This window comes from Cornus florida, unplaced genomic scaffold (genome assembly GCF_030987335.1).
Source record: "Cornus florida cultivar Cherokee Brave unplaced genomic scaffold, ASM3098733v1 CherokeeBrave_3.0.0_Hap2_Chr11, whole genome shotgun sequence".
In the NCBI taxonomy this organism is placed as follows: Eukaryota; Viridiplantae; Streptophyta; class Magnoliopsida; order Cornales; family Cornaceae; genus Cornus; species Cornus florida.
Window position 1 is genome coordinate 25616241 of NW_026775581.1, and position 144179 is coordinate 25760419.

Here is a 144179-nt window from a genome sequence, read left to right on the forward strand (position 1 = left end):
CTTTTCACTCGAGCCTTGTAGGAAGCCGAATCTAAAGGCCTTGGCACTGGATAAGCGCACAAGAGAGGAGTAACGATTCTGCATCTGCTTCCCAGCTGTTATGCAAGTTGAGACCGACTCCCTCCAGTGTTGATTCTCAGCCTCCAACTCTTTCACTCTGGCATCAGCAGCCGCAAGCTAGCCGTTGAATACATCTCTCACATCTGAACTAATTTTTGCATGTAGTTGTGCATTAGAGAGCTTCTTCCCTACATCAGCAAGGTCCTTTTCTATTTTCTCTATGGAAAGAGACTAACCTTCAATAGTTGCACACAAATCCATGGTACGATACAAATTTTGCATAACATAAAAGGTATAAGTGCACCAAAGTAAAAATAGAAAAGAAAGGGAGAAAGGGGCAGAACAAACCTCCACAACTTACACAGGGGCAGAAGGAAGAAGTTGATCCAGACCCATACTTCCCATTAACTCTTCATCTTTGGGAAGCCACATCCCTCGGGCAACCGCCAATACAGCAGAGGGATCCGTAAACACGGAATCACTAGAATGAAGAACCAATTTATCAGCCCATGAAAAAGCTGGCCTCCAAGGTTTCCCTGCCTCTACCAAGACAAAAGCCCGAACTTCCTCTTCGGCCTCAGCTTCGTCAGTCTTCTTCCCTTTATTTTCTGTAAGGTTAATGCATTTATCTCTGGCAGTAGAGGGAGGATTTGTCTTAACTTTTTTCCTTAGAGGAGGTTCCTCAACCTCTTTCTTTTGCTCAGTAGAGCGCACAACCACCAGAGGTTCACTCCCTATAGCTTTTTTCTTAAGAGCTTTAGCCTTTTTCTTTTCCTCGTTAGTCAATGGAAAATTATCAAAAGATGGAAGTGATAGATCCATAAGATCAGCTGCTGAAGCACTGGATGCAAGTTCCTTGAGATTGGATAAGGAGATGAGATCTTTTGCAGTCGGAGGTTTCATCTAAACTTTTCTTCGAGGAAATCAAATCTCTTATTAGCCACCACGGATGGAAATGATACTGAAAAAACACCAAGAAATTCATAAATACAACAAAAAAGTAAACCTGACATAGGAAATAGCTAGAGCATTCCGGATAAAAAGGAGAAAGCCCCTCTATACCTAAGATCCCAAACTTCTGAGGAATAAGGAGTTTTCCTGATTTAGTCACAGACCAATTCCCCCTAACAATGATCATTATCTCCTTCCATTTCTTTTCAGAAGTAGGAAGATCCATACATATCCTCTGTTGAAGAGATGAAATGAAGAAAAAGCGGCCAAGCTCAGTTTGGTGCTTAGAAATGGTATAGCTGAACAATAAGTCAGCGAGGCTCAGATCAATTGCCTCTAACCTTCAATGGATAAGAAGAGCAGAGAAAATTCTAAGAAAGTTAGGGTTTACTTGGAGAGGGGGAATCCCTAACTTGTTGAAGACCAAATGATAAAAGGGATAAAGGGGAAAACGAAGGGCATTAAGATGCCCAACAGATAAGAGTAGCGTATTCTCACCCACCCCCTCACCGGAACTAAAATCGGCATTGGTTAGGTATTCAACTATCTCTACCCCCTCAAGGATCTAAAATTCTTCCATTACGGAATCAATGGTGAACTTAAGGCGACGAACTGACAAAATCAGTTCCCTCTCCTCTTAGGTAAAGATGTTGTCAGACCAAAAGTGGATTCCTTCACCTGAGGCGAAGAATCATCTTTTTTCACAACGAAGTCATTCGAAACCTCAAGAGGGTTAAAAACCTTTGGAGGATGAACTTTAAGAAGAATAGGGGATGCTGAAGGAGTGGTTTCAGAATCCATAATATCTATTTGATTGTGAATGGGTAAAGTGTCCATAATATGGAATCAATAAGAAAAGTGTAAACTAACCTGAGAGTATGACGAAGCTGCGAACACAATGAAGGCAAGAACAAGCTTTGGAGAAGTTTTTGGTCAAAATGTCAATAGCCACTTCCAAAATTGGCTCTTACACTTCTGGCAACTGTGCAAATTCAATTCCCTTCTAATTAAGGACCGTTACTCAAATTATGAGGGAATTGGGGGCAAAGTGTGGAGGGTAAAATCTCCCTACCAATAAGAGCCTACCATGTCAAGAATGAATTAAAACTCATCTATTCTTGGGCAATATGACTTTCAAATCCCAATTCGATCTAGCCCAAAGGAGACATTGTCAGCCCATCATAGAATAAGCTTAGTCTATTCTCATTCAAATATACTGCTTGGATAAACATTATCCAAGCTTCGGATCAGATCAATCACGGCATCAAAGGAACCCTTGTATAAAAGAAAAACCTAACATGAAAGAATCTATATGAAGAAAGAACCCTGTATAGAAGAAAAACCTCACATGGAAGAATCTATATAAAGAAAAAGCCCAGTATAGAAGAAAAGCTTTACATGGAACAAAATATAGAAGGATAATGATGAATAAATCGTGGGAGACAAACAAGGCGAGTCTTACCATAATTTTACCACCAATTCTTGTATAAATAGAGGCATGAGCCTACAATGAAATATATCAAAAATTCTCTGAATATCTATTGTGCGTTGTTTTTATTATTTTCATTGAGTGTTTTGCTTTTATTCTTCAATTTATCATAATTGACAAATTTTTGCACATATAGTTGGCTACGTGTGACTTTTGCTAGTTGTTAGATAAAATGACAAAAAAAATTTAGACGTAAAGTTCAATTTTGGGGTTTAATTTAACTACAAATCAGATGCATGAAAGTATGGTTAGTACTCGAATGTCAAACATGCCCCAAACCTTCACTTATTTTCCCCCTAAAAAGTGCAATTTCAATACATAATCACAAAATGTAAAGACACGTGTTCAATCATCTTTACTTGTGGTCTTTCTTTACAAATTGTTGAGTTAAATTGATGATCAATTTTAACTCTATGAATCAACAACTAAAGGAACTACTGTATACTTTGAACATTTCCGTATAAAATTTTTAATATAATATATTCATCTCAACCATTATATATATATATATATATATATATATATATATATATATATTTCCATATAAGTGTTATAAAAAAAATAAATATGTTGTAATGTGTAGATAAATTGATATAATGTGTAGAGTAATGAATGATTATATATAAATAATTTTTTAAAATATATTTATTATTTATCTTTTCAAAACAAATCAAAAATAGGTCCTAAACAAATATGTTTCTAGTTTTTGTTTCACTAATTTTGGCAATAGTCAGACTCTGCCAAATATGTTTTATTTTCAATTTTTTTTAAATAAAAGACGTTGCCAAACATGTTATACATGTTTCTGTTTCTGAAATTCCAACTGCAAATTAATTTCCGTTACCAAACGTGTTTTCGTTTTTAGCCCAGAACACTCTGTAACAAAACACTTATTTTGTTTCGAAATAAAATAAACGTCAAAAACACAATGTGTACCAAATGGGGCTATAGTAACAATCAATACTTGTTGCTCAGTGACAAATAAATCATAGTAATTTTGGTAGAATTAAAAGTTCAATTTCTTATGATGTCGCCAGAAGAAGAAGAAAAGTAAACCATATGTTCTCGCCTATTGATTGATTGATGTTGTTTCATAGAGGTTGAGAAGAAGAAAACCAATTGAGAAAGGACGGCATGATCAATGTGGGAAGGCGTGAAAGAGAGAGGAAATAGAGAGGGCGATTACATAATGTTAATTACCCAATCCAAGCAGATTGATCCGCCTTTAATTTTCTTTTTGGTTTTTATGTTTTGGCTAGGGATATTAGCACTCCACCAATATTTTTGGACACTCCACTCTTCTATTTTTCTAAAATAAAATTACAAAAAAATCCCTAAACCGCAAAAAAAAATTCCTAATGTTATATTTTTCCCTTTCTATTAACCTAAAATTCCTCATCTCTATTACGCACTCTCTCTCCCATCTTTCCTAGACACTGTGTAACACAAGGAATATTGATGGATAGTCGATAAGTATATATTGTAAGTGTTTGCCTCGCAAGTAATTCAGTGGTCACCTATCTATATCACTCTTGTGCTGTTTCTTTCAAAAAAAAAAAAATTATTATAAGAGGTGGAAAACTAATTTGTATTGGCTTAGGAAATAAAATGCTAATTCATATGTTTCTACCACATGTAAAGCATTGTATGGGCCTTTTTGTCACTCTCGGATTTCAAAATTTTTATGAAGTCTTCTGTTGGATGTCCTGGTTAAGTTGGAAGTGGAATTGTTAAAAGTTGTTTTGGGGATAAATTGGGGTATTGTTGATCGGTTTAGAGTTTGGATATTTTGGGGAAGCTGAATAAAGGTTACGTATATACTGAGTTTTACCTAATCTGAGTCGACTGAGAAAGGTCTAGTCTACGATCAGCCGTCTCTCGAACAGCACAGCCGCGTGCAGAAGGAGAGAAATTCAAGTGAACGTAACGGAGAATTTCAACAAGTTCCGCTTCAGTCGCCATCTCGTTTGATATTGATTTCTTCGATTTGATTTTTTACCTCAAATTTTAAAGAGTTTTAGAATCAAAACATACATTGTTAATTCAGAACATACTCTGTAAATTTTCTCTCTCTACTTTCGTTCTCTGTGTTCTATGTATGCTAATTTTCTCTCTGTGTGTTCTATGTTTTGGGATTTGTATACCCTGGCATAACGAATTCCTATTTGGATTAAAGTGGCATATGTTCCTAACATATTTGAAATATTTATATTTTATACAATTGGTGAATTCAATGTATTATGTTTCAATTCATTATGGAATTAATAGTGTCCACTTTATTACAAGACATATTTATATGTATGTTGCCCACTTGATTACAAGAGATATTTATATGTATATGATGGCAATCAATAAATGAACATAAATAGTAATCATTAATAGTTCATAGTCTGTAATTATGGATGCACTCATTATTAACTAACACTTGAACTGAATCCGCGTTAGGTTGAGATATATTGCAAGAGTCGTCATATGCCTATCACTGTCATGCTGTGACAACCCTAGATTTTTCAACCCAGTGTGTCATGTGATGACCTGAAGCGAATCCAGAATGCGGAATCAAAACGAAAACAAGTCCATAAGAAGAATGGCTCTTCGAGGAGTTTCAAGGCTCAACGGAAGCAAAACGAAGACAAGGTTATCAAAACCCTACCGAAAGAAAGACTAAGGGTAAAATGGTCATTTTACCCTAAGAGGAAGGAATTTAACTTCCAACGAGTCAAATGAGGTCAAAAACATCCAAAAATATCCTTTGGTAACTTCACATGAAGTCCCAAGGCCAAAGGAAGAGAAAACCTAATTGAACCCTGTCCCAATTCGAACCAAATCTGACACCCTCTCACTAAAATAGGGATATCTCGAGCTAGGAGAAGAATCTAAAACTAAAATTGGTACCATTGGAAAACTTACTTTGACATAGTCAATTTAGACTCAAGAACGGACCAAATCGGAGTTGAAACGAGGAAGTTACGTCAGTTCAAAGTTGGAAGACCAAAGTTGGACCTGCAGAAAAATCTCTGGAGGACTTGAACCGGTTCAGCCCCCCTTGAACCGGTTTAACATGGACAGAATGTCCATGCTGGACCAAAATCATATCTTGAACCAGTTCAGTCCCTCTGAACCGGTTCATTCCAAGCAGAATTGAACCCAAACAGGAGAAACAGTGAAATTGCAGAAAAATGAGTTTGGAACGCGGTTTTCGAGACTAAGATGACATTTTTCAGAAAAATGTTGTGAAGAAACTCCCCCCGAAATCATAGTTTCTATGTGACGGAGTCAAGACCAGAAATTATTTCCCAAAGAAATTCCAAAAATGCTCTTAAGCCGAATTTTTTAACAAAAATGTGAAATGAGTCAATAGGAGGCTCATTTCACCAACGAAAGAGTTTTTCATGAAAAAGATCATGCACGCAAATGTAAAAAGTGATTTTAAGCGTGCGGGAATGGTCCGCGGCTCCCGAAAATGGCCGAGTTAAAATCCGACCCCCCGACAGCCAAAAAGGCGAAAATGAACTTGAAATGGGAAAAATGAAAACCAAAATGATAAAATGGTGTCAAATGACCATTTGGCCCTTGGCCACACTTCATACATAATTAATGAGACCCTATGAAAGAATCGAAATGGAATTCTCACACCCAATGCAAACATAGTGAGACAATGACTTGTGATTTTTCCATATTTTTATAAAATTTCATGAAGTCAAAATTTACATAGGATACAAGATACATGTCATTGGCCTCCGACCTCATCTCATACATGCTAAATACATTATAAAAAGTGTACTTATGTATACATTACATATATGGAATCAAAAATACATATTTTGACAAATAAGGCTACAAGTGGCTTTTCAAGCCAACCTTTATAAGAATTAAAGCATTTAAGTCTACAATCATCCAAGCAATGATGAACATCACGAACCAAGTCTTCGTACCTGAACAATGCCCCTGTAACTTTGGGGTGAGTAACATAAAGCTACTCGTAGGAGATGAGCATGCATAAACCTAACATTTTACAATATTATCACCTTAAGGTGAAACATGTTAAAGGGGCTCATGCCACCTAACGTCTATGTTAAAGTGAGACTCAGGGATCATCCTAAGCTACTCATGCAATTGAAATGAGATACACGAGATACAAGCATACCAGTTACAAGTGTACTAAACGAAGATGAAAACGTGTGAGGTAAGTATACAAAACACAGGTATACTAAACGAGATCGGAAACACACAAAGCAAGTATACATGACACGAGTATACTAAATGGAATTCTAGATACAAGAAGCAAGTGCACAGTTTCAAGTACGCTAAATAAGATCCGAAAACACGAAGTAAGCATAATGTCTATGCAATTAAACAAGGTAGGAAATACTCCATACAACACGACAAAGTTCTTAGATCTTGAAGAGATAACACTTGAAATCTAAGGGTTTAGAGATTTTGCAAATTGATATAAATCATTCCATATGGTCCATGCCACCTAGAATCTAAGTCAAGTTACATGCATAGGATCATTCTTAAGTCACGATAGCATAAAGTAACATGAAATGAGATAACTAAGAAAATTAACAATTTTGAAACAATTCAATTAACACAACAATGACAAGGCATGAAATCAAGGATAATGCATAATATCTATGCAATTTAACAAGGATGGAATATTTTAAAAAACACAAAAAGGTCTTAAATCTTCAAGGAACATAACATTTGAAATTTAAGGAATAAAATCACAGATGAAGCATAAATTCTATATAATGAAACAAGGTTGAATATTCCATGAAGCACGAAAGGGTTCTTAAATCTTCAAAGAATAACACTTGAAATTTAAGGAGTGAAATCTAAGATAAAACATAATATCTATGCAAGTAAACAAGAATGGAACATTCCATACAACACGACAAGTTTAATACACGAAATCAAGGATAAGGCATAATATCTATGATTAACAAGATTGGAGCATTTCACATAACACGACAAGTTTAAATCTTCAAAGAATAGTAACTTGAAATTTAAAGAGTGAAATCAACCAATGTGAATACTCGGATATCGCCCGGATTAAAACCGTACTCTTGGGATCACTTTAGAGCTACTAACCTATAGGTACCTTCCCCTAGTGCACACTGTAGTGTAGGGAGCTCTTTATCTCCCCGTACTAGAACTAAGTCCTAGTTGTGTCAATTCTTGATTGATATCCCAAGTTCCAAATCAACAAATTGTGTAACCAAGAGTGTATCAAGATATAAGTATTGCATTAAATCACGTTCCATGCACAACTAAGATTTTAGAACACACAAGTCATGCCCTAGATTCTCAACTATGATGGCATATGAAATGTTAAGAAATCATGTCAGAGGCAAACTCAATATCAAGTTACAAGTTCATTCTATGCGAGATACAACCATGTAAATTAAGTCCTATACAAGGAAAATAATTAAATGTAACTTTCAAAATTTATCCAATTATTCTCAATTTGATACACGTGGAATAACTTGTTAAGAAAATCATGAATACCAAGTTAGAAACTTAATCAAGTCCATGAAATCATTGTTGTAAATATACCACTAGTATAAGATCAATGATTTAATTATTTATTTAACAACTCTTGAACAATTAAATCATTACAATGTAAGGGTACAAGTTCATTAACCACATTAATGAAGCCAAGATACAATAAGCCATGATGTATGATAAAAAAGGCAAAAGCCCCATGAAATCGATGTCCAATTCATTAGAATACTAAGTAGAAATTAATTAACCTACTTAATTAATTTCTCTAGAAATCAAGGTTGTCCAAAAATTCTCAAAATAATATATGTGAATGTCTATGCCTGGTGATTTCAAATATCACATTAATTTCACAAAGTGAGTAAGATAACATCATGTGGAATTTAATTGACTTAAAATTAATTAAATTTCTATATTTCAAAAGTTATTCAAATAATTCCAAGTAAATATATAACAAGAATTAAGTCATGGCCATGCCATATATCAAGTCAAAAATGAAATACAAGCATAGTACAATCAAGTAGAATTTAAATCAAATTAAATTCATTAAATGTCTAGATTTGAAAACTCATTTAAATCATCCCAATTTAATATACAACAAAGATCAAGTCATGGCTATGCCATATATCAAGTCTAAAGTGAGTTATAAGTAAGCTATAATTAATCATTAATTTCTCAAATTGATATAAAACATGCATACAACTTGTATTTCACTACAAAGCAATTAAAACCACTTGAAAAATAAACTATAACACCCTCTACCACACAAGAGGTTTGTTTCTCTTGAATCCAAGGCAAATCAACATAAAATGGCAAACCCTTCAAGGGTTATGTAGAGAAGGATGAGGAGAACAAAAAGTATTCTAAGCCTTATGGTCTAAGGTAAGTGGAAGGACCTCAAAAATCAAGGTCAAGGCAAAAGCATCAAACTTCTCTAATGGTGGCTAGGGTTTTTAATGAGGAAGAAAATGATATAATTAGATGAAGTGTGAGTAGAGGAAATATAAATTATTTACTCACTATGTGATCTTATACCATGGTCAACACACACAAGTCTTGGTCAATTGCACAAAAACCCTTCTTTAAAACCATAATCCCAAAGAGGCCCAAAAAATAATTGCAAGACTTAATTAGCATACACTTGTCACTTATCTAAGCATCCATTGTAAGCTTAATCCTAAGCCTACACTTGTCAACCATCCAAGCCAACAAGTGCACTTATCCTAGGTCAACAAGTGGTTGAATCTCCACCCTCCATATGTCATCATCCAAGGTATCAAAGTGTCTCCACACAAATGTCAACAAGTGGACCAATGAGAATGTAACACTTGTCACACTTTTTCAGAAATTGCAAAAAAGGTCCTTTTCAAAAATATCTTTCAAATAAAATTACAAAATGATCCCTAAGACGAAAAATAATTACTTTAAGTAATTGCACAAGTAACCCCAAAAATAAGAAAGTTTTCAAAGAAAGTGTGCATCCACACCCTTAAGGAAGAAAGTGCACTAATGGCATGCATGTATAGGAAACCAAAAATACACATGGCATGGAATTTAAATATCATGGATGCATGCAAAACCGGAATCAAATCCGAACACGAAAAGTGAGGTTGTGTCAACAAAGTGACAAACGAAAAAAAGACAAAATGTGAATAATGTTACAAAAGTAAAAATGTGAAAGTGACTCGATCCTTAAAGGAAGTTATCAATCCAAATAAAAGAGTCTTGTAAACCATTTCCAAGCACTCGAGACGATACCCAGTGACGAGAAATAGAACTTGAAAAAGAAAATTTATCCGTAAAATTTGAGAAAAAAGGGAAGGGAGGAAAATGACCAAGTCATTACACATGGCATTTGACTCTTAAGCCTGAGAAAACTATAGACTCTTTTATTAATTAGTAATTACTTTAATTTGTACGGCATATACTTCGGAATCCATAAACCGACACTTTGGATAATTATATAATTAATAGTTAGAGAGTTATATTTTTAATATTTGCATCATTACTACTTGTATTTATTTTGTATTAATTATGGTTGATCACAAAGTAAATTCGAAAGCCTTCGTGTGTTTTTAGACAAAATAATTTTTTATATATTTATTTATTTAAATTATTATTTTGTCAAACTAATATTTTATTGTGATCAAGTCAGAAATAATCAAAGGTACCAAAATAAATATGTTAATTTAGTAGTCGCATTGATGACTTAATTTATCCGATAACTAATTATGCATAGAGGAGTCAAAATGCAATATTGAGTTAGATTTTATTTATTATTTAATTGGAGTTCAATTAATTTTGTTTAGTGGAGTAGAAATTAATATATGAATTAATTGAATTGGGTCTATGGTATAATAGATTAGGCTAATCATTAATTCATTGTAGCCAAGAAAATAATAAGTCCAAAGGATTCTCACTCATAGCTCAATTTGATATTGAAAGTCCATTAGATTTGAGATATCACGTTAATTATAAAGATTGAGAAAAATATATTGTCTTCAATTATTATTTTTATTTTGCCTATATATACATGGATCCATGTATATTTTATATTACGCCAATAATTTTGGAAGAAAAGAAAATATTTTCTTTCTCTTGAATTTTAGAGTTAGTGTTCTTATCTGATGGAGGCTCCCACAAGCTGAACTCTCTAAGGTCATTCATGAAGGCTTATGGGTGATTTCTAAAGGTAAGATCATTACCAAGAAGATGAAGATCCAATGAAGAAGTACCTAACTAAGGGATCCACATTAAGTGAGAATATTCATTTTAGAGGAGAAATCTAAGATTTACTCATACATTATAAGTTTTCTATCTCTAATTGAATGTATCATCATATTCTTTATACATAAAACTTGTCTTTATACATAAATCAAAATCTTTATTTGAAATTCCCTCAAAATTTTAAAAACTTCCGTTTTTCTAATACTACGTGTCTATGAATAAGTAATAGACGAGATTGTGAGAGGGGTTATATAAATAAAGAAGGACAGTTATGAAAATTGAAAAAGTTGAACCGAACATTGTGTGAAAATTGAGAGGTTTATAATTTTATTTTAAGAAGGCCAATTATTAAAGTTTTTGGAATCTAAAAGCAATTTAGATGTGGGCTTGATGCCCACGTGCCCCAAAACATGCCGTTTGTGGAATTGAAGGCCCGCGCATGATGAGACTTGTACAGAGGAGAATACTGACGTTAGTATGAGGTTGGCTAGAAATTAATATAGTGGTCCTGGTAAGCACACGGGTTGGCTAGAAATAAAGTTGCTAATACGTGACTATTACTGTAAACTAGTTTATTTCCACTCAACCACTAAGCCTAAACCTGTTACTGTAAACTAGTCTATTTCACTCAACCACTAAGCCATCTAAACCACTGTTGCACAAGTTCATGGTAATCAGCATGCACATAAATAAAAAAATTGGGAGCATATGGTATCGATCAATAATAAACAATGTCAATTTTATTCAATTGTGATTCACTGAAATCACATACCATTTAATAATTTCTGATTAAAAAATTGTCATCTATATACTATTTCCAGCACAGTACAAAGTAAGCAGGGAGGGTTTCAATTATTTATTTTCCTTTTATTTTCTATGTGAAATGGAATGGGTAGATTGGAGGGTAGTTTCTTCTAACCCATTTCAACTGCCACAACTAATGAATAATAATTGAGTTAGATTAATAAACTTTGATATCACTAATTAGTTCTCACTCAAGTGCTTTATAAATACTATATATCAAGTCTTTTGTCATGTAAACCTATTCCTCAAATACTCTCTCTCACACACAAAAACACACACACATGGACGCAGCAAAAGGAGATTTCTGTGTGAGGATAACGGTGAAGGAAGTGGTGGCAGCACTGTTGCCAATGCAAGAGCATTGGCTGCAACTGTCCAACCTGGACTTGCTGTTGCCTCCATTGGATGTGGGTGTTTTCTTCTGTTACAAGAAACCCACGTCCACTGAAGAGAAACTATTGTCCACCAGTTTTACATACATGGTCAGTGTCCTTAAGAAGGCAATGGCTCAAGCTCTGGTGCCCTACTATGCATGGGCCGGGGAAGTAGTGCAGAACCCCGCGGGAGAGCCGGAGCTCCTCTGCAACAACCGTGGGGTGGACTTCTTAGAAGCCTTTGCCGACGTGGAGCTCCGAGACCTCAACCTCTACAATCCTGATGAGAGCGTAGAAGGCAAGCTGGTCCCTGAGAAGAAGCATGGAGTGCTCTCTGTCCAGGTCAGTGAGATCATGGCATGATCAACAGTTAGATCTTTAACTCTCTTCCAATTTTTGTGTGTTTTTTGTATTGTTCGCGCGTGTTTTCTCTAGATGGTAATACTTATAAGAGTGATTTCCTAACTTACAACTGAAGAGTCATGATACTGATGATATAATCAGTTTAGAATGAGTGGGGTTAAATAATTTTTTATTTTCTTTTACTTCTGTAGTGATTTAATTTTTAATATTTGTTTAAAGAAAAATGTTAAAGATGACTAATAGAATTTTGTGATGTTATCATAATTGAGGTGGATTTTTATTTTGGAAAGAACTAAGTTAAATAATCAAGTCAAATAATAAGAAATGGACTATTTATTTTTGGGAAGAATTAATCAGAGAAAGAAAAAAGAAAAAATGCCTACACAAAACCAAACTAGCAAATTGTTTCATCTTGAGCATCTCTTAATCTGGGGTTAGCTGTGTGTCTTGTTCATTTCTCAATTTAGGATTTTGAACTGAAGCATTATGATGATATATATATATATATATATATATATATATATATATAATGAGTTGTCCCGTTGCAATTTGAATGGAATCTAATATGATGTTTAGATGGATTACAAATTCAAAACTAACTCAAACTAGTTTTAAAGTTAATGTTTTATAAAGTCAATTAGGTATCTTCTTATCTGATTTCTTAGCTCTAGCATTGTGTTAAAAGACTATTTGTGTAAAATATACTTGTAAAAAAAAATTTTATCACTAGAAATATGTTAAGATATATTGTCACATTATTAATGTGTAAAATTGTTATGTATTTTAAACAATCTTTTTACACAGCCACGTTAACATATTTTCTCTCTCCCATCTTTCTCATTCCATTAACAAATCAACCCTATGTTAAGTAGGTTTGTAAAAGTTATGTGGGGTCTTGGGCATGACACGCAGTTGGCTGTTATTGACATATTTTTTTTTTTACACGAAAGGAGCTATAAAACAATGATTGGAGTTAAAAATTATTAGTTCAAATTTTTTTGTGTAAATTCACTATGACACATCATATTTACACACAAAATTATAAACAACCACTGAAAATGCTCTTACATATATGATTATAGGATTAAAAATAGAACTCATATATATAATATTTTTATGTTTTTCTCATATTCCGCTAAAGAAAGAGATTAAGCCGAATATGAGAAAAACAAAGTAATAAAAAGACTAAAAAAATACATATTTACAATTTTTTTTTTTTTTTTTTTGTGAATACATATTTACCATTAATATATCGTTTCGTGATAATTTCATAAAAAAATTTGTAGCACTGTTTGGAAAATATTGAGGACGTGAGAGTATCAATTATATAGTACATTCGGCAAATAATTATACGCATTATTTTCCTTTGCCGACAAGAATATTTATTGACTGAACCATATTGTCGTTATCCAAAATACCCAATATTTTCCCAACTTATGGACTATTTTAAACCGACCCCAGTTAAAGTCGTGGTATAGGATTCAAGAAGCCCAACAACCATGTACGGAGTTCTGTTTAGTCTAATTTACCTTCAAATAATCGAATGAGGACGTTGAAGGATGTTGACCCGTTTCAAATCATGTTACACCTACTACTACTGTATTTCCTTACCAAATATCTTAATTATTGACTTTGTTTCTTTTGCAGGCCACCCAACTCAAGTGTGGAGGATTGGTGGTAGGGTGCAAGTTCGACCATCGAGTGGCAGACGCCTACTCGGCCAACATGTTTCTTGTATCTTGGGCCGAGAAGGCTCGGTCCAAACCGATCTCCCGGCTGCCATCATTCCGGCGGTCTCTGCTCAGCCCCCGGCATCCCGGCTGCTACCATCCGTCCCTTGATGATATGTATGTGGCAGTCTCAGCATTGCCACCTCCAAGGGAAAATAACTCTTCCTCCAATTTCTCCGGTGATGAGCTGATAAGCCGCATCTACTACGTTGAAGCCGAGCAGCTTAGTAGGCTTCAGTCTCTGGCCAACAACAATGGATGCAGAAACAAGGACAAGGACAGATCCATGTGAGAATTACATATTAGCTGGGGCAGTTGCACCTGTTCATGCAATATATTTACGCTGAAGATATTTTGTTATATCGGTGGATTCACGATGTATCAGCTTGTTCACAACTGTTTTTTAAGAGTCCGATATCGTTACACACTTTCATAAATTTATACCAATATTCGTCTGAATTCATTATATTGTGGCCGTAATTAAAAATCGATCAAAGATGCAACACTTATTCAATACATTTCAAAAATATTAGAGTACTGCAACACTATTAAATTGAGAATTCAATAATTTTATCTAATTATTATATTGTCAATTTAAAATTGTTGCCTTATCATGATTATTATCTTTTAAATGACCAACTTAAAATGTACCATTCTAGTTTGTAATAATTTAAGAACCGAACTTAGTCTTCTTCTTTTTTCTATTCTTTTTTTTTTTCTTTGGCCACTGTATTTCTCTTGGCAAATAAAGAAATTTCCACTATAATAAATTCCTGACTCTGTCACTGAACAGGAGGACTAAGCTCGAGGCCTTCACCGCCTTCTTGTGGAAGCTGGTTGCTGCAAGTGAACAAGCGAGCAACAAAAAGTGCAGGATGGGCATTGTAGTGGATGGTAGGACGAGGCTGAGCGAAGGATATGGCGAGAAGTCGGAGATGATGGCTACATACTTCGGGAACGTCCTGTCCATCCCATTCGGGGAGAAGAGAGCTGGCGAGCTCATGAAGAGGCCGGTGAGCTGGGTGGCGGATGCAATCCATGAGTTCCTCGATAGCGCGGTGACAAAGGAACATTTCTTGGGGCTGATAGACTGGGTGGAGGCTCATCGTCCGGAGCCAAATCTGGCAATGATATATGCCGGAAGCAAGAGCAATGATGACGGGCCAGCCATCGTGGTGTCCTCCGGGCAGAAGTTTCCGGTTTCGAAGGTGGACTTTGGGTGGGGGAAGCCTGCATTTGGGTCATACCATTTCCCATGGGGTGGAGAATCTGGCTATGTCATGCCAATGCCAAGTCCAAATGGGAATGGTGACTGGGTTGTTTACATGCACATGTTCAAAGGGCAGTTGCAACTCATAGAGAGTCAGGCACCTCATTTCTTTAAGCCACTTACTAGTGATTATTATCTTGAGCACTTTTAATTAATTGTCATTCTCAAGACATGTTGGAAGTGATTATAATCTGTAAGCTCTTGTTTTACTAAGTATGTAAAAAGATAAATTGCTTTCTTGTATCAAATCTTGAATTCATGTAAAAAAAATAAGTTGCTTTCTTATTATTATTATCATCATCATTATTATTATTATTATTATTATTATTATTATTATTATATTCATCGTCCTTTTTGTAATTTCTTGTTTCTTTTGTCTTGTAAACAAAAAAAAAAAAATTAGTTCTATTTGTGGCAATAATCGCACGACTTGATTGATATATCTCATGACTCCAAAGGTGAAGATGGGGCAAAAAGAAGAAAATTAAATAATTCCAACTGAAATAAACACTGTTCACATAAAAACCAAACAGTCCCATCTAAACGAGAGCCGAGAGTCTGAGACATGTTTATCTATATTTGACATCTTGACCTTTTTTTTCCATAACTGGTGATCCACTTTAAAAGTTGTTTTTATTTATTTATTTTATTATTATTTTTTTTCTGTGCGACCCCTAAAAAGTTAATGAAACACGCTTACGATGTCATTTTTTAATCAATATTACCATACCTAAAATATGTTTTTCCTATTCTATTGGATAGACTTTTATATTAGGGTTTTTTTTTTTTTTTTTTTCATTAATAAGAAATTTATACTCACTCTTTAGCAACTCAAACCTTTACCATCATCTTTAAAAGGTATATGACATATGTAATAAGACTCATTTTTGTCCCACAACATATTCAGATGGAAAATTTGTGAGTTACGCGGTGCGGAAGTTGTTAGTTGATTTAATTGTGATTAACTCCTTTAATAACCTAAATAAGATTAATAGGTCAACTTGCCCAATTTTTATAATTAATTAAATTACTTAAGCAATATGATCAATTAAACATCCACAATCACGAAGATAAATACTTAAAAGTAAAGCAAGTAAAGTTAGAAAAATGACACCGAAATTTTTTGCGAGAAAACCCCAATTGGTAGCATATATAGACCAATTGTTGTGGAAAAAATCTCGTGAATTGTGCAGTTCAAAGTAAATCGATCCACTATAGTTGAAACAAAGTACAATAGATTTTGACTCTGCCTCACACCCTATCGTTCTACCAAACATCAATTGCAGACAATCCTCTAGCTTTGCTGCGTCCCATCCAATAGCTCTTGACTTCAGGCTTACTCTTAATCTCTGTAGAAAGATTGTTAATAGATCAAGCAACACCCCTCGAATGCTTTAACATTTTCAAAGTGTGATCGCTTTACCCCTTTTTTTCAAGATCTGAACTTTGATGTAGAAAAACTACATCTGCTTTCACTGATCGTTGTCGATACAATATTCAATAAACTTTGAACACAATCAGAAATTGGACAACACCCTAAAATCACTCTTGTGTTTATGTATATGTTCTAGAAATAAAGAATGAAAAATCAGATTTGATTTTTCTGCAAAACATCTCTTAAATAGGCTTTTTAAGAATCAGAAGATGTAATTCAAAAGTTGTACTAACCTAAATGTAAATCAAGGTTTATATAGAATTTCAAAGACCTAGATATGCATATGAAAAGGTAATTTAATTTCGTGCAAAAGACTTTTGGAAATTTTTTTATATCAAATAGGAAATTTAGACAGAACATGAAACTAAAATCCTAAACTGTATCAGCAAGTGGAACCGGTAGCCAGAAGTGGAACCGGTTCCCAAAGGACAGAAAGTTTCCTTCGACTCAAAAGATCTTGAACCGGTAGCCATAGTCAGTTCTGATTCCCACATGACAGAATTGAATGTAAGTAAAAAGCAAAACCAGTTCTAGACAATTCTGTTTTGGAAACTTTGAAGAACATACCATGTATGTATAGTGTCCTAAGTGCGAAACAACTTCCTAAAGTGTTGTTCATACTTTTTTTGTAGATCTTGGTTTATCAAACTTGAACAACTTTCTAATTCCGTAGCTGATCTTGATCTTGATTTGGTAACTTGAAAGTTACAATTTGATTGGACTTGTTTTGACATAGAAATTAGCCAATTACAAAAATTATATCTCACAAAAGTAACTGGGTATAAATGGATCACAAAAGTAACGGGGTATAAATAAATCGGTATACAACATTACCCAATAACTTGAACTTTTGGGTAAATGGGTAAGCGCCCATCCATTACAGTTGGTATTAGAGCCAGACTCAGTTCTTATTCCGGTGTCATACCAAGTACCTGTCGTAGAAGGAGTCCGGGTTTGCAGCCTGATAAGTACTCAAATGTGATGCATTTTAACACCTAAGTTAGGGTATTTTAGTCCATTCATCTATCTTACTTTTCCGTTTTAGTTCTAATTTGTGTTTTTGTCTATTTCAGGTTAATAAGGTTCAAACAGGATAAAAAGAGCCTTTTAGCTCCTTATACCGATATTCGTCCTAATCCGTTACACCATTGATACCCGTGACCATAACCGATACCATGACTGCGAATCATAATCGATTGAAGATGCAACACTTATTCAACATATTTCAAACGTGTTGCATCAACATTGTTAAATTGATAATTCAATAATTTTACCTAATTATTATATTGTCAATTTAAAATTGTTGCTGATCATTGTCTTTTAAATGACCAACGTAAAATTTACCATTCTAGTTTGTAATAATTTAAGAACTGAAATTAGTCATATTCTGTATCTTCTGTGATTATTTTTTATTTTTTATTTTTTTTTGGCCACTGTATTCCTCTTGGCAAAAGAAATTTCCACTATAATAAATTCCTAACTCTGTCACTGAACAGGAGGACTAAGCTCGAGGCCTTCACCACCTTCTTGTGGAAGGTGGTTGCTGCAAGTGAACAAGTGAGCAACAAAAAGTGCAGGATGGGCATTGTAGTGGATGGTAGGACGAGACTGAGCGAAGGAAATGTCAAGAAGTCGGAGATGATGGCTACATACTTCGGGAACGTCCTGTTCATCCCATTCGGGTAGAAGAGAGCTGGCGAGCTCATGAAGAGGCCGGTGAGCTGGGTGGCGGATGCAATCCATGAGTTCCTCGATAGCGCGGTGACAAAGGAACATTTCTTGGGGCTGATAGACTGGGTGGAGGCTCATCGTCCGGAGCCAAATCTGGCAATGATATATGCTAGGAGCAAGAGCAATGACGACGGGCCAGCCATCGTGGTGTCCTCCGGGCAGAAGTTTCCGGTTTCGAAGGTGGACTTTGGGTGGGGGAAGCCTACATTTGGGTCATACCATTTCCAGGGGCGGAGCTAGGATTTTAGTTTAGAGGGGGCACAACGTAATTGTTGAAAAAAAAAATAATAATAGGAAGTATAATTTTTTTAAATCAAAAAGGCAAATAAGAAAAAAAAAAAAAGTTGTAAAATAATATACTAAATAAATACTGTTAAAAAAATTATAGTTACAAAATATTAATTAATAATATTTTAATTAAATAAAATCACAAATGTCATCGATAAAAAGAAATAAGTTAAAAAAAATTAAAAAAAATACACAATTATACATAAGTATAAAAAGAAATTTTTTGAAAAAGGAAGCAAAAATTAGAAAAGGAAAAATATACTGTATACTTGAAGAAGGGATATATATAACTCAAGAAAATTAGAAGAATTTCAAATTTTGAGGGGGGGCACAATTTAAAATTACTATAAAAGTATATGTATATACCAAAAATATATACCTATGTATAGTAGGTTGGAGCAAAGTGAGGAGGGGCACGTACCCCCTCTGGGCTTTAATTGGCTCCGCCCTTGACCATTTCCCATAGGGTGGAGAATCTGGCTATATCATGCCAATGCCAAGTTCAAACGGGAATGGTGACTGGGTTGTTTACATGCACATGTTCAAAGGGCAGTTGGAGCTCACAGACAGTTAGGCACCTTATTTCTTTAAGCCACTTACTAATGATTATTATCTTGAGCACTTTTAATTAAGGGTTAAGTGCATTAAACCCCCCTCAACTTTCTTCTCTTCCTCAATAAACTCCCTTGAACTAAGTGAAATATATTTAACCCCCTAAACTATTTCAATTGTTGCAAAATGTTAGTGTACCGATTGAAATCTAATGTCCAAAGAAGGCACATGACTCACGTGATTGGTTAAAATCTATAAAGACAAAAATAACCTTATCAAATACACCTATATATTGCCAACGAAGACCCAGAGGAATAATATATATACATATATATATAGACCCAGAGGAATAATATAATATATATATATATATATTACATCCCCCTTTCTCTTCAAGCAACCTTCAACATCTGTCCATGGCCGCCACCTCCACCGTACGCCCATGGCCACCACCGACACCGCCACCGTTCTCTCCCCCACAGAATTTTCTTCCCTCACAACTACCTCCACCGTCCACGACCGCCACCACAACCGCTCTCTCTCCAATCCACCTCTCTATTTTTTTTTCCTCTCTTTGGCCTCCAACTCCAACGACAACAAGAACTTCAATACCGGTGAGAAGTGGGTCTGTTCTGTAGCGGTAGTGACAGAGGTGCTTGGCAACGCCGAGCTTACCAGAGAACATAATGACTATTCGCTATGGTGGCGCTGAACCACAGGGGCAGACGGCAATGAGTTGAACTGAAACGGCAGCGGCATGCAAGGATGAACCCACGTGACGGCGACGATTGTTCTTAACAATGGTCGCAAATCAGAACGGTGGCAGTAACGATGGTAGGAGTCGTGAAGCTTCAATGAATTACAGCAATGGTGGCGATGAACTTAGAAGATACCGATGAGTAATGGAACTGAACTGGATATGGAGATTTGAGATCGAGTCACCTGAATATGGAGATTTGAAAGTAAATGAGAAATTTTTGCTGAAAATCAATGGCGAACGAGAGGATTTGCTAAGATTGAAAATTAGGGCTTCGAATTTGGGGGTTCTCTGTACAATGCGATATGATGAATATATATATATATATATATATCCAAACTCAAGACCAAGTCCTCGCCTGTAATTTATTGGGTTCGTTCTCAGCACATGATGCTCTCAATGGAAAGAGACCGTCAATGGAGAGAGACCCAGCACCAAATCCGATTAACCCCAATATATAACCTATTTAAATTGAAACCCATTTTGATGTTATAACTTCACAATTTCCTCCCATCTCTTTCAATTTCTTGTTGGCCCCAAGAAATGCTACTAATGAGATGGACACAGAGAGGAACGTGGTGGTGGCTGCCGATAGAGAAGAAATACAATTATTATTATTATTATTATATATAATTCTCCACTAATTGAGTTGTCATTCTCTTATTGGTGGAGAATTGTTTTTGTCTACTTCAATAAAATAATTCTGAGTTGGTCAATTTTCATTGACATAGAGATTACAATTGTTACATTAGCCTATCCAAAAAAAAAATAATAATAAAATAAAATATATATATATATTCAACACGAGGGCTTAATGGTAATTTTTGTTTTCTATTAACGGCTGCTTGATGGTTCTTGACTAAGTACAACAAAATGATAATTTAGAAAATTTCATTTACTTCAAGGGGTTTCTTGTAATCGGGTTACAATTGAGGTGGTTCAACGCAGTTAACCCTTTAATTAATTGTCATTCTCAAGACATGTTGGAAGTGATTATAATCTGTAAGCTCTTGTTTTACTATGTATGTAAAAAGATAAATTGCTTTCTTGTATCAAATCTTGATTTCATGTAAAAAAATAAATTGCTTTCCTATTATTATTGTTATTATTATTATATTCGTCGTCCTTTTCGTAATTTCTTGTTTCTTTTGTCTTGGTAAAGAAAAAAAAAAATTAGTTCTATTTGTGGCAATAATCGCACGGCTTGATTGATATATCTCATCACTCCAATGGTGAAGATGGGACAAAAGAAAGAAAATCAAATAATTCCAACTGAAAAAACACTGTTCACATAAAAACCAAACAGTCCCATCTAAACGAGAGCCGACTGTCTGAGACATGTTTATCTGTATTTGACATCTTGACTTTTTTTCCCATAGCTGGTGATCGACTTTAAAATTTGTTAGATGGGACAAAAGAAAGAAAATCAAACAATTCCAACTGAAATAAACACTGTTCACATAAAAACCAAACAGTTCCATCTAAACGAGAGCCGAGAGTCTGAGACATGTTTATCTATATTTGACATCTTGATTTTTTTTTACATAACTGGTGATCCACTTTAAAAGTTGTTTTTATTTATTTATTTATTATTATTTTTTTCTGTGTGATCCCTAAAAAGTTAATGAAACACATTTATTATATCATTTTTTAATGAAAAACTACATATAAGTAGAGTTAAGAATCTTAAATAACAAAATAGTTTATTTTAAAAGTTTATTTTTCAATTTGATTGAATAAAATAAAATAATTACAAATGCATCAAGAATTATTATTAAGACCCAAAATATCCTCCAAACCCTTATTATAAAATACCAAAATAACCTTCTTATAATCATATATTTCCAAAATGGAAAATGATATTTAAGCCAATGGATTTGGCCTATTTGTTAGGCAGAATCCTAGCGGCGCCTAACTGGAAAAAATATATTAAAAAAGCGGGGTATAATCCCTTCATCTTCCCATCTTCTCTCTCTTTATCCCTCTTTTCTCTCTCTAACTTCCCTATCTCTCACCTCTTCTCCCTCTTCCGCCCTTCCCCTAAACAATTCCCTCTTTGTCCTTTTGGCCAGAAGTTGCAAATTTCGCACAACTTGTACGATGCGGCCCTCTTTTCATTGTGGATTTACTACCATATCCTGCCTAATTGAATAACCCCAAGTCATCGTTTCTCTTTCCAAATTTTGGGTTGATTATGTATAAACCACATAACTCTAATTTTGGGTTTTCAGATTGAGAGAGAGTGTGTATGTAGAGAGAGAAAGAAGGGGAGGAGAGAGAGAAAATAAACACAAGAACTCAATTTTGGGTTGATTATTTCTAAACCACATAACTCTAATTTGGGGTTTTCAGATTGAGAGAGAGAGTGCATGTAGAGAGCGAAAGAAGGGGAGGAGGGAGAGGAAAGAAACACAAGGATCACCCCACAAGACCACGCATCGGCCTTAGCGCCGTCGTAGCCAGGTGAAAACCTCCGGCATGGTGCCGACGGCAAAGGTGTCGATGGCGAAGGTGTCGATGAGGACTAATAGTGCATCGCCACCAAATTCTCCTCTTTCTCTCTCTTCCGAACTTGACAACTTGACAATTAGGCTGCCACGTAAAAGCCATGTAGATTCTGCCTAAGAAATACTCCTAAGTTGTCTGCCTGAGTATCATGACCCTTCCAAAATATTAAAAAAAAAAAAACAAGAAACTATAACCTTGCTCAATACTAATAACTGATATTAAGGTATTAAATTTAATAAGTGTTAATTACGACAAAAAGTTTGACATATACCAAAGCTGAAATAAAATATGTTAATTACTATAAATATAAGTTAAAAAGTATCAATATAAGTTAAAAAGATGGAGTTCAAGATAAGACATGATCAACAATGCCATTTACATAATATAGTAAATACTTGTAAGAGAAAAGGAAATTATTTAAGAATGAATTTATACTTGAAAAGAAATCCGTAATAGTTGTGGCAAATTTGGATGAATTCTTTGATCTATTTAGGCAAATGACATCCATCTACAAAAGTGTGCATCTTTTTTATTAAACAAGAACCATTATGTTCTAAGTTAGAATATATATATATATATATATATATATATATATATATATATATATATATGGATGGTTATAATGAGATTATAAGAAAAACCTTCTAGACGTCCTTTACTGGAAGACAAATCCTTGAATTTTATCTCCTCCATAGAAATAAGAGATGGACTATCTCCTCCATAGAAGTAAATGATAGTCAAACTAGTTTTAAATTATCTATTTTTAAATTATAAAAATAGATAATTTATATATATATATATTTTCATTAATAAGAAATTTATACACTCACTTTACTTCTTTAGAGACTCATACCTTCACCATCCTACTTTAGGCGGTACATGACATATGTAACAAGGGTCATTTGTCCCACATCGAATTCAGATAGGAAAGTTGTGAGTTACGCGATGCGAAAACTGTTAGTTGATTTAATTGTGATTAACTCTTTTAATGACCTAGATGAGATTAATAGGTCAACTTGCCTAATTTATGTAATTGATTAAATTACTTAATCAATATGATTAATTAAACATTCATAATCACAAAGATAAATACTGAAAAGTAAAGCAAGTAGAGTTAGAGAGATGGCACCAGGATTTTTAGCGAGAAAACCTCAATTGGTAGCATATATGGACCAATTGTTGTGGAAAAAACCTCGTGAATTGTATAGTCCAAAGTAAACCGATCCACTATGTTTGAAACAAAGTACATTGGATTTTGACTCAGACTTACACCCTATCGTTCTACCAAACACCAATTACTGACAATCGTCTGACTTTGCGACGTCTCGTCTAATAACTCTTGACTTCAGGCTTACTCTTAATCTCTGTAGAATGATTGTTGGTAGATCAAATAACACCCCTCGAATGCTTAGTGTGGTCGCTTCACCCTTTTTCTTCAAGATCTGAACTTTGATGTAAAAGAAATACATCTGCTTTCTCTGATTGTTGTCGATGCAATATTCAATAAACTTTGAACACAATCAAAAATTGAACAACACCCTAAAATCACTCTTGTGTTTATGTATGTGTTTTAGAAATAAAGAATGAAAAATCAGATTTGATTTTCTACAACATATCTCTTAAATAGGCTTTTTAAGAATCAGAAGATGTAATGCAAAAGCCGTACTAACCTAGATGTAAATCAAGGTTTATATAGAATTTCAAAGACTTAGATATGCATAGGAAAAGGTAATTTTTGTGCAAAAGACTTTTGGAAAAAAATTCTATATCAAATAGAAAGTTTAGACAGAACAGGAAACTAAAATCCTAAATTGTATTAGCAAATAGAACCGGTAGCCAGAAGTGGAACCGGTTCCCAAAGGACAGAAAGTTTCCTTCGACTCAAAGGATCTTATGCCGGTAGCCAAAGTCAGTACCGATTCCCGGCCACATGACAGAATTGAATGTATATAAATAAACCTGTTTTAGAAAATTCTATTTTGGAAACTTTGAAGAACATACCATGTATGTATAATAAAACCAGTTTTAGAAAATTTTGTTTTGGAAATTTCCTAAAGTGTTGTTAATACTTTTTTTTATAGATCTTGATTTATCAAACTTGAACAACTTTCTAATTCCGTAGCCGATCTCGATCTTGATTTGGTAACGTGAAAGTTACAATTCGATCGGACTTGTTTTGACACAGAAATTAGACACTTACAAAAATTATATCTCACAAAAGTAATTGGGTATAAATTGGTGGGTATGCAGCACTACCCAACAGGTTGAGTTTTTGGGTAAATGGATAAATACCCACCCGTTACAGTTGGTATTAGAACCAGACTCAATTCTTGATCCAGTATCACGCTAAGCGCTCGATACAGAGGGAATTTGGGTTTACAGCCCGGGTAGGCCAGGTGGCTCGAGCCGCAACGAGCGCGTTGCGAGTTTGGATGGGGGAGAATGTAACAAGGGTCATTTGTCCCACATCGAATCCGGATGGGAAAGTGATTGGGTATAAATTGGTGAGTATGCAGCACTACCCAACAACTTGAGCTTTTGGGTAAATGGGCAATGTAATGTTTCCGATTTTCACCATTTTTCTTTTTTTTTTCGGAAATTTTGTCGCCACATGGGCATTTTCGTCTTTTCACATTTTGCGTTCTGGACATCGTGGGGTGTGCCGGGTGTGTCAATTAATCGTTGGGAGCATTTTATTAAGCTCGGCACTCTTTGAAATGCAAGGTTGGTTGTTTTTGCATTTTTCAGTTTTTCGGACCTGACGGTCCCGTGTGGGACCTGCTACCGGAATTGTTGCATACGGGAATTTTGATTGGGTCTATTTGTATCATGTTCATTTTTATTTATTGTGTTTTAAGTGATTGCATGTTAAATGTGCATTTATATGTGTGTGTGGTGTAAAATGGAGCCAAAAAGAAAAAAAGAAAAAAAAAAAAAAAATTTGGTGGGACCCACCACCACCAACTTAAAGACTTTGAGGCCACATTTGGGCTCTATCCTCTCCCTCTCCCGCTGGTTCTTCTTCTTCCCTCTCTTTCTTGAGTTTTTCTATTTCTTTTGAGACTTCAAACTTCAATTCTAGATCTCTCTCTCTACACTTAGTGATTTTGAGTGTCGTTTGAGGCAAAACAGAGAGCACGACGAGCTCTACGCGTGTGTACTAGCAATTTTAGCTTTGGGACTCCCTAGAAATTCTGAAAATCTAAACCCAATTTTGAGGGTTTTGAATCATTTGGAGGTAAGGGCCTTTAATTCTTACAATCTTGTACCTTTGTGAATTAATCTTACTTAATTGATGTTTTAGCATGCTAAATTATGATAATTGCATTATAAATTGACTTATTTGTGTATAGGAAGCATGTGAGTACGGGTATTTAATTTAATTGTATGAAAGAGCATGCTTTATGTGCTAGATTGTGTCGATTTTATTTTAAAATGGCTTAAATGTGTAAATAAAGTATGTAAGTATGTGTATCATTATATTTGGATGTAAAACATGTTTAAGTGTTACTTTCCTATGCTCATTTTGTTATTAATTTGCTAGAAATATTATGTGAGAGCATGCGAAATTTTCTTTTGTAGTTTAAGTCGAAGAATGATAAGCTGTGTAGTGGGAATTCAATTCATTTTCATAGTAATGTCAAGTATGAGATGCATTCATGGCATTGGGCATGGGAAAATGGCAAAATGATTTGAAGTGAATGAAAAATGGATTTTGGGGGCAAAGTTTTGAGTAAAGTGATTTTATGAAAAATCCGGTCGTCGCGGAGTCACCAAAGGGCCAGTAGGTTAATGTAACCTAGAGAGAACTAGGGAGATTGCCCTAGCGTGGTTGAGCTATCTAGGCCCCGTAATGACGTTGCAGAGGTACCAACGGTCAGGGACAGTAGCCAATCCTTCTCTCGGCGCTGAGGGGGTACCAAAGGGGGTTACATTAACAGTTTGAAAGTGATGGTTTGAATGTTAAAAATGGGGAGCGACATCAGCATGCATTGTATTCCATGGCATTCCATTATTTGAAATTGAGATTGGTTATCATATTGTGTTTTCCCGTCATAGTATGACCCTAGCTCCTATTGTTCTATTCCTTGTTTGGATTCACGGGGATAGAAGAGGTGTGTCTTAGGTGCCACCTACTGAGCAAATTGCTCACCCCATTATACTTAACATTTTTTAGGTCATGTCAAGGAATTGACAGATGGTGATCTATCACATATTTGAGGAAACTTGAAAGGAAAATTTTGAAGTATTTTGTAGAGTTAGAACTCTTTTGTATTGCAACATGATCTGAAATGTACTAAGTTCATTTGGCATGTAAATTGTGTCATAACTTAAGGTTGCCTCCATTTTTGTTGTAAATTAAGGTAAATATAAAGACTATGTATAAGTTTATGTAATTCGAACCCAACAATGTCGGGAAGTGTTCATGTATTGATACTCTTGTCTTTGAGCATAGAACAACTCATTTTCTTGATACTAGAACAAGTCCATAACCTTTGCAAAGTCCTTATTTCAGTTCCTCTTCATCTCCAAAGTGCAACACCTCAGTTTCTAGAGTAGGGCTCAAAGAAGCCATTTCGGTCGACCGAAATGGCACATCGGTCGATCGGACCAAATGCATGCTCTCGGGATATTAGGTTTCGGCAGACCGAAATAGCACTTCGGTCGATCGAAGTAAGGGAGCTCATTTCGGCTGACCGAATCTCCACTTCGGTCAACCAAAATGAAGCAGTTAGGCCATTCTTCATCCTTTCTTCTGGTATTTATTATGCTCAATGATGGAATGGGTTTTGGGACTTCCTAAAGGTGAAATTCAAGTGTTATGATGACGTTTGATACTTAAAAAGTCGAGTTTGACGTAGATGACCTCGGGTTCGGGTAAGGACTCGGCTAACGGTTCGGGCCTCTGGGTACAGGTCGTTACAAAAATGGTATCAGAGCCCATGGTTCGAAAACCTTAGGACGATGGGTAGAGGCCTATGTAGGATTGCGTGGGGAGTTGTTTGCATTGCGTATGAGATTAGTTGTTATGTGTTTAGATATTTGAAGAAGCATGCTAAATTGTTTACTTGCCTTTGTGCTACATGCTAAAGTGTTTAAATGTTTGAGCAGCATGCCTACTTGTTTACTTGCTTACCTATTTAATTGCCTACATGCAAATTTACTTACGTGATCACATGCTTATATGTTATATGTGTGTAGCACTAATTTAAGTGATCCATGGGTAGGTGTTATGTTTTCAATGTGTAATTGTTTAGCAGGCATGTTTTTATTTTGTATTAGCTCTGGGAGTTATCCTTTACGACGGGAAAGGTGTCAGCATTGTGAGTATGGGAAATGATGATGGGAATAGAAGAGATAATCAATCTTACATATTAATCTCATGAACTCGTTGTTTAAACTAATGTGATAGGACACGGTCATGCCAAGGGTTATGTTCCAGTTATTTTATGTATATGTATATATATATATATAAGTATGCCTTGTATGTATACCTATGTATTTTTAGGCATGTAGACAGTCGAGCACGAGATGGTTGCTAGTGCACTGGGGTACTTGTCACGGCATTGAGGGTTGTGTAAGTCATGACCTGAGATGGCGAGGAGCTCGGTAGCTCCAGGGTTGTTAGGGGCAGTTCTTATCGAATGGATGGAGTGGGCTTCTAGCTCGTGGGTTGAACTATTTGACATGTAGTCAATCTGATCTTTTAGTTGTATTTTGTGTGGTGCTTAGAACACGACTGTAGAACGGGTTCATATTCATTGCTAGGTGCCCTTATTGTGTGTGAGTGTTCAAAGCTTTGAGTCAGGGCCGCATGATTGTGCTGTATTTGACCTTTTTCTTTCCATTTTTAGAGTCATGCCTCCGAAGAGACGTAGAGAAGAAGATAATGATGGGGAGCAGGACGAGCCCTCTGATTGGGACCTTTTGGTTAAGAATTTGGTTGAGGCTATGACAAACTTTGTACTTGCAGTAGTCATAGAGACCCAGAGATCGATGGCACAGTCAGAGAGAACAGGGGTTAGGGACGGATCAAGAGATAGGGATTTGTGGAATCAGGTTAAGGAGGTGGAAATGTTGTCCGAGAGTCATGTACGAAAGGTGTTAAAGGGTGATTCTTCTCATTCTCCCGTGGTTTTTACATCACCGCTGGAGACATCCCCTAAGGTCAAGAAGGCTTGCTATAGGTGCAAGCAGACAAGTCATTTGAGAGCAGAGTACCCTTGGGATCGGCCTAGTTCTGGAGTTTGTTTTATTTGTGGTCAGCTTGATCGTAGGAAGAAGGATTGTCCCAAAAGAGGTGGAATTCCAGTTGGCGGGGTAGGTTCCGGGCAAGGACCGACTCGACCTTCAGTATCACGGATTGGTGTTCAGCTTGGAGAGTCATAGGAATGGGAGACTCAGGGTTGTATGGTTAGTCCGGTTGTTTCTCCTGTTGAGTCACCAGAGGGACCTCGTGTAGTCAAATGTATGTAATTGCATTTTATTAATGTTTTCTTTTGGTACGTGTTCGGTCTAACGGGTAATGGAGATAGTGATGGTAATGGCAATGATGTTGGACCTAGAACATGAAATTTTCTTGTTTAGGCACGTAGATTGCCTCGGAAGGAGTGGATTAGGTTGTCGGTTAAGCGTCAATGATTGATAGCATCATTAATGATTTTAAGGTGACAATTGGGTGTTGAGTATTTTGGGGTTTATGCTCGTTGTTGTTTTGAGGATTCATTGGTTTTGAAGTTCTTTTCTAGTAGTAGGCAGTGATCATTGTGGGAAGTATCGAGAGTAATGATTGTTCTTTGTTATGATGGTATTGTCTTAAGGATGTTTGAGGAAAAGTCGCATAGTGGTGGCTTAGTGGTCTAGTGGGTTGGTAGGTTTGAACTGCTGTTTCGAATGAGTGGCAGTAGAGACATTGTGACGTAATGATTTACATTGATGAACATAATAGTGTCAAAAGGGTGATGGGATTGTGTGCCAGTTAAGGCAATTGTGGATGGTTGTGATTGAAGTTACGAGTACAGTGGGTACGGTGATCGAGGTAGTGTCGCCTGGGTTGGTAGGGTTGAAGTGGGTGGTAATGTGTCGTTTTATGGCGTGGAAGTTGTCGATTGGAGAGTGACTGATTTTGAGTAGAATGGGGTGCGGTGTCCGAAGGGTTGTGATTGTTTCTAGTGTGGATGTGTTGTGAGCATTGGTGCTCTTGTTCGATGGTTGTGTTGTGAGTGGTATCTTAGTACTTGATGAATGGGTGTTGTGGACCTGATTAGTTTGGGTTAGCATGAGGGTTGCTGAGTGCCATATGTGAGGATTTTGTGTTGATAGTGTGTAACGATCCGTTAGTGGTGATGTCGTTTTGAATTGAGGTCGTAGTTCCATAAACGTTTCCAGTTAGTTCTCCTCATGGTGTTTTAGAGGTTCACTTCGTCTCAAGGGTGATTGGGTATTCATGGTTAGACGGCTGGTGAGTAATGTGTGATAGAGTGTCTGGTTCCTTCAGCTATGAATCGTTAGTCCCTTGTGAGAGCGGGGTTTGTTGCCTTTCCTGGTTGTCTTAGTCCTGGCAAGGACGTCGTTTGTTGTGAGTCTTGTCTCTGTCTTGGAGTTGTGCACGTTCAGGGACGAACGGATTTGTGAGTGGTCTGTTACGCTGTTTGAGTTCATCAATTAAGGTCTTGATTGAAAGAGGTCGACTCACTCCCACGGAGGGAGGTGGAGTCTTTGGTTTTTGGTAGTGTTTGTTTTGAGAATGGGTTTGACTAGTAGGACATGAGGCACGGGTTGCTGAATGGGGATGGTGTTTCCGATATTGGTACTAGCGGTGATGGCTAGGAAATGTGTCGTGAATCATAGTTTGAGGATAATTAGGTGATGTAGTGTGACTCATGTATTTGGATGTTTTTAGAAGTAATTGATTCTAGTAGTATCTTGAGGACAAATGTTGGTATTGTTTGAATGTTTTGCAGTTAGAGAGTGATTGTGGGATTTTGTGAAGAACTGTAGGAGTGATTGACCTTGGTTTTGAGGTTTCAAACATGGGATGGTCGTATCGAGCATTTTGAAGAGGTAAGAATTGAATTGAATCATGTTAGGGAGTTGTTTACCTGGTATAGGTATTATGAGAGGATTAGGAAGTCTTGATGTTGGTCGATGGTAGAGACATTTAATTCTACAACGTTTTGTTTATTTATGGTTATATGATTGAGATATGATTGGAATTCTGAGAGTAGGTGTATAACTGTATAATTATTGAGGTTATGTAGAGCGATGGATTGATTAAAAAGTGGATCTCGTGGTTGCTTTGTGGACTGTGTAAGATTGTGTTTGAGGTTTAGACCTGAGGACAGGGATGCTGTCTGTGTCGAGATCGGATTGAGGATGAAAATGGCCTGGCCAACCATTTCTCCTGAATCAATCCTTCTTTGGCATGATGTCGGGTCAAAGGTTAATGATTGTCCGATTTGTTAGTGATAGTGAGAGTATGGTACTGTACATTGTGTTGGTGTGACAATGTGGACTTACATGATTTTTCTTGGGTGACAAAAGGTGTTAGGTGGTATTAGGTATTTGATAACGGGTTAGTGGTACAATCATTGATTATTGAGAATCTCGTTTTGAGGATTTATGTTCAGGATACAAGATAGTACATTTTATTGTTTTGGTGACTCATGATTGTATAATTGTCGGGAGATTCATCGTTTAGTTGTCTTGCAGTTGATCCGTATGATAATTACTGGTTGGTGTGATTAGTGGTCGTTATTTGATTATGTAGTTGTATAGCCATATAGAGAGGACCAGTGTTGGTTTTAAGTCGAGTATAGAATTCAGCGGGTTTTGTGTATCAGGTTGTGAGTGAGGAGTACCCTCATAGGGTGGTGTCATTGGGTTTTCTGGCGGCAGAGTGTGATTGCCTGTTGGCGCCGGTGTCAAAGGTAATAAGGTTGTTGAGTCCTTTGTCTTAGGGTTTTGTGAAGTGTTTCTTAGGAAGGTGAGTGGTTGTACCTTCTTCTTTACAGAGGATAGATTTCAAGGACGAAATCTCTTTAAGGAGGGTAGATTGTAATGTTTCCGATTTTCACTATTTTTCTTTTTTTCGGGAAATTTTGTCGCCGCATGGGCATTTTCGTCTTTTCACGTTTTGCGTACCGGACACCGTGGGATGTGCTGGGTGTGTCGAATAATTGTTGGGAGCATTTTATTGAGCTCGGCACTCTTTGAAATGCAAGGTTGGTTATTTTTGCATTTTTCAGTTTTTCAGACCAGATGGTCCCGTATGGGACCCGCTACCGGAATTGTTGCATACGGGTATTTTGATTGGGTCCATTTGTATCATGTTCATTTTAATTTATTGTGTTTTAAGTGATTGCATGTTAAATGTGCATTTATATGTGTGTGTGGTGTAAAATGGAGCCAAAAAGAAAAAGAGAAAAGAAAAGAAAATTGGTGGGACCCACCACCACCAACTTAAAGACTTTGAGACCACATTTGGTCTCTATCCTCTCCCTCTCCCGCTGGTTCTTCCTCTTCCCTCTCTTTCTTGAGTTTTTCTTTTTCTTTTGAGACTTCAAACTTCAATTCTAGATCTCTCTCTCTATACTTAGTGATTTTGAGTGTCATTTGAGGCAAAACGGAGAGCACGGCGAGCTCTACGGGTGTGTACTAGCAATTTCAGCTTTGGGACTCCCTAGAAATTCTGAAAATCTAAACCCATTTTTGAGGGTTTTGCATCAATTGGAGGTAGGGGCCTCTAATTCCTACAATCTTGTACCTTTGTGAATTAATCTTACCTAATTGATGTCTTAGCATGCTAAATTATGATAATTGCATTATAAATTGACTTATTTGTGTATAAGAAGTATGTGAGTATGGGTATTTAATTTAAATGTATGAAAGAGCATGCTTTATGTGCTAGATTGTGTCGATTTTATTTTTAAATGGCCTAAATGTGTAAATGAAGCATGTAAGTATGTGTATTATTATATTTGGATGTAAAGCATGTTTAAGTGCTACTTTCCTATGCTCATTTTGTTATTAATTTGCTAGAAATATTATGTGAGAGCATGCGAAATTTTCTTGTGTAGTTTAAGTCGAAGAATGATAAGTTGTGTAGTGGGAATTCAATTCATTTTCATAGTAATGTCAAGTATGAGATATGCATTCATGGCATTGGGCATGGGAAAATGGCAAAATGATTTGAAGTGAATGAAAAAGGATTTTGGGGGCAAAGTTTTGAGTAAAGTGATTTTATGAAAAACCCGGTCGTCGCGGAGTCACCAAAAGGCCGGTAGGTTAATGTAACCTAGAGAGAACTAGGGAGATTGCCCTAGCATGGTTGAGCTATCTGGGCCCCATAATGACGCTGCGAAGGTACCAACGGTCAGGGACAGTAGCCAATCCTTCTCTCGGCGTTGAGGGGGTAGCAAAGGGGGTTACATTAACAGTTTGAAAGTGATTGTTTGAATGTTAAAAATGGGGAGCGACATCGGCATGAATTGTATTCCATAGCATTCCATTGTTTGAAATTGAGATTGGTTATCATATTGTGTTTTCCCGTCATAGTATGACCCCGGCTCCTATTGTTCTATTCCTTGTTTAGATTCACGGGGATACAAGAGGTGTGTCTTAGGTGCCATCTACTGAGCAAATTGCTCACCCCATTATACTTAACATTTTTTAGGTTATGTCAAGGAACCGGCGGATGGTGATCCACCACAGATTTGAGGAAACTTGAAAGGAAATTTTTGAAGTATTTTGTAGAGTTAGAACTCTTTTGTATTGCAACATGATCTGAAATATACTAAGTTCATTTGGCATGTAAATTGTGTCATAACTTAAGGTTGCCTCCATTTTTGTTGTAAATTAAGGTAAATATAAAGACTATGTATAAGTTTATGTAATTCGAACCCAATAATGTTGGGAAGTGTTCATGTACTGATACTCTTGTCTTTGAGCGTAGAACAACTCATTCTTGATGCTAGAACAAGTCCATAACCTTTGCAAAGTCCTCATTTCAGTTCCTCTTCATCTCCAAAGTGCAACACCTCAGTTTCTGAAGCAGGGCTCGAAGAAGCCATTTCGGTCGATCGAAATGGCATATCGGTTAACCGAACCAAATGCATGCTCTCGGGATCTTAGGTTTCGGCCGACCGAAATAGCACTTTGGTCGACCGAAGTAAGGGAGCTCATTTTGGCCTACCAAAGCTCCACTTCGGTCAACCGAAATGAAGCAGTTAGGCCATTCTTCATCCTTTCTTCTGGTATTTATTATGCTCAACGATGGAATGGGTTTTGGGTTTTCCTAAAGGTGAAATTCAAGTGTTATGATGACGTTTAATCCTTGAAAAGTCGAGTTTGACGTAGATCACCTTGGGTTCGGGTAAGGACTCGGCTAACGGTTCGGGCCTCCGGATACGGGTCGTTACAGGCAAGCGCCTACCCGTTACAACATATCACTAGACCACAAGGCCTTGGTGACTTTTATATTAGTTTTCAGTCAGTCAATATTTAGAACAAAGTATCGTCTATTGTTTTGGGGAGGGGGGGGGGGGGGGGTGGACATTGCATTAAATAATACAAGTAATAAGTTAAAAATGCAACTAAATTAATGTCCTAAATAATAAAAAAAATAGAATAAAACTCAAATATTCAGACATCAATTTATTCATGATATCAATTTATATCTTCACCTTTAGAAAGAATAAAGGTTATATTTATTATTTGAATCAATTATTTTATAAATAAGGTTTATACTGTTATGTTTGGGAGTAAGGAATCGATGACTTGAATTTTGGATTGAAAAATAAAAATTAGTTCAAAATTTATATTAAATTTCTTCCATCCAAATCATTGATTTAGTGGTTCCAAATGTACTATATGTGTATTAGTAAATCATTTGTGTTTACCAAGTAAAAAGACTAAACCAAAAACAATAAAAAGCCCTAATGTAGATACCGAATATGATGATGGACTTGAAATTTTAGATTTTAAAATAGGGAAAATCATATCTACAAGATATTAATTATGTAATTGGCAAATTTTGGTATCAAAACGTGTCCAATCAAGTTGTAATTTTTGTTTAATTTTGTGAGTCTCGGTGACGGAAGCGAAACAGAAAGTGTTACCAATATGCATTTGATTTTGATTCATTTGAGAACATCACGTTAGAGAAGGTATGTTGGTGAGGTCATGTTATTTTTATCACTAGTGAGTTTTGTGTTTAGGCACTTAGAATTTCTTTTTTACAAAAAACTCATTGCTACTATTGAACCGATTCTACCCCACCGAACCGGTTGCACACGTGTTTTACAAAAATGTGATTTTTGGAATAAATCTCACTAGTCAATCGGAACTGGTTCCGCCCCATATAACTGGTTTCGCTTTACAGACCAAAAAGAAATTTTCAATTGTAGTCTGTTTTGGTTTCCTCTTTTGGCTAGACTTTTGCATTAATGACCATGCATGAATTTGACTTTTTTTCCAAGTACAATTAGGTTTTCAAAAGTCTATAAATATATATTTTCTCATTAAGAGTTCTATAGCTTTTGCATTAAAAATTATGCATTATTTTAAAAGCAAAAAATATAAGATTTTAAGTGTGTTTATTTTTATCTTGAGAGCACAAATATTATACACACAAGTGATCTAGGATGTTGTTCTCTATTTGATCGGAAGTTGAATCATTGAAGATTCATTGATACCGTTCAGAGAAAAAGAAGAAGTTCTTTAATCTTTAACAAATTCTTATTTGAAAAAAAGTGGTGGAGCGATCACACTTTGAAGGGTCAAAGCATTCATGGAGTGTTATTTGGTCTACCAGTAATCATTTTACATCACCTCTTTTACGTTCGGATTTAACTGCCTATTTGCTTCTCGCAAAGGTTTGGAATCTTCTTCAAAGAAAATCCGATGCAGACACACCGAGGGATCAATCCCTTTGAGATCAGCCACACTCCAGCCAATAACTTTTCGATGAGTGGCTAGTACCTCTAGCAATTTCTCCTTTTATATGTGTGACAACTCTACTGAAGTAATTACTAGAAGAGTGTTTTCTGGCCCAAGAAATGCAAACTTTAGATGAGAGGGCAATGCTTTAGCTCTAGTTCTGGTAGAGACTCCAAGGATGACGTAGGGGATTAACTTGACAATGGTGGGAGTGGCTCAATAAAAATCTTCTATGGTGGAATATTGTGCATACTGGCTACATCAAGCATGGCATTCACCTCTTCAATGTTTTTCTCAACATCAAAAGACTCGGCATCAAAGTAAGATAGGCATGCTTCCAGTCGATTTTTTGTTAAGGCAAATGGAGCCACCTCTTCAACACATTTGCCGATGGCATCTATAAGAAAAAAATCACTATTGTTTGAAGGGCATTGACTGGCATTAAAAATATTAATTTAAGCGAACCTTTAAATTGCCAAAAGATAAATCCATAACACGTTAGTCCTATAATTGATGCATGCATTTGCTGTCGCAAGGAAAGGACGACTAAGCAGGCACTGATCTGTGAAGGGCTCAGTGTGAAATTTTTTATTATTATATTTTACACCCCTAAATTTATACTTTTTTGCAATTATACCCATAAAATTTAGAATTCCCCCACTAAAATTATGAAAAAACCCTTATATATAAATTTGGCCCTCCTCATATGAATTCCTAGATCCGTCGCTATGACCAAGGATCACTAGAATGTGCCTCTTTGGCTTCGGAACTAGCTCGATATCTAGTACAATAAAGTCCACAGAGAAGTAGAATTTATCTACTTTGATGATCACATCTTCGATGATCCCACAAGGTTGCTTGGTTGACCTATCTACCAATTGCACAATGGCCTCTTCTGAGTACACGTATCTTTCAAAAATTTGGCATAAGTTAGAATTTACTGAATTGCATTAATCAATGGAAGATTAACCTTCACCTGCTTGAATATCCCCATTATGTCTCGAAGTTTGCCTGCTTGCTTCTCCATCTTTAATGATTCTTGTAGTCTCCGAGGGAATGGCACAACTGCATGCCTTTGCTCACGAGATGGCTTACTAGTTGGCTGACCATCTTGTGCCACTTCATTACGCTCCTTCTTTTCTTCCAGTTTTCATCATTCTTTGCTTCCTTTTCTTCCACCTTGTTTTCAACTCTTCGCCCACTTCTCAAAGTAGTGATTGCTTGCACCTATGCATAGTGAACCTCTTGGCCAGTAATGTCATCAATTACACGCTTACCTCTTGTATTAGCCATTAGTTGACTAGGAAGCTTGCACTCTTCTCTTTTATTCAAGGCTTGAGCTAGTTAGCCAACTTGAGTTTCCAACCTGGCAAAAGATTGAGAATGAGATTGCACAAGTTAAATAGTTAACTCTAACTATTTTGCTAGAATTGCCTAAATCATTAGTAATAATTGTTGATTGTAATGACCTGGTCATTTTCCTTCCTTTCCTTTTTATCAGTTTTTAAGGATATATTTTTTTTTTCCGTTGATCTTTTCTTTTCTGAGTTCAGTTTCTCATCACTTAGTATCGTCTCGAGTGCTCGGGAATGGTTTTCAAGACTCTTTCTTTTGGATTGACAACTTCCTTTAAAGACCGAGTCATTTCCATATTTTCACTTTTTTGACACTATTCACTTTTCGTCTTTTTCCCCGTTTGTCACTTTGTTGGCATAGCCTCACTTTTTGTGTTTGAAGTTAGTTTTTGACTTCATGTACCTTCATTCTAAGTGGTTTTCACGAAATACGTATCTTTACTTTTGTAGAAAAGTACTCTGGTTGCTCCAGGTGTCTATAGGGCATGGATGCATAGTTCTTCAGAAACATTTTCTTTTCTTGGGGTGTTTTTCATAAATATATTTTGAAGATATTTTATTTCAGGGGTTTTTAAGAAAATATTTTTGGATGATATTTTCATTCTGGGTCATTAGTGCAGTTATCACTTTTTGTAGGGGCCATTGTGCAATTAATGAAAGTTATTACAAAAATGCCTTGTTTTGAGCATGGATCCACATACGGGATTCATTTTCACTTTTCATCAAGCCACGTACTTTTAAAAATTCCTTCTGGTCGTTTTTCCCCAGTTTTAGGGTTTCTAGCCCCGGTTGCCGCCGAACTTATTCGGGGCATATCTTTCTGCTCGGGACTTAGTTTTTAATGCTGTTTATTTCTTTGTTCATCTTTTCTCATTTCAGTTCTTTTTCATTCATGGAGTTTTTCCGTTTGAGCGTGTTTGCTCAAATTCCACTTTTCTGAACCCGACGGGACCTGTTCGAGACACTTTTAGGGTTTTTCTATAAATAGGGGGTTAGTAAATGAAAAATTAGATTTTTCATCATCTTCTCCCTCTCTTGGCCAGCAGCCATGGTAGCCCCTTGGGCTGCCACTCTTTTTCTTCTTTTTCTGGCTTCTTCCCTCGTGGTAAATGCCGTAGGGCCTTAGCGTTTATTGTAGGCCTTGGTGAGATCTTCCTTTCACCCTTATTGGATTTCCATTTTGGCTATTTTTTGAGTTTAGGTTTGAAGCCAAGTTGGGATTTTGATAGGACTTCCTTGGTGTTTAATGTTCACCTTGTTGTCCTCGACATAACTTAGGAGTATCGTCGGATTCGAAGCACTTTTCTTTCGGTGGGGATTTGAGATTTCATCTCAAATGGAGGTATGGGATGTTATAGGTTTATATTTTTATTGTTTTGCATGCTATTGATGCTTATACAACTTGTATGCATGCTTTTGTTCATAATCTAGAATTTAATTTAATTATTTTCTTTGTGTATGATTTAATTCACATGGTTATATATGTGATAGAATTAAATTGTGGCATGCTAGTAAATTAGGCTTTGGTATGTTTGTTAACATATATTAAATTGGGATTATTTGAATAAGGATTGAAACTTTTATTTAATAATTTTCTTTTGTGAAAGTTTAATTCTCATGGTCGTACCTTGTATGGAAGTAACTTGTGATATGCTATTAAATTAAGTCTTGGCATGTCCTTTAACATACTTTAATTTGAGAGCATTTGGATGATTTTAAAATTTTAAAGATTTTAATTAAAAGAATTAACTAAGATCTATTTAATGGTTCTATTGGCTTAATTAAGTTTTTAACTTGATATTTGTAATGACTAGGACTTATTTACTAGCATATATTAATTTGGGACTATTAGGAGTTGCTTTAGAATTTAGAGATTCAATTATCATGATTTAATTAAATTCTACTTTATTGTTCCAATGACCTAATTAAGTTTTTAAATTGATATATGTAATGATCAAGTTATCTTGTTAACATATATTAATTAGGGATCATTTGATTGAGATTTGAAGCCTAGAGAAATTAATTAGTTTAATTACTTAATTTCTGTTTCTATTGCGTTAATGATTAAATCATGTGTTTGATATTGGTTGTATGCTTAAACCATGACTTTGGACTTGTAATGGATTCATGAATTTATGTTTTCATTATTGAATTATATTATTATAGCGTGTAACGAATCGCACACTGAAGATTCGACATGTGATGTTGTTATAGCGTGTAACGAATCGCACTCTGAAGATTCGATATTTGTCATCCTATAGTAGTTGTGGACTTAGAGCATGTGTTGTGTAGTTCCAATCTACTTGTGCATGAAATGTAGTTTCGTGTATTATTTAATTCGTATATAAGTTGTTAACTTATTTATTTTGGAGTCACTTGGAACATTGTTACAAAGACATGGCTAGAGTTTAGCTCTAGTACGGGAGGTATGAGTTCTCCTTATTTTATAGTGCGCACTAGGGTGGTATTCCCAACGGGTTAGTACCCGGAATAACCGTTTAGGTCTTGGCTTTATCCAAGATTTGATGTCCAAGTCTCCCACTAGTTGATTTCGCATTCAATTTCAAGTTGACAACCAATGTTTAATTGTGACTTGTGATTGTAGTTATTGGTGATTTAATGTTGTTAAGTACATTTATGCTTTATGATTTTTAATAAATCATTGCAATCTTAATGTTGTTAAGTACATTTAGGTATTATGATTTTTAATGAATCATTACAAACTTTGATGTTGTTAAGTACATTTATACTAAAATGTTCAAATGTAGCTTAGGAATGATCCTATAGATTCATTTGGAACATAGACGTTAGGTGGCATGACCCACTTTAGTTGTTTTCGCATTTTAGATTTCAAGTTGATGGCTTTGAGAATCTATATCTTGTTGTAGCTTAGGATGTTCCCTGAGTCTCACCTTTGAAATAGATGCTAGGTGGCATGACCTTTTTGAATTGTTTCACATTAATATGATAATCTTGTAAAACGTTAGGTCTTTGCATGCTCATCTCCTACGAGTAGCTTTATGCTACTCACCCCAAAGTTACTGGAGACATTTTTTAGGTACAAGAATCAAGGTTGAGATTCTGATTATGCTTGGATGATTTGTGGACTTGAAGGTTTCCATTCTTGTAAAAGTTGGCTTGAAATGTCGCTTGTAGCCTTATATGTCAAATTGTGTATATTTGATTCTAAACATGTAATGTGTATATGAGTACATTCTTTACAATTTAATTAACATGTATGAGATGAGGCCATAGGCCAATGACTTCTAAATTGTATTCTATGCATTTTCACTTTCAAGGTTTAATATGGAAATAATGGAAAATGTTATGTCATTGTTTCATCATGTTTGCATCGAGTGTGGGAATTTCATTCTTATTCTTTTATAGGGTCTCATTAATTATGTATGAGATGTGGCCAAGGGCCAAACACCATTTTGTTTTAGGTTTTTCATTTTGGTTTGCATTTTAAGGCAATTTTATGAAAAGTTGAGGTTTGAGAGGTCATATTTTGCATTGGGGTTATTTTGAGGCTATGGGCCAATGGGGCGCATCTTAAATGTCTTTTTACGTTTGCGTACATGTCCACTTTTCACAAAACTCTTAAATTTTAGTTTTGGAACCTTCATGGGGGTGGTATATGAGTTTTTATGCAAAAATTCATGCATTGGAGCATAATCTACGGATTCTTTTGGTTTAACATGTTTTAAATGCTTAATTGCGACTTTGGCATGTTTTAAAACTTGTTCTGGGACATATGGGATACATGCACAGCATTAGTTTTAACCTGAGTACCTTCCCCACACATTGCAGCAGCAGCTTTTCTTGCTGTCTGCTACGTCGGTTGGCTGATAAGAGCCATCAGCCGGTTGACACATGCTCGAGACCAATTTTAGTAGGCTTTTTAGTGAAAAGAGTCATTTCGGCTGGTTGATGGTTGGGGTTCGGTCGGCTAATGATGGATTTTCGGCCAACTAGTCCTTGCCGTCGGTCGGCTGATCTTCCCTGGAGCTTTCCCTTTTCAGTTTTACTTGGACAACTTCATTGCATCGATTTCAAAGGGCCATAACTTTTTCATTCCTAATCCAAATTAGGTCATTCTTAAGTCTAAATTCAAGAGCTTGAAGTTAGCTTTCCAATGGTACTAACCATTTATCAAAAATCCAACCATAGTAAGAGTTATTATAGTTTTAGTGAGACAGGGTTGTGGTATCTCTTAATTGGAGGATGCCTCCTTGTTCTATTTTCATATCTTTTTTGTCCGGACTTCGAATCTGGTGATTCTTGAGTCGAACTTCATTCATTTTTCATTTTCCTTCCAATGGTGTGCATGGTGGCACCTATTTTAGTTTGAAATGACCATTTTACCTTTGGTTCATATCTTAACGGGTTTAAAATCCTTGTTTCAGTACTTGACTCATTTGAATTCCGTGGCTTTATGGGGAGTCATTTTGGGTGTCTTAGGGATGATGTATAACTCTAGAGGCCATTTTACTTCTTTCGCTTCCGCATTTTGGATCCGTTATCGGGTCAACTTTCAGATCATCACTGACGCACTGGGTTGCAAAACTTGGGCCGTCACATTGATTGTAGGCATGCATAGGGGTGAATCCTAGAGGATTTGGATTTTGAACTTGAGATTGAAAATTGCCTTGCACCTGAGGTACTTGAGGTGGAGGAGCTGATGTTCCTATAGCTCGATTTCTCTATGATAAGTTAGGATGGTTTTTCTAAGCCAAATTATAAGTGTTTGTAAACATATTACCTCCAAGCCTTACATATGCAGCATTAACTTGCTCTTGTGGAATTTCTAAATACTAAGCTGCAGTTGGATAAATGGACACATGGTGAGTTGGACTGGAACAGAAAAAGCACACCTCAAATCCTTGAGCATCAGTTGAATGAGGAGAAGAATTTAACTGTGAAGTCATCAATTATTCAACTTTCTTGGTCAATGCCTCCATCTGGCTCACTGGCCCTTTAGTTACTCTTGCTTTATTCACACTTTCTGCTCTCTTCAAGATGGTAGGAGGTTTTACTAATTGAGGTAAGACATATTATGTAGAATTATCAGATATATTTTTAAAAAGCTATCATGCCTCCTCTTCACTCTTTAACATAAAATTTCCACCACACGATGCATCCTCTATATAACTTTGTGCCTCATCAAGTCCCTTATGAAAAAAGTTGACAAGCTGCCATTTTAGCATGTCGTGATGAGGACATTTTCATAGGAGGTCTTTGAATTTATCCTAAGCCTCATGAAAAGGCTCCTCAGGCCCTTCAGCAAAATGGGTAATGATATCTCGATATTGAGTAGTTCTCACCATGGGGAAGTACTTGTTCAAAAACTTCTATCTCAACTCAGCCCATGTAGTAATGGAGTTTGTTGGCAAGAAATTTAACTCGTCCTTCACCTTATCCTACAGTAAAAAGGAGAAAAGGTGTAGCTTGAGCACATTATCGTCAAAGTTCTAGATCTTTATTGTTCTGCGTACCTCTACAAAGTCATCTAAGTGTCGGTATGGATCCTCTTTTGATAGGCCATAAAACGAAGGTAGTAACTGAAGAGTACTGGCCTTAATTTCGTAGTGATGGTCCCTCACTTCAGGATATTGAACTGTAGATGAAGAGTTATAAGCACCTGGTTCATAATGATCCTTTAAACAGCAAACCACTTCTTCTACTTACAACTTCCTGTTGTTTACTTGATCATCTGCCATCTTTTCCTTTTCAAGGCTTCTAGAATCTTTCTTCAAGTGTCTGGGAGTCCTTTCTATTTCTGGGTTTAACAAAAACCTAGGGAGTGATAAAGAAAGTCTTCCAAACATGTACTGCCACCTGAAATAGTCAATAGAATCAAAATAAAATAAAATAAAAATTCCTAAACTACGGTCCAAATTGAAATTAATTGTAGAACTTAGGCCCTGTTTGAATTCGCTTTTCAAACAATGCTTTTGGCTTTTTGGGCTTGAAAGCTATTTTGAGTAGTGTTTGGCTAGTTTATTAAAAGAGCTTTTGGGTATTGGAAGAGTGTTTTGGAAAAGCTGGTACCCCCTAGCCTTTCCAAAACACTCTTTTGAAACAACACGGGAAGAGTTTCGGTGTTTTAATGAAACTTTTTAAAATGACAAGAATACCCCTTTTATTACCAAATAAAAAAATATAATCTCAAGTGTGTCTCTATAAAAAGACCTTTAACTTTCTTTCCAAACCATAGTGCTGAATAACTCACCTCTGCATTTCCCTCGATACTCAAAAGATTAATATGATCGAGCACTCAATCGAAGGAAAACCCAGAACAATATACATCCATATACAAATATATATATATATATAATTGAGGCATACTTCGATTCATACAGACATTGAGGAAGAAAGAGGCATACTTTGATTCATACAAATATATAAATACATTGAGTCATACTTCGATTCATAATTCATACTCAGGGCTTTACAGCCATGTGATACCTTTATGGAAGGTAGGTTGATACTTGATACAGAACTTTCATTTGTGAGAGGTACTGAAAAATTCATATAATAAAAAATTGATCTTGAAGTTTGACTTTCATGTTTCCTGGGATTAGCTTTGGTCCTTGATTCATCGACCAAGTTTATCTCTCTCTGTAAATAGAGACAAAAAGTCTATTTCTTCCTCTATTTCTTCCTCTATATATATATATATTTCACTCTTAGCAAACTATAATTTGATTCATTCTTGGTTTTGTTTTCTACCAATTACCAGCATATTCTTTTTGCCTTCATATCCTTTTTTGTCTTAATTTTATTTTGTCTAAGTACCCAGGATACAATTCCCCAAAACAAAACCTTCAATAATTAACTAATCGATCCACAAATCTTCATCGGACACTTAGTCCTACCTAACACACCTTGTTACCCAAGACAACCACCTGCATTTATAAAACACCGTTATCTTAAATGAAGGTCTTTCCCAGACTAGATCCACCTTGTCATACTGACACAACACACAACACCATGCTCTCACTGTCACTAACAAGTCAAAACAATCATTGGCCTTTGACCTGACATCATGCTAAGGAATGACTGATTCAAGAGAAATGGTTGGCCATGCCATCCTTGTCATAAACCCGACCTTAACACTAATGTCATTCCCGTCCTCAGGTTAAAACCTCAATCACAGTCCCAAGCCACCACAAGACAACCATGAGGTCCACTCATTTCTCCACGTAACCTCAACAACAATACTATTTTTCATACACCTCATGAGACTATATTTTGCCTACAACCTCAAAACTAGAGCCAATCATTGCCATTATTCCTCAAAGGAATCCCACATTCTCTTATCTAACCACGCAGTACTCAAACGATATCAACATTTGTCCCTAAGACATTGCTTAATGCAACCATATATGAAAACATATAAGCATGTGACACACATCACACCACCTGGTCGGAACACACATCCTTGAATAGTAACCTCTATGCCATTGAACGACACTCCACCACCCATTCCATCTCTACCTTTCTAGGCGACACTACCTCAAACACCGTGCATACAAGACCCGTGACCTCAGCCATAGTAACCTACTAACTCATCAGAAGAAAATTGTGCCTATATGGCAACACCGCCCTCACTGGCTCTAAAGATAAAAAATTTCAAAATCACCTCGATCGGCGTACAACCCCATTACCTACTTGACAACGTATAATAAGCAACTCATTCGGGTCACATCTTAAACCGTTTTACTCATTAGCACTAAGACATCACGCCAAAACACCTCTACTACCATCATTCCTGAATGACAACTCGGATTCACATCCCACCGACTCAACAAGCTACTACTAAGCGATTTCCCCTTAGCATCCCTAGGATGACATTATCACATAGAGTATGCATTACTCTCGATACTTCCCACAATGAACACTACCTACCACTAGAAAAGAACCTTTATACGACAATGCTATGCCGATAAATCACAAAAAAGAAAAATGAGCATCGAAACTGGAATGCTCAAAGTTTAACTGTCTCCTCAAAACCAACTACAACACAATCAGCTGCTAACACTTAACCGGTTACTCAAACCACCCTTCCCAAGGAAATCTACGCGCTTAGTTAAGAAACTTCACACTCTAAATTCAACATCATTACCTCTTCTCTTTCACCGCTCTTTAGAACACCCTTGGCCTCGACGAAAGTCAATTGGGGCTACCTATTAAACCTAAGAGATCATCCTCATCCCGAATCATTTCGATAAACATTTCACCCTCCTAAATCCCTAGACAAAGAGTATCACTCCCGATACCCCAAGTACACTTTAAGTACAAGTTCGGTTCATTGTTCTATGATTCTAAAATATGATCCACAAGGTAACACAGTACCTAATATCCATTACCTCATTCATGAACAACCGAACACTTTAACGACCACTATTACTCGTATCATGCAATTATGCTCTCTCTAGCGAAAACTGACCATCATCCCTAACTCAAGACTCACTCAATAACCATGCTATACAATGGACTCACCAAGAGTCAAAACACCCATGACATACCTCCACCGGTTTCAAAAATGGAAATCACCTCTTAACTAACCAGTCTCTAAAATAGACTCTCAAAAGATTATGAAATAAATCACATCTAACAGTCAGTCACCCGGCACTGGCATGACTCCAATCAATGCCTACGTCAACCTATACTTACTAGAATTCGAACAAGCCCTCCCACCAACTATAACCAATACGTCTCACTAGACCACACTACGGCACATGAATAATACGTCCACAATCCCTAGACCATACCTGTGACTCTACCAATTTTTATCACCCCTACTGCAAATTGGCTTGAAGAGAATTACCGCATCTAACCGTGACCTAAGTCACAAACACTAACCTCATAACGTCACACATTTCCCATGAAAATCTCACATCTTACGCCTAACCTCCACGGTTATAAGAACCCATACATTAACACATGAAACTCATACGCCTCACCTTGGACACCACACCATGCAATATGCAATCATTCTAAAGTCGTGCCCCAAGCACCATACTATGAAAATAATGAGTAAAATGAACTGACTATGCATAAAATAGCTCAATCCACGAGCTCCAAATCCAAGTCATTCATTCGATAAGAACCGGCACCCAAACAACCCTGGAGCAACCGAGCTCGTCACCTACTCAAGTCATAGGCCAAACAGTAAACTACCTCGTATCAAGTACTCTACTGTACTAATAACTATCCTATGCTCAACCGTATCTACGTATATGTATACGTCTATACACACACCCTTACATGCTTGATCGTATGTATATAAACCTATATACATATAGTAATCCACAACATACATTGTGACATAACTGTGTCTCATTTAAAATTAAAGAATGTGCCTTTCTACAATTATCATTCTTACATATATAAAAATATAATTGCATAAACCATGCCTAAATACCCGTTACAACACCATTTAAAACATATTTGCGCAAGCCGCGCTCACTACTTGCCGTTACTGACGGTGAGCCTTTTGGTTAAATTTAAGTTTATATTGCAAATATTTAAAAATTTGACGAGGCCGCTTGTATACGTCAAAATAATATAGTGAATGTGCGGTTCAAGAAAAGCCTTTTAGGTCAAATTTAAATTTATAAAAACCACTACTACTAACGTAGCAAGAGTGAGTAGGGATCGTCCCAAGGGATTATACGTGTTGGAATTTAACTTTGACTCTAATGTATCACAAGATTGCAAAGAGATTTGATGAGATGATTAAACTACTTCAATTAATGAAAATGTAATTAAAATAAAGCTAAGTTGAGATAGGGATTTAAGAGACATGAAGAGAGCTCTTAGGGTGTTAGAATCACCACTAAGCTCATGTAATTAACCACTTACTTTCCATTAATGGGGAATACATTGTTGTGAACAAAATGCGACTACCAATTGCAATATTAAGCATGGACCATCAAATTCATATATGAATTATCTACCTAACCAACAAATAAACTAAGTGTAGCATAACCCATCAATTCTAAGCATGACCCATCAAATTAGTAACAATTATAGCACACATCAATCTAGAGAATCATGGAATTTGCAATAATAAGCCATGGAATATCAAACCAAGTATAGATTGTCTACCTACCTACAAGCATGAATTAAATTGTAGAATAACCCATCAAGCATAAGAATAATCCATCAAGTTAATCTACAAACCCATTCAATGAAAACCCATACTTAGCCATCACTAAATACTTAATTAATCACACATAGACATGCAATAGAGAATCTAGTGTAAAGATCAATTCCCAAATAATCACATATAGTACAACATGTAATCAAATAGAGAATCAATAGAAAGAATTAATCCATATGAATAATGTAAGAAATAATTCCTAATTTAATCACACATAGACATGTAAATAAACTAGAGAATTAATAAAAAGGATTAAACCCTAGAAATCATAGAAATATACCAAGATTCATTAAATTCACAAGGCTAGAACACTAATCACAATAATATATACACAAGACTTAGGGCTCATCCAAGCCCTAAGGGTAGATCTAGCCAATCATGGAGGAGGTAGATGTGGTCATGAAATCCTCTAGGGTAAGCTCCAAACATGGCTCCATCTTCTTCTTCTTCTTCTTTGAAGCTCTAGAGAGAGAGAGAGAAAGAGTGGATCTAGAGATGGATCTTGAGTTGTGCCTCCACTTCCCTCTTTTCTTCTAACCCTAATCTATAACTTTCTAGAGAGAGAAACTAAAGAGAATATAGAAATTACAATCTAAAATATGAATCTCTAAACAAAAATGGTTGAATCCCTCTTATATACAAGGCTTTGAGAGCCCAAATATGTGAGAACTTGGCCCTAGAATCACCCCTTTCAAGCTCTGCCCGAGTTGGTTCTAAATGAGATTCAGATCTGCTTTTTAATAACTTTCGCGAACAGTTCGATCGATCCAACATTTCTTCAATCAATCTGGGTTCGATCGATTTGAGTGAGATCTATCATCGATCTGGGTTTGATCGATCTGAGTGAGATCTATCATCGATCTCACTTTTCTGCGATCTATCCAACTTGGTAGTTTTTCAGCATCAGCATCCTTTTGCTCCAAATCAGCCTCCTTTTGCTCCAAATTCTCACCAAGACTTAGTTTGACTCCAAAAAGGCTTTAAGAAACCATTTTTAGCCCGTTTTACCTTTATTGACCTAAAAAGAGAAATAACATGAAATTAGACTAAAGCGGAAAAATAAGATAGATAAAGGTCCTAGAATGTTCAAGCTTAAGGGGTTTAAAAGCGCACTTTTCAGTGCTCATCACACCTCCAAACTTAAATATTGCTAGTCCCTAGTAATGAACTACAAAGTAAAGGAATAAAATGAACAACTAAAACTAGAAAGCAATGAAATGATAGCGCCATTTTCGTAGGGAACATGATTGCATTTAGCATATGCAACAAGCCTTTTAAACCCCTAGGTTACCCCTAGTGGATGAGTGAAATCTCGTGAGGGTTTCCAGAAATGATACCCACAAACATTAAGCTCATTCTCACAAAAGAGGCATCAATATTGTAAACAAGCATTGGGAGAAAACTACCTCAAGTATGCAATTTTTCAACCATTTCCAAACAATCTCCCAAAATTTCAACATCAAGCAAGCAAGTATGGTCCTCCACACATCAAGAAAATGATCATGCAAATCAAAACAACACTAGAATCCTTTTTGAGTGGATCAGCATCAAATATGTTGCTATCTAAGCCAACTAAAGAAATGATCACATCCTTACCCTCAAACTAGCACACAAATCTAGTATCGATCATCAAAACAAAGAGTGGACCTTTTATTAAAGCTTTATTGATCTAGGTGCGCTTATTCTTTTCACTCAAATTTTTTTCTTTTTCTTTTTTTTTTTTTTTGTACTAGCCCTTAGGATCAAAGATGGAAGCATAGTGCAATGTGTTGATCTATTAAGTTTTCTAGCGATCCATAAGGTCGAGCGTTAGGTCAATGACTCCCAAACCAGACGGCTTTAGGACACTAGGTGTTCAAACACCCCTAAGGACTTACAAGCTCAAATCAACTAGGCTACAAATCAAAACAACCTCCATCTAATCATTTCCCACTTTTCACCTTTTGAGAGAAGTCCTCACTTTTTTATTTGCTTTTTTATTATTTTTGCAATTGTTTGTTTGTTTGTTTGTTTTATTATTATTTCTTTTTATTTATTTTTTTTCAAGTAGGTTCAATTATTATCCTAGAGTTTGGGCCCTCTACCTTTCGGCGCGAGAAATTCAGTACTTGATGAGGTTAGAATCCCAGCTACTCAATGAAAGGGGTTTGTTATCCACTTTTATCAATATGAAAGCTTTCAATGCACTACTAGCTCAACTGGGATGTAACCAATTCAATAATCAACAAAGCATGTACCCTACAAATGAATCCTAGTGTGTGCATGTGCTAGTGTAGAATCCTAGAGTGAATCTCAAAACAATCACAAAATCAGGATGATGTGGACCACAAGTGCAAGCAAGATATCAATCTTTCGAATAATTTACTCCTAAATGGCATCCACAAGGAATACAAGGACTATTGGACTCTCAAGCCAATCAATTTTTAAATTCTAAGCATTATAGTCCTCAAAAGATCAAAATCATAGCTAACATCAATCTCAAATCTCAATTATACATTTAAAGCTCAACTTAAATAGAATGGAACAAAGCCACCTTACCCCCAAACTTAAACCGCACATTGTCCTCAATGTGCAATGAGAACAATGGAAAAGATGAAAAGAGTATACCGTGGTGGCAAAAACATGAAGCTCGACAATGATCCAATATGAAGAGGGTCTCCCCCAAACTTGGAATCAACAACCTATTTGAATAACCACACTAGCAAACTCACATCAAATATCAAATTGGATAAGAATAATCAAATCATGCATTCTAAGGCAATATAGCATAAGATGAAAGAGTGATATGAGATCAAGCCCAATAGAAAATATGAAAGTAGCATGACTACACATAAGGGCACAATGGTGAAAAGTTTTTATATTTTTCTTTTTATGAAAGCAAGTATATACAAAATGCAAGAAAAACAAAGAATAAAATGCATGAACAAAATGCAAAAAGAAAAATAAAGAAGGCAAAATTCAATGAAAGAATATGTACAATACAAGAAATGAAAAACAAAAAGTAAGAAAGGATGCAAGAACAAAATAATGAAAAAAAAAAAAAAAAACTATCTATTTTCTTTTAAATTCTTTCCCTTTTTTTTTTTTTTTTTTTTTTTTTTTTTTTTTTTTTTTTTTTGAAACACGGAAAGAAAAATGAAAAAAGCAAGTAATATACAAAATGGGTGCTAAGTTTAACGTCTCTAGCAAGACAGAATGCTACTTTGAAAATTTTGATTTTTTTTTTATAATTATTTTTAGACAAAACAAGTATGTACACAAACAAAAATAAAAGGGCAAGTAAATAAAAATGCAAGAAGTAGAATGTAAGGAAATAAATAATACAAAGATATATATATATATATATATTTAACCAAAAGAGAAAAGTAACTAAGTAAAATAAATGAAAATGACAAAAGTAAAAGAAAATGAAAAATAAAATAAAATAAAAATAGAAAGAAGAAAAAGTCAAAAAGTCAAAGAGGCAAAGCTGTGATCGATCTTGACTTGGATCGATCATACCACGATCGATCTCAATGCTCACATGATGGGATAAAGGGCATGAAATTTGCAGAGCTTTGAAAATTTTTCTGAGTATAGAGGTGAGATCAATCACAGGGGTATCCAGATCGATCGAAGAGTATTTGGATCGATCGATCTGAAGGGAGCTTTGATCGATCCAATAGGTGAAAACCTGCAGACAAGTTCAAACGATGCACAGAGAGGCCTTTTTCTTGGGTTCCAAAATTATTTCTAAGTATGGACTGAAGATCGATTTTAGGAAAATCTCGATCGATCTGAAATAAAGTTCGCTCGATACATAGAGACTTGAAATATGCAAAAAATCTTCGAACGATGGAACAGAGAGATGAAGATATGCAGAGATGATGTTCGATCGATCAAATATCTTTTATGATCGATCGAACTGGCACCAAATGCCTCATTTTGAGATGAAAGTGCATAAAATCCTATGTTAAGCCCCAATGATGTTAACAAGAATAGAGATTGAAAAATGAATGGCAGAATGTACACAAGAACAAAAAATAAAAAGAAATGAGGGAGGAATAGAGTTTTAAAACTCTACGAATACTAGTGTTTAACGTCTCTAGCAAGACGTTGGGTCGACTGACTAGTTGAACGAATCAAAAACCAGATATAAAACATCCTTATTGATCCTCTTTTCTATTTTCTCATTTAATGTCCCACTTACAATAATGAAATCATCCTCCAAAATAATGACTTGAAAATAAATGAAAGAGATGATTTTGTTCCTTTCATCCACGGTCTTGAAAACATTACCACCACTACTACTAACGTTGCAAGTGTCGTGACCTGAGTTTTTCAACCCGTTGCGTCAGTGATGACCCGAAAGATGATCCAATAACAGATCCGAAATGCGGAAACAAAAGATAAAACCAAAGTCTACAGAGATATAAATCATCCCCAAGACACCAATGTGACTTTCCATGAAGTCACAGAACTCAAATGAAACGAAAGCAAAAACAAAGGTCAAAACGGGCAAAATCCATTAACCAAGGGCAAAATGGTCAATTCATAATTAAGAAGAGAAACTTGACTCTAAATAATTCAAACAAGGTGAATACAACCTAATCTAGTCATGTCACAACATTCCAAGAGGTTCCAAGAACACTGGACAAGAATCCCACAAAATGCCCTTTCCCGGTTTAAGCGAAAACTGACCCTACCTTACTAAAACATGAATAACTCCCACTGTGATTGGAAGTTGAGAATGGCATAGGTACCATTGGAAAGGTGACTCAAAAACTTAGGGTTTAGGCTTAAGAATCACCCTATTTGGGTTAGAAATGAAGGAGATATGATCGTTTAAAGTCGGAACAACAGTGCTGAAACAAAACTGAAGAGTGCTGTGTTTGGAAGCTATTTAGGTCGACCGAAATAGCCATTTTAGTCGACCAAAATGACCAGAAATTCTCCTAAAATCCTGAAGGTGAAGAAATATCACTTCGGTCGACCGAAATGGACCTAAAATCGAATTTGGCTATTGGAATGCATGATTTTACTGTTCAAATGAAACCAAAAAGGGAATCGGTCGACTGAACTAGCATTTCGGTCGACCGAAATGGCTCGAGAGAGTGCCTATGAACCTGTTATGCACCAAAATGAAGAAGAAGCCCCTAAGCTTTATTTGAATCCCTCATGGTATGATCAAATTGAATTATATGCAAGTGTGAGATGATGTGAACATGCACGCAAATGTAAAATGACATTTCGAACATGTTACAATGGCCTACGGCCTCATTACATTTCATTTACAAAATTTGACATGCCAACCATCCAAAGTTTGAAAAGTTACATTTCAAAGACAAAACTTGAAGTTTAAATACATACACTTGAACTTAAAGGTTTGTGGCCCTTGACCTCATGTTATACATTCAAATAGGTCCCAAATAATGTATCCAAGTACACTTTACATGTTATAAGGCAAAAATGACATAATCAAACCTAACTAAGTATTATATCTTTAAAAGCAAGACTCAAACATGCTAGCACTTACGTGTGAACAAGAATACTTTAAAAGAAACTTCAAATCTACGAATCACCCAAGGTAAGTGCAAATCTCCAATCTTGAATCCTTTACCTGGACAAATCCCCTAGTAACTTCGGGGTGAGTAAACAAGTTTACTCGTAGAGAATGAGCATGCATCGACTCGATTTCTTTATAGATTTTTATAACAACATGAAACAATTCAAAAGAGGTCATGCCACCTAACGTCTATGTCAAAGGTGAGACTCAGGGAGCATCTTAAGCTACCTTAAATCATTTCTAGCATAAACACATCCTTTATGCAATTTCAACAACATAGGTGCATGCTATACAAAACATCAAGACATAGATTCTCAAAGCCATCACCTTGAAATCTAAAATGCAATAACAACTAAATATAACAATTTAGTATAATTAGAATTTCTAATACCACACATCAAGACACAGATTCTCTAAGTTATCAACTTGAAATCTAAAAGTGTGCAAACAACTAAATATAGCAATTTAGTATGGATGTACTTAACAACATCAAATCGCCAATAGCCAAAACCACAAGTCACAATTAAACATGATTGTCAACTTGGAAATGAATGCGAAATCAAATAGTGGAAGACTTGGACATCACGTCTCGGACTAAACCAAGAACAAAATGGTTATTCCGGGCATTAACCCGCTGGCAAGACCACCCTAGTGCGCACTATCTAAATTGGGGGGAACTCATACCTCCTGTACTAGAGCCAAACTCTAGCCATGTCACTTGTAACAACAATGTCCCAAGACTCCATATAAACCAAATAAGTTCACAACTTATACATAAGTTATATAATGCAAGAAAACACCTTCCATGCGCAAGTAGGTTGAAACCACACAATCCATGCCTTAGAGTTTCAATTCTTAAATGACATACATAATGTCAATTACAAAGTGTTCAAATCATTACATAAGGCAATAATATATTCCATAAAGAAAACATGTTCTTATGAATATAAATATAACAACAATGTTATCCAATGCTTAAAACATAACCAAGTGACTACACAACAAGTCCAAATCCATGATTTAAATATAGAAACAACTTCTACAACATAATTAAAATCCATGGAACAATGAGATATCATTTAATTAAATCACGATAGTTAAATCTATAATTTCTAAAACAGCTATAAATGGTCCCAAATTAATATATACTAGTCCACAAGTCAAGTTGAAAACCTAATTAAGCCAATGGAACCACTAAATAGATTTTAATTAATTCTTTTAATTAAAATCTCTAAATTTTCATATTCATCCAAATGCTCTAAAATTAAAGTATGTTAAAAAACATGCCAAGACTTAATTTAAAAGCATATCACAAGTTAATTTCATGCAAGGTACGTCCATGGGAATTAAACTTTCACCCAAGATAATTATTAAATAAAAAGTGCAATTCTTATTCAAATAATCTGAATTTAATATATGTTAACAAACATACCAAAGCCAAACTTTCTAGCATGCCATAATTTAACTCAAAGTAATACATCATCATGAGAATTAAATCTTAACCATAGAAAATAATTAAATTAAATTCTAGATTCTTTAACAAAAGCATGCATACAAGTTGTACAAGCATCAAAAACATTCAAGACAACAAAATATGAAATTATAACACTCCCTACCTCCATTTTAGATGAAATCTCAAATCCGCACCAAAACAAAACCGCTCTGAATCCGATGAAACTTCTAGGTTTTGTCGGGGACAGCACGATGAACATAACCCCTAAGGAAGCCCCATCAAAATCACAACTTGACTTCAAACCTGAACTCAAGAAATGGCTAAAAACGGATTCTAATAAGGGGGAAAGGTGGAGCACGGCAAGGTAAACATAAAACGCTAAAACACTACACCTTTTTACTAAAGGGAAGTGGCCGAAAAAATAAAGAAGAAGGGTGGCAGCCCCTTGGCTGCCATGGCTGCCGGCCAAGAGAGAGGAGAGAGAGAGAGAAAAATCTGATTTTTCTTCTTAAGACCTCCTATTTATAGAAAAACCCTAAAAGTGTGCTGAACGGGCCCCACCGGGTCCAGAAAAGTGAAATTTGAGTAGACGCGCTCAAATGACAAAACTCTATGAACAAAAAAGAAGCAGAATGAGAAAATATGAGCAACAGAAGAAACGACGTCGAAAACCGAGCAGAAAGATATGCACCAAACAAGTTCGGCGCAAATTGGGTTCAGAAACCCTGAAACTAGAGAAAAACAACCAGAAGGAAATTCCATGAGTACACGACTCGACGAAAAGTGAAAATGAATCCCGTACGAGGATCCAGGCTCAAAATAAGGCATTTAGCAATAACTAAATTAATTACACAATGGCCCCTCCAAAAAGTGAAAACTGCATAACTGGCCCAAAATGAAAATATCTTCCAAAAATATTTTCTTAAAAACCCCTGAAATAAAATATCTTCAAAAGATATTTACGAAAAACACCCCAAGAAATGGAAATGTTTCTGAAAAATTGTGCATCCATACCCCTATGGACACCGGGAGCAACCAGAGTACTTTTCTGCAAAAGTAAAAATGCGTATTTCGTGGAAACCACTTAGAATGAAGATTCATGAAGTCAAAAACCAACTCCGAACACAAGAAGTGAGGTTATGCCAATAAAGTGACAAACGGGGAAAAGACAAAATAGGGAAAAGGACGAAAAAGTGAATAGTGTCCGAAAAATGAAAAATATGAAAATGACTCAGTCCTCAAAGGAAGTTGTCAATCCAAAGAAAAAAGTCTCAAAAACCATCCCCGAGCACTGAAGATGACACTAAGTGATGAGAAACTGAACTTAGAAAGGAAAAGATCAACGGAAAAAAATAACTGTGAAAATCTGAGAAATAGAAAGGAATGAAAATGACCGGGTCATTACAGCAAGAGTGAAGATCTGATAAAGGGAAAGGAATAAAAATGACCGGGTCATTACAGCAAGAGTGGGTAGGGATCATCCCAAGGAATTAGAGGGCTACTAGTAATGGAAACAATGCTTAAGGTTAGTAGGTCGAGTGATCAAAGGTAGATTGTTTGGTTGATTAAACTATAATTAAGATTAAGAGCGCTTAATATAAAACAAGTAATTACAGGATAGAAAAAACAAGAGAGAGAGGTCTTGGGACTTAGAGATCACCATTAGGCATCACTTTTTTATACACTAAATTCTTAATTAATGAGGGGAAAAACAAGTGTTGCAACAATAGTGAGTGTGTGTGGTTGTTTCAACAAGCATGGATGACCAATTAAGTGTATATTGTCTAAGCAACAAAATGAATAGCACAATATATCAGACTAAGCCATTAATCCTTCCTTTAAGCTCACAATCCAAACATATTACATAATTAGAGATATATACTACTTGCATTCATAAGTACGGAATATCAAACAACAAGCATGGATTGTTCTCCCATTTAACAACTAAGGTAACTACACTACATCTAAGCTAATGACATGAAAATTAAACTAGGCACAATCCATCAAGAAATGAGTATAAACCATCAAATAAACCACAAGAGCATTCTATTAAGCACTATGTCTTAACAATCTCTAGATCTATAGCATCAACACACATAGACATGCATCAACAACATAAGAGATAGAGATAAACACTTGAACATCTATTATAGCATATATAGACATATGGATAGAATGAAATAATTAATTAGAAGAATTAAACCACACAAATCATTGAATAAACAAGATCTATGTATATGAAGATGTCAAAACATGTATTACAACACAAATCCCCTCAAAAATACATAAATCAAGGTAAAGAAAGCATGCTTAGGGCTAACTCTAGCCCCAAGAAGATGTCTAGCCACTCATGAATGGTGTCCTCCAACCCTCAAGGGCTATCTCCATGGTGGAAATGCTCTTCTTCTTGAAGTAGATGGAAGACCTCATAAGAATGTGTCTCTAGTTTCCTCTTCTCTTTTCTTCCTCTCTAAGAATAATAAAAAATTATATCTATCAACTCTTAAAAGCATATGTGTAAAAATCGCTCATAATCCTTATATAGGTAGCTCAAATGTCACACCCAATGGTCTAGGCTCGTACACAAAGGCTCCTCCAATGATTGCACCATGAGACAACTTTTAATGAGCTAGAAATTATTTTAATTCGCACTTGAGAGGGTTCGATCGATCAAACCTATTCTGAGATTGATTGAACTTGGCTGAGATCTATCAAACATTAACTGGATCGATCTTCCCATGACGACGCCTTTTTTGGATAAGGACAGATCTGAGATATTTTGGGGAAAGAGACAAAAGTGGTAGGTTGGGTGGTACCACAAGATAAGATGAAATCTTTTCGATCGATCTGAGAATTGTTGGATCGATCAAACTTTGTAGGATCTTTGGATCAGGATAAAAGAGCTTGGATCCATCTTGGAGAGTCTAGATCGATGAACTTTCGATCGATCGGAGTATTCTTGAGATCGATCGAACATGCTGATTTCCACACTTTGCTTCATTCTGCTTCCACTGTGCTCCTTTCTTCCATCCAGCTTGAGTTGGCTTCTTTTAAGCTCTTATTTGGTTGAATTAGCTTATTTTGGGAATAAACACCTAAAAAGGACAAAACACGAAATTAGTCTAAAACGGGAAAGTAAGATAGATAATGGTCCTAAAATACCTAAGCTTAAGAGATTTAAATGTGCACTTTTCAGCACTCGTCACACCCCTAAACTTAAATATTGGTAGTCCCTAGCAATGAACTATAAAGTAAAAGAATAAAATGAACAACTATACAACTATGAATCTAGAAAGCAATAAATGGATAATGCCACTTTCGTAGGGAACATGATTGTATTTAACATATGCAACAAGCCTTTTAAACCCCTAGGTTACCCCTAGTGGACGAGTGAAGTCTCGTGAGAGTTTCCAGAAATGATACCCACAAACATTAAGCTCATTCTCACAAAAGAGGCACCAATATTGCAAACAAGCATTGGGAGAAAACTACCTTAAGTATGCAATTTTTCAACTCTTTCTAAGCAATCTCCCAAAATCTGAGCATCAAGCAAACAAGTATGGTCCTCCACACATCAAGAAAATGATCAAGCAAATCAAAACAACACTAGAATCCCTTTTGAGTGGACTGGCATCAAATATGTTGCTATCTTAGCCAACTAAAGAAATGATCACATCCTTACCCTCAAACTAGCATACAAATCTAGTACTGATCATCAAGACAAAGAGTGGACCTTTTATTAAAACTTTATTAATTTAGGTGCGCTTATTCTTTTCACTCGATTTTTTTTTTTTTTTTTTTATAACTAATCCTAAGGATCAAAGATGGAAGCATAGTGTAATGTGTTGATCTATTAAGCTTTCTAGCGATCCATGAGGTCGAGCGTTAGGTCAATGGCTCCCAAACCGGACGGCTTTAGGGCATTAGGCATTCAAACACCCCTAAGGACTTACAAGCTCATATCAACTAGGCTACAAATCAAAATAACCTCCATCTAATCATTTCCTACTTCTCACCTTTTGGGAGAAGTCCTCACTTTTTTTTTATTGCTTTTGTGACTTCTTTTTTTCAAGTTCAATTATTAACCTAGAGTTTGGGCCCTCCACCTTTCGGCGTGAGAAATTCAGTGCTTGATGAGGCTAGAATCCCTGCTACTCAATGACAAGGGTTTGTTATCCACTTTTGTCAAAATGAAAGCTTTCAATACACTACTAGCCCAATTGGGATATAACCAATTCAATAATCAACAAAGTATGTACCCCACAGATGAATGCTAGTGTGCGCTTGTGCTAGTGTAGAATCCTAGAGTGAATCTAAAAAAATCTCAAAATCAGGATGATGTAGACCACAAGTGCAAGCAAGATATCAATCTTTCAAAAAAATTACCCCTAAAATGCATCTACAAAGCATACAAGGAGTATTGGACTCTCAAGTCAAGCAATTTTTAAATTTTAAGCAATATAGTCCTCAAAAGATCAAAATCTTAGCTAACGTCAATCTCAAATCTCAATCATGCATTTAAAGTTCAACTTTAAGTAGAATGCAATAAAGGCACCTTACCCCCAAACTTAACCGCACATTATCCTCAATGTGCAATAAGAATAATGGAAAAGATGGAAAGAGTATACCGTGATGGCAAAGATATGAAGCCCGGTAGTGATCTAATTCGAAGGACATCTCCCCTAAACTTGGAATCAACAACCTATTAGAATAACTACACTAGCAAACTTACATCAGATATCAAATGGGATAAGAATAACCAAATCAAGCATTCTAAGCCAATATAACACAAGACGAAAGAGATTAATGAGATCAAGCCCAATAGAAAATATGAAAGTAGCATGACTACACATAAGGGCACAATGGTGAAACAAATTTTTGTATATTTTCATTTTATGATACAAGTATATACAAAATGCAAGAAAATATGAACAATGATTGCTAAGTTTAACATCTCTAGCTAGACGGAATGCTGCTTTGAAAGATGGATATTTGATTATATATATATATATATATATATATATATATATATATATATATATATATTGTTTTGAATAAACAGATCGATCGAACATGTGAGATTCTGCAGAACAGTTCGAACGATGCACATAGAGGCCTTTTTCATGGATCTCAAAAATTTTCTAAGTATAGAGTGAAAATTGATCCAAGGATAATTTTAATCGATCTTGGGGTACTCAGATCGATCAAAAGAAATTTTTGAACGATACATAGAGAGCTGATTTATGCAGGAAATTTCAGATCGATGGAACAGTGCAATGATTGGATGTAGGGATGGGTGTTCGATCGATCGAACCTCATTTGAGATCGATCAAACATGGAAGAATATGTAGAAAATTGAGCTTTCTCTTGAGACCAATCAATGCATCACTATATCTCTTCATAGACTGGATCTACCAAAAGGGCAACTTCCATATGTCTTTGAAAAACTTGTCCTTCAATATAGGGTTTCAACCTTAGCCCATTCACCTTGAATGTGTTGCCATTTTTTAAACTTTGAATTTCAACCGCCCTATGCGGTGCAATGGAGATGATCTCATATAGACCTTCCCATTTAGTTCGCAACTTCCCGGGAAAGAGTTTTAACCTAGAGTTGAAAAGCCAAGCTTTTTGACCCGGCTCAAAAGATTTCTTCCTAATGTGTTTGTCATGAAAAGCTTTGGTCCTTTCTTTATAGAGTTTGGCATTGTCATAAGCATTGTGCCTCAACTCTTCCAACTCATTTAATTGGAGTAATCGGTTATCTCCGGCTTTGTCAAGGTCAAGATTGAGCTTTTTAATTACCCACATAGCCTTGTGTTCTAGCTCAACCGGAAGATGGCAAGGCTTTCCATAAACAAGTCTATAAGGAGATAGGCCGATGGGAGTCTTATATGTCGTTCGGTAAGCCCATAAAGCATCATTCAACTTACCTAACCAATCCTTCCGGGTTGTATTAACCATTTTCTCAAGGATATGTTTGATTTCCCGATTTGAATCTTCTACTTGCCCACTTGTTTGAGGATGGTAGGGAGTGGCAACTTTACGAGTGACGGAGTACTTAAGGAATAATTGCTTTAAGAATTGATTACAAAAATGCTTTCCTCCATCACTAATCATGGCTCTTGGCATACCAAAATGAGTGAATATGTTTGATTTAATAATTGCACAATCACGGATTGGTCATTGGTTTTGGTAGCACAAGCCTCCACCCACTTGGAAACATAGTCAATGGCAAACAAAATGTATTGATATCCATAAGACATAGGGAAAGGACCCATAAAATCAATGCCCCAAATGTCAAAGATTTTAACAATAAGAATATTAAGGGCATCATATCTCTTCTCGACATTGGCCCCATTTTTTGACATTTTTCACACTCTTTGCAAAAATTGTAGGCATCTCTATGAATGGTGGGCCAAAATAACCCACTTTGAAGCACCTTCAAAGCGGTCTTCTTTGCACTAAAATGCCCACCGCATGCAAGAGAATGGCAAAACACAAGCGCACTTGGAATTTCACTCTCGGGAATGCACCTCCTCACAATTTGATTTGGACAATATCGAAACAAAACCGGATCTTCCCAATAGTAATTCCGGATGTTAGCAAAGAAACGCTTCTTCGCTTCCTTCGACCAATTGGTTGGAAGTTTGCCAATTGCCAAAAAATTCATAATGTCGGCAAACCAAGGCATTTGTCCATTAGAAACATGGAATAGTTGTTCATCCGGAAATGAATCATGAATGGGTGGACTCGAATGGGTGGATTCGAGGAAGACTCTACCACTAATCTTGAAAGATGATCGACAACCACATTTTCGGTGCCTTTCTTATCTTTGATTTCAAAATCGAATTCTTGAGGAAGCAAAATCCACCTTATTAAACGAGGTTTTGTTTCCTTTTTAATCAAAAGGTGTCTCAAAGCAGCATGATCAGAATAGACAATGACTTTTAACCCTAAGAGGTAGGACCGAAATTTGTCAAGAGCATATACTACGGCAAGTAATTCCTTCTCAGTAGTGGAATAATTCAATTGAGCTCCCGAGAGGATCTTGCTTGCATAGTATATAGCGCATGGAAGTTTTCCTACCCTTTGCTCCAAAACTGCTCCCATGGCATAATCAGAGGCATCACACATGATTTCAAACGGTAATGACCAATTGAGAGGTTGCATAATAGGAGCAGATGATAATAAGTCACACAATTTATGGAAAGCATCAAGGTTTGCTTGATCAAAGACAAAAGGAGTTTCCTTGGTGAGAAAATTGTACAAGGGTTTAGCAATTTTGCTAGTCTTTGATGAAACAACGATAGAAGCCGGCATAACCTAGAAAGGAGCGAACTTCTCTCACCGTAGAAGGTGGAGGCAATTCAGAAATGAGCTTAACTTTTGCTTTATCCACCTCAATTCCCCTTTTTGAGATGACGTGACCCAAAACAATACCTTCTTGAACCATAAAATGGCTCTTTTCCCAACTAAGAACAAGGTTTGTTTCACGATATCTTTTAAGCACTAAATTCAAAATTTTGAGGCATGCATCAAATGAAGACCCAAAGACAGAAAAATCATCCATAAAGACCTCTAGATACTCTTCCACCATGTCTAAAAAAATTGACATCATACACCTTTGAAATGTGGCAGGGGCATTGCACAAACCAAATGGCATCCATCTATAAGCAAATGTGCAGTAAATGTGGTTTTCTCTTGGTCTAAGGGGTCAAGGGCTACTTGATTATAACCCGAATAGCCATCAAGAAAGCAATAGTATTGTTGCCCGGCCAATCTCTCTAGGATTTTATCAATAAATGGAAAAGGGAAGTGATCTTTCCTAGTGCCGGCATTCAATTTTCGGTAGTCAATGCATACTTGCCATGAATTAGCGGTACGCTTAGAAATTGCCTCACCTTTTGCATTTTCAACCACCGTAATCCTTGATTTCTTAGGAACTACTTGAGTTGGACTTACCCATTTGCTATCAGAGATTGGATAAATGATACCGGCATCTAAGAGCTTACTACTTCTTTCTTAACCACTTCCTTTATGTTTGGATTTAATCTCCTTTGGGCATCTCTAAAAGGTTTTGTATCTTCTTCTATAAGAATGCGATGCATACAAATGGAAGGGTTAATTCCTTTTAGATCCACCACACTCCACCCGATAGCTTCCTTATTTTCCTTAAGTACATTCAAAAGAGAATTCTCTTGATCTTTTTCAAGATTTGAAGAGATGATGACTGGAAGAGTCTTTTTCGGGCCTAGGAAGGCATACTTAAGATCGGAAAGGAGAGTTTTAAGCTTGAGAGTGGGTGGAGAGACTAGAGATGGAACCAGTGGAGTGCTAGAGATTGGAGGAAGAGGTTCTTTTGGATCTTTCTAAGGTGGAAAATCCAAACTTACAACGGATTCCATTAGATTATTAACTTCATTTATTAACCATTCACTATCAAACCCACAATTACCAGACATTTCAAGAAGACAAGATGCAAAGGGGTCCTCAGAAAGAAGAGATAAAAGATTTTCCTCAGTTGGTTGTTTCATGACCATAGTGGGAATAGATTCCTCAATAACCTCATCCAAGATATCTATGAGACAACACTCGTCTTCATCTATGGGATGTCGACTTGTATTGAAAACATTAAGCTTAACCATCATATTACCAAAAAAAAAAAGTCCATGACACCGAATCTACAATTAATGGTAGCATTTGCGGTAGCTAGAAATGGCCTTCCTAAGATGATGGGGATGTGATTGGTGGGATTTGCAACTGGTTCGGTATCAAGAACTACGAAATCAACCGAGAAGTAAAACTTGTCAACCTTTATGAGTATGTCCTCAATCATGCCCCTAGGTGTTTTAACGGATCTATGGGCCAATTGAAGCACCACTAAGGTTGGCTTCAATTCATTCAAACCTAGTTGGACATATACGGAGTAAGGAATCAAATTGACAGTTGCCCCTAAGTCAAGAAGAGCTCTACGAACTTCATGGGTTCCAATTACACATGAGATGGTCAAAGCACCGGGATCTTTGAACTTAGGTGGAGCGTTATGTTGGATGATGAAGCTCACTTGCTCCATTAGGAATACTTTTTTAGGGCCTTGTCCCTTGCTCTTCCTCTTTTGTGTGCAAAGATCTTTTAAAATTTTTGCATAAGGCGGAATTTACCTAATTACATCCAAGAGAGGAAGATTTATATTAACTTGTTTGAAGAATTCCATCATGTCATGAATTTTTCCCTCTTGCGTCCCAAAAGGTGAAGTTTCTTTTAAAGCATAAGGAAATGGAGCTTTTGGCTCATAAGACTTTGCAACTTGAAGGGATGATGAAGAAGGTTGAGAATTCTCTCTAGGGCCATGCTTATCCAATGAAGTAGGAATAGGATTGGAAACGGGACGGGTGTCAACTTTTGGTTGCACCGGTTCAATATCTTCATTTGGTTGTTCAACCCTATTGTCAAATTGTCTACCACTTCTCAAAGTAGTAATTGCTTGCACTTGCTCTTGGGATAGACACCCCGATGTGGAGTTTGCTTCCACAAAATGTTGTGTTTTTGGGTTCCTTTCGGGTTGGCTAGGCAATTTACAAATTTCTCTCACATTCAATGCATTAGATATCATCCCGATTTGAGACTCAAGCTTTAATATCGATTGAGAATGAGAATGCAACAAATTGGTGTTCATTTCCAAACTATCCAAAGCTACTAAGACTTTATCTTTAAATGTGGGGTTGCTAGAAATTGTATGAGGGTGATTAGAGCTACTTTGAGAATTATAAGCTTGAGTATGAGAGAAATGGTTCATTCCTTGATGAAAAGAAGAAGATGAGACGAATCCTTTTGAGCCTCTATTTCTTTGGTGAGGAGGAACATATCGGTTTTGAAAATTTTTAGCTTGAAAATGATTTAAATGCTCACTCCACACTGGAACATAAGCATTCGAAAGAGGGTGAGCAAATGTTGCATTGACTTGTTCATAATGTTCATCGAGCACATGTCTATGGGGACAATTGGAAGTAGTATGCAATACACTTGAACAAGTCATGCATGGCTCATAAGAATGATAAAGATGATTAAGAAGATGAGATGATTGTTTTGCCGGTTTTTTACTCAATAAAAATTGATCAAGTTTTTGAGTTAGAGTTTTGACCTCGGCAATAATCTCCATTGGACTTCCAATTTGACACACTTTCAAAATTTTCTTTTTGTTATTAGAATCATGATTCAACCGAGAAGTGTGATATTTATGCAATGAATTTTCACTTATTTTCTCAAAAAGGTTCCAAACATCATCTTCATGCTTCCCAAAATATGATCCTCCACATGAGGTATCAATTATGTCCTTGTGAGTGTCGGATAGGCTTTCATAAAAATATTGGACAACTTACCATTTTGGAATACCATGATGTGGACACTTTCTTAGCAAGTCATTCAATCTTTCCCAAGCCTCATGTAAAAGTTCTCCTTCCTTTTTAGAAAATTCACGAATAGAAGTTCGCATAACATTGGTCAAACTCACAGGGTAAATTTTTTTTAAAAATTCATTTTGCATTTGTAACCAAGAAGTTATTGCATTTGCCCCTAAGTTGTTGAACCAATGCTTAGCCTTATTTTTAAGAGTAAAAAGGAAGAGATGTAACCTAAGAATTTCTTCCGAGACATTCATATACCTCACGGTGGAGCATATTTCAAGAAATTCATCAAGATGTTTATATGGCTCCTCACCATCTAAGCCATAAAAGAGTGGACACATTTGAATGGTCTCAGGCTTAATCTCATATTGATTGGCCTCAAAATTAGGAAGCATGATGCAAGTTGGTGCATGATATTCATGAAGATTATAATGATCACGAAGGATCATTGGATGAATTGGACCTTGAACTCTGGGAGGAAATTGGTTGAAAAGAGGATACTCCATGAAGTTTAGGTCTAAATAACCAAGATGACACTCTAGATTCTCCATTGATTATGATGATGGGTTGGTTAAGACTGCGCAAAATTCAAGAAACACAACAATGAAATCATTTAAGCAAGCACTTTGCCCCCGCACCAAATCAATCAACAAATCTCCACATACAATGATCCCATGCTCATATGCTTGAACAATATGCAAAGAAAAGTAAATAGCCTCCATGCGGGCTCACGATTTATCTAAGAAACGAAAAACAAGCCTCCACGCTGGCCGACAATTTAACTAGAGATTGAGTTAGAAAGATCTCACAAAGGGTCCTTAAGCAATTTCAATTCATTTTCAATTTCCAAGCCTTGCTTTGCTTTGCATTTTTTAGATTTTAAGTCCTTTTTGTGCTTAGCTTAGCTCCTTGCTTTGAATTCTCCTTTGCTTAACTTCCTTCACTCAATTCACCTAGCCAAATAAGAACAAACACAATAAGTAACCAAAAATAAAAATAAAGTAAAGACATGATCAAAAGAGTACTAATTCCTAAACGTTTCCAAAACATGGCGTTGTCAATTCAATCCCCGGCAATGGTGCCAAAATTTGATGGTGGCCATTCCTATACGCCAAAATAATGTAATGAATGCACAGTTCAAGAAAAGCCTTTTGGGTCAAGTTTAAATTTATAAAAACCACTACCACCACTACTACTAATGTAGCAAGAGTGAGCAGGGATCGTCCCAAGGAATTGGAGGGCTACTAGTAATAGAAACAATGCTTAGGGTTAGTAGGTCGAGTGATCAAAGGTAGATTGTTTGGTTAATTAAACTACAATTAAGATTAAGCAAGCTCAATATAAAATAAGTAATTAAAGGATAGAGAAAACAAGAGAGAGAAGTCTTGGGACTTAGAGATCACCACTAGTGTAACACCCCCACATTTTCCACGCATAAGTTGATCAGGCTTATACACGAAAAACGAGGGATATCAAAAACAATTGGCAATATACAAGCATGGAATACAAAATGATGGAATTAAAAGAATTTAGACAGGAAAGAAACATTAAATAATACAACATCCATCCATCCTTTATTTAATGTAGTACTTCATTACAACTTGGAAATCCTACGTCAGGGATCCCTAAATATAACCCTGATAGTTCAACGTCAAAAGTAAATAAAAACTGAAACTGAAGTATTACATAAAACTTCTACCCTGCACTGGATCGTAAGAGTAGATGAGTTCGGATGATGGTCCCACACTGCTAACCTCAGCCTTGAAACGGATACTGACCGTATCCTGAAATAACAACAATGGTGGGTCAACCCCACGAGCAAGTCCTCTCTACTATGACCCAAATCAGAGAATCAAATAAATTAATCATTATGAATCGGTTGAGTACTATATCTGTATACATCCTACGGGAACTATCCGATGTATAACATGACCTCAACCAGAATAGACGGTGATCACTTAGACTCACACTAGGTGGTCAAGTGTCGCCTTTCCCTACCCGGGAAATCAGCTATTATACATGGTGTACGGTACTGACAACACAGACTATAACGAACTACACAGTGATAACACCTCGCAAAGTACTGATGAATATACTGAGCATATAAATTAGGCAACACATGCCAACGATATTAATAAATGTACCGAGAATGTCAATTTAGGCAACACATGCCAATAATATTAATAAATATACCGAGTATGTCAATTAGGCAACACATGCCAATAATATTAAACCACATACCCCGACAGCCACACATCTGTCTATCGCAACGAATGCATAAGGTATAAATGAGTCTAAACTTATTAGCCAGCTCATATGGTTCTATATGGCAACACATCCATATAATATAAATGCGACATAATTAAACAGTTCATTTATTTCCTGAAATGCACACAGCATAATAATCATGGTTTATATATCAATTAACAGTATAAACATCCTATAAGATATCGTGGATAATTTATCTGACTAAAACCATGGCCTTATTTAATTTAACAGTAATGTTTGATACCATTAAATACGATAATAACACTATTTATATTTAACAATGTCGTTAAATAAATCACATTAGTATCCGTACTGCGAACGAGCCAATAAATGCTTAGAAAAGATTAATCGGCCATAAGAATAAGTAACGGGTATTAAAATAATAATTTCGTGGCCCGTTAAACCCGTAAATACCAACACAGTACCTAAAAATCCAAGTTTAAGGTTCTGGAATTTACAAAACAAGCCCTAGGGGTATTCTGGTAATTTCCAGCAGCTGTAGGGACCCCACACGCGCCCTCACGCGCCTCCCAGAGCCTCCCCACGCGCAGCCAAGCTTTCCCCACTCTCCCACGCGCCTCCACGCGCGTCTGGCATCAGCCACGCGCCCGCACGCGCTCCCACGCGCGTCTGGAGAGTCCCACGCGCGCGCACGCGCTGCCACGCGCGCACTAAGAGTGCCTTGCTGACGCGGCGTCCTCCGGTTGGTTGGCTGCATCAGCTTTCCTGCATGCGCGCCACACCGGATCAATCCACCTGCATCTCCTCCATCCAACGTTCCCTGATCCGGGTGTACCGCGGTATCATGGACCGCGATGCACCGGATCAATCAGACTCCATTAATGGCCAGGATGCGCGCGTACACCTCCTATGGTGCGCCGCGTCGCACCGGATCACTCCGGTCGTCTCCCCCACTGCCGGCGACCGGAAAACTCGCCGGAAGGTCGCCGGAAATTGCAGAAAATGCCCGGAAAAATCTAGAAAATTCTAGAAAAATCCCTAAAGTCTTATTTAATTATTTTTAGCCATTATAAATTTCATAGGACATTAAATAAATATATACCATCCTATATAATTAAAATTCCATTAATTGAATAAAATAAAATTAATAATTTATTAACCTCTAAACCTTGGCTCTATGCATAAAACTAAGCTAAACAATTAATTTATTAATTCAAAGGGGAAAAGTAGATAATAACTTGCCTTTTTGGATTTAAAATAAATCCGCCGGTCTGCGCGTAGTCGGGTAAAATTGCCTACACCGGTCCAAGCTTCTTTCTCTTTCTCTTTTCCTTTCACTCTTATAAAATAGCTCTCTAGAATTTATACTTTGCTTCTAACTCCCTTTATTTTTTTTCTAAGGCAAGCTAGTTAATTTATATACAAAATATATAATATAAATATTACAAATATCTTATTTTTTTCATCAACTAACCATCCTCCCAACCATATGGCTTCAATTCCAACCATAACCATTGATGCAATCCTATCCTAATCTCTAATTTCATCATGACAATGGTTTAATACTATTATTATTATTTATAACTATTATTATTATTTATTACTAATATTATTATTAATAAACTTTTATAATTATTATTATTATATTATTATTATTATTATTATTATTAAACTAATATAATTATTATTATTGTTTTTACAAAATAATATATTATATTATCATAATACTTTATAACACAAATATAATATTCTAATTAACTAATATTGCTTCATTAAACATAATTAACAAATAAACAATTAAATGAATAAATTTACTATTTCAACATACACATTTAATTTACATGCACCATTAAATGAACTTAATATAACAATGAAGCATGCACAATAATAGGTACAGGAATCCACACATAATTGAATTTAAATACACTGAACTATTTAATTAATTACGGGGTATTACATTCTCCCCCCCTAATAAAGGAATTTCGTCCCCGAAATTCACTACATACCTGTCTTAAAAAAGTTCTGGATACTTGGCACGGATAATATCTTCCCGTTCCCAAGTAGACTCTGTAGCATTATGATGACTCCACTGTACACGTACTAATGGAATAGTCTTCGTGCGCAGTATCTGATTCCTACGATCGAGAATACAGTAAGGTTGTTCCAAATAGGTTGCATCGGGTTGCAACTCAATCTCACCCACATCAATGTGTTGGTATCGATCTTCATCCCGTAGAAATTTTCGCAGCATAGATACATGAAAAACATTATGTACCCTATGAAGATTATCGGGTAGAGCCAGACGATAAGCTACTGCCCCAATCCGATCTGTAATCATAAAAGGACCCACAAAACGAGGCGATAACTTACCCTTTGACCCAAACCGCATTACTCCCTTCATAGGAGAAACCTTAAGCAAAACCTGATCACCAACCTTAAACTCCAAAGCACGAGTTCGACGGTCAGCATAACTTTTCTGTCTGCTTTGAGCTGTACGCATCCGATCCCTAATAATAGCGATCTTTTCTGACGTGTCCTTAATAAATTCAGGACCCAAAAAGCTGTTCTCACCAACTCCAAGCCAACAGACAGGAGACCTACACGGTCTACCGTACAAAGCCTCAAATGGTGCCATACCAATAGTTTTCTGATAACTATTGTTATAAGCAAACTCTGAAAGCGGCAAATATTCCTCCCAGTTGCCCTTAAAATCAAGAACACATGCCCGCAACATGTCTTCTAAAATCTGATTAACTCGCTCAGTCTGTCCATCTGTTTGAGGATGATAAGCAGTGCTAAGATATAGTTCTGTACCCAAAGCCTGCTGAAAGCTCCTCCAAAATCCTGATACAAACTTCGGATCTCTATCTGATACGATGGACAATGGTACACCATGAAGTTTCACCATTTCTGCAATATACAGCTTAGCATACTGTTCTGACGTAAAGTTTGAACGAACAGGCAGAAAGTGAGCGGACTTGGTCAATCTATCAACAATGACCCAAATAGAGTTGTGATTATGCTGTGAAGTAGGTAATCCCTCTATAAAGTCCATGGAAATACTCTCCCATTTCCACTCTGGTATGGGAAGTGGCTGTAACGATCCTGGCGGTCTCTGATGATCAATTTTAATCATCTGACAGGTGCTACATTTAGAGACAAAGATAGCTATATCTCTTTTCATGCCGGCCCACCAAAACTGGCGTTTCATGTCCTGATACATCTTGTCTCCCCCTGGATGTACAGAGAACTGAGAAGTGTGTGTCTCTCTCATCACAACATTTCTCAAATTATCAGCTGAAGGCACAATTAAACGTCCCTTGTACCTCAATCCTCCATCAGTCCCTATAGAATAAAAAGGAACATCTCCGGAGGCTAACTCCGAAACCCGATCAATACACTGTTGATCTGAGAGTTGCGCTTGAATGACCTGATGAATGATAGAAGGAGTTACTACCACACATGCCATAAAAGCGTCTGCTAACTCATCAACAGTCTTCAAAGCATCCCACTCTGTTGTAAACAAAGCTGAAAGGCTGACATAGGGTCGGCGACTGAGTGCGTCTGCTACAACATTCGCCTTCCCTGGATGATACTGAATAGAGAAATGATAGTCTTTCACGAATTCCAACCATCTGCGCTGTCTCATATTCAGTTCCCTCTGTGTGAACAAATACTGTAGACTCTTATGATCGCTAAACAATCGAAAAGTCTCCCCCAAAAGATAATGTCTCCAAATACGCAAGGCAAAAATCACTGCGGCGAGCTCTAGGTCGTGAGTCGGGTAATTAAGCTCATGAGGCTTAAGCTTCCTAGACCCATAAGAAACTGGTCGCTCTTCTTGCATCAACACACAACCCAAACCCTTCAGAGAAGCGTCGGTAAATACTAAATACTCGATTCCACTCTGAGGTGTGGCTAAGACAGGTGCAGAAGTTAACTTACTCTTCAATTCAGCAAAAGCAGTCTGACAAGAATCATCCCATACAAATGGTACATTCTTCTTAGTCAGATGAGTAAGTGGACCCGCAATTTTGGAAAATCCTTGGATGAACCTGCGATAATACCCCGCCAATCCCAGAAAACTGCGAATCTCTGTCGGTGAGGTAGGCTGTCCCCACTCCATAACGGCCGCAACCTTGGCTGGATCTACTGCTAATCCTTCTTCTGACACTACATGTCCCAGAAATTTGACCTCTTTCTGCCAAAATTCACACTTCTCAAACTTCGCAAACAACTGATGTTCTCGAAGTGTCTGCAATACTGTGCGTAAATGTCTGGCATGGTCCTTCTCCGACTTAGAGTAAACCAGAATATCATCAATGAAAACAATGACAAACTGATCTAAGTATTCTCTGAATACTCTATTCATCAAGTCCATAAAGACAGCTGGAGCGTTCGTCAAACCGAAAGGCATAACACGAAACTCATAAGATCCGTACCTTGTGAGGAATGCTGTCTTTGGAACATCTTGTTCTCTGACTCGTAGCTGATGATAACCAGACCTCAAATCGATCTTTGAGAAGTAAGTAGCTCCCTTCAACTGATCAAACAGGTCATCAATTCTGGGCAACGGGTACTTGTTGCGAATAGTGACCTTGTTCAGTTCTCTGTAATCAATACAAAGACGAAGAGATCCATCCTTCTTCTTGACAAACAGTACTGGTGCTCCCCATGGTGAAGTACTCCTGCGAATAAATCCCTGGCTGAGCAACTGTTGAATTTGATCTTTCAACTCTCGCATCTCCACTGGTGCCATTCGGTACGGCGCCTTAGCAATAGGCGTAGTGCCTGGAGCTAAATCAATAACGAAATCTATCTCTCGACTCGGTGGCAAGCCTGGAATTTCCTGGAATACATCCTGGAATTCCTGTACTACCGGGATGCTGTCAAGAGATACCGCAGTCGCTTCCTGTGAGTCCTCCTCAAGAACGAATAAATAAGTGCTAGGCCCTCTATCAGGTTGTGGTACAACAAGAAGATACATCTCCTGTCCTGGTATAGAAAATCCAATAGACTTTTCGTAACAGTTAACCTGAGCATGGTACTGAGATAACCAGTCCATCCCAAGTATAACATCATACGAATGCATATCTAACACTAACAAATTTGCAAGAAATCGAAGTCGGCCCATATCTATAAGGATATCACCGCTATACTCTCGTAAAATTGCGCCAACTCCCAATGGTGTATAAATATTAAGAGGTTGGTCACATAACTGAGTCGTCATACCAGATAAGATAACAAAAGATCTAGACACAAAAGAATGTGATGCACCAGTGTCAAACAGTATACGAGCAGTTCTACCATGTATAGAAAACATACCCTCAATAGCCTGAGGAGCCTGCGCATTATGTGGCATGAAGTTATAAACTCTGCCATGATGCAACTGCTGTGGAGGTTGTCCCGGAGGAAATGGTGGTGCTGGAAGTGCCGGAAAATTCTGAACTTGCCCACGTGGCATCGGTGGGGCCGGTAGAGGTAACGGCTGATTAGGTCTCGGCTGCCCATACTGTCCCTGCTTAGCTTTGGGACACATCTTGGCCGGATGCCCAATCTCTCTACAGTGATAACAACGTCCCGTAAAAGGACCTGCCTGCCTTCTCTGTTGATTTCCCGACCACTGTTCCTGTCCGGTCTGAGGTATCCCACCTTGTCTACCCTGATTAGGGACTCCATCCCTCTGCACATCTAGGTTTCCTTTGTTTTTCTTCCAAGGTTGATGTCCTTGAAATCTGCCCCGATCATTGGACTTGGCACCACTGTTGCTTCCTTTCTCCACTGTCTGGTAGTCTCGGTTAGTCCGCTTATCTCCCTTGGACTTCCGGTAATCACTCCTCATCTGGCAGTGCTGTAAGGCGGCATTAACCACCTGGATATAAGTAGTATATGCCGGACTACCTAAGATCACCACTTTAATCGGCCATATTAACCCCTTCACAAAGCGGTCTCTCTTCTTTTCTTCCGTATTGACCTCCTCTGGTGCAAATAATGACAAATTTATGAACTTCTGTTCATACTCAGCCACAGTCATCTCTTCCTGTTGCAGATCCAGAAATTCGGTCTTCATCGCTGATCTTACTGACATAGGAAAGTACTTGTCGTCAAAGCGAGTCTGAAATTCAGCATACGTCAATCTGATCCTCTCATCGACAGTAGTAATAGACTCCCACCACTGCAATGCATTGCCTATCAGCATAAACGTAGCCAGCATCTGTTTCTGCACTTCGGTACAGATTACCATCCGAAGATGACGCTCGCTCTCCTGTTTCCACTGATATGCTAACAGGACATCTGTGGACCCCGCAAACGTTGGTGGATTTCCCCGGATGAACGAGTGACGAACTTTGTCCCATGACATTGGCTGTGCCACTGGTTCAGGAATAGGTACTATCGGAGGAGGTTGCTGGTTTCGTAGAGCAGATGCTACTCCTGCTGCCACAGCTCGTGCAATGATGTCAGCAACTTGAGGAGAAAATTCCTGATTCTCATTTTGAGTTGGGGAAATACTGCGATGACGGTTCGCATTCCTTGTCCCACGCCGAGACATCCTTCTTTTAAATTTAGAAAAAATCTAACGTCAGTACATTATAATGGACCGACTAAAAGAATACAAAGAACCCTAATACTTAGGCTCTAATTATCAGAATACACAACGCGGAAGTATAGTAATCACAGATCCCTAAGACACTCGAACCTGGAATGCTCTGATACCAACTGTAACACCCCCACATTTTCCACGCATAAGTTGATCAGGCTTATACACGAAAAACGAGGGATATCAAAAACAATTGGCAATATACAAGCATGGAATACAAAATGATGGAATTAAAAGAATTTAGACAGGAAAGAAACATTAAATAATACAACATCCATCCATCCTTTATTTAATGTAGTACTTCATTACAACTTGGAAATCCTACGTCAGGGATCCCTAAATATAACCCTGATAGTTCAACGTCAAAAGTAAATAAAAACTGAAACTGAAGTATTACATAAAACTTCTACCCTGCACTGGATCGTAAGAGTAGATGAGTTCGGATGATGGTCCCACACTGCTAACCTCAGCCTTGAAACGGATACTGACCGTATCCTGAAATAACAACAATGGTGGGTCAACCCCACGAGCAAGTCCTCTCTACTATGACCCAAATCAGAGAATCAAATAAATTAATCATTATGAATCGGTTGAGTACTATATCTGTATACATCCTACGGGAACTATCCGATGTATAACATGACCTCAACCAGAATAGACGGTGATCACTTAGACTCACACTAGGTGGTCAAGTGTCGCCTTTCCCTACCCGGGAAATCAGCTATTATACATGGTGTACGGTACTGACAACACAGACTATAACGAACTACACAGTGATAACACCTCGCAAAGTACTGATGAATATACTGAGCATATAAATTAGGCAACACATGCCAACGATATTAATAAATGTACCGAGAATGTCAATTTAGGCAACACATGCCAATAATATTAATAAATATACCGAGTATGTCAATTAGGCAACACATGCCAATAATATTAAACCACATACCCCGACAGCCACACATCTGTCTATCGCAACGAATGCATAAGGTATAAATGAGTCTAAACTTATTAGCCAGCTCATATGGTTCTATATGGCAACACATCCATATAATATAAATGCGACATAATTAAACAGTTCATTTATTTCCTGAAATGCACACAGCATAATAATCATGGTTTATATATCAATTAACAGTATAAACATCCTATAAGATATCGTGGATAATTTATCTGACTAAAACCATGGCCTTATTTAATTTAACAGTAATGTTTGATACCATTAAATACGATAATAACACTATTTATATTTAACAATGTCGTTAAATAAATCACATTAGTATCCGTACTGCGAACGAGCCAATAAATGCTTAGAAAAGATTAATCGGCCATAAGAATAAGTAACGGGTATTAAAATAATAATTTCGTGGCCCGTTAAACCCGTAAATACCAACACAGTACCTAAAAATCCAAGTTTAAGGTTCTGGAATTTACAAAACAAGCCCTAGGGGTATTCTGGTAATTTCCAGCAGCTGTAGGGACCCCACACGCGCCCTCACGCGCCTCCCAGAGCCTCCCCACGCGCAGCCAAGCTTTCCCCACTCTCCCACGCGCCTCCACGCGCGTCTGGCATCAGCCACGCGCCCGCACGCGCTCCCACGCGCGTCTGGAGAGTCCCACGCGCGCGCACGCGCTGCCACGCGCGCACTAAGAGTGCCTTGCTGACGCGGCGTCCTCCGGTTGGTTGGCTGCATCAGCTTTCCTGCATGCGCGCCACACCGGATCAATCCACCTGCATCTCCTCCATCCAACGTTCCCTGATCCGGGTGTACCGCGGTATCATGGACCGCGATGCACCGGATCAATCAGACTCCATTAATGGCCAGGATGCGCGCGTACACCTCCTATGGTGCGCCGCGTCGCACCGGATCACTCCGGTCGTCTCCCCCACTGCCGGCGACCGGAAAACTCGCCGGAAGGTCGCCGGAAATTGCAGAAAATGCCCGGAAAAATCTAGAAAATTCTAGAAAAATCCCTAAAGTCTTATTTAATTATTTTTAGCCATTATAAATTTCATAGGACATTAAATAAATATATACCATCCTATATAATTAAAATTCCATTAATTGAATAAAATAAAATTAATAATTTATTAACCTCTAAACCTTGGCTCTATGCATAAAACTAAGCTAAACAATTAATTTATTAATTCAAAGGGGAAAAGTAGATAATAACTTGCCTTTTTGGATTTAAAATAAATCCGCCGGTCTGCGCGTAGTCGGGTAAAATTGCCTACACCGGTCCAAGCTTCTTTCTCTTTCTCTTTTCCTTTCACTCTTATAAAATAGCTCTCTAGAATTTATACTTTGCTTCTAACTCCCTTTATTTTTTTTCTAAGGCAAGCTAGTTAATTTATATACAAAATATATAATATAAATATTACAAATATCTTATTTTTTTCATCAACTAACCATCCTCCCAACCATATGGCTTCAATTCCAACCATAACCATTGATGCAATCCTATCCTAATCTCTAATTTCATCATGACAATGGTTTAATACTATTATTATTATTTATAACTATTATTATTATTTATTACTAATATTATTATTAATAAACTTTTATAATTATTATTATTATATTATTATTATTATTATTATTATTAAACTAATATAATTATTATTATTGTTTTTACAAAATAATATATTATATTATCATAATACTTTATAACACAAATATAATATTCTAATTAACTAATATTGCTTCATTAAACATAATTAACAAATAAACAATTAAATGAATAAATTTACTATTTCAACATACACATTTAATTTACATGCACCATTAAATGAACTTAATATAACAATGAAGCATGCACAATAATAGGTACAGGAATCCACACATAATTGAATTTAAATACACTGAACTATTTAATTAATTACGGGGTATTACAACTAGGCATCACTTTTCTATACACTCAATTCTTATTTAATGAGGGGAAAAACATGTGTTGCAACAATAGTGAATGTGTGTGGTTGTTTCAACAAGCATAGATAACCAATTAAGTGTATATTGTCTAAGCAACACAACGAATAGCACAATATATCAAACTAAGCCACTAATCCTTCCTTTAAGCTCACAGTCCAAACACATCACATAATTAGAGAAGTATACTACTTGCATTCATAAGTATGGAACTTCAAACAACAAGCATGGATTATCCTCCCATTTAACAACTAAGGTAACTACACTACATCTAAGCTAATGACATGAAAATTAAACTAATTAAACTACGGGAGAGGTACAATCCATCAAGAAATGAGTATGAACCATCAAATAAACCACAAGATCATTAATTTATTAAGCACTATGTCTTGACAATCTCTAGATCTATAGCATCAACACACATATACATGCATCAACAACACAAGAGATAGAGATAAACATTTGAACATCTATTCTAGCCTACATAGACATATGGATAAAATAAAATGATCAACTGGAAGAATTAAACCACACATATCATTAAATAAACAAGATCTATGTATATGAAGATGTCAAAACATGTATTACAACACAAATCCCCTCAAAAATACATAAATCAAGGTAAAGAAAGCATGCTTAGGGCTAACTCTAGCCCCAAGAAGATGTCTAGCCACTCATGAATGGTGTCCTCCAATCCTCAAGGGCTATCTCCATGGTGGAAATGCTCTTCTTTTTGAAGTAGATGGAAGACCTCCTAAGAATGTGTCTCTAGCCTCCTTTTCTCTTTTCTTCCTCTTTAAGAATAATAAAAAATTATATCTATCAACTCCTAAAAGCATATATGTAAAAGTGGCTCATAATCCTTATATAGGTAGCTCAAATGTTACACCTAATGGTCTAGGCTCGTACACAAGGGCTCCTCCAATGATTGCATCATGAGACAACTTTTAATGAGCTGGAAATTAATTTATCGCACTTGAGAGGGTTCGATCGATCAAACTTGGCTAAGATCTATTAAACTTTGGCTGGATTGATCCTCCCATGGCAGCGCCTTTTTTGGATAAGGACAGATCTGAGATATTTTGGGGAAAAAGACAAAAGTGGTAGGTAGGGTGCTACCACAGGATAAGATGGAATCTTTTCGATCGATATGAGAATTGTTAGATCGATTGAACTTTGTGGGATCTTTGGATAAGGACAAAAGAGCTTGGATCCATCTTGGAGAGTCTAGATCGATGAACTTTTGATCGATTGAACATACTGATTTCCACACTTTGCTTCATTCTGCTTCCACTTTGCTCCTTTCTTCCATCCAGCTTGAGTTAGCTTCTTTTAAGCTCTTATTTGGTTGAATTAGCTTATTTTGGGGATAAACACCTAAAAAAGACAATAACACGAAATTAGTTTAAAACGGGAAAGTAAAATAGATAAAGGTTCTAAAATACCTAAGCTTAAGATGTTTAAATGACCACTTTTCAACATTCATCAATTACCATGCACACTACATTTGCCATCTCATCATGAATAACATACTTTCATTTACAAGCAACTTATCAAGTAAACATGAAAATCCGATAATCATGCTTTGAAAATTTAATCACTTTTATAAACCGAATAAACCCTTCACATACAAACAATATATATTTTTTAAATTTATTTATTATATATATATGCTTCAAATCACATGCACACCTCATTTATATGGTCATGCATTTAACATATACCGGTACTTAAACGTACACGTAAACACTTAGCAAGTAAGCATGCTTCTCAAAAATGATAAGCACTTTAACACGAAAGATGCCTTCATTGCAAGTCAACTCTCTACCCTATCTAGGTAAGCCACTACCCACCATCTGAAAGGTATTTGAACCTTTACTCTGATACAAAATTTATAATGAACTGAACCCGGGGGTCCAAATCGCTAACGGGTCCTTACCTGAACCTGAGGATTTGCAAGGGTACTAAGGTTATTTCATAATAAATTAATACTTTGAGGACTAACAAGTGCAAAATGGTCATTTAACTCAATTATAATGGATTATAATTCAGAAAGGGTAAGACCGTTGTTTGCTAGGGTCATATAATAATTAAAATGACATCGGGGGGTAATATGGTCATTTTCACATCTAAGACATTATTATTACATCATTATAGAGTCCATGGTATAATAGAATAACCTTAAGTGAGTAGGAAGGGGAAAAAATGGAAAATAAATGACAAGGGAAAAAGAAGCAGGAAACGGTCATGTGTAATACACATACGTCAACTGTTTTGGGTAACTTGGTTGACATGTGATAATTTCACATTGACCGGTTTGACCTTCAACAATGTAATTGTACATTGTCCTAATACCATCCATGTGTGGTAATTTGACATCGACTGAAACTTGTCAGATTTATGTGCCTTGTGTTTCTTTGCTCCTTATTTGACCCATCAATATACGCTCAATTATACCTACTTACACAACCACTAAAACACTGTTCATTTACCACCATTATACGTATATATAAACACAAATATATATTCTATAACGACCCGAACCCAGGGGTCCAAATTATTATCCGGGTCCTTACCCGAACCCGAGGTCATCTAAGGGCATTATCGTCATTTACAATGTCAATTCATCGTTTAGAGTTAAACAAATCCGATTACATCAAAATATGGCCTTAAGGCTTTACATGGATTCTGAAATCCTAATGAGACCGCCCAAGATACAAAAAGGGTCTCAAAACCATTTCTATCCACGAATTAGATACAAAACGTCACTTAATGTAAAATTTAAAACAAAATGGAAATATGTATTTCAATTACAAAAGAGTTCCAAGTTCTTTTCAAAACTTGTGGTGAATTATCGTCTGCCACCTCCTTTCCGTGACCTGAAAATGGTAATATAAGGGGTGAGTACAACGGCTCAGTAGGAGGTGCCTAAGACACACCTCTTAATGACCCCGTAAATCCAAACAAAGCATAGGAAATGAGAATACGGGAGATCATGCTAATTCACGAGAAAACACAACCACAATAAGATCAAATAATACCATAAATAAGCCATGCCATGCCTTGCCAATGGGATGCAATGATATGTTAATGTCGCTCCCCATTTTCAAAACCGTTTCATTTTTCCATTCCAAACCGTTAATGCAACCCAACCATGGCAACTCCATGGTGCCACGAGAGAAGGGTTGAATAGCTATCCCTGATCATAAGGCAACTCTAAGGTGTGATTTAGGGCCTAGGTAACTCAACCATGCTAGTGTCTCTCCCTAGCTCCCTCTAGATCATATTAACACCACGAACCACTAGGTAACTCCTAGGCGCCTGAGTTTTCGCAAACACTTTCAAATCTTTTCCCCAAAGCAAGTTTTCTTTCTTTTCAAAATCAATTTTCCCATTCATGCCGAATGTCATGCATGAATGCTTCATGTTTTCCAATGCCATATCAAACATACCATTTAATGTAATACCACTATATCATGCTTGTATGCTTTTAAAAGAAATTTTAAATCTACAAATTCTCAACCAACCTTCACATCCATCATAACATTTGACAACTATGGCATGATATAGAAAAATTCAAGTACACGTCATCATAAAATCTGAATTAAACATGCAATTAACACATTCTCACAAGATTACACCACAATCATGCTTCAACCATAATCATATATTTTTAAACACTACTAACCATATATCACCATCACAATTAAACAAGTTATAACAAAATTCCACAAGATTAATTCACCAAAATCAAAGAGTGAGTGGCTTACAAACCCCTACCTCAAATAAACAGCGAAAGCCCCAAATTCAGCCCAATTTTGAAAATCCCAAGGTGCTCTAAATCCAACTTTGCTTCAATCAAATTGAAGCTCTCGTCGAGCTCGCTAACTTTGCCATCAGTGGCAAAGTCAAATTCCTAATGAAAAGTGGAAGATCTAGCCTTGAAATGGAGAAAGACAGAAGAAAAAGAACAGTTTGTAAAGAGCGAGAAGAAACTGGCACAGAAAAGGAGCAAAAGAAATGGTCAGACAAATGACCATATCAATGTGGGTCCCATGATTTAAAAAAATATATATCCTTTGTCATCATTATATATATATAATTACACATGCTATTCTACACACACAGTCACATAACCACATCAATATGCACTAAATAATGGTGCAAGAAAAATGACAACCCTGAAAAATAATCCCTGTGAACAACAAATCAGTTTACGGGGCCTGCACGTGACCTCCCGGCTCGAAAAACTGTAAAATGCCGAAATGGCTAACAATGCATTTCTAAGAGTCCCGAACTCGAAGAAATGCCCCAACCAACCCTTGGAACTCACCCGGCACACTCTACGGTGTTCGGCACGTAAAACGAGGCAAAAACTAAAATAATCCAGAAAAATAGGAAATATTACAATCTACCCTCCTTAAAACGAAAACCCACAGTCACATACCTTCCCGAGAAACACCTCATTAAATCGCAAGACTATGAGCTCACTAACCTTATAGCTTTTGACACCGGACGTCAATAGGCAATCACACACCACTACCACTAAAACACAATACTCACTACCCTTTAAGGGTATTCATCACCGAACATCGCACCATGCATACCACTGGATTCTATACCTAGCTTAAAACTAAAACCGGTGTACTCTATACACAACCACACAGAGCTACGAAGCTCACAAGAAAATGATCACTAGACCACTAAACGCGACGACATCCAATCTTCGACTCATTCTATAAACGATACCTGAAACTCATGACTAAAGATCCCGACTATCACACAACGAATTCCAAACCCAAGCCTACATATCCCAGACCGACCACACCTTCGCTACCTAACACGTAGCTACTCCATCACATAACCACACAAACGATTACCAGTTACTCCACTCAGTAATCATCACATTTATTACTTCCCAAAATGGCTAAATGGTAAATCTCCCAACGATTACATAAACATGAGTTACCTAATCATAAAAAGTACTATGAAATCCTCCGGACATAAATCCCTAAGACACGATCCTCGATAATCAAATGGTCGCATCACAAACCGTTATCGGACGCTTAGTCCTGCCTAACACACCTCATCATCCTAGATAAACTACCTGTATCCATAGTGTCACACCGACACAATGCACCACACAGTGGTCTCACTGTCACAACAAGTTGAAACAACCATTGACTTTTGACCCAACATCGTGCTAAAGAGGGACTGATTTAGGAAAAATGGTTGGCTAGGCCATTCTCATCATCGATCCGGTCTCAACACAGATGTCGTTCCTATCCTTAGGTCTAAACCTAAAACATAATCCCACACATTCCATAAGGCAACCATGAGATCCACTCACTATCTATTCATCACTCGACATAACCCCAACAACAATACTGTCACATACATGCTCAAAAAATCCCAATCACGCCTTAATCACACAACCCATAACAAGCTAAAAGCAAAATGACACCAAATACCACAATTATCGACTAACATAAAATCTCTCCGATCTCCTCATAACACCCATACCATGTAAACATCTCCATAACATCACTCGATTCAATTCTTACCTCGTCAAAACACATAATACGACTATCTCATTCGTGAAATCTTAAAATCAAAATCAATTATTCCCATTATTCCTCAACGGAATCCCACACTTACATCTTTAATTACTTAGCACTCAAACAACACCAACACTTGTCCTCAAGACACTGCTCGAATCAAATGTCTATAAAAATATCCAAGTACATGACTCACATCACATCACCTAACCATCCTCGAACTTACAGTTCACGACACATCCCCTAGCCATCACCGCTAGTACTAAACACTAAAAACACATAATCCCTATTTGGCAACTCATGCCTCACACACCCCCGGTCAAGACCATTCTCAGAACAAGCACTACTAAAACCCAAAGTCTCTCCCTCCCTCCATGGGAATGAGTCGACCAACTTAACCAAACCTTTACTGGTGAATTCTAATAGCATAACAAACCACACACGGGGTCTTCCAATCCGTGGACGCGCGCAACTCTTAAATAGAGAACAAAACTCACGACAAATGAATCTTTGTCAGGACTAGAACAAACGGAAAGGGTAACAAACCACGCTCTCTCAAAGGACTGACGACTTGTACCTGAATGCACCTGACACCCTATCACACGTTGCTCACCAATTGTCCAACCGTGGGCACCCAATCTCACCTAAGAAGAACTGAACTCCTTACACACAAAAAGAAGAGCCAACTGGATACCCGTACGGAACTACAAACTCAAATCTAGGTAATCTCACCCCTAACAGACCGTCATACACTATCAACACCGAAGCCTGGCATACGCTACCTATGCTTATCAAAAACAAATCAGATCCATATCACCTATTTGTTTAAAACTAGGATATAGCTCACAACACAACCATTAGATAAGAGCACTAATGCTCACAACATACTAACACTGAGAACAATCATTGTACGTTAGACACCGTATCCCGTTCTTCCTAGACTGTCATCCTCAAATGATGACCTCTATGCCATATTATGACACTTGATCTCACATTCTATCTCTACCTTTCTAGGAGACACTCCCTCAAACACCATGCACACAAGACTCGTGACCTCAGTCACTGTAACCCATTGACTCGTCAATAGAAAAAGGTGCCTATGTAGTAACATCGCCTTCACTCGCTTTAAAGACTAAACCGTCCACAATCGCCTCGACCGACGCATAACCCTATTACCCACCTGATTACATATGATAAACAACTTATACTCTTTAATCCACCCTTAGATCATACCTTAAACCGTTCTGCTCATCAGCACGAACCTTTATTACCATTATCCTTGAATGGCAACTCGGACTCACATCCCACCAACTCAATATGATACCGCCAAATAATCTCTCCTCAAGCATCCCCGGGATGACACCATCACAACAAGAGAGTATGCTTCACCCTCAATACTCCCCACAATGACTACTACTTGCTACAAGAAGAAAATCTTTATACAACAATACCATGCCAATAATTTCTAAAAGGAAAAATGATCATCGAAGCCAAAATGCTCAAAGCCTTACTGTTTCCTCAAAACCAGCTACATCACGATCAATCACTAACACTTAACCAGTTACCCAAACCACTCTTCCCAAGGCAATCCACGTGCCTAGTTAAGGGAACTTCACGCTCTAGGTTTAACATCAATACCTCTCCTCTTCACCGTTTCTCATAACACCCTTGGCCGTGATAAAGTCAAATAGGGCTACCAGTTAAACCTAAGGGATCACCCTCGTCCCAATCATTCCAATCGACAGTCTATCTCTTTAGATCCTCAAACAACCAGCACTTTCTCTTGATACTCCAGACATAACCGGAATATAACTCTAGTCCAAAGCTTTAAAATTCTAAAATGCAATGCACACGGTAGCATAGTACTTACCCTCTATCACCTCAACCGCAAATGACCAAACACTCCAATGACCACATACTACCTGCCTTATTATGCAATCCTGCATTACACGGCTAAATCTAACCATTATACACCACATTGAGACTTTCTCGATAATCATGCCAACCTATTGCCCCGCTTATCAACCGTGCCATGCAATCAACTCACCGAGAGTCAATTACCTGCAGCACACTCCCATAGTTCCCCAAAATAGGAATCACCCTAGACTAGCCAGTTTTTAAAATATACTCTTACAATCAGTCAGTGAACCACATCTATCAGTCAGTCACCAGGCGCTAGCATGACTCTAGTCAATGCCTACGTCACCCTAGACTCACAGAGTCCAACAAATCCCCTTAATAACCATAACCAACATATTTACTTAGACCATACCAGAATACCCGAAATATACGTCTACAACCCACAGACTGCACTCGTGACTCTAGCAACCTCTATCACACCCACCACAAACCGGTTTGAAGAGAACCTTCACACCAAATCGTGAACCATGTCACAAATACTAACCTCTTAAAGTTATAACTTTCTCCCATGAAACCCTCACCATGGACACTGCACTGCGCTACATGTAATCTTTCGAAAGTTATGCCTCAAGCACTACACTATGAAAACAATAGAAGGATTAAGATAACCACGCACTGAATAGCTCAATTCATGAACTAGAAATCCGTGCCTTTCGTTCAATAAGAACCAGCACCCAACAACCCTAGAGCAACTGAGCTCCTTGCCTACTCAGGTTAAAACTCACACAATCATCTATATCGTAACAAACACTCTAACATACTAATAACTATCCCATACTCAACCGCATCTGCACACATGAATACATATATATAATAACCGTACCCCATACCATGATACAATCGTGTCTTATCATTTAAAATTTAACATTATACCTTCTTTCTAGTCATCATCCTTTTATATATAAACATACTGGCATAAACCACACCCGATTACCCGTCACATTGTCATAAAAAAAAGTTGCACAAATCGTGCCTACCACTTGCCACTACTGATAAGTGCTCAAATGTTGCACATTTTGGACCTAAGTTAGGGTATTTTAGTCCATTCATTCATCTTACTTTCCCTTTTTAGTTCTAATTTGTGTTTTTGTCTATTTCAGGTCAATAAGGTTCAAACATGCTAAAAAGAGCTTAATAGCTCCTTTTTGGAGTCAAGAAGAAAATCCAGAAAAAGTCCACTGGAGAACCTTTGATCGATTAAAGATTCCTTCACGATGGATCAAAGATTCTTGATCCATCGAAGTGCCACGTCAATGCCACCTTAACAATCCGGATAAGGCCAAGAAGATATTTTTATGCCACGTCAACTTCAATCGATCGAAGATCGACAGTGAGTTGTTTCATTCCCGAGCGTGCCCGAACTCTACCAACTTTCATAGTTGCAGGATTAAACCAATCAAAGGCCTATTTTTTGACTTCTTACCTACTCAAAGAGGTTTGTATTTAAATCAAATTGGACCAATTTGTTAAGGTTCCAATTTTTGTTCCCAACTTTAGCTAAAAATAGATAGTTCTTAGATAATTTTCTCTCTCTAGATTAGGGTTTTTGGAAACTAAAGCAAGAAGGAAAAGATAGAGCCTACATTGAAGAAAGCCCTTGAGGGTTGGATGACAACAACTATAAGTGGCTAAATCCTTCTCTTGGGGCTAGAGATAGCCCCTAGGCTTGCCTCCTAAACTTTAGTATTTTGTAATTTTTAACATATGAATAGAATTAAAAGATCAATTTGAAGCATTGATCTATACAAATCAATGAATGGTCATGTGTTTACACTAGTTTTTATGAGTTTAATGCATGTCTATGTGTTTTAAAATTGTAGATCTAGTGATGGTCAAGGCATGGTGCTTAATTGGTTACTCTTGTGGTTTATTTGATGGATTATGCTTATTTTTTGATGGATTGTGCTACCTCATTAACTTAATTAGTTTAATTTCCTTGTCATTAGTATAATTATAGTGTAGTTGCTTTAAATTCCTAGATAGGTAGACAATCCATTCTTGTTGTTTGATAATCCATGCTTATGATTGCAAGTAGTACATTTCTCTAGATTTTTGTAGGCATCAATTGTGGATTTATTGAATGGTTAATGGCTTAGCTTGATGAGTTATGCTACACACTAGCTTAGGTAGACAATTTATACTTGTTTTGTCATCCATGCTTATTGTTCCAATTGATGGCACACACACTTTTTTTGCAACATGGAATCCCCCAAAATTGACAAATGCTAAATGTTTAGTGAGGTGAAACTTAGTGGTGAACTCTATGCCTCAAGACCTCTTTTTCATTCTCTACACCTTAATATTTTTAGCTTGTATTCTTTGCATGTTTTTAATTGAATTGTCGCTTAATTTAAACAACCAAACCTCTCTTTGATCATTCGACCTACTAATCCAACTTTGATTCCATAATACCTTGCAAATCCTTTAGGACGATCCTTAGTAGTAGTGGTTTCTATAAATTTAAATTTAACTATAAAGGCTTTCTAAACCACTCTCACATTCACATTTTGGCATGGGTAAGCGACAGACCGTCCAAATTTTGGCAACGTTGCTGGGGATTAGGAAAGCTGTATTAGGAATTGAATAGGAATTAGTACTCTTTTATCCTTGTTTTTATTTTATTTTATTTTTTTTCTCACTTTGTTACTCTTTGATTAGGTACTTGGATTAAAAGGAAGCAAGCAAAGAAGCCTCAAAGCAAGCTTAAAAAGCAAGCAAGCAAAGCATAAAAGGCATATAAAAAAAAAAAAAAAAAAAAAAAAAAAAAAAAAAAAAAAAAAAAAAGCAAAGTGAAAAGGCATAAAAATTCTTGAAGTTGTTTAAGGACCATTGTGAGCGTATCCTAAACTCCTCTTGCTTAATTTATCATCGGCCCATGTGGAGGCCTATTTAATTTAAGCGTTGTTGAAAACATGGGAGTATGGGAACAATGTATGTGGAGGCGTGTTGTTGAATGATTTGTGTTGTGGAGGATAAGTGTATTTGCTATTTATTGTGATTGTTGTTGGTGTGTTGACTTGCATTGTGCATACTTGGTAGGAGATCATTTAATCACCCTCTTGTCCCTTTGAATCCTAATATCGATTCCATTGTGCGTAATCCAAGGGGTAGAGCTAGTCCTAGTGTTAATCTTTCCATTCTTGATCAATCCATTTCACTAATGGACGAGCACGTTGATGACCTAGGCCATGTTGATCACCAAGGCATTTTCTCATCCAAACATAGTGCAATAACATGATAACATGCGCATTCCTCTAGGGATGCCTAGACCTCTTGCTCCTCAACCACAAGGTCAAATTCTGTTGGGAATTCTAAGGCCACTTTTTGTGCCACCTCTACCTCCTATTGTCCAAGCTAATAATGGACCTAACGGTAGAGCAACCAATTTGAAATCCTCCCATTGCTTAAAAAGATAATTATATGCCAAATGAGTATAATGCATCCACATGTATTCAACTTCTTCCATTTAGAGCACACCATTATGAAATCAAGCACAAACCATCCAAATGCTCCCAAATTATTTTAGGCTAACCAATGAGGGACCATATTAGCATTTGGATGATTTTCTTGAAGTTTGTTCCACTGTGCGGTACATGGACATACCGGAAGAGGTTTTAAGGTTTAAACTCTTCCCATTTATCCTCAAAGACAAAGCAAAGTGTTAGTTTAATAATTTGAGACCTCTTTCCATAACTTCTTGGGCAGAAATGCAATAAGAGTTTTTGATAAAGTACTATCCCATTTCCAAAACCAATGCCACGCGCACTTCTATTCATAAGTTTTCCTAAGGGAATGGGGAGATATTACAGGCATGTGAACAATTGAATGATTTACTTAGGAAATGTCCTGATTATGACATTCCTAAGTGGCAAATTGTCCAAAATTTCTATTAAAGTTTGTCGGATACCCATAAAGGCATGGTTGATGCTTTAATGGGCAGGTCTTATTTGGATAAGCATGAGGAATATGTGAGGAGATTGTATGAAAGCATGAGTGAAAACTCAATGCATCGTTCATTGTCCTCTAGAAATGGTAGAAATTCCATAGGAGGGAAAAAAAATTCGAGCTTATATCAAGTTGAGAATTCAAGTGACATAGTTGCTGAGGTAAAAACTTTAACTTAAAGGTTTGATCAATTTTTGATCAATCAAAATTTGGCTCATGATAAGCGCCGAATATTTTATATTCAAGCGCTCTAAATTGCATATCTTAGTCCATTTTTGTATTGATGTCGTGTACCTTATATGCGTTTTTGTATTTTTCTTATTTTCAGGTGCTTAGCCCCAAAATGCAATAAAATGCAATAAAGACCATTAATTTCGGACCATAAAAATAGCGCTTTCACTGGAAGGCTCTGAATTTTGTTCCAATGGTCACTTTGGGTGTTTAGGGCTTTATAGAGCTTAAGTTTGTAATTACACAATTTTTTGGGCTCATCCCGGCCTCTGTTTGGCAATTATGAAATTCCAGCCTCTGGCCATTTTGGCGTCTGGACGCAAGTTCTTGTGTCTGGATGAGGGGTGCCATGGTTTTGTCTCGCGCACGCGCATGCTTTGCGCACCCTCGGTAAAAAGGCCATAACTTTCTGCTCCGAACTCAAAATGATGAACCATTTAATTGTGTGGAAATAAAACTTAGAGATCTATGTTTGGTATGTTTTAATGAAAGTCTAATTCGCATGTTTCAGATGTTAAAAATAAAGAGCAAGAGGACACTAACATGCTGCCAGGCTGGCAGAACTCAGCTTTGCACCCTTGTGGTATTTTGACCATTTCTCTCTGGTTATAAGTCCAATTTCTAAATGGTTTAATTACTTGGAAAGCTGATTCATAACCCTAAATATTTCATGTTTTAATGGAAATCCAATTTCCATATTTGATGGGTCAAAACTGGAGCCCAATGTGACTTTTTAATTCTACCAAAATGTAGAGCTGTCACACTATCTTTTAGTCAAAGTTTGTTTCCTTAATTTAAGGGATATCTCCAAATATTTTAGGGGACAAAGGCCATGGAATATGCTCTCTTTAGAGTGCATTTTCAGTTTATATATCAATCACCCATCATTATCTAAATGGAAGTTTGACTTGGTAGAAGATAGAGAGAGAAATATTGAGAAAGGGAGAGGAAGAAGAATGTGGCAGAATTCTGAGCTCATGGAGATGGAGTCTTCATCATCAATGGAGGCTTACACCTTGAACATAAGAGGCTAACTCCCTTCTTAGGTAATTATGTAACCCTTGATGTATTTGTGTTTCATTCTATATATAGTCTTATTGAGACTCTTATCTTGTCTTAGAAATTGTTTCTTCATGATTATGCTACTTACATCTTTATAGTGAGAATGAAGATGAGATTATACAATGGTTTTAATGGCATGTTGTATGAAGATTTTGATAGTCCATGGCATAGGGACCCCTTTGATGGATTATGGCTTAGTTTTTTACTTCATGTGCACTTACCATGCATATTAAGGGATTTGATAGTCCATGGCGTAGGGAAGTTGCTTCATACTACACCCTAGTTTAGGTAGATGAATCATACCAATCTTTGATGGATTATAATTAGCTCTTGAATGGATGAACTTCTTGAAGATATTGTAATTGGCTTGCATTTCTACATATCATGGTTATATGTATAAGTTGTTCCCCAAGTTAATTGCAAATAGGCTTGTTTACAAGGCTTGTGGTGAAGTCATTTCCCTAGCCCTTATCTTTATTATCTCATTTACTTGCAATCAAAATTCTGTTTTAGTAATTTTAGTTAATTTCAATTTACGTATGTGACAAACAAAACAATCCAACAACTATATTTCACAAATCAAACCAAGATTTAATTTTACAATCCTGATTGCCAAAAGCTAGCGTTCCTTATAGTTCAAAAAACCCCTTATAATAGCATTATTCTACAATGGTATATGTTATTGCAAGTGGTGATTTTAATTGGTAAACAAATTATTGCCATCGATTTTTGGCGCCGTTGTCGGGGGATGCAAACGACTTTGTGATCAAGATTTAAAAATTAAATTTGGTTTGATTTTTAGTTTAGGATCTTATATATATATTTCATTTTTAATTTGTTTTGGAGTATTTGAGTGCATTTGTGTAGGTGCAAGGGGCTATTTTGCTTGAATGGAAAAGTTTGGATATTTTGGACCCTTCGTGAGTTTTCAAAGTTGAATTTATTTGCACTCTATGCTCTATTTGTATATATTTTGTGTGAATTTTTTTTTTATGTATCTAAACAAGTGGTTAAATTAGTCCTAAATGGAGAGTAATTATCCTTCAACTCATTTTTATATACCTCATAAGTTATGTGCATTTTGCTCTAGTTATACACATCATTTAAGAGATTGTCCTCCACCGGGACAATTTTTAGATTTTTATCTAAAGCAACCAAATGTAAATTTCTTTGAACTGGGTAATGATCCATACTTCAATGGTTATGACTCAAGTTAGGGAGATCATCAAAACTTCTTGTGGCAATACATGGGAAATTCAGCCCTACAATCTCATGGGCAACATTTTCAATCAAATTTTCAACCCAATGATCATTATTTCCAGCCCTCTTTTTCTTTTTCACCATCTCAATTTGACGAGCAAGTGGCTAATAATAATCAAATGTTGGCTGTCTTTTCTAGCGTGCAATCCACAGTAGAGTCCATCAATCAAGTGGTACCATACCACAAGTCCCAAGCTAGTGCAATGATAGATGACCTAATAGTCCAAATTCAACAAAGGGTTAATGCTCTAAATCATAAAGAGGAAGAAGAATTTTTAATTGAACTTGTGGCCAATCCAAAAGAAAATTCTATGAATGATGAGATTATTCCTAGTAACTTTCATCATGAGAATGATCAAGTGGTTACCGCATGTGAAAATGAAGAAATAATGGTTGATGATCAAATTGTTGCCACACAAAAAAATGAAGAATTTGTGGTTCAAAATGAGGAAAATAATGTTGAAGAGATCGTCTCCCCTAATCCAAAATAACCCCTAAATAATCCTTTGCTTGATACATTTCCTTCAATGGAGGATCCTCTAAAAGCTTGCTTGGCTCATTTTAATTATGAGGATTTTGATGTTGACAAATCTATTTGGGAGGTACATTTTTTACATGATATTTCTCCACCCATTCACTCTCCTATTTGGGCAACATCAAATGTATCTCTCTCTTAGGAGCTTGCATCTCCTCCCATTCCCTTACTTGAGTTACCTCACATTGTTGAACTCGAACCACTGGATAAGTGTGAGGAGGATGTTGACAGTTTGAAGGATATTTTTCAAGAAATTCCCGCGCTAAATATGATCCTTCACAAGTCTTTGTTTGATGTGCCCTCACTTAATCCCCACTCCTATAATCCAAAATAGCCCCTCATTTATCCAAAGTTCCTAATTGAGGAAGACGAGTGGGTTGAGGTCTTTCCTTTACCTCTTCACATTTTTCATCTTCAAGCTCTATTCCCTCCACTTTTAAAGGAACTTTCTTATTTGGGAAAGTATGATTCTCTAGAGAGACATAGTATAGGGTAAACCTTAGTTTAAGATTTGTAGTTAAATTTTATTTTTTGTTTTAGATTTTGATTTTTCTCTTTTAACCATTTTTATCTTTTGGATGTTTTGATTTTGTTTAGGCATATTAGATTTGATTTCATGACCTTGTGGATATGCATAGTTTAGTTTCCTTTGCACATTTTTAGTTTGTTTTTGTGTGCCTATGCTTTTATTTTTGTGTGCTAGTGTTGTGATTGATAGGTTCTTAGGTCCAAGTTTGGGGGGAAGACATCTTGGCATCTCTCCATGGGATTGTATGCGGCTGCATTGCCGGCGTTACCCACTCACTTGGTATTATTGTTCCTTTTACCCAATATGTGTTTTATTTTTATATCTTTGTCTTCACACATTGAGGACAATGTGTAATTTAAGTTTGGGGATATATTTGTGTTTTATTTTTTAAAATTTTTTTATTTTGAAAAATCGAAAAAAAATTATAAAATTGAAAATTTTGAAAAAATATTTGGAAGCAATGAATTCTTGTGTTTGGACTTGTTAGAGAGTGAAGTATGTGATTAATACATCTTGTATGGAAGCATTTGATGTCAAAGAATGATAAAAAAAAATTGTTGATAAACATGCGTTGATAAAGAAGGTTCATTTCATGACTTAAAGGCATCATCTTTGAGTTTTCATTATCTAGTAGACTTCACATTGCACATGAGCACACCGGAAATATTTAAATGAAACATATGCACCCTACTCTTCTTTGCATTATAGAAATGGTTGATTTGAACTGCAAAATTGGATGAATGGATATCTTTGGCATGATGATAAAAAATAAAAAAATAAAAAAAAAAAGAAAAAAAAAAATTATGATCATTTTAAGTTCGTAACCTTGTTAACTCGAGTTATTAAGTCCTTTGGAGTATCTTAACACTTAGCGCCCTAAAACCATCTAGTTTGGGAGTTGTTGGCCTAACACTTGCTACATGGATTAGTTAGAAAGCTTAAAGAACTTAGACATTGCACGGTCAATATAAAAAAAAAGCTTTAATGGTGTGTTTGGGTTCATAGCTTTACTAACTCAAGTTATTAAGCCCTTTGGAGTGTCTTGACACTTAGTGCCCAAAAACCGTCTGGTTTGGGAGTCATTGGCCTAACACTTGCTACATGGCTTAGTTAGAAAGCTTAAAGTACTTAGACTTTGCACAACCATTATAAAAAAATGTACATTTACTTGTGTTGAATAAATTCATGCCTTAGTTATCTTATTTCAAAAGAAGAGTCAATGATTTGAAAGTAATGATGTTGTGCAAATGAAGGGGAAGGAAATGCATCTCAAAAAGAAAAAAAAAAAAAAAAAAATTCTGGTTCACTTTCAAAGGAAGCTAGAGATGAATTCTATTATAGATGAGACATTTGAGTTATGTATGTGGACTATGATATCAATGCATAAATGTTGAAAGTTTAAAATTGTTTAAAGATGTCATTACTTCATATACTTGATATAGTCTTTATAATAATTCTCTCTCCAATGCTCATTTGTTCCAAAAATAAGAATGAGTTTTGTGCATCTTCATACACCATTTTGATGTTTGTGGGTAACATTTCTGTTAAACCCTCACGAGACTTCACTCGTCCACTAGGGATGTCTAGGGGTTTAAAAGGCTTGTTGTATATGCTAAATGCAACCGTCACTCTCACAAAAGAGGAGTCATTTTGTTATTTCATTGTGTGTTCCATTTTGTTTTGCTAAGGGACTAACAAACTGTAAGTTTATGGGTGTGATAAGTGCCAAATATTTCATATTCATACGTCCTAAATTGCATATCTTAGTCCATTTTTGTATTGATGTTGTTTACCTTATATGCGTTTTTGTGTTTTTCTTATTTTCTGGTGCTTAGCCTCAAAATGCAATAAAATACAATAAAGACCATTAATTTCAAACCATAAAAATAGCACTTTCACGGGAAGGCTCCGAATTTCGTTCCGATGGTCATTCTGGGTGTTTAGGGCCTTATGGAGCTTAAGTTTGTAATTAAACAATTTTACGGGCTCATCCTAAGCTCCATCTAGCAATTATGAAATTTCGGCCTTGGGCCATTTTGGCATCCGGGCGCGGGTTCTTGCATCCGGACGCGGGGTACTATGGTCTTCTCTCACTTGCGCGCATGTTAACAACTCTGCGCACCTTCTGTAAAAAGGTCATAACTCTTTGCTCTGAACTCCAAATGACGAATCGTTTGATTATGTGGAAAGAGAACTCAGAGCTTTATGTTTGGTATATTTAATGGAAGTCTAATTCCCATGTTTTAGATGTCAAAAATAGAAAGCAAGAGGACACCAACACGCTGGTAGACTGGTAGAACTCAACTTTACACCCCTGTGGTATTTTAACCATATCTCTCTGGTTACAAATCCAATTGCTAAAAGGTTTAATTACTTAGAAATCCGATTCATAACCCTATATATTTCATATTTTAATGGAAATCCAATTTCCACATTTGGGAGGTCAAAACTGGAGCCCAATGTGACATGTTAATTCTTCCAAAATGCTGAGTTATCACACTATCTTTTGGTCAAAGTTTGTTTCCTTAATTTAAGGGATGTCTCCAAATCTTTTAGGGGACAAAGGCCATGAAATGTGCTTTCTTTAGAGTGCATTTTCAGTTTATATATCAATCACCCATCCTTATCTAAATGGAAGTTTGACTTGGTAGAAGATAGAGAGAGAAATATTAAGAAAGGGAGAGGAAGAAGAATGGGGCAGAATTCTGATCTCATGGAGATGGAGTCTTCATCATCAATGGAGGCTTACACTTTGCACATAAGAGGCTATATCCCCTCCTAGGGAGTTGATATAACCCTTGCCATGTAATTATGTCTTGATTGTATCTAAATTTGGGGAACTTAGTATATTTGTGACAAATTGTATTATCTAGAGATTACACTTTGATGTATTTGTGCTTCATTCTATATATAATCTTGTTGAGACTCTTATCATGTCTTAGAAATTATTTCTTCATGATTATGCTACGTATATCTTTATAATGAGAATTAAGATGAGATTATACAATGATTTTAATGGCATGTTATGTGAAGATTTTGATAGTCCATGGCTTAGGGACGCCTTTGATGGATTATGGCTTAGTTTTTGACTTTATATGCACTTACCTTGCATATTAAGGGATTTGATAGTCCATGGCTTAGGGAAGTTGTTTCATACTACACCCTAGTTTAGGTAGATGAATCATACCAATCTTTGATGGATTATACTTAGCTCTTGAATGTATGAACTTCTTGAAGATATTGTAGTTGTCTTGCATTTCTATATATCATGGTTACATATATAACTTGTTCCCCAAGTTAATTGCAATTAGGCTTGTTTACAAGGCTTGTGGTGAAGTCATTTCCCTAGCCCTTATATTTATTATCTCATTTACTTGTAATCAAAATTCTGTTTTAGTAATTTTAGTTAATTTCAGTTTATGTATGTGACAAACAAAACAATCCAACAAATATATTTCACAAATCAAACCGGAAATTAATCTTACAATCTTGATTGCTATAAGCTAGCATTCCTCGTGGTTCGACAAACCCCTTATAATAACATTATTCTATAATGGTATGCACTATTGCAAGTGGTGATTTTAATTGGTAAACAAATTATTGCCATCAGCTCATCAAGTGTCTTCCTCTTATTCTCATCATTATTCTAGTGAATCTTGCATGACGTGTTCAAGTGTTCTTCATACTACTTTCAATTATCCCAATAGACATGTGCATAATGAGCATCATGAACAAGTCAATGTCGTATTTGTGAATCAAGGGAACAACCCTTATGGCAATCATTATAATCCCGAGTAGAGAAAAGTATGCATCCATGCCCTTTATGAAAAAGTAAGCAATTAGAATGTATTTTCTACGAAAGTAAAAATAAAATGTCATAGAAATCAAATATCATGAATGCATGCAAAACCAGAATCAAATCCGAGCACAAAAAGTGAGGTTATGCAAGGAAAAATGATAAATGGGAAAAAGACGAAATAGGGAAAAGACAAAATAAGAAAAAGAGGAAAAAAGAAAATCACCGAAAAAGGAAAGGGAAGAAAATGACCGGGTCATTACAATCATACACACATGTAAAATGCCAATGATGCCCCTCACTTAAGATGAGAAAACCAAGATAAGTTCTCGAGTCCGAAAGCTGTCCCGACTGCGAAAAATTCTAAAAACAATCATGTTGCCTCTAAATGACTTCAAATAATTCAAAATGAACTTTTAAAAACTCTCGGCTCAAAAAAATGACTAAAACGGTCCTCAGGACCGGTGTGACATGCAAAACAAGGTGCGAAAAATAAATAAAATAAAATTTTAAAAAACCCAGAAAAATCCGGGACATTACTGTTACACTGCGGCCTCAAACAATACTGCGACTACGAACCATGATGAGATTTTACATGAAAATATTTTTGGACAATATAGTCCATTATATATATCTATATATATTGGAATTGCATCACTCATTGTTATTAATGGTGGGCAGCAATTTTCTCTAATCCTCAATTATTAATATATATTTCATATATGGTTCATAAAATTCTTCAAACATTTTTGGCGTTAAATTTTGTAATTGTGGTTATGATATACTAAAAACCTCAAGTCGATCTCAAAACAAACTTGTGCTTTACATTTTAGGATAAATCTATTGCTTTATATATATATATATATATATATATATATGTATGTATGTATGTATGTATGTATGTATATATTTTTTTTCCCCTGAATATCTATTGGTATAGTTAAAATATTAACAACTAATTCATGAAATGCCACGGAAGAAGGGAACAAAACATGTTAGAAAATAATGACAAAAATGTCAATATAATAATTTAAAGGAGTCAAGACAAAATTACATTGTACATCAAGCAACAGTAACTTTAATTCAACAAAGTTTAGGTATAATGGTTTTGTTCGAGTGATAAAAGAAACATGTCTAAAATGTCAAATTGATCATAGATTCAATTCTCCTCAAAAAAAAAATAAAATAAATAAAATAAAATAAAAAAATAATCACCAAAGTCCAAAAAATATATATATATAACTAATCCAACTCTTTCAAGCACTAATAATTTGGATGATTTTTAAGTTGGATTTTGGATTATATTTTGATTACGTTCGGATGTTAAAGGTACACGTGAGTTACATTTTGTGTATTGCTCTGTACGATAGAGAGAGGGGGAGAGAGGAGTGATACCAGGAGGGAGAGAGAGAGAGAGAGACAAAAAAGATAGAGGTTGAGTGTTTTTTTAATGGAGAGACTAAAATTTGGAAATTAATATCACAATTGCGAAAGTGCATTTTCGACATGTTAAGAGTGTAAAAATATAATAATACACTTATGCAATGTTTGGTGTGTAGGAATTGAATAGAATGGAATGCCCATTTCAACCATTCCTTTGTTTAGTATATAATTTAAAGTGGAAATGGTCATTCTATTATAATGAAAATCCATTCTACAACTAAACTTATGGAATATGGTAATTCCATTCCCAAGTAAATTTTTTAAAAAAAATCAACTTCCCAAAAAAACCCTCATCCAAGTCCAAAAACCACCACTACTTTCCACCACAACCACATCTGTCTTTCATCACCACCACTACTACCACCGCCTTCCACCATCACCACCGCCACCGACTTTCACCATCGCACACCGCTTTCCACCACCACCACCGCTACCTCATTTTACCACCGATACCGCCTTCCTTTGCTGCAACCACCACCACCACTATTGCCTTTCAACACCACCACCATCGCTATTGCCTTTCAACACCACCAACGCCGCCATCACCTTTCACCACCGCTACTACCACAGCCACCGACTTCCACCGCCACTGCCCCCACCGCCACTATCTTTCACCACCACTAACACCTTCCACAACTACCTTTCACCACTACCGCCACCGCCGCAACTGCATTCCACCGCCACGGCCACCACAGCCATCACCTTCCACCACCATCACTGCTATCTCCTTCCATCACCTTCCACCACCACTGCCACCGCCTTCCACCACCGCCACCGCCACCATCCACCACCTTCCACCACCACCATTGTCACCACTTTCCTCCACCACCACCACCACCTTCCACTATCGCCACCCCAATTACCTTCCACCACCACTAGCATAATCACCTCAATTGGCTTCCACCACCACCACCTACACCACTATCTCCTTCGACAACAACCACCACACTACTGCCACCGCCTTCCACCACACTACTGCCACCACCTTCCACGACCACGACTACCACCTTCCACCACCACTGCTACCGCCTTCCACCATTGCCACCACCGCTGCCTTCCAACACCACCACCTACACCACTGCCGTTTTCCATCTCCACCACCGCCACTACCACCATTTATTTTTAAAAAATTATTAGAGAATGTTATTTTGTTAATTTAATTTTTTTTCTTTTTTCTAAGAGAGATATTTTAGAGAATTCAATTTAAAATTTATTCCATCCTAAATTTTAAATTGATCCAACCAAACATTAGAATAGTTATTATCGTTTCATTCCTGCACATTTCATATTTACAACCAAACAATAGAATGAGAATGATCATTTCATTCACACTTGCATTCCATTCCATTCCACACACCAAACAAGGCATTGGGGTCTGTTTGGAAAACACAGTTGCTTTTGTTTTAAGTTGAAGTACGTATAAGCAATGTTTCTGTTTTGGAGTGCGTTCAATAATATTTAAAAACTTGTCTGATAACGTATATATATTTGTTGTAAGATGTTTTTGAGGCAAAAACATAAAAACATATTTGGTAAAAAAATGTTGCAAGTTAGAAAAATAAAATTACTAGCTAAAAAGGTCATTTTAGAGCTTTTTTCTCCTCCCAATTTTGCCCTCTTTTTCAGAAGCATCTCGGTGCTATTCGAATCGTTGCAAACATTATCAAACACGCTTTATACTTTTATTTTGCTACAGTACATTGTTTAAAGTAAAAAAACACAAAACAAAAGTGTTTGCCAAACAAGCCCTTTTATGTTGTTTACGTCATACAAAAATGGTTTGAGGGGAGTGTTTGTTACCTCTCTACAAAACTAGGGTCCCAAAATAAAAAGTAGTGAGTCCACTGTACACAAAATCTATGGGCAAGCTTAGTTTGTAACTCTGAAAACAGTTCTCAAGAATTCAGAGAATAGAAAACAATTTTCAGAAAATAATAAAAGACAGTTTTATAAAAATAGGCCTTTTTATAACTAAGTTTTCAAAAAACATTTATCAAAAAACTGAACCAAATAAAATATATATATTTTTTTTTACAGTTTTTTGTTTTTAGTTTTCAGAAAACAAAAAACTGTTCTCAGAGTTACAAAAAAAAAAAAATAATAAGCCCTAGATGTTTTGTGCACTCCACTCTTTTATTTTTTATGTTTTATTTTTAATTTTTTTAATTTTTTTGGTGATAAAAAGTCCGTTAGATTATTAAAATATTAACGAAAAAGGCAAATAGCAACAATTGCTATGTGACTTGGTTTTCTTGCCTTCAACTATGTATCTTGTTAGTACTTGGTCTAAGTTTCATAGACTCCCATATATTTATGTAATTGTAGAGGTTTTATTCGGGCAGGTTGAAAAATTAGCCGCCAAGACTAAATTTAAAGTGTCAAACCTCCATCGCTCAATTTGATCCAAACTTCTGGTCCAACTTTGTCATATATAAAGTTAAGTTAGAATTTAGATTAAGCTCGACTTATTATATTTTCTAGTCGCATTGTTTAGTCAACTTTAATTTTTGGTATTGCTGTACTTGCACTCGGATGTCATGATAGGGATTCTATCAATTTTTAATTAGGGATGACATTTTGAATTTTAGAAAAATAAGAGAGAATTTCGGATTGGTAGAAATATGAGGAATGACTTTTTTATATAACATAAGGGTTATTCAATGACTTAGTTGGTAGAACGCTCAACTTTTCGAGCTGGTATGTCCATATACGAGTTTCCCTTTCCATAATTTTACAGGATATTATATATATATACCATCAGTAAAACCCATGGTACAATATTTGATTTATGAATGAGAAAAAAATTAAAATGCTATGCTCAAATGTGATTACTTCCAAAACAACTTAAACATTAATCTAACCTCGACTATACGTTTTCATAAAGAAGAAAAAAAAATTAAAAATGGTATGTTCAAATGTGGTTGCTTCTAAAACAACTTAAACATTAATCTATTTTTCTTATTGAAATAAATTATGAAAAAAAAAAAAAAAAAAAAAAAGAAAAGAAAAACATACTAATTTGATAACATATTCTCCACTAAATTTGCATAATTTCTTCTTTAATTTTTTTAAATAAAAACCTTACGTAGAACATTTTAAAATAATTTAAGTAATTTTTTAATTTTTCATGAATATAAAGCATAAAAAAGAAGGCATTTTTTATTTAAGTAATTTATTAATTTTTCATGAATGATTGTATGAAAAAGAAGGTATTTTTATGGTTAAAAAGTTTAAAGTGAGTATAATAAGTTTTATTGTAAATAGTAAATTTTTTATAATAAGTTAATTATTTTAAAAAATGGTAGTTACAAACCTATTTATTAATTTTTTATTTTTATGATAAATTGATATTAATAATAAAATTAAGATAAATGATATAATTAAAATTTAGGTAAGAGAAAAGATGATAAAAAATAATTTAATAAGAAATAATAAATGTAATAAAAAAGGGTTAAATAGTCTTTCGTAATGAATTTGTTCCTCAACGTAACAAATTAATAATTCAAAGAACAATTATTTACCAAAGTGCAATAATTCAAGAGAGTTTTTGCGCTTTACCCTAAACATTATTCTAACATAGACTATTAAAATAATATGTTCAAATGTGATTGCTTCCAAACAACTTAAACAATAATATAACCTCGACATTGACGTTTTCTTGAATGAGAAATTTTATAAAATACTATTTTCAAATGTGATTGCTTCCAAAACAACATAAACATTAATCTAACCTAGACTATGACGTTTCATATTCTCTTCTATCTTAAATACTCTCTCTCTCTCTCTCACACACACACACACACTGATATGCTAGTATTCTATTTATACATTCCATGGTTTCTTTATAAATTCAGATTCAACAAAATATATTGATTTACAAAATGGGGTCTCTGTTTAATCTTGTGTGGTTATGTTTATGGCTACATCTGGCCAGCCATAGCTTAAAACCTGTGTGGTTTCACAGGGCACTGTCCATATAAATGGACCAGTCTCAATTGGTATAATAGATGAAGACTTCATTTGTGCTACATTGGATTGGTGGCCTCCTGAAAAATGTGACTACGGAACTTGTAGTTGGGGCAGAGCTTCTCTCCTCAATTTGGTTAGCTTTTTTCCCTATCTTCCCTCACTTTGTGTTCTCATCAACTTAATTTTGTATCATATATGATTTTGCTGAGGACATTATATCTCTGTTTGGTTGCCAAGAAAATTTGTGAAATTTCTAGATTTGTCTTCCTTGAACAATCTTCTTGTAAACGAGCATTATCAGAACAATTAAATAAAAGTATTTTAGTATCCATGGTCTATATAGTTGAGAGTTAATGTACTTTCCCGCCAAAAATACTTCCCTCCTACAACAGAAATAAATTCCTTCTCAGTGTGATGTGGTCCAACCTAATGCCAATATGTGTCCTAAATTAAAAAAAATTAAAACAAACCCGTTTTAACTTATTCACAATGAAAAATAAAACATTTGTCTTTATACTTAAAAGGTTAAGTTATTAACTAATTCTGCATATCTACTCATTTATATTCAGTTACTTTTTTATTCGGATCCAACGTAAGACAAATGAACCTTGTTACACTTTGTTACACCGTGTCTCTCTTTCTTAAAGAATAGTCTTTTTTCCCTGCAAAGCCTCAATCAAGTTTTCAGAGGCTCTCTTTCAAAGGCCGAACCAATTTTCGCAAAGACGAAAAGCCTCTTTTTCAGAGCTAAAGTATCAATCAACATCCTAAGGTTTCGATTTCAATATAGCGAAATTCAAATAACTCTCTTTGAAACTCGGCAATTTTTTCAATAAACGGTTTTCAGACAGGGATTAGAATTGAAAAAATTGCCGAGTTTCAAAGAGATTTTGATTTGTTATATATATATTTATGTAACAAATCAAAATCAGCAGTTGAGCCATATTCTTCCCACCGAATAGCTCAACTGCTGATTTTGATTTGTTACATAAATATATATACACACCCAAAAAGTAAGAAAAAGAGATGAGACAGTGGAGAGCAATACTTGTGGTGGGAAGAGGTGAGCAGTGATGGAGCCGTAGAGATAGATGGATGGAGGGTCGCCGGCGGCGGAGGTTGGATAGCAAAGAGAAGATGAGATGAGATTATGGTAAAATATGGGGATTTTTGTTGGGTTATACTTGTTAAAAACCGTTCTAATCCATTTTTTTCAAAAAAAAATAATTTTGTAAAAATTTATGACACTTATTGGCATTTTATTGGACCACATCACCATGAGAAGGATCTTCTTTATGATGGGATACGAGGGAAATATTGTCCTTAGCCCAACTTGCATATATAATGGAAAGGTAAATTTTACTTTTACCTCATTTAAAATTTATCGATATTTCACATAGACTCTATTTAATTATCTCATTGATTTCTCCTAAAGTTCTAGATTATATAATAATTTTTGATCAATTTTGCCCTTGGAATGCCTAAAATGACAACAAATATTTAATAGGTAAAACGATAAAATAACACACCACCATTACCAAGTTGGACGGTCGTCACTTGACAAAGAAGGTTAGTAAAATATATTATAAAATGTAGGAGGTGTCTGTGAAATATTGACAAGCCTCGGAAAAAGTAAGTGAAATTTAACCTATAATGTATTACTCTAGGTTATTTTAACAAGAAAGTTGATAAAATATTCATTTTATTTATTTATTTATTTTTTTTTTTTTTTTTTTTTTTGTGAAGATGAACATTGAATCATTCATAAATACATTTTCAAACGGGACATGTAACTAACGAATATCTGCCTCTAGTTTTAACCATCAATAAATAAATAAATAAAAGAACAATGAAGAAAATCTCTCCAAAAGAAAACATTTTTTGCTAATATATTAGATTTAAATCCAGTATTTAACATTTAGACCTCGTCTGGATGTGACATATAGTGGGTAATGCACCTTTAGCTCTATTATTATTCCCAAGAATGTGTGATATCTAAACATTCAGAGATTATTTCCAAAAGCTGAATTTTGAGGTTGAAAGTTGATACTAACACATGGATGACTTTTTAAGGATATCAAATCTCCTTACTATAATTTCCCTTATTTTTTATTTATTTATTTATTTTTGTAGGATCTTAGCAGCACAATTTTGTTAAATGCAATCCAAGGTACATAAATCTTTCTTAAAACCTAGAAAGACTATATATATATTTTCATATCTTCTCTAAAAGTCCATGTTACAACTAAACTTTGAATGTATGGCAGCTTTTTCCCCCTTGAAAATAAGATTAGGTGGTACTTTGCAAGATAAAGTTATATACCAAAGCAAGGATGATCAACAACCATGCACTGAGTTTGTTAGAAATACTGCAGTGATGTTTGGCTTCACTCATGGTTGCTTACCCATGTCTCGATGGGACGAACTAAATGTTTTCTTCGAAACGGCCAGGTAAAACTATATCCTGATCACCATTCAAATATCCCAACAAATGAAGGTTTTCGATAATAAGATTATTTGTATTGACACATAAATGTACTTTTTGATATACAGAGCTAAGATTATATTCGGATTGAATGCCTTAAACAGTAGAACAATTGGTTCTGATGGTTCTGCTGTGGGAGCTTGGAATTCCAGCAATGCAGAATCTCTTATAAGATATAGTGTCAGCATGGGCTACACTATCCATGGCTGGGAGCTTGGTAAGAAACGTTCACATTATTACTTATGCCATGAAAAAATTACAGGTTTTAATTACCCAAAAAAAAAATTACAGAGTAATAAATTACAGGTTTTTACTGTCCATTTTTTCTACGGAAATTGCCAGAGGTGCAAAACTAAGTACATTTAACTTTTCAAGAGAAAATTTATCTGATTTAGCATTTGTAGAGAAGTGTTTGGAGAAATACCCCAAAGTGTTGACAAAAATATTAATTAAAAACTATTAAATCAATTTAGGAAAAAAAAACTATTAAATCAAATTTGACTTTCAAACTGCTTGGGAATAAGACGGGGGTATTTTTATAATTTTAAAATAATAATTATAGCATTTAATATAATATTAAATAATAAGGTCAAATTTGATATTTCGTGCCCATTTAACAGGCCGATCACGAATTTGAGGGTAACTTGATAAGTTTTATAAGTTCATGGCTTTTTTTTTTTCCTTTTTTCTTTTTTTTTAATGAGGTTTTATGCACAATTTTGAAAGTAAAGGGAGATTTTATGATTTTAATCCTATTTTTTATTTGAATTTTTTTTAAAAAAAAAAATTTCCCCTTTCTAAAATGTGCTTTAGCTGACCATTAAATTACTGAATCTGCACTGTTATTATGTTCTATTTCATATCTTAATTTTAATGCAAAAATAGTATTGCTTGTCAGGAAATGAACTAAGTGGAAATGGAATTGGAGCAAGGATTGCAGCTGATCAATACATATCAGACATTACCTCTCTCCAAAATCTGGTGCAAAATATCTACACAGGAGGGTTTCAGGTTAAGCCTCTAGTCCTTGGACCAGGAGGGTTCTTTGACGCTACTTGGTTCACAGAATTTGTACACAAAACGCCCCTCCCTTCAAGTGGTTACACACCACATTTATAACCTTGGTCCAGGTATATCCACAAATGATAAAAACCAATTTCCTATGCATTCTCTTGATTATTTCCACTTTTGCTTCACAGTAAAATATTTTTGGAAAAATCATTTTTCTCATTTTTCAGTGTTTAGGAGACTCCAAGGTTAGACAATTATTTTTCATGTAAATCATTTTACTCCCAAATGACTAAAAATGATTTATCAAAAGAATTTTTGCAAGTCATTTTTCACAAGCTACCTTGAGTCATCTAATCATTCGTATTCTTATTGAACCCCTATGTCCCTATGACAACTAATCTTTTTCAGTGATCCCAATCTAAAAATCTAATCTTTAGTCTTCTTTCTCAATATGTATACATAGAGTGAGAGAAAAGAGAAAGAGGGACACAAATTTGAGTTGGTCAAGAAACAGATTTGGGTCGAGAGTATGTTCATGTTAGGGTTTCACACATACAATTGGCAAATATAACAAATAAAAAAATACACACACAAGCAAAAAAACGAGATTTACGTAGTTTGGCAAATTGCCTAGTCCACGGGTGAAGAATGACTAAATTTATTTCAAAAATTTTATTACACACTCTTTTCTCTCTCACAATCTCAACTCTCTTTTTTTCTCTCTCTCATACCCATCTCTATTTATAGAGTATTCAAACCCAATTCCTTGTTGGACAAGGATCAACTTGCCTACAAGGAGTTACCATATCAGTCTTCAACTCTAAAATAAAGATACAATTTATTCCCCAAATCTACAACCGTTTCCCTGATTCTGGCTTCCAAAACCAATGAGGAAACAGTTTCTCATAACTTTCAATAACTCACTGTCCAAGTTGAATCGGTTCAGTCCCGTTTGCACCGGTTCAACTTTGGCAGTAGCCAAAGCCAAAAAAACTACATGCCCAAGTTGAACCAGTTCACCCCATTTGAACAAGTTCAATTTTGGCAGTAACCAAAGATAAGCCAAAATTAGAAACTTTGAACACCCTAATTCTTCACATAATAAACACGTGATCAAAATATGTCTTCAACATACGTGCTCCACCATAGCTCAAACTTAACTAAAGATTTCTCCATCTTACTATGATGAAATTGAGAAATACTCTAACAATCTCCATTTTTTTCTCAAATTCATCATTATTCTTCTTGTCGTTCTTCACCACACCACCTTACTCATCTATTCTGAGCAAATTCCAAGTTCAAATAATTAAACTTGGAATCTACTTTTGCATCACCAAATTGAACTCTTCTTGATTTTGAGATAAAGGCTGGTGCTCTTATAATTGTCAAGACTTCTTCCTTCTCTTTCTGTTCTTGATTCTTCATTTTAGTAGATCTCGAAACAGGCTTCCATTCCGTCTTTGTAATTGTTCCACCTAGCATATTATTTCCCAAAAGAATATAGAGATTTTTAACCTTCCTTCCCAAAAGCATGACACATGGCTCGTAGCCCTCTTCTAATCTTCATCAATCATTCTTCACTTCACACCAGCAACCTTTGGAATCCAATGTTCTCACAGAGATCACATTCCTTCTAACACTTAGAATATGGCGTACATTCAATAGAGTTCTTACCAAATCATTCGTTATCATGATTTTAATTGTTCCAATTCCCATAATATCGCAAGAGGCTTCATCATTATCACTTTCTTCTTTCGTATCTCCAGACACAACAACGGCAGTGGATTCACTCTCCTTTCTTTCTGTACAATACCACTGAATATGCCCCTTTCTTCCACACCTGTAGCATATTTTCTTTGACAATGGCACAAGGTTTCTTGCAGCTCCAAATCTCTTCTTCTCTTAAGCAATAAGAAGTTGATCCTGAGCATCACGACTCTCTTTATCATTCAACTTTCATTAGAGAACCAACCAATCTTAACTTGTTCCACTGAGAAGGTATCTTTCCCATAAAGCAAAATATTGAATAAATGCTTATGGGTAGAGTGTATCGACGTTAACAAAATCATTGTTTTATTCTCATCACTTAACTTAACATCAATGTTAGACAAATCACAAATAATTTTGTTGAACTCACCAAGATGTTCTTATAGACTTACCCCTTCTTTTCTCTTAAAGGAATATAACTCTTGCTTTAAAACTACCCTGTTGGTGAGATTCTTTCCTATATACAGATTCTCTAACTTCTTCCACATGTCCGCTGCTGAATCTTCTTTTATCACATCATACACAATATCATCCGCCAATGTTAATCAAATTGCACTCATTGCCTTCAAGTTGATTTTTGCCCAGTCTGCATCTTCTATCTTTTTTGGTTGCTTACCCAAAGCATCTTCTATACCACACTAAATCAGTAAATCCCGCATCCGAACTTGTCAAAGACTAAAGTTCCTTCTTTCATCAAACTTTTTGACCACATACTTTCCATTTGTAATAGTTGTTGCCGTGGCTCTGATACCAGTTGTTAGGGTTTCACACACACAATTGGCAAATATAACAGATGAAAAAATTAACACGCAAGTAAAAATTGAGATTTACGTGGTTTGACAAATTACCTAGTCCACGAATGAAGAAAGACTAACTTTTCTTCAAAAACTTGATTACACGCTCTTTTCTCTCTCACAATCTCAACTCTCTTTCTCTCTCTATAATTTTCTCTCTCTCATACCCATCTCTATTTATAGAGTCTTCAAACCCAATTCCTAGCTTGTTGTACAAGGATCAACTTGCCTATAAAGAGTTACCATATCAGTCTTCCACTCTAAAATAGAGATACAACTTCTTCCCCAAATCTACAGCTTTTTCCTAAGTCTTTTGGTTTCCAAAACCAATTAGGAAACTGTTTCTCGTAACTTCCAATAATTCACTGTCTAAGTTGAACTAGTTCAGCCCCAGTTGAACCGGTTCAACTTTAGCACTAGCCAAAGCCCAAAAAAACTACAAGCCCAAGTTGAACCGGTTTTCACTTGAACCAGTTTAACTTTGAAAGTAACCAAAGATAAGCCAAAATCAGAAACTTTGAACACCCCAATTCTTCACGTAATCAACACATGAACAAAATATGTCTTTAATATACGTGTTCCACTGTAACTCCACCTTAACTAAAGATTTCTCTACCTCAAATAAGGTACTATGATGAAATTGAGAAATACTCTAACAGTTCCGGTACAGAGAGTATGGAGAAAGAAAGTAATGAGAATGAGAGGGAGAGATGGTTTAGCGTAGAGAGAGAGAGAGAGAGAGACAAAGTAACGAGGAGAGGGGGGGGGGGGGGGGATAATTTATGGGGTACTATTCCCTATTGGTGAGGAATGCCGAAGAAAGAGAGAATTAAGTATGCACAATAGCTAATCTAGAAAATATTTTACGGACCGTTGCTAAACACTGGAAAATAAAAATTAAAAAGAACATTATAGATGGAAAACATTTTGTTTAGAAAATATTTTACATGGAAAACATTTTACGTCCGAGCTTGAGTTCCATAATTTCCATTTTTTGCTGCATCTTCTACCCAAGGAATGCAATTCATAGCTAAGTATCTTAACCGAAAAACACATATTCTTTTTCTCGTATATAGGGGTTGATGATCACTTAGTCGAAAAGATACTTGATCCAACCTATCTTGATGGCGGATCTCATCCTTTCAGAAACCTTCATAACATTTTAAAGAATTCCGGGAGTTCGACGACAGCATGGGTTGGTGAAGGTGGAGGGGCTTATAACAGTGGCCATAATCTTGTCAGTAATGCATTTGCTTTTAGCTTTTGGTGAGCTAGCTTTGATTTGCTTCAACATCCTCCTCCTTTTTTCTAATTAATTTTTGGATGTTTCACTAAGGAGTAACGGTGTTTTCTTGGTTACCAAACAGGTACTTGGATCAGCTTGGAATGGCAGCCTCTTATGATACCAAAACATATTGTAGACAAACACTGGTAGGTGGAAACTATGGCCTTCTTAACACTACTACATTTCTACCTAATCCTGATTACTACAGGTGGTTCCTAAGATCCATATTGTTAGTTCTTTTTACAATAATTTGGAAAATGTTATCATTATCTCGCATGTTTACCTCAAGCCTACATCATCAGTGTTGGTAAAGACGCCCCGAGGCTCGAGGCGCAAGTCTAGCGCATGTTGTCATCATAGGCTCACTGATGTTTACTAAGCACGCGTCTCGGTTGCAACTCGTCTTGTTTATCTGACGTGCCTAAATTCAACCTTAGGAAGTCTCTGCTAAAAATAGTTTTTGATTTTCATATCCATTAATCGCCCATTTCTATGATAAACTGCATTAACTTTTATATTCAATGTTGAGTGTTTTTTTAACTATATTTAATAAATCAAGAATCAAAATGAAAAGGAAAATTTTCAAAGTATACTTCAATGCATGCCAGTAGTACATTTGTTTGCATTTAAATTTTTTTTAAAAAATATTTTTTTATTTTGAGTTTTTCTAAATATTTATTGAAAAAAAATTAAAATCTAACAAAAATAACTTACACGTCAATTTTTCATCACGTTATTTTACACACTCACTCAATGGACTCGACATCAATCTTGACATAAAACTTTGTCAAAAACGAAAAAATAAATAAAAATAAATCAAATAAATAAATTAAAAATGTACCGAAAAATTAAGGAAAATATTTTCCGTCCAAACTAACAGAGGCTCAATTTGTACGAAAATATACTTATATGTGCTTTTGATGTTCTTATTCATCTTAATACGCAGTGCTCTGCTATGGCACCGTTTAATGGGAAGAAAAGTTCTATCAACAAGCTTCTCGGGGACAAAGAAATTACGTGCTTACGCTCACTGTTCAAAAACATCTGTGCGTAAAATCAACATTTCAATCCACAAATCATTCACACACACACACATAACATATTGTTGTGTATATGTTTACTTAGCTAATTGATTGGCTTTAAATATTGCAGCAAGGAATCACATTGCTTTTGATCAATATAGATGGTAAAACTACAGTTCGAGTAGGTGTTTCGATTGAAAATGCTCCAATAAATGATGCATCAGGACTGCGACAAACACACCTAGGTCAAAGAACAAAGTTTGTTCGAATGCCCCGATACGCTGAAATCAGTGGAATTACAAGAGAAGAATACCATTTGACAGCTAAAGATGAGAATGTACACAGCCAAACAGTGCTCCTAAGTGGGAAGACACTGACTGTGAATTCTTTTGGGATAGTTCCTCCCTTGGAACCTATTACATGCACAAACCTGTTTGAACCAATAACTGTTGCTCCTCTCTCTGTTGTATTCACTCATATTCCTAGCATTCACGTTCCTGCTTGTAATTAAAAGTTTGCTTATAATGTTAAGATTTGGAATTTTTTATGCAATTTTTTCTATTTATGCGATCCAAAAAGTTCAATAGCCTCTAATTTTCTCTTCAAATTGTAAATCTCAATCAATTCCCAACATCTCTTGCTGATTGACATCTCTACTTGACCAAGCAACGTATATTCCACTTGACAATTCTAATTGACTAAGCTACGATATAAACTCAAAACTTCTTCTCTTGTAGGTTTTTTTTTTTGGGAACCGAGGCTCCCCAACTAATCCCCAAGACACCATTTGAAAGTGCTTTTCTCTAGTAGGTTCATATATAACACTCGGCTATTCAAATTGGTACTTAACTAAGCAAAAAATTTCACTTTAGCCAGTGAGTGTGTGAATGGAACAAAATCCTCTTCAGTTCTGATTCCATCAGTTAGTGAAGTAAGTTATAATAATGTTGTGAAGTGGGTTGAACATCATTCATCAAATTAAGAATAATTGTGCCCAATGAAAATAATGCATAGCCATCATTGAATACAATTGCAAAACATACTCAATGTCGAGATCAATCAACAATCAACCATATATAAGACAACATTTTGTCAATTAGAAGATTAATTGGAAAAGTTATCCATACAAAGGTTGGTACAACCAAGTTTGAATCCACAAGACCAAGCAAAAATATACAACTTAGAAATCCCCAAAAATGAACAATAGTAGATACAATACACAAGCTTAGGGCTTATCTAAGCCCTAAGTGAAGATCAAGACGGTCATAGAGACGATGAATGTCATCTTCATGGCCCCAATTCCCATCTCCATGCTTAGTTTCATCTTCTTCCACCTTGAGAGCAAACCCTAGAGAGAGAAAGTAGAGAGAGCCCCCAATTTGACCCCCAAAATTGTAATTCCAAAAATCCCAAAATCTTCCTTTTCAAAATGGGCTTGATCTTCTATTTATATGTGACTCTTAGGCTCTAAATGAGCTCAGACCCCGTACATAAGGACACCTCCTTGATTGCACCACGAGCTCCCTTGAAGAAGGTTTTAAATCTAAAATTCGCAACTGTTAGGCCCGTATCTGATCGATCGGATCATAGTTCGTCCGATCAGATTCCGAATAGGATCAGATTCTGAACAAAGAATCCGATCGATCAGGTCTCTTTTTTATTAGAGCTTTAAACTTCTCTTCCATTGTTCTCCAAGGCTTGGCATCATTAAACCTTTAAGGCATTGGAATTACCCCTGTTGGATCTCAAGAAACTTTCAATAGAGAATGAAACAATTCAAAACAAAAATGGGGAAGTAGAGATAAACTAAGCTGCTGACTAATGAAGATTAAGGGCTGAATAATGTATATTTCAGCACTTATCAATACACATATATGAAACCTACAAAATCTAGTAAGGACCATAGCTACCTACTAATATCACAATAACAAATCCAATAAATATATTAGGCATAACATCAATAACTATATTAATAAATTACCATTTTAAAACCTCTTTAAATCAAATATAGAATTCTAAATACACACACACACATGTACACATGCCTGTATACACAATCTAAACTCACAAAACTCAAAGAAATATAGCCTTACATAGAGAACACACCCCCTGCCTCCTTTGAGATAAAAATCTCAAAAACACTGAAATGGAAAATGCTTCAATCGAATTACAACTTTAAAGGGTTGACAAAAAAGACGAGGGGAATGATAAAGTCTACTACGGCCACCTCAAAATCCAAACACGAACTCAACCCAAAATCCCAAAAATGTTTCAAAATCAAAACAAAGACAATGTTTTTGAAGCCCTTAGTGTTCCCATCATAAAACTCTTCTGCGGCATCAGCAAAATCTGACCGGAAGAAGACGAAACCGACTCTTGAAACCAAGATCCAAAAAGGAAAGAAAAGGGGGGAGGGAGTAAATCTGATTTTCTCTCTCCTCCAACACGTGTATCTATAAATATCTCTCGTGGGCTCGTCGTTTTCCAAAAATTGCAAAAATGTCAAAAATCAAAATATCTCAAAAAATAATAACATAATCGTCCCAAAATAAAATATGATGTCCAATGTGTCCCAAATAAAATATATAGTCTAATATATCCAAAAATAATAAATTCAAAGTGTTGGAAAAAAAATTTCCCGAACACTTAACCTAGCCCCGTCCCACTTAACCATAGACCAGAAAATGTCAAAAAAAAAAAAAAATGGAAAAAAAGACAGGTCCTCACAACTTGTGATGACTGTGTAATCTTTTCATTTTTTTCCCGAGTTTATTTTATTATTATTATTATTATTATTATTTTATTTTATTTATTTCCTTTTTGCCTTAGGGTTGTGTGGACCCATGGTTGGGCTAAGTATTCGGAAATGGCTCTCGACACTTCATACATTTCATTTTAGTGCATTTTAATCTCATGACATGATTTAGCTATATAGCACTTGTATGCTTTTTAATTTTTACTTTGTGGGGGTATTTGTGCGATTATATTTTATGGACATTTTCATTTTTGGGGTTCATTATGTGATTGTCTTTTAAAAATATTTTATTTTAGGGAATTAGTGTGATTATCTTTTGGAGATATTTCTTGGAGGGACTTTTGTGTAATTAAGGGAAATTTGGGACATGCATTTTGTTTTGGTTAGACTATGTGTTGGAGGGTGAATGGAGACAAGTGGGAGGCTAGGATTGTGACAATTGGAGGGTGGAGACAAGTGGGAGGCTAGGATTGTGACAACCTCATTCTCCTAAAGTGAGGTTGGGGGTGTAGTATTAACCTAGACATTTCATTGTGTTTTGGAGAGTTGCATGAGCTATACTTGTGTTGTGTGAGTTATGGAGAGATTTGTTTATATTCTTTTTTCTTAACCTAGGCTCACATGATATTTAAAAGCATGATTATGTAGTTTGTAATCTCATTGTTTAAGTAGTGAAGTGGTTTGTTTGATTTTAACTTCCTTAACAATCATGTATTATTGTCCTTATATTACCCACATGCTTGTAAATTGTTATTCTATGTGTTTAAGACTTATGTGAGTTGTGTAAGAATTATCAATTAGTTTACAGATCTTATATTGATGTTTATGTGCTTTGAATTACTAGAGTATTAGAAACTTTTAATGCTAGCATAATGTTAGTCTTATATAGGATATCTCAATGTTAGCATACATGTCATTTTGCCTATGCATGTCATGATTATATTAAAGCGGACTATAGGGCATGGATTGTGTGAGTTACATCACTTATGTTCGCTTGAAAGGTGAAATGTGTGCATTGATTATGTGAACTATATTCTGGAATGGATGATGATTTTGCGAGATACTTAGGACATTGTGACATTGAGAATGCTAGAGTACGGCTCTAGTGAGGGAGATACGAGTTTTACCCAAACTTATAGTGGCCACTTGGATAGTTCCCTACGGGTTAGTAGCCCGAAAAGAGCTAATCTATCTTGATCATGTCTTGTACATGATTGGGCGGGTGTGTGAGTCCAAGATATCCCTATTATGTGATTTCGTATTTAGTTTCCAAATTGACTTTCTTGTGTAGTTGTAGCTTCGATTCCTTACTCTTGTTGTTCACTTCCTTGGCATTGTACTTATACTTGAATTGATTTCTCATATGTTGCTTCAATGTTAGTTCTAGGATGATCCCTTAGACTCACATTTGAACTAGACGAATATGAGGCATGTACCATACTTGTATGTCTTATGTTATTCTTGTAAGACCAAAGAACTCTAGGTTATCCTTATAATGCACTTTCCTATGAAGTAATTTAAATTACTCAGTCCCGTTGATAAATGTTTTTCAAGACATGGCGTGTTTTGCATGGATGTAACTTCATCTAGCTTGGATGTACTTCTTTTGCTTCTATTTGAGTTCTCTTGTATTTTGGATTGCTTCAGTGTATTATGTACTTTTCAAGTGTTGATGTAATTCCTTTTAAGCATATTGTATTTGGGATCCATTTGATGCAATGTAATGAGGCTGAGGGCTATTTTATTTCAAACCATACTTCTAGTTCCTTTATTGCATTCTTGTATGATTTCAATTCATTTCATGCTTCATTTTGCTTGGGATTGACCTTGGAGACCTTAAGGACCATTTTTAGGTAAATGGGGAAAAATATCAAATTTTGGAAAATTCCATTTTGGGCTTAGTTACTGCTCATCAGTGGCGAACTAGTAATAACGAGCGCTTGGCCACAGCCTCCAAGCTCTTGGGCCTTGTCCTGTCAAGGGTGCTCGGTGCACCCTTGCGCACACGCTTGAGCACCCGAACATTGTGCGAGTGCTCACAGCCCCTTTGTTGGGCATTTCTTGCTTCTTCTTCTTCTTCTTTTTCAACCACACTTCTGTACTTACATGGACCATGTGCACTCAATGTTGACCAATGTGACTATAATGAAGCCCTTGCATTGACCTTATCACTTTGATGGACCATTTTGCCCTTAGTTTCGCTTTATGACCATTCTAACCCTAGAATCCCATTTTACTTTATTTCATCTCTGTTGATCTTCGTTTATGCATTCATATTCGTTGGGACCATTTTATTCTTAGTTTCGCATTGTACCATGTTTGAGTCTCGTGACTCTTCTTATGGTCCTATTATTGCCTTAGAGATAGCTTTCATCTCTAATGGCCTTTTTCCTTATTTTGCTTCCGCAGTTTTGACTCGTTATAGAGTCGGCATTTAGACTATTTCAGTTGATGCACCGGATCATTGGATTTGGGGCATCACACAACCTTCCCACCTTAAATAGATTTAGTCCCCGAAATCCGGCCTCATCAAAACCGAAAGCCAAACCAAGACACTTACGGAGTACATCTCCAAGTATCCCATACAACACGCTACATCATCAATCCCAAAACTAAAATAAATCTCACACCCCCCGTGTCATTCACCACACAGTGTTCCTGACATAATACACACAATAGCTCTTACCAAACATTACAAGAACGGCCCCATCCTAATGCCATTGCACCCAAGTGCTCATGACATAACATACCCTCATAAGAATGGTGACCTGGCCACATGATACATCAAAACTCAAATACCGAACATAACCCAAAGGCGTCCCCAGCCGAAGGAAAACTCACAACTGGCATGTAATGTCCCGGAACTTTTTCAAATTTTTCGTTATTTTTATTATTTTACTGTACCTCATTTTACATGTCACATGGGTCCCGGTGGTCGTTTAGGACTCTTAAAAATGTATTTGGATCATTTTCGCTATTTTTGAGCTATCGGTGTCATTTTTGAGTTTTCGAGGCCGAGACTAGATTTTCGTGCTCGAAAAATTTTATTGGTTTACATTTTTATTTTATTATTGCCTTTTGGCATATTTTATATATATATATATATACATATACATATGAATATATTTATGTGGTGGGATCTTTTGTGGCATGTTTGTAAATGGGAGGACACCTAATGGGTATTTTATTTCAAGCACCCCCTTTTCTTCCCCATTTTCAGCCAAGCCCACTCTCTCTCTAAAGCGCTCCATCTCTTTATATATATCTATATACATACATGCTTCAATCTCATATTTGAGCTCGTTAGAGTGAGGATTGAGAGTTGAGCAAGAAGGCAAAGTTGGAGTACTCTTCAAGACCATTCATTTGGAACCGGTCTTGCACACACTTGGGGGATTTTAGATTTTGGAGTGGCTTAGGGATTGTTTGGTTGATCTTCCTTGAGGTAGAGGTGTTTAACCCATTCTACTTTGTCTCTTCATTAGCTTTGATTTCATAATATATATATTTACTTTGAAGAATTAACCTTGAAATGCTTATTTGTGTGTCTAGATGAAATAATAATGCTCCAAAATGATAATTGTATAATTGTGAGCTAAAGTTGTTCATTTTACCTATCATCTGTAGATATTTCTATTTTACAAGTGTTTGAATAGTTGTAATGATTTTGCATTGTTTATAAGCATGTTTAATTGATTAATGGTAACTGTAAAGCATGCCAATGTGGATAAATGGTATAAGGATTACAAATTGCTCATTTTATGCATGTTAAATTGCCTACACTAAAGTAGATGGGATTGTGGTATAAATGTAGACTTTCAAGGGTGCATGATTTCACTCATAGGATAAACATGATAGAGAGTTTTGTAATATCCCTATATTTTAAAGGATTTATTTATTTAATTTAATTGTTTTTATTTTGTTTTAGTTGATTTATTTGATTTTAGTTGGGTGTTTTTATTAATTGTCTTATTGTATGTAAATTGTATCTCATGTTTATATTTAATGTTTTGTTTGATTATAATGCATCGAATATGTGGTTTTTTTAAACTATGGTTGTGTAGTTTATATGCATGTAGTAGTTAATAAATTGTAATTACTAATTTAATTTAATTATTTTATTTATTTAATTTTTATGGATTGGGCTTAAGGAAGGCTGGACTAAATTATGTGGTCTTATGCTTGGATGAAGCCTTGATAGGTTAAATAATTAGGGCCCATGGTTATGAAGATATATATATATATATATACACACACACACACACATATAGGGATGGCAATTTGACCCACCCCCGCGGTTACCCGCCCCGCCCAGTTTTTGACAGTTTTGGGGGACCGTTTAGCTTATTTGGGTCGGGATGGTTTGATGTAATAAAAACCGTGCATGTGTGGTGCGGGACCGGGGGGAGGTCGCCCCGCCCTGCCCCATTTAGATAGACAAATTACTTTATTACCCTTATTTCATTAGTATATATATTTTCAGTATATATATTAAGTACCCTATATAGCAATATTAAAATAACAAATGAATTGATTAAAAGGAAAGTTGCAATAGTGAAGAACTGAAGATAAGGGGGAAAAAAAGAGAAAATCTATTTCAACAATAAATAAATTATGGTCTTAAACGGGGCGAGGCGAGTACCCGCAGGGGTAAAAATATTAAACGGTTACAGGAATGGGGTGAAAAGTCCCCCCATTTTTTACGATTTTGGATGGGGACGGGGGTGGGGTTTTTAAACAGTTGCGAAGGAGGGGAAGGGTACACCCGCCCAAACCCGCCCCCGTTGCCTTCCCTATATATATATAATTAAGTAATTGTTATTATGGAAGGAAAAATATATATTACATGATATATATGTGTGTGTGTATATATATATATTACTAAGTATATTATGTATATACTTATATTAGGTAGTCAGACTTAAGGTTAGGATTAGTGTATATATGTATACATGTGTGTGTATATATATTTACATATTGTATTATTGTTAGTAAAGGATTTCACGTGAAAGAAAATGAAAGAGAGCTGAGAGAGACAAAGAGAAGAGAAAAAGAGAAGGAGAGGGAGAGGCCAAGCAAGGACAAGGACAGACCAAGGAGAAGGGCATTGACGACTAAGGAGGTTGCCGGAGACGAAGAAGACGATTGGAGAATCTTGCGACGCATCATTTCATTTTGAAACCTTTAGGCGAGTTCTTTCTTTATTTCTCCTCTTAGAGTAAGTTTTATACCTTAGGTACCATGATTCTAGACTGAATTTGCGTGTTAATCACATAGACTTAGGTTAATAGTATGAAATCGGAGTTGCATATTTGTGTATATATATGCATGGGTGATTATATGTGTGTGTGTGTGTGTATAAGATGATAAGACGATTTTTATAACTTAAAACGTGTATTTAAATTAGTATTGATGTAGGGAAATTAATTGGAACTTAGATGCATGATATAGGACCTAAATCAGCGGATTTCAGACTAAAAAATGGATTTGTTGAGCTGGTTCTGGGAACTATCGCTCAAGCACTATTGAACATGGCTCGAGCGCTATTCAAACAAGGCTCGAGTGTTGTTCAATGCTTGAGCAATGTTGGTCAGGGGTCGAGGCCTGAGGCCTATTTCACATCAAAGAGGTTCCGAATAGCCTTGAATTGATTTTTAAAGGTCCCGAGCATGTTCTAAAGCTTCAGGAACAGGGTTATAAGATTTAATTGTATGAGATTTGTATTGAACTCATAAGTTTTGAGATTTGATGAAAACGCTAGCATTAATTATATTTGAAATTGTGGAATTTGAATTAAGCATGTGTCAATTGACTTTTCAATTGCGTTATGATATTTGGCATGCTTAAACATGATGTAAATGAATGAAAATCATAGTAGGTTGTGTTATATATTTTATTTATGCATAATTAATGCATATGTTGCCTATTGTATAATTCATGATACATTTAATTATAATGTTAATATGTGGTTATTCGGAAGTAAGGATAAGTTGTCGAAGGCATAAAGCATTGCCTTACTTTTGTATTGATAAAATACATACATTAAATACATGGTTGAACTGTTATTTTACAGTATGGACAACAACATACTTAAGGAGGCATGGATTAATTGCTAAGACATAAATAAATTATCATTTAGGTAGTATGGACCAAACATACTCATAGAGGCATTGAGGAGTTGCTAAAGCATAAATAGAATACTATGTCAATTTAGATGAATAATTATATATCTATGACTATTGTGTTTGTAGATTAAGGGAAATAAATACCCCTATGTTCGAATAAAATATTACTTACTGGCAATGTATTAAATTTTTGAATTAAGGGAGTTAGTCTCCAAAGAGGATAGTTTATCTAGTGTTGGATATAGAGTATATATATATATATATATATATATATATATATATATATATATATATACAGATGGGATCCTAGGATTTATTAATTAATCTTGTTGATGTTATGTATTATTATTTATCAGCTTTTATTAAAGGTTAAAAACAGTATTAGGATGGCTGTGGTTAGATATATATTATTTATTAGTTTTCAAATGCTTGGTAGAAGAAACTTGCTCGTGGGTTTAACCCACTTTATTTTTATATCTTTTAGGTCCTTAGAAGTTCAAGTCTCGAAGTTAAGGATCCGCAGCTTGGAGACTTATTTATCATCAACTCTTAGTTTATTTCAAAGTAGGACATTATTCTGTTATTTGTCCTTAGCATTATTTATTTAAGGATTATCGGATATTGGATTTTGGCTATGGGATCCTTGAGTTACCAGATTCCCGAGTTGTACCTTTTGAATAATTAATAGTAATGAAATTATTATCTATCAGAATTTCTTTTAGCAGTTTATTTATTTATTTATTTTAATTCAATTTGTTATGACAGCCCAGATTCTCAGAACCCAGTGAATCAATAACTTACCCTAAGACTAACCCGACAACGGTTCCAAACGCGGAAGTAAAAAAAAGAAAAGAAGTCTCTAGAAATGAATAACATCTCTAAGACATTAAAGAGACCATCTAAGAAGTCACAAGACTCAAAAAGGAAATGAAAGCGGAAGCTAAGACCGAAATGAAGCCAGGGGTAAAATGATGGTCATTTTACCCTAAGAGAAGGACATTTGACTCTCAACAAGTCAAATGAGATCAAAATAACTCAATTAGATCCTTTAGTAACCGTATATGAAGTTCCAAAGTCAATGGAAGTGAAATCCCATGGAAACCCTAACCCGGTTCGAACCAAATCCCGATACTATTCCACTAAAATGATCATATCTCTCAGTAGGAAATGACTCGGAAAATGGGATTGCTACCATTAGAAATCTGACTCAAAATTCTTGAATTTAAACTCAGGAATCACCCAATTTGGACTTCAAAAGAGTGAGTTATGGCTGTTACAAAATTGGGTTACAAAACTGTCAAACTTACAAGATTTCATTACATTGCGGGCGAACGCCAAATCCTACGAGCACCCGCCAAAAGGCTGAGTTACTGCCCACGAAATGGAAATAAGACTTTGGGAAGGTTTCCTAAGACATAATTGAAAATGCAATGTTCAAATACATTCCAAAGACCTCCAGAAGTCCCGGAACGGTCGGTTCGATTCTCGAAAAAAAAATCAATGCATAGTGACTTATGAATAAAAAAAAATGAACCTTTGAAACAAAGTGTTCTAGTTTGCATACATTTAAGTGTTGGCCAATGGCCTCATACACACAAGTTAAAACAACAGCAAAATAAGACACTTAAGTTTATATTGCATGCCCAAAAGGATACAAGCTATACTTCTAAACAAGTCGTACGATTACGACAACAAATCTAATCAAAGTATGCTAACACTTACATGTCAAAATTATACATAAATATCCAAGTGAACCAAGTCAAGCTATGGATGATGAATATCCAAGAACAATGTCTCTTTACCTGAAAAAGACCCAAATCAACTAGGGTGAGTAACTTGCACTACTCATACAATGAAGCATATGCGTATAACCTAAAGTTTCAATATCTTTGCAAGTTCAATTTAGACAAATACATTAGGGTCATGCCACCTAACCTCTAATTCCATGGTGAACCAAGGAATCATCTTAAGCTACTTTAAAACAATTTAAGTGAAATACAGAATGTATAAGTATGCTAAACAACTCTAGAACCTCAAGCACCAAAACCACAAGTTACAATTAAACTTGTCAACTTGGACTTGAATGCAAAATCAAGTAGTGGAAATCTTGGACATCAAATTCTGGAATAGAACCAAGACATTTAGTTATGTTGGGTTACTAGCCCACAAGGAACCACCTAGTGCGCACTATATTAGGGAGAACTCATACCTCCCATACTAGAGCCCGACTCTAGCCATTTCAATTAAATAATGTCCCAAGTGTGTTCAAAATCAACAAATAAGTTCATAACTTATACTCAAATAAACAATGCATGAAACCACATTCCATGCACAAGTAAAGTTGAAACCATACAATCCATGTCCTAGGATTTCAATTCTAAAATGGCAAGTTCTCAATGTATGATACAATACACAAAACAATGATGTCAACTTATCGAACTAAATCATGCCACCATAGTAAGCTTTAAATATTAAATCAACAACAACTTAGTAACAAGTTAGGTAAACACTAGTAATACTCAACAAGAATTCCATATTCACAACACTATGAAATTTCTAAAATTTAGTATTCTACTAAATGAAACAAATACTTTACACAAGGTATATACTACACATGCCTTGAATCAATTGAAACCCTAAGTCAAAAATATAGGATTTTCATCTATGTACAAGACTACAATTCAACAAGCATGTATACACTACATATTAAGCCTTAAAAATAATTAAAACACTAAGAGTATAAACATAATACAACCCCTACCTCACTGGAGCATTATTCCTCTAGAATCCAAAGCAATTGAAATCAAAGGGGGAAACTGGGCAAATGGGGAAACTAGGCAAAAGAGGAAGAGAGGAAACTTTTGTCTTCAAGGTGGAAGACCAAAATCCCCAAGGAAAGGGCTTGAAAAGAAGGAATGGAGGCTAGGGTTTTCTAGCTCCAACAATGGTGGCCAAGTGAGGAAAATGAAATCACATCTTTTCCCACTAACTCAAAGGCTTTGTTGCCCAAATGCACATACACCAACACTACCTCTCTCTCACACACACACATCCACCCTCCACTTGTCACTAATCTAGGCCCCCTCACAAGGCTTAATCACAAGCCTACACTTGTCACCAATCCAAGCTAACAAGTGTACCAACCAAGAGCCAACAAATGGGTGAATCTTCACCCTACACTTGTCACCATCTAATGCCCCCTCTCTAGGTTCAATCAACACCCACACTTGTCATCAAAACAAGCTTCCAAGTGTTTCACCCAAAAGGTGACAAGTAGACTAAAGGAAAAGGTGACACTTGTCACACTTTTTAAAAATTGTAATTCAGTCCCTCTTCTAAATATCTCAAGAAAATAATTGCAAAATGGTCCCTAAGACAAAATATTTCAAAAACTTAAATACACAAAGCACCCCAAAAAGTGAAAATGTTTCCAAAAAAACTTTGGATCCATACACCTCAAAATGTAAAACAAGCTAGCATGTTTTTTCTGCTAAATTAAATCATGCATAGACATTAAAATAAAATGAGATGAATGCATGCGATACCAGAAATCAAATCCAAACTCAAAACCCTAAGGTGACGAGGAAAGAATGGATAATAATTAAACAATTAAATAATATAAAAAAAAATGAATGTCGGAAAAATGGGAAAAGGAAAAAGAAGACACGGTCTTCACAACCTACCCTCATTAAAGAGATTTCGTCCCCGAAATCAGACACAACCTATGGGAAATAAGATAAGGACTGGACACGGGTCACATGCAGAATCACGTCATCAAGTTCTAAAGGACAACTCTTAAAACCTCAAGTTTAAACAAAAGAACGGGAATCATCGTACCATGAGACACATCTCTAACTGAACCAACGTACGAATCCAAAGCAACGACACATCAACTCAAGGCACCTAGCTAAAGGCAAGATGGCAGAATAAATAGCGGCTAGAACCCGCCCACAGTGTACTCAAATGCATGGTAGCATTGGCAGTGACTAGTACCTGCCTACACATACTCCCGACGACCAAAGCCACAATTCCCCATGCGTCAATGCATGAATAATTATATAACATGAACACCATGTAAAGATAAAACTCGTGAATGAAATACCGAGACAAAATGCAAACATAAAATGTCAAATAAGACCATGTCCTTCATCATAAAACAAACATATATATAGCGACCATGCCACAATCTCAAAATAAATGTACACCATGTATGCAACTCCAATGCAGCACAATGTACCCATGTATGTACTCAACACTCACAAAGCACATACTCACAATATCAAATTAAATTAACCAAATAACACGTTACTAACACATCACATGGTCTACATAAGGTAATCAAATAATCTATGTATCACATAGGGCCCAATAAACAACGACACGCTATTCATCACTAATGACACTAGCATGTTAAACAAATATAGCATATGAAAAACACATCATCTCTATCACCACATGAACCAATACATAGCTACATATCCTAAACATGTCTCTAAGGCATTCTAAAAAATGATAAGGCATATAAATATGTGAGAGTGACTATACAAATAGCAATTCCACATATTCAAAAGTAAAATGAAATGTCTCTCAAAAGGACAATCTCATAGAAAACGTACCCCCAAAACTCGGATGAGTCCAATCTCTCACTGCTAGGAAAGGAATCATCTTCTAAAATAATTACTGAACAATGAAATGACAATGTAATGGATAGCTCCAACACTAACCATCACAAGACATCCACAAGAAGGACATATCTCAAGATACCGAAAAGTTCGATAAGAACTCTATAGGATTCTACTGGAATCCTAACACACAACCCCAAGTCTCCAATGACAGGGGAGAGTAATTAATTACATCAATGCAATTAATCACATGAAACCACTCATATCCCAACTATAGCTTGTAAGAGCTGTCCAAAATAACACAAGAAGGATCCTTAGGTCAGCACACCTATCAGTCCTTAAACCATCACTCTAAGAAAACTAAACACAAAAACTTCGTTGTTGAGGCTCATAAAAACAAACTGCTCACTCCTAGAGAAGGACTTAAGTCAATCCTGACTCACTGTCCCACGATAGCAGAAACGAAACCCTAAATGATGTCACCACATCAAGATCACCACAAAGCTCTAAGAGATGATACCAACACCTCAAACATAACCACGACTACGTTACAAAGAAACAGAAGAAAATGAGACGAAACGGTGCCTCCATGGCCTACGTCTCATCCCGCCAAACAAAGACTATAATCCTACGCTCACACGAGCCTCACTCACATCAACCATCATCCTAAAGTCTCAAAACTCCCAAACCAACAAAACAAACAAGAAGGCTCCCACCGTGGGGGCCTTACAAAACAAATCCCTTCTACCCAAGGAAGAAGTATAACAAAAACGTGTCTAAGACTACTATCGACTCCATGAGATAATGCCCTAGCATTAGTCTCGCCCAACCGAGCATGAACAATGCACAAATCAAAACGAGATACGTAGTAAACATGAAACAACTAAGGTCTTACGCATCACAAAAATATATATATATATATATATATATATATATATTTCATGTTGTCACTACAATCAGGTTAAACACGTAGAATACATTTATTTATACGCTTATGAACACTAAACACTTAGTATACAACATGGCAATAAGAGCACATACTTGTAGAAGTAGAAAACAATTCACGTACGACATGCTCTGTCACATAGCAAGTAGACATAAATCAAAACAAATAATGTAAGTAGTAACTAGTATGCTCATAACCTAACACGAAGTCAACGTACACACTTAACACTTAATCAGGCTTAACAGTTAGCATGCATCACAAAGCGTGAAACACGTAACATGCAATGGCCAAAAATCAACTAGCATAGTTTGGTAAAAAGTCCACTCAAGACTCTAAATATCTAACCAACTTGCATACGATCCCGTCTCAAGCCTTATACTTTAAAATTGAAAGATGATAAGTGACGGCCCAGATTCTCAAAACCCGGTGCGTCAGTGAGTTACCCGAAAACTGACCCGATAACGGATCCCAAATACAAAAAAAAAAAAAAAAAAAAGGACTCTAGAGATGAATACCATCTTTAAGATATCAAAGTGACCTTCTAAGAAGTCATGAAACTCAAAAAGGAAATTAAAGTGGAAGCTAAGACTGAAATGAACCGAAGATAAAGACAGGGGTAAAATGGTATTTTATCCTAAGAGAAGAAAATTTGACTCTCAACAAGTCAAATGAGATCAAAATAACTCAATTAGATCCTTTAGTAACCTCATATTGTTGGACCAAGAAGGGGGGTTTGAATTGGTCCTAAGTACTTTCTTCCTTTTTCACTTGAATGCAAACATACTTAACATAAAAGCAATAAACCAACACAATCAAGCAAATCACATGGACACTAGATATACAAGGAAACCCTATCAATAAGGAAAAACCTTGGTTCTTGGCCTCAGTCAATAAATGCCTCCACTAGTAGTATGAACCTTGTTACACACTCAGCTATCTCACTCACTGCACACACCCTTGTACAAGAATAGATACTAGCTTTCACAACCAATCCACATATAGTAGCTCACCATCTTCACTTGCTGCATGCAAATAGTTACTCACTCAGCTGTCCCACTTTCCAACCACCTTATACTCACTAGGACACTAACTTTCATAGCCTCTACACACACACAAGATTAAACAATGTGCACACAGGCACTCCCCCAGTCCACAGCCCCTTTGCTTGGACACATAAAGCTCTCAATAGCTTAATCAACAATGAATGAAGGTGTCAACACACCAAATACAATATACTTAAGTTGCAACACAAGATAAGAGAGAATACTCAACTTTAAGTATCAAATGAAATAAATCCTAGCTTCACTTCTCTGCAACAAGGTGGATAGAACTGTCAAAACACAATACAGCTTCACTTGATGATCAAACTAGGTCCCTACAGCCTTGAATAAGCCAAATACACTTGCTTGTATGGAATACACAAGTAGATAAGCAAGGTAGAACAAAACAGCTCCCACAAGGCAAAAACCCTAAAATCAAGGGTAATGAAGTAACTTCACAATGCAGCTTCAAAACTGACCTGCACTTATCACCCACAACCTTTATATCTTCATATAACTTTGCTCAACAAATTTCAGAATGATTGCAGCAAGGTATAACCCTTTCACTTCACAAAAGGCTTAAACCCCAAATTCAAGGGTAGAATGGTCTCTTCACAGTATAGCTTCAGTTAAGGCCTGTAAATGGCTTCCACAGCCTTTAATCAATAAAGTACAATTGCTCAATTAGTTATGACAATTCAGTTAGCAAGGTAACACAATATAGTAGTTCAAAAGGCTAAACCCTAGCAAACCCTAGGTTACAAGCTTTCAAGGGTAATTCTACAATAAGGCTTTCATTAGGGCTCAACCTTCATGTAATGACCCGGTCATTTTCCTTCCTTTCCTTTTTCTCAGATTTTCACGGATATTTTTTTTTCCGTTGTTCTTTTCCTTTCTAAGTTCAGTTTCTGGTCACTTAATGTCCTCTCGAGTGCTCTGGAATAAATTCCGAGACTCTTTTCCTTGGATTGACAACTTCCTTTGAGGACTGCGTCATTTCCACATTTTTATTTTTCGAACACTATTCACTTTTCGTCATTTTCCCTGTTTTGTCTTTTCCCCGTTTGTCACTTTGTTGGCACAACCACACTTTTTGTGTTCGGAGTTGGTTTTTGACTTCACGTATCTTCATTCAAAGTGGTTTCCACAAAATACGTATCTTTACTTTTGCTAGAAAAGTACTCTTATTGCTCCCAGTGTCCATATGGGCATAAATGCACAGTTCTTCAGAAACATTCTCTTTTCTTGGGGTGTTTTTCGTAAATATCTTTTGAAGATATTTTATTTCAGGGGTTTCTAAGAAAATATTTTTGGAAGATATTTTCATTTTGGGCCAGTTGTGAAGTTTTCACTTTTTGGAGGGGTCACTGTCCAATTAATGAAAGTTATTGCTAAATGCTTTGTTTTGAGCCTGGATCCTCGTATGGGATTCATTTTCACTTTTCGTTAAGCCGTGTGCTCTTATAATTTTCTTCTGGTTATTTTTCTCCGGTTTCAGTGTTTTTGGCGCCGGTTGCTGCTGAACTTGTTCGGGGCATATCTCTCTGCTCGGGACTCAGTTTTTGACGTCGTTTCTTCCGTTGTTCATCTTTTTTCATTTTGGTTTTTTTCTGTTCATTGATTTTTGTTGTTTGAGCGCATCTGCTCAAATATTACTTTTCCGGACCCGGCGGGGCTTGTACGGGGCACTTTTTGAGTTTTTCTATAAATAGGGGGTCTTAGAAAAAAAAAATCAGATTTTTCTCTCTCCTCTCTCTTGGCCAAATTCATGGCAGCCAAGGCTGCCACCTTCTCTCTCCTCTTTTGAACCTCTTCCCCTTAGTGAAACGTCATAGTACCTTAGTGTTTTATGTTCGTCTTGGCGAGGCCTTCAATTCCACCAATTGGAATCTCGTTTTGGCCATTTCTTGAGTTTAGGTTTGAAGTCAAGTTATGATTTTGATAGGGCTTCTTTAGGGTTCTTGTTCATCGTGTTGTCCCCGACAAAACCTAGAAGTTTCGTCAGATTCGGAGCGGTTTCATTTTTGTGGCTTTTGAGATTTTCATCTCAAATTGAGGTAGGGGGTGTTTTAGGATTTTGTATATGTTGTATTGAGTGTTTTCCATAATTATACAACTTGTTTGCATGCCTTGTATCAAATCTAGAAAATTAGTAATAGTTATTTCTTTGTATAAGATTGAATTTACAAGGATGTATATAGCTTAGAATTGAATTGTGGCATGATGATAAATTATGCTTTGATATGTTTGTTAACATTTATTAAATTGGAATTATTTGAATAAGGATTGCACTTTTATTTAATAATTATCTTTGGTGAAAGTTTAATTCTCATGGACGTACCTTGCATGAAATTAACTTGTGATATGTTTTTAAATTAAGTCTTGGCAAGTTCTTCAACATACTTTAATTTAAGAGCATTTGGATAAGTATGAAAATCTATTTAATGGTTCCATTGGCCTAATTAAGTTTTTAACTTGATATTTGTGATGACTAGGACTTGTATACTAGCATATATTAATTTGGGACCATTTGATGTTGTTTTAGAATTTAGGGATTTGATTATCATGATTTAACTAAATTCCATTTTATTATTCAAATGGCCTAATTAAGTTTTTGATTTGGTATATGTAATGACTATGCTATGTTGTTTAACATGTATTAATTAGGGACCATTTGATTGAGATTAGAAACTTAGGGAAATTAATTGTTTCATTTAATTAATTTCTGTTTATATTGTATTACTGATTAAATCATGTGGTTGACATTGGTAGTATGTTTGAAGTATGACTTTAGACTTGTAATGGATTTATGAGCTAATGTTTTCAATATTGAATTATATTGTTATAGCGTGTAACAAATCATACACTGAAGATTCGACATGTGATGTTATTATAGCGTGTAACGACTCACACTCTTAAGATTCGTCATTGTCATCCTATAGTAGTTGTGAATTTAGAGCATGTATTGTGTGGTTTCAACCTACTTGTGCATGAAGGTAGTTTCGTGTACTATTTAATACGTATATAAGTTGTTAACTTATTTATTTTGGAGTCACTTGGGACATTGTTACCGAGATATAGCTAGAGTTTGGCTCTAGTACGGGAGGTACAAGTTCTCCCTATTTTATAGTGCACACTAGGGGTGGTATTAACAGCGGGTTAGTGCCCATAATAGCCGTTGAGGTCTCGGCATAATTTCGAGCTTAGATGTCCAAGTTTCCTACCTTTTGATTTCGTACTTTTAGATTTCAAGTTGATAACTTAGAGAACTTATGCTTTGATGTGTGGTATTAGAAATTCTAATTATACTAAATTGCTATATTTAGTTGATTTCGCACTTTTAGATTTCAAGTTGATAACTTAGAGAATCTATGTTTTGATGTGTGGTATTAGAAATTCTAATTATACTAAATTGTTATATTTAGTTGATTTCGCACTTTTAGATTTCAAGTTGATAACTTTGAGAATCTATATCTTGTTGCCTTGTATAACATGTTCCTATATTATTGAGATTGCATGAATGATGTGATTTATACTATAAATGATCTAGGGTAGCTTAGAATGCTTCCTGAGTCTCATCTTGACATAGACATTAGGTGGCATGAGCCCCTTTAACATGTTTCACCTTAAGGTGATAAAATTGTAAAATGCTAGGTCGATGCATACTCATTTCCTACGAGTAGCTTTATATTACTCACCCACCTAGTGGGGACATTTTTCAAGTACAGGAATCAAGGTTAAGATTCTCATTATGCTTGGATGGTTTGTGGACTTGAAGGTTTCCATTCTTGTGAAGGTTAACTAGAAATGCCAATTGTAGTCTTATGTGTCAAATGTGTATATTTGATTATAAACTTGTAATGTGTGCCTAAGCACACTTTTTGATTCTAATTTTATATATATGACTTAAGGCCAAGGGCCAAACTTCTTTTGGAATTACATATATGTCATGGATGTTAAATATTGCCTTTAATGAGAATATATGAAAAATCATGCGTTTTAGTATGTTATTTTGCACCGGAGCGTGCATTGTGTATGAAATTCATCCATTAGCATTCATTCATTATGTATGAAGTGTGGCTAAGGGCCAAACGGTATTTTGAAACCATTTCATAATTTTGAGTTCCAAGTTTTCATTCCAAGTTCCATTTTTGCCATTTTGGCTGTTGGGGGGTCGTATTTTACATTGGTGATATTTTTAAGCCATGGACCATTGTAGCATATCCTATTAGGTAAGTTACATTTGCGTGCATAATTGTTTTCAAGAAAAACTTCTCTATTGGTGAAATGAGCCTCTTATGGACTCACTTTAAATCTTTATTGCATAATCTGGTCTAGGGACATTTTGGGGTTTTCCTTCTGGAAATAAATTCTGGTCTCAACATGGTCACTTAGAAAACATGATTTTAAAGAGGGTTTCTTCTTCATGTTTTTCCAGAAAATGTCATCTTGGTACCAGAAATCCATCGTAAAGTTTAGCTTTCAGTTTTACATTTTAGCAGCTTTTTAACCTTCATGACCTAATTTCATAGAGGGGCATTTTGGGCATTTCACAGCGAGTTTTTTTCATTTTCTTTCTTGTTTTCACATAGAAAACTCAATTTTGAGGGGGGTTTCTTCTTTGTGTTTTTTCATGTCATCTTGGCCCTTAAAAATCCATTTTTTCCTTAAAAACCCCTGCTGCCAGGTTTTTGCTGAGTTGTAGTACAAGTGTGCGAGTAGTAAGCTTCTCATAACCAGTTAGATGAGCTGGGGTAGAATGCAAACCTTCTATTTTTGCCTCCTAACCGGTTAGGAAGGTCTCCTAACCGGTTAAATGTTCTTGGGTTGACTCCTTTTGACCGTTTTGCCTTTCTTTCTTCCGTTAGCCATATCTTCTTCATCTAGACTCCGAATCAAGTGATTCTTAAGTCTAAGTTCATTAATTTTTCATTGTCTTTCCAATGGTGTGCTTAGTAGCACCCACTTTTACCTTGAAAATGACTATTTTGCCACTAGGTCCATTCTTATCCATTTTTGAAACGCCACTTCCGCATTTGTTTCCTTTGGGTTCCATGACCTCATTGAGGGTAATATTAGTGTCTTAGAGACGTGTTGTATCTCTAGAGACCGTTGTTTCATCTTTTGTTTCTGCATTCTGGATCCATTTTGGGTCATCACAGGACACACTGGGTTGTAAAATTTAGGGTCGTCACACTTCACTCCCCCAATCTTCAATAGATAGAACGCATTTTCTTAGATATTAAGAATGAATTACTAAGCAAGGTATATCTTTGTAAGTGCACAGCAGCCTTATTTTCTTCAAAAACCTAAACTTCACCTTTCAAGGGTAAGTTTGTAATTCTGCCTCTAGGACCACCCAAACACTGCTCCACCAGTCTTCAATAGGTCATATACACTTGCTCACACAATGAACTCATTCAACACAGCAAGGTATAGCTCAGTTTAAGTGAATAGCAGCAATATTAAGGTTATAAAACTGATTCTCAGCAAATGCTACACACAACATTAGTATTGTTCATATTCTCAGCAACCAAAGGTTATCACAGCTTTAAAATGATGAATCACACTTGGTTTGAAGCTGGGATACGATAAATCAGCTAGGACTCAACACTGCAGCTCTTAAATCAGCAAAATAACACCTCACAGCATGTATTTTTCTGCACATGTAATTTTCTGGTTTGAGGGGTACTTTTGTAATTTCGTGGTTGGAACTTCTTGACTCTATTTTCCACACCTTTCTTTTATCATAATACACTTGCTCAATTAATCACTTCACAGGTTATAGCAAGGTAAATTCAACTTGATGCTCAAAACAACCCCTTAATAACTAAAAATGCTAAATCTCTGTGCATAGGGTATAACTGGTATTTCATCACTTCTAAATTCTGGAATTTGGTTCTCTCAAGTGTATTTTGATAGTGTAAACATGTTCAGATGAAAAGCACATTAATCACAGCAAAATCTTGCATTCTCAACACTTATATCAGCCTTGTGAACTAGTGCAAACTCAAACTAATGAGGTCTACAATATCATAATTTAAAATGATGGTTTCCTTGACTTAATCGAAACTTAGGCAGCCTTAAATCAACTAATTAAGCATACTCAGACATTGTAACCTTAATTCTCAAAAGATAATCACAGCACAGTTCATATATCAGTTCACATTGCAGCAAAACAAATGAACACAGCAGGTTTGAGATCCAGAAACTTACTTCTGCAATGATGTGAACTTAAAACCCCTCAAAGCAGTTGTGAAATGATAAAACTCATTTGCTCGAACCTTGTTACAGCTTCAGAATCAACCACAGCAGATTTTGCTTCTTTTAGCTTCAATTTTCTGTCAATAAATCAGCTCAACCAGCCCTTATAAATGGTGCATCATTCAGTACTACTTCTAGGATGATTTCTGTGATGTATGTTGACTCTCTTGTCTGATTAACCTCACTAAAAATAGTTCTTCATTCAGGTCTCTCGAGATACCTCCTTGCCTTAGCTATTGACAGCCTTTTTGCTTAATATTTTCTTGTAAGAGGCACACTTTGATGAAAGCTTATCACAACACCTTTATATTGACCTCAATGAAACCCTATTGTAGATAAGGCCTTCTCACTACAACCAATGAACATACGTACACCTTTCTCTCTACAGGACCATAATACCACGTGGCAGCAAGCTGTGCCTACCTCATTTGTACATAAACTCCTTCAAAAAAAACCCTTTGTTGTTACATATTGCACATCAGAAAAATGTTGAGCTTTATCATATAAATGAAGACCATTTTGTACAATGCACCATATGTAGAGTATTTCACACAATCTCAACAATTAGGATTGACCAAGATACCCTCGAGACTCTTGACAGATTTATAGAAATGCCCTTCAATGAATACCTCAGAAAATGTTTTGTGGCAGCATGTACATATATATGTAACTTATCAAATTGAGGCATGTGGTGCAATGTACTATTCCCACCAAATGAACTAATGTCACACACACATCTAGAAAGATAGAAATGCCCCTATGACTAAATGAACCTGAAACATGAGTGCTGAACCTTTAATAACCCTTGGCAGCCCTCTAAAATGGTATTGCTAAGAATGAAGTATAATCTCACCCAACACATGGTGAAGTAAGGACTGTAGACTGTAATACCCTCTAACATATTCATTGAAAGTGCAAAACCCTTGATCAAATATGGGATCAACATATATGAATTTCTAAGGTCATTGGAAGTGAAATCCCATGGAAACCCTAACCTGGTTCAAACCAAATCTCGACATTGTTCTTCTAAATGATCATATCTGTCAGTAGGAATGATTCTGAAAATGGGATTGATACCTTTGGAAAGCTGAGTCAAAATCCTTGAATTTAGACTCAAGAATCACCTAATTTGGACTTCAAATGAGTGAGTTATAGCTGTAACAAAATCGGGTTGCAAAACTGTAAAAGTTACAGGATTTCATTACATTGCGAGCGAACGCCAAATCTTGCGGGCGCCCGCCAAAAGGCTGAGTTGCTGCCCACAAAATGGAAATAGGACTTCGAGAAGGTTTCCTAAGACCTAAATTGAAAATGCAATGTTCAAATACACTCTAAAGACCCCCAGAATTCCCGAAATGGTCGGTTCGATTGTCGAAAAAAAATTAATGAATAGTGATGTATTACCAAAAAAAAATGAACATTTAAAACAAAATGTTCTAGTTTGCATACATTGAAGTGTTCGCCCATGGCCTCATACACACAAGTTAAAACAACATCAAAATAAGACACTTAAGTTTATATTACATTCCCAAAAAAAAGCAAGTTATGCTTCGAAACAAGTTGTACGATTACGACAATAAATCTAATCAAAGCATACTAACACCTGCATGTCAAAATTATACAAAAATATCTAAGTGAGCCAGGTCAAGTTATGGATGATGAGTATCCAAGACCAATGTCCCCTTACCTAAAAAAAACCCAAATCAACTATGGTGAGTAACTTACATTACTCGTTGGATGAAGCATATGCGTATAACCTAAAGTTTCAATATCTTTGCAAGTTTAATATAGACAAATACATTAGGGTCATGCCACTTAACTTCTAATTCCATGGTGATCTAAGGAATCATCTTAAGCTACTTTAAAGCAATTTAAGTGAAATACACAATGCATAAGTATGCTAAACAACTTTAGAACCTCAAGCACCAAAATCACAAGTTACAATTAAACATTGGTTGTCAACTTGGAATTGAATGCAAAATCAAGTAGTGGAAATCTTGGACATCAAATCCCGGAATAGAACCAAGACATTTAGTTATGTTGGGTTACTAGCCCACAAGGAACCACCTAGTGCGCACTATATTGGGGAGAACTCGTACCTCCCGCACTAGAGCCGGACTCTAGCCATTTCAATTGAACAATGTTCCAAGTGTTTTCAAAATCAACAAATAAGTTCATAACTTATACTCAAGTAAACAATGCATGAAACCACCTTCCATACACAAGTAAAGTTGAAACCACACAATCCATGTCCTCGGGTTTCAAGTTTAAAATGGCATTCAAAATGACAAGTTCTCAATGTATGATACAATACACAAAACAATGATGTCAACTTATCAAACTAAATCATGCCACTATAGTAAACGTTAAATATTAAATCAACAACAATTTAGTAACAAGTTTGCAAAGTAAACACTAGTAATACTCAATAAGAATTCCATATTCACAACACTATGAAATTTCTAGAATTTAGTATTCTACTAAATAAAATAAATACTTTACACAAGGTATATACTACACATGCCTTAAATCAATTGAAACCCTAAGTCAAAAATATAGGATTTCCGTCTATATGCAAGATTACAATTCAACAAGTATGTATACAATATATATTAATTAAGCCTCAAAAACAATTAAAACACTAAGAGTATAAACATAATACAACCCCTACCTCACTAGAGCATTGTTCCTCTAGAATCGAAAGCAATTGAAAACAAAGGGGGAAACCGAGAAAAGGTGTTATAAAGGAGGAAGAGAGGGAACTTTTGTCTTCAAGGTGGAAGACCAAAATCCCCAAGGAAAGGGCTTGAAAAGAATGAATGGAGGCTAGGGTTTTCAAGCTCCAACAATCGTGGCCAAGTAAGGAAGATGAAATCACATCTTTTCCCACTGACTCAAAGGCTTTGTTAGCCAAATGCACACACACCGACAATACCTCTCTCACACACACACACATTCCCCCTCCACTTGTCACTAATCTAGGCCCCCTCACAAGGCTTAATCACAAGCCAACACTTGTCACCAATCCAAGCTAACAAGTATACCGACCAAGAGCCAACAAATGAGTGAATCTTCACCCTACACTTGTCATCATCTAATGCCTCCTCTCTAAGTTCAATCAACACCCTACAATTGTCATCAAAACAAACTTCCAAGTGTTTCACCCAAAAGGTGACAAGTGGACCAAAGGAAAAGGTGACACTTGTCACACTTTTCAAAAATTATAATTTAGTCCCTCTTCTAAATATCTCAAGAAAATAATTACAAAATGGTCCCTAAGACAAAATATTTCAAAAACTTAATTACACTAAGCACTCCAAAAAGTGAAAATATTTTCGAAGAAACTATACATCCGTACGCCTCAAAATGTAAAACAAGCTATCATGTTTTTCTTTTAAATTAAATCATACATAGACATTAAAATAAAATGAGATGAATGCATGCGATACCGGAAATCAAATCCGAACTCAAAACCCTAAGGTAACAAGGAAAGAATGGACAATAAACAAATAATTAATTAAACAATCAAATAACATAAAAAAATGAATGCCGAAAAAATGGGAAAAGGAAAAAGAAGACATGATATTCACATTTGTTTCCATGTTTGTTAAATATTAATTGTTTTGATATCCACATGTTTTTTAGTGTGGACTTGATCAACCCATATCTTTGAAATTAGGGGATATCAAAGTTGATATCAGAGCACTCTAAGTTCAAGTGTCCCTAGGGTGTCTTTCATTATGTGACTTTCGTGTTGCGTCTTTGATATTTAGAGCCTGTGATACCCCCAATTTCAAAACACGGGTTGATCAAATCCGCGCACAAAATCAGGGAAATATCAAAACAATCAAAGTATTTCAAATAACCATAGAGTACAAAATGAAATAAAAGAATAAATAATACACTGAAGAAAAACTATAAATAAAAATTTCTATTAATAACTCGTCAATGGTTACAACTCGAGAATCCCATAACTCAATGACCCCTTAACCAAAATCCACAATCCATAAATCCATTAATAATTACTGAAGTATTAATATCCTACTTTGAAATAAAATAGAAAGAATAGATAAGTCCTCCAGCTGCGGATCCTCAACCTTGAGACTCAAACTTCTAATAACCTGAAAAATAAATCGTGGGTTAAACCATACGAGCAAGCTTTCTCTACCGGGCCTCTGAAAACTAATAAGTAGATCATCTCTGATCAAAACCAAACCTAATAAATTTTTCAGTTTAATAAAGATACGCATATGTATAAATAATTATATACAATATAACCTTCATACCCATTAATAGGTTCATTAATTTTCAAAACCATTAAACCAAGATTAAATATAATCCTACCTAAACCAATCCACAATCTTCTTCTCTTTTAAAGAGAAACCTTTTAACCTTAATTCCATTTTAAAATAATTATTTAATCATTTGAATAATAAACCATAATCTAAGGAATAATTCCTTTAATCCAAAACCCTATAACCACTAATGAATGATTTTATTTATTTAAATCATAAAGCAAAGATTTATGCCTTGACAATTCATCTATGCCTTCTCCAATATTATTTTATTAAAATATATAAAATAATACACCAACTTATAAATACTCTATTATTCTAATTTAAGAATTACAAATCCTAATCCAACCTATGCATACAATAACTATAGATGAAATTTCAATCATCTAACATATAACAATTTAATTACGCTTTGGCAAATCAACCATGCCATTATAAATATATTTATTTATATATTGGCAACTCAATCATGCCTCCTTCAGTATTTTCATTTATACATTGGCAATTCGACCATGCCTCCTATGTATATATTTTACTCATACAAATAAGGCAATATTTTTTTTTAAGCCTTTGGCAACCCATCCATGCCTACGATTTAATCATGTACCAACCTTAAACTTAATCAATAAGCCAAATCATACATAGACATCTTATGAATATAATAAGCATATCATTAATTAATAACCAGCCTAATCCAAATATACCAAATAAGAATAATGATTTAATCATCTTAAATAATTTATACATATACACATATATTATTTAATATATATATGAGTTTAACACCTTCCTTAATAATCCTTAATTATTTAAAATCATACACACACACACACACACACATATACATCCTTTTATACAACTCATAGATGAATTAAACTATATATACACATATATAAATAATTTTATATATATATATATATATATATACACTTCCTTGCATAAAAAAAAATTATTAATTTATTATATTTACACAAATTAATGCTACTAAATATGTTAGAAATAGTTTCCCCTAAATATTCCATCTCTGTTTAAATAGTTTTCTGACACCGTCTCACTAAAACGTAAATATCTCCTAGTAGGATAAAAATCTGATAATGAAATTGGTACCTTCGGAAAGAGGATGAAAAATCCTTGAATTTGAGCAGAAAAATGACCCAATTTCGATTTAAAATGACTAAGTTATGAACGTTTCAATTTCGTGTCACAAAATAGGCAAACAGGGATCGGCTTTCAGTTGTTATGAGCTCGTCGCCCACACCAGATTATTTCTATGTTGACTAGACTACATCTACAGTCCAGATGCACATGTGTACCCTTTTCCATACGCTGCAATGCACCGAATCATTCTACTTATATTAAATTAATACAATGGCCTAGATTAAGGTGTGTAACATCTTATCATGTGCCGCAATGCATCAGATTATTCCACCTAAGATTAAATAATCTAATGGTCCAGATAAGCATGTTGTAATGTCTGTGTGTGGTGCAATTTAAAAGAAAAAGATAAAGATAAAAGAAAAAAAAAAATGGGTGGGACCCACTCCAATTTTCAGTCTATGGAATGGGGAATGGGTCATTACAGACCCACTGTTTTTCTTTTTTTCTTCTCTCTCGGCTTACTCCCTCTCTTCCCGCTTGCTTTTCTTTGCTTTTCTTTTTTTTCTTCTACACATTTAAACTTGATTTCTCCCTCATCTCTTAGTGTTTTAAAAAGCCGTTTGAGGCAAAACGAAGCCCACTACGAGCTCTACGCATCCATACGAACAATTTTAGATTTGGTGCCCTCCTTGGAGTTCGAAATTCAAAACCCATTTTAAGGGTTTTGTGCAAATTTGAGGTAGGGGCTCTTAATCCACAAGTTTCTTGCTCCTATGTGAATTACATCTTCTAATTTGATACTAGACACGCTTACTTATGTTAGTTGTAGTTTAAAGAAATTATAACATGTGTATGTGGTTATGTGAGAACTTGTTTTAAATGTTTTATGTGAAAATTCTTGCTTATGTGATGATTTATATATGTTCGTTGTACTATATGCATTGTTGTACAAGAGCATGTTAAAATCCCTTGAGAAATTCTTGTGAAATTATGTCTTGCTTACTTAAATAGATTTGAATGTGAAATGATAATTAAATTCATGGTATTGATGCACTCATGCACTTACATTGGGCATGAAACAGGAAGAATGAGTTTGAAATGAAAAATGGGATTTTGGGAAAAATGATTTGATGAAACAGTTTTGAAAAACCCGGTCGCCGCGGGGGTACCAAAGGGCCGGAGTGTTAATATAGCCTAGAGGGGACAAGGAAGTCGCCCTAGCGTGGTTGAGCTAGCTGGGTCCCATAATGATGCTGCGGGGGTACCAAGGGTCAGGGACACTAGTCAATCCTCCTCTCGTGTCGCTACGGGGTCACCAAAGAGCGGGTTATATTAACAGTTTGAAAGTGATGTTTGAGAATAGAAAATGGGGAGTGACATTGGCATGCATTTGCATTTCAGGCATCGTGTGGGTTATACTTGAGTTTGGTTGGAATGTTGTATTATTTCTCGATATTGTATGATCCCCATTTCCTATTGGCTTATTCTTTGTATGGATTCACAGGAACACAAGAAAAGTGTCTTAAGTGTCACCTATTGAGCGTATAGCTCACCCCATCATATTCTAAATTTTTTCAGGAAACGGGAAAGAAGTGGCGGATGACTTTCCACCACAGGCCTAATTTGGTTTAGAAGACTTCTTTTTGCTATTTTTGTATTACGTCCCATATTTTTTTAGTAAAATCTTAGTTTGTTATATTTGGTATAGAGATTTGTTAACTCTTGTTATTGTAACCATATTTTGGGACTATAAATATGATATTTGGATGATATAGTATGTGGTTGTACCACCATGGAGTGTATTATATGATATTTGTGTTGGGACAGGTTTAAAATTCTTTTAAACAGGTTGTGGTAAGCCCATTTTTGAGGGGAGGTCATGCCGAAATTTTTTTTTAAATGGTAACAGTTTAGGGTCGTAACAAATTTGGTATCAGAGCTATGGTTCGAATACCATTAGGACGACGGGTAAAGGCTTACCTAGGGTTGTCTGGGAAGTCATTTGCATTGTTATTTCCTTATTTGCAAAAGTGTTTTACTATGTGAAAAAGCATACTTAACTGCTTACGTGCTTATGTGCTTATATGCTTATATTAATGTGTTCATTGCATAGTATTACGTGCTAAATGTTTGTACAGTATCTCTTTGTGTTGGGTAGTTCACGGTTGGACCTTAATGTTATCGTTATTGAATCGTTTTATTTGTTTTTTTAGAACGATGTCACGGCGTGAGGAAACTAGAAAAGTTGGCCCTAGACCGACTAGGGGTGATGTTGGCGAGAGCTCCAGCTCCAATCCAGAGGAGCTAAATAATGAGGACACACTTCTTATGGACTTGATTCCCCCGAGAGTTGTCCCCACAAGAAGGGATAATGTTGAGGCACCCGTAGAAGTGGGTGAAGGTTCTGTGGCACTGGAATCGTTTGTTGCAAAATGCCGTGAGGGCAACGATTGCTGCTCAGTCGCAGTCGGCACCACAACCTACAGTTCAAGTTGTGGAGATGCCAACTCAGAAGCGTCTTAAGATCATTAAGGGGTTTTCTCAACTGATGTCGGTTATGTTTGAGGGCGGTGCGGATCCAATGGCAGTAGATGACTACCTGGACCAAGTTGAGACTCAACTAATTTCAATGGATGTGACGGAGGATCAATTGAAGATCATCCTAGTTACTTGTAAGTTTGCTAAGGATGACAAACTATGGTGGAAGTCGGTTACGAGCCGGTATAAGGTGGAGGAGATGAGTTGGGACAAGTTCAAGGAATTGTTTTATGAAAAGTATTTTCTGATTTCTAAAAGATGGGAGCTAAATGACCAGTTTCATAACCATATCCAGGGCAATATGTCAGTGGCGGAATATGAGAACAAGTTTACTTCACTTTCTCGCTTTGCTCCAGAAATGGTGAGAGATGAAGTTGACAAGACTCAGAAGTTTGTTTTCGGTCTTAATGATCGAATGAGACCGTTGATCACAGCACAGTTCATTAAGGTTTATTCTAAAGCAATGGAAAGGGCTTTAATGCTGGAGGCTGACATTAAAGATAAGGATGCGAGAAGAGAACAGTGGAAGCAAAAGAGGGGTGCAGGGCCATCTTCAGAAGGATTTTTTTCGAAAAGGAACAGGGGTGGTCCATCTCAGTTTCAGGGGAAGCAGTCTGCATGATCCGCTCCTACCACTCCTTTGCCAGCTGGGGCTGATAAGAGTGGAGTCGTTTATTTTCAGTGCCAGCAGCCTAGGCATTACAAGTCCAGATGTCCTATGAACTCGACCACAGTTTTTGCGCCATCGAGAGCTTGTTATAGGTGTGGTTAGCAGGGCCATTTGATCCAGGATTGTCCTACTCGAGGAGCAGGCACCAGTAGTGGCAGAGGGTCATAGCAGAGGCCGTCATCATCGGCTACAGTTCAGTCAGGTTTTAGACTGCCACCACCACAGCCTGCCATGTCTTCTCAGGGTTCACGACCAGCAAAGAGGGATACTCCTACTGTGTCGGCACAACAGTCTGGTGTTCAGATTAGTAGTTCACAAGCACAGGCACCGCAGGGACGTGTCTTTGCACTTGCACCGACTGATGCATCTCCTTGATCTTCAGTTCTTTGAGGTATATTTCCAGTGTTTGGTTGTTGGGCCCATGTTTTGTTTGACTCTGGTGCATCTCATTCCTTTATATCATCATGATTTGCACTTGCATCGGGGTTAGAGGTCAGTTTCATGGATCGAGCATTGTATGTTGATACGCCAGTTGGGGTTTCAGTGTCTTTGAGTCGAGTTATGAGGGATTGTTCCATTGTGATAGATGGATGACTTTTGTGTTTGACCTTATCCTCCTAGAGATGACAAGCTTTGATGTCATTCTCGGGATGGATTGGTTAGCTTCCTTTCATGCCACGATCGATTGTTTTAGAAGGAGAGTCACAGTTTGCACTTCTGAGGGAGACTGTTTCTTTTTCGTGGGAGATCGGAGTGATTCCCACATTTCATCAGTTTATGAAGTTCGTGTATGGAGTCGTGGTGATTATTTCTTGGCTAGTCTTCTAACCAAAGAAGATGATGTTGTGCAAGAGGGTTACCCTATAGTTGTTCACGATATTCTGGATGTGTTTCCGGAGGATTTGACAGAGTTACCTCCACGCCTAAAGGTGGAGTTTACTATTGATTTGATGCCCAGTACCGCATCGATTTCTATGGCATCGTATCGTATGGCACCAGTTGAATTGGAAGAATTGACGAGGCAGCTTGATGATTTGAGGATGAAAGGTTTTATTAGACCGAGTATGTCACCGTGGGGCGCACCAGTCTTGTTTGCTAAGAAGAAAGATGGTTCTTTGAGGTTGTGCATTGATTACCGAAAGTTGAATCATGCCACCATCAAGAACAAGTATCCTTTGCCAAGGATAAATGATTTATTTAATCAGTTGAAGGGAGCTAGTTGTTTCTCGAATATTGACTTGAGGTCTGGCTATTATCAGTTGTGGGTTACGGATGAGGATATTCCGAAGACAGCATTCCGTACACAGTATGGACACTATGAGTTCCTTGTTATGCCTTTTGGCTTGACTAATGCGCCAACGGCATTCATGGACTTAATGAACCACGTCTTTCACGATTACTTAGACCAGTTTGTGGTAGTTTTCGTGAATGAAATTCTTGTATATTCACGATCTCGGGAGGAGCATGAGATCCATTTAAGTATTGTTTTATAGATTTTGCGGGAGCACCGGTTGTATGCCAAATATGATAAATATGAGTTTTGGCTATAAGAGGTGAAGTTTTTAGGACATGTTCTTTAAGAAGGCGGAGTGTCAGTTGATCCATCAAAGATTGAAGTTGTTTTGAATTGGGAGCAACCCAAGAAGTGTTTGAGATCCGTAGTTTTCTTGGTCTAACGGGTTATTATCGGAGATTTGTGAAGGATTTCTCCCGTTTGGCAGCTCCTATGACCCATTTGACCCGGAAAGGGATCAAGTTTACGTGGAATGAAGCCTATGAGTTATCTTTTCAGGAGTTGAAGACAAGGTTGACTACAGCTCCAGTGTTGGTGATACCTGAGCGTGGCATGGGTTATGTGATCTATTATGATGCTTCACGTGATGGTTTAGGGTGTGTATTGATGCAGGATGGTGGAGTAGTGGCTTATGGGTCTCGGCTGTTAAAGACTCACGAGTACAACTACCCTACTCATGATCTGCAGTTGGCAACAGTTGTGTTTGCTTTAAAGTGTTAGAGACACTACTTGTATGGTGAGAGATTCGAGGTGTACTCGGATCATAAAAGTCTCAAGTACCTTTTCTCCTAAAAGGACTTGAATAACAGACAGAGACGATGGGTTGAATTCTTGGAAGATTACAATTTTGACTTGCAGTATCATCCGGGCAAGGCAAATGTGGTAGCAGATGCCTTAATTGAGTCACAGAGACAGGACCCAGATTTAGATGCCATTCACGCTTTGATCTCTAGTGGTGAGACAGTGAAAGATTGGGCCTTGCATGCAGATGGGGGTCTACGGTTCTCTTGGTAGTTTCCACAGGTTGTCGTGAGGACGTCTTATAGGAATTTCACACTTCCCGCTTTGCAGTTCATCCAAGTGGTACCAAGATGTATCACAATTTGAGATGTCAGTATTGGTGGAATAGGATGAAGAAAAATGTTGCACAGTTTGTGGCTAGATGCCTTACCTGTCAGCAGGTGAAGGCTGAGCATTAGAAACCAGCCTGTTTATTGCAACCATTGCCTGTATCGCAGTGGAAATGGGAACATATCGCTATGGATTTTGTGACAGGTCTTCCAAGGTCACGGAAGGGCAATGAGGCCATATAAGTCATCATTGATAGATTAACCAAGATGGCTCACTTTTTGCCTATTAAGGTAACAGATGATGCAGAGAAGCTTGGTGTTCTTTATGTGAAGGAGATTATAATGTTGCATGGAATTCCAGTAACCATTGTTTCAGATAGGGATGCCAAGTTCACTTCGAAGTTCTGGAAAGGACTTCAAGCAGCGTTTGGCTCAGCGTTGCATCTGAGTACGGCATTCCATCCACAGACTGATGGTCAGTCGGAACATACTATACAGATTTTGGAGGATATGCTTCGGGCATGTGTGCTTGATTTGGGTGGTAGTTAGGAGGATCAACTTCCACTTATTGAGTTTGCCTACAATAACAGTTATCAGGCGAGCATTCAGATGGCTCCATTTGAGGCGTTGTATGGTAGACCTTGTAAGTCTCCTGTTTGTTAGACTGAGGTAGGCGAGACAGCCGCCTTAGGACCCGACATTGTACTCGAGACTACCGAGAAAATTAAGCTGATAAGACGGAGGTTACTTACAGCTCAGAGCCGACAGAAGAGCTATGCAGATAAGCAGAGACGGCCGTTATCCTTTGAGGTGGGAGACCACGTTTTCCGTCGGGTTTCTCCACGGAAAGGATTGATAAGATTTAGGAAAAGTAGTTGTCACCACGATTCATTGGACCTTTTAAAATTTTGGACCGTGTAGGAGAGGTTGCCTACAGACTTGATTTGCCACCACAGTTGGACAGGGTCCATAATGTTTTCAATGTATGTTACGGAAGTATGAGCCGGATCCATCTCACATTTTGAGTTGGGTAGATGTGGACATTGATGAGGATGTTTCCTATGAGGAGGGACCGGTTCAGATCCTTGACACTCAGCAGAAGGTGTTGAGGAACAAAATGATACCAATGGTGAAAGTTCTTTGGAGACACCACAGAGTCGAGGAGGCTACTTAGGAGCTTGAACAACAGGTTCGTTCCAAGTACCCGGCATTGTTCTCTTCCTCAGGTATGTTTTGATTTCGGGGATGAAATCTTTTAAAGTTGGGGAGAATGTAATGTCTGTATGTGGTGCAATTTAAAAGAAAACAAAAAAGATAAAAAAATAAAAATAAAAAAATGGGTGGGACCCACTCCAATTTTAAGTCTATGGAATGGGTAATGGGTCATTACAGACCCACTGTTTTTCTTTTTTTCTTCTCTCTCGGCTTACTCCCTCTCTGCCCGCTTGTTTTTCTTTGCTTTTCTTGTTTTTTCTTCTACACAATTAAACTTAATTTCTCCCTCATCTCTTAGTGTTTTAAAAAGCCGTTTGAGGCAAAATGAAGCCCACTACGAGCTCTACGCATCCATACGAACAATTCCAGATTTTGTGCCCTCCGTGGAGTTCAAAATTCTAGACCAATTTTAAGGGTTTTGTGCAAATTTGAGGTAGGGGCTCTTAATCCACAAGTTTCTTGCTCCTATGTGAATTACATCTTCTAATTTGATGCTAGACATGCTTACTTATGCTAGTTGTAGTTTAAAGAAATTATAGCATGTGTATGTGGTTATGTGAGAACTTGTTTTAAATGTTTTATGTGAAAATTACTGCTTATGTGATGATTTATATATGTTCGTTGTGTTAGATGCATTGTTGTACAAGACATGTTAACATCCCTTGAGAAATTCTTGTGAAATTATGTCTTGCTTACTTAAATAGAGTTGAATGTGAAATGATGATTAAATTCATAGTATTGATGCACTCATGCACTTACATTAGGCATGAAACGGGAAGAATGAGTTTGAAATGAAAAATGGGATTTTGGGAAAAATGATTTGATGAAACGGTTTTGAAAAACCCGGTCGTCGCGGGGGTACCAAAGGGCCGAAGTGTTAATATAGCCTAGAGGGGACTAGGGAGTCGCCCTAGCGTGGTTGAGCTAGCTGGGTCCCATAATGATGCTGTGGGGGTACCAAGGGTTAGGGACACTAGTCAATCCTCCTCTCGTGTCGCTACAGGGTCACCAAAGTGCGGGTTATATTAACAGTTTGAAAGTGATGTTTGAGAATAGAAAATGGGGAGTGACATTGGCATGCATTTGCATTTCATGGCATCGTGTAGGTTGTACTTGAGTTTGGTTGGAATGTTGTAATATTTCCCAACATTGTATGATCCCCATTTCCTATTGGCCTATTCTTTGTATGGATTCACAAAGACACAAGAAAAGTGTCTTAAGTGTCACCTACTGAGCGTATAGCTCACCCCATCATATTCTAAATTTTTTCAGGAAACGGGAAAGAAGTGGCGGATGACTTTCCACCACATGCCTAATTTGGTTTAGAAGACTTCTTTTTGCTATTTTTGTATTACGTCCCATATTTTTTTGGTAAAATCTTAGTTTGTTATATTTGGTATAGAGATTTGTTAACTCTTGTTATTGTAATTATATTTTGGGACTATAAATATGATATTTGGATGATATA

The 144179-nt window shown here is 36.2% G+C and overlaps 1 protein-coding gene and 1 pseudogene across 1 annotated transcript; both read left to right on the forward strand.

The window, feature by feature from the left end:
* Window positions 1–11817: 11817 nt before the first annotated feature.
* Window positions 11818–15537, forward strand: LOC132285038 (coniferyl alcohol acyltransferase-like). The gene is made up of 3 exons (XM_059787199.1): window positions 11818–12252; window positions 13921–14291; window positions 14797–15537. Exons 1-3 carry the CDS (start codon window positions 11818–11820, stop codon window positions 15422–15424), a joined length of 1434 nt encoding a protein of 477 aa, XP_059643182.1. The 3' UTR covers window positions 15425–15537.
* A 13533-nt stretch (window positions 15538–29070) lies between these two features.
* Window positions 29071–109290, forward strand: LOC132280901 (heparanase-like protein 3; annotated as a pseudogene).
* Window positions 109291–144179: the final 34889 nt, after the last annotated feature.

Excerpts from the sequence above, each read along its gene's own strand:
- LOC132285038 (XM_059787199.1), top strand. The coding sequence starts at position 11,818 with ATGGACGCAGCAAAAGGAGATTTCTGTGTGAGGATAACGGTGAAGGAA. Across the intron at positions 12,253-13,920 it reads ATGGAGTGCTCTCTGTCCAG|GCCACCCAACTCAAGTGTGG; the intron begins GTCAGTGAGATC and ends TTTCTTTTGCAG. Across the intron at positions 14,292-14,796 it reads AAGGACAAGGACAGATCCAT|GAGGACTAAGCTCGAGGCCT; the intron begins GTGAGAATTACA and ends GTCACTGAACAG.